This window comes from Cervus elaphus, chromosome 6 (assembly GCF_910594005.1).
Source record: "Cervus elaphus chromosome 6, mCerEla1.1, whole genome shotgun sequence".
NCBI classification, from domain to species: Eukaryota; Metazoa; Chordata; class Mammalia; order Artiodactyla; family Cervidae; genus Cervus; species Cervus elaphus.
The window spans coordinates 26321073-26465251 of NC_057820.1; the positions used below are offsets into that span (position 1 = coordinate 26321073).

At 40.4% G+C, this 144179-nt stretch overlaps 1 protein-coding gene across 2 annotated transcripts; it reads left to right on the top strand.

Moving 5' to 3' along the window:
* Window positions 1-18359: 18359 nt before the first annotated feature.
* On the top strand, window positions 18360-67540 carry BTC (betacellulin). Of its 2 annotated transcripts, XM_043906473.1 has the most exons (6): window positions 18365-18724; window positions 42161-42259; window positions 54877-54994; window positions 60811-60957; window positions 62985-63095; window positions 65156-67540. In XM_043906473.1, the coding sequence occupies exons 1-5, from the start codon at window positions 18661-18663 to the stop codon at window positions 63091-63093; spliced, it is 537 nt and encodes a 178-aa protein (XP_043762408.1). In that variant the 5' UTR covers window positions 18365-18660; the 3' UTR covers window positions 63094-63095; window positions 65156-67540. The 2 variants fall into 2 exon arrangements, with proteins under 2 accessions (XP_043762409.1, XP_043762408.1); XM_043906474.1 differs by lacking the exon at window positions 42161-42259 and having other exon boundaries at window positions 18360-18724.
* The last annotated feature ends 76639 nt before the right edge of the window (window positions 67541-144179 follow it).

Below are 144179 nucleotides of genomic sequence, written 5' to 3' on the forward strand. Positions count from 1 at the left end.
GGCAATTAAAGATAAAAGAAAATCTCTATGCTCTCTCCTTAATAGATGCAGTCCTGTTTACTTCATAAGAAGAAATAGGCAGGAGGGAGATAAAGTAAGGTAAGAAAAAGAGTTCAGGAGAATAACAGAATCAAGAAATGAACTACAAAGCAGAGGGTTGGGAAAGCCTCATTATATTGTCCCCCTAGAGGTGGTGATTCTGGTGAAGGTCCATTTGGAACACAAGGGGAGACCATTCCTGAGTCTGGAGAAAATGTAATAGGATAATTGTGCTACAAAGCATAATCAAATCATAATTTGCAGTTCCTGCCTAGGAAAGGAAAAGATGAGAATGAATTAAAATCTTTTCACCTAGGATGGTCTGAAAATCAAACACTTGTATTAGAGTCATGTGGTTGCTTATCATATCCTTATTCCTGGATTTCACCTGAAATTCACTGAGGCAGAAGCTCTGAGGTTAGAGCCTGGGGATACACATTTAAAAAGAAAAAAAAGAAAAAGAAAAACTTTGCAAGAGGTTCATTTACACAATGAAGTTTGAGAATCACTGGCTTAGAGGCTGAGAACATACTTTTTCTTTATCCATTGTCTTAACTTGTGTTTTGACTGATGGGAAGTGAAGTGACCCTGCAGAATTCCAGGGCCAACTCAGAAAATCTCTAAAACAGAAGCTTGCTTTCTTTGTGTGTCACTGAATGAGCCAGCTGCCAGTGTGGAGGGTTGGTTCAGCATGCTGACTGACATCATCTTACCTAATTTGGAATTTGAACAATTATGTAATCAGGTCAGCCCACTGCTGATAGTAAATACGATTGGTTCTGTATCTCTGGAGAAGCCAGACACTGACAATTTTATTCCGATCACCTTTTTCTTCTATATTTCCTTGGCGTAGGTATGTCTTTGTTTAGCACATCAAGTATGCAGATGCTAGGATGCAGGAGTATCTCCATGGGAATAGTTATTACTGTCAGGAAAGTGATAGTGTTTCTAACAGACAAGTCAGATACAGAGATTACAGATAGATATGCATAGCTAGGGTAGAGTTAAGGCATGGGGTCTTGGGTCAGTTGGTTTGATTTGAATGCTTCAGGGCATTAGTGGAGAAAAGATATTTTAATTAGATGTGTTATTACTTATATATTTACTTTATTTCTTCCTTCACCATATTCTAAGTGGAGTTAAAATTACACTGCCTAATGTTGAGTGCCGAAGAATTGATGCTTTTGAACTGTGGTGCTAGAGAAGACTCTTGCGAGTCCCTTGGACTGCAAGGAGATCCAACCAGTCCATCCTAAAGGAGATCAGTCCTGGGTATTCATTGGAAGGACTGATGTTGAAGCTGAAACTCCAATATTTTGGCCACCTGACTCGAAGAGCTGACTCATTGGAAAAGACCCTGATGCTGGGAAAGATTGAGGGCAGGAGGAGAAGGGGACGACAGAAGATGAGATGGTTGGATGGCATCACCAACTCAATGGACATGGGTTTGGGTGAACTCTGGGAGTTGGTGATGGATAGGGAGGCTTGGCGTGCTGCTGTTCATGGGGTTGCAAAGAGTCAGACACAACTGAGAGACTGAACTGAACTGAATGTTGCAAATTTAAATATATATGTAGCTTTAAACCATTTAAATTGTACCAAAACGGTAGTTAAATTTCTGGGTATCCACCTGGTCATTTGGGTTTCCCTGATAGCTCAGTTGGTAAAGAATCCACCTGCAATACAGGAGACCCTGGTTCAATTTCTGAGTCAGGAAGATCTGGGTTTGGAAGATCTTGGTTGGGAAGATCCACTGAAGAAGGGATAGGCTAACCACTCCAGTATTCTTGGGCTTCCCTTGTGGCTCAGCTGGTAAAGAATCCCCCTGCAATGAGGGAGACCTGGGTTCGATCCCTGGGTTGGGAAGATGCCCAGGAGAAGGGAAAGAATACCCACTCCAGTATTCTGGCCTAGATAATTCCATGGACTGTATAGTCCATGGGGTCACAAAGAGTCAGATACAACCGAGGGACTTTCACTTACTTACTTACCTGGTCATTTACATGTAAATCACTGTCTTAGAATATAATATAATGAAACATTTTTCAATGCACTTTTTTTAAAGGTAACCTTTAAAAAAAAATTATTTATTTATTTATTTTTGGCTGCTCTGGGTCTTAGTTGCTGTGTGTGGACTTTAGCCGCAGAACTGAACTGAGCTGACGTCGCTCAGTTGTGTCCGACTCTGTGACCCCATGGACTGTAGCCTACCAGGTTCCTCTGTCCATGGGATTTCCCAAGCAAGAGTACTGGAGTGTGCTGCCATTTCCTTCTCCAGGGGATCTTCCCAACCCAGGGATCAAACCTGGGTCCCCCGCATTGCAGGCAGATACTTAACTGTCTGAGCCACCAGGGAAGTGAAGTCTTAACCACTTGACCACGAGGGAAGTACCAGAGAGTGGGGGCCATTTTACAGTTGTGGTGCCTGGGTTTCACATTGCCGTGACTTCCTTTGTTGTTGAGCACAGGCTTTAGGTGCTTTGGCTTCAGTAGTTGCGGCACAGAGGCTCGTTCATTAATTGTGGCTCTCAGGCCCTAGAGCAAGCAGACTTCAGTTGGGGAGATGGGCTTAGTTGCTCCATGGCATGGGGAACCTTCCCAGATGAGGAGTCGAAACTGTCTCCCCAGCCCTGGAAGGTAGATTCTTATTCACTGAGCCACCTGGCAAGTCCTTCAATGCACTTTTAAAAGCTTTTTTTTTTTTTTGTGGGGAAGGATGCTTAAAATTATAAATGCTTCAGGGCATGTATCTGGCGTACAATCAGGGCTTGGCCCTTTATCAACCAGTTGGACAAATTACTTAACCTCTCCATCTTGCATTTTTCTCACCTACAGACTAGAGACTAATAATAGTATCTGTCTCTATGGGATTGTTTGACTTAATAAGTGAATGAATTAACTACATGAATTAGTACCTGAAAAGTAATGTGCAGCCAGCACACAGTAAAAGTTCAATAAACTTCAGCAACTATTATTACACTTGTTATTGTCGCTGATACTTGATTTATACTTTACAACAACTTTTGATTTGGTTTTCTGTTCTTTAATTGCACCGCACATACCGAAAGCACAGACTAGTCTTATGGGATCTGATATGCCTTAAGGCTTTCGATGTACCTAACACAGAGTGGGGCTTCTCCCCTGATTATTAAATGAATGAATTGAATGGATGTGAGTGTGAAGGAGGTATTTTGGGAAGAGATGACAGAGACTCTCTGGCCTCTTTATGCCATAGATGTGTGAAGTGAAGTGAAGTGAAAGTCACTCAGTCATGTGCGATTTTTTGCCACCCCATGGACTATACAGTCCGTGGAATTCTCCAGGCCAAAATACTGGAGTGGGTAGCCTGTTCCTTCTCCAGGGGATCTTCCCAACCCAGGGATCAAACACAGGTTTCCCACGTTGTAGGAGGATGGATATTTTGCCAGCTGATTCTTTAGCAGCCATCAGGGAAGCCATAGATGTGTATCCTGCTGGAAAGTTTGTGGAGGAAATGGATCTGAGCCAGGTTGTGTTATGATATTTCCAGAGGACTGAGGGCACAGCTGTACATTTGGGGACAACTTTCAGCACTAGTATGGCAGGCTTTTTTTATTCTTCATGTCTTGGCCTACGATTTGAAGTTCAACTGACCTACATGCACAAAATCCTAGTGATGAATTCAACTCATTTTTGAACAGAAGGTGATAAAAGTAATACTGCGCATCGGAAAGTGGATGAATTAATGAAGTAATTAACCTTAGTCAGCATGCTATGTGACCCTGCCCCAAAGAACATAACAAAACAAGGAAAAATGCCTGGACCGAGAAGCTGGTTTATGATCAGTGGGAAAACGAGAGGATACTTGAAAGCCATGCTTCAAGGACAGTGATAAATAAAAACTTTATGAGACTGGTCCTCAGGGACTATCCCCATAGAAGGGATGTGGGCTGAAATTTGCGCTAATGACAGATAGGGCATTGCAACGGCAATTTTGTTGGAGAAAAAAGTAGCAATTTCTTTCTTTTTTCCTTTCTTTCTTCTCTCTCCTTCATCTTCTTCTGTCTAGTTTCTCTGCTTGTTCCTGCCTCAACATTTTAATTACCTTCCATTACTGGAATCTCCTTGGAGTCATCATCCTGTATGTGCTTGCCCTTCCCTTGGTCTCCATAAGCTCAGTAGAATCTCCCTTAGAGTTAATGTCATTTAGGAAAGATCCAGAGATCCAGGTAGTCCACGTAGGACCCTCCCTTGACAGACATGCCTCCACCGACACGTGTGAAGACAGAACCCCAGATCTCTGTGTGCTGGTGGTCAGACCCTGCCCTTTCTCCACATTTACTAGTCCCTGTTTAGCCTCTGTTATCTTCCTTGATGGCATTAGCATGTGTCTTGAGTTCCTTTGAATGACACAGGCAGAATCTTTGACCTGGAGGAGATTTACTGTCTAGTGTAGCCACTGGTATTAGAATCAGAACTAGCTGAATCCGCTTGACATCTTTCACTCATTCCTGTGAACATGCAACAATATATATATTGAGTTTCTGTGACCCACATGACCTGGTTGGTACTGTGTAAGATGCTGGGTGTCTGAATAGGGTCTCTGCCCTCAGGAGGCCTATGATGTGGTCAAAGAAGACAGGTATGGAAACAAAGAAAGCCATTATGGTGACTTTCCTGCTGAGCTAGAACTCTCTTCAGGTTATACTAGGGGCACAGAAGAGAGGCAGATATATTCTACCAGGGATGGGAAGGTAGAAAAAGAGCCTCACAGTCAAGGTTGACATCCTGAAAAGTGAGAAGTGTTTGCCAGGTAGACAAGAAAGCACAGACATTCAGATCAGCAAAAGATGTTCAGCTTGTCAACCACAAATTGGCACTTGCCACGGATGCTTGCCATCTACCTCTACAAGGATTAATGTGCTGCTGAAGCTGCTGACCTCCAACACCCTCTGAAGGAGTGCAATGTGGACAGCAGCACAGAGGCTCTCTGTGTTCTGGGAAACTGGCAGGACAGGTCTTTAGATAGTTAGATATTCTCAGGAGCTGATTTTAGAGCCCAATTCCTGTATCTCCTCACATCTTGAAAAACACTAACATCCTTCATGACGATGATTGTTTCTTGTGACTAGCAGAAGCTTCATGGGAACAGCAGAAATTTTCTACAAAAAAATATATATATATATGTGCTTGATTGCATGTGCTCCCTCTGTATCAAAATCACATCTATACTTCCCTTCCCTACTACCTCTTTGGAGCCGTCTCTCGGAGCTATCTGAAGTGCTGTCTTCTGGGCTGCAGTCTTCATATTGCCCCAAATACAACTTAACTCGCAACTCTCACATTGCGCTTTTTTTTTTTTTTAAGTTGACAAGCTCTTGGCCAGGAAGCTGCATTTATTCAAATACTTCATTGGGACTGTAGCATGGGGGAGGCACCCATCAGAGAGCAGGGTTGAAAGAATAGGAAGAGGCCAGACAGTCAGATGGCCAGCTATTTATGTGCTGGTCGAGGAGTCTGGACTGACCCCCAGCCATGGGAAAGTATTGAAGGGTATCCAGCAGGATGGCAGCACATTTATCCATATGTTCAGTCTGGGCTTCCCTGGTGGCTCAGCTGGAGAAGAATCTGCCTGCAGTGTGGGAGACCTGGGTTCGATCCCTGGGTTGGGGAGATTCCCTGGAGAAGTGAATGGCTAACCACTCCAATTTTCTGGCCTGGAGAATTCCATGGACTGTACAGTCCATGGGGTGGCAAAGAGTCGGACACGACTGAGCGACTTTCACCTTTACCGAATAAGGTATTTCACGCCAGGCATACTTCCAGGAATTAGGGTCATATCAATGTACGAAGAGATACAAATCTTTGTCCTGGACTTTCCTGGTGGTGCAGTGGATAGGAATCTGCTTGCCAATGCAGGGGACATGGGTTCGATCCCTGGTTCAGAAAGATTCCACATGCTGCAGAGTAACTAAGCCAGTGCAACATCGGAGCCTGCATGCAGCAACTACTGAGTCTACATGCCCTGGAGCCTGTGCTCCACAAGAGAAGTCACCGCAGTGAGAAGCCCTTGCAGCGCAGCAAAGAGTAGCCCCAGTTACTGCAACTAGAGAAAGACCTCAAAGCAACAAAGACCGCGTGCAACCAAAATTAATTAATTTGAAAAAAATGGCTGGAATCTTAAAAAAAAAAAAACAACAACTGGAATTTACTTTCCACTGATGGGAAACAACATATAGTATCATTAAGTTACTTAATATACAGTATGTTGATAGGCCAAATGTGCCATGTAAAAATATAGTGCAGATTAAGGGTGGCCTTGGGAGGAGGAGGAAGAGATACAGTTTAAATGAGGGTGATCAGAGATGGGAAGGAGCCAAGGAGTGAATAAATGCATTGTGTGGGGAGAAGGAAGATGCCTCAGGCAGAAGGAAGCTCTGGTCTGAAGACCAGAAGAGGGGAGCAGGCAAGGTCAGTATGCAGAATCTGGAAGAGGCCTGAGGGCTGGAGTTAAATCAAGTAGGAGGACTGGATGAGGTCAAAAAAGTAATGGAAAGGGGACTTGGGGCTGAGCAGGGCTCTACAGACCTTTTAAGGACTTTGGTTTATATTGTAGAGAGATGAACAGCCATTAGGGAGAGAGAGATAAAGAGAGAGAAACAGAGGAATAATTGATCTGACACATCACTTTAAAAATAGAGTCATTCACCTACTGAGCTCAGCACAGCCTGTCCAGGGTAGAAGCAGAAAAGCCAGTGAGGAAGCTCTTAGAATCATCTAAGCAAGAAATGATGGTGGTTTGAACCAGAGTTGTAGCAATAGAATAAATGAGAAGCATAGATTCTGGATATATTCAGGTTTTCCTTGTGGAATTACCAGTCTTGCCTTGTAGAGGGTAAATTTTTACTTAAAATTCACTGAGTGCTTAACTGTGTGCCACATAGTAGTTCAAACACTTTCTATGAATCTACTCATTTATTTCCCACAACAATCCAATTGAAAGAAGAATCATTATTCTCCACTTTACACATGAGGGAACTGAAGCAGAGAAATAATATTGGAGTTGGGAAAGCCAGAAGCTTATTCGAGGCACGAGATGATAAGGGTCCGAGTTAATGCAATAGTATTGGAAATGAAGCAGAAAATCAGGTGGTGAGGTGGTGGGGCAGAGAAGATAATATTTTCCATCTTTAGTTATTTTATTTCCTTCTTTCTGAGCCGGACATTGCATAAGTGGCCATTAGGACGGTGCAGGGAGCTTGAGTCTCTTCTCCAGGCAGAAGTGTTTCTGATAATGTTTTCTTTATAAAACTCCAAGAGACACTGTTTTTTTTTTCAGAGCTATCATTTTGATTCATGAAGGAAATTTTTCAGATGATAATAAACGATATAGTTGAAAATAACTGCCATGAAAATATATCCTTAAACCAAGAGAGATGGTGAAAATATAAAAATTGAGAGAGTTGAGGGTGGGTTTGTATAATAAATGTCTTAGCTTCTTTGCCTCATCATCTTCTGCTAAGTAAATTTCTAAAATAGGGGCATAATTTCGATCTTACCTGTGGGATGACAGGCAATGACATTTGCAAGTTTGCAATCACTTGAAATGGCTTTTATTAATGAAGTTGTCAGCATTAGGGTGGCAGAACGATCCAGTGTACTAGATTATCTATTGAATTCAGTTATAAAAGCTCTTGATTCTAGTTCTAATGCTGAAGCTTGCTTTATAAAACTTCTTTATATCTTATTTATAAAACAAAGGCCAAAAGAGACAGCTTAGAATGGATGCTTCCAAGGCTTTCTGAGGATGAAGGAGGTACATGATGAAAGACACTTCATAAAAATCTAAAATCTCAAATTAGGAACATTTGAAGGGAGAAAGTTAAGGTTATTTACTCACTCTGGGGAATTTTTCTCTTGAATTTGTCATTTTGACACTTTGCCCAAAGAAAGGGATACAGCAGTTAGAAGTTATTATGATTTACAAACGTCATTTGTCATCACAGCTGGAAGTCTCCGTAACAGCTTTTCAGTCTAGACTACATTGCAAGTCTTAGCCTTCATCTTCTTAGGAATCAACTGTAGTTAAAAAGAATCTTTCCTTTAGATTTCTTTGTTCATGGGAATACTTACTCTATTTAAATGCAATTTTATGTTATACCCCTAAATTAAATTTCCCTTGTGTGCTTCTGGGAGTACATTAAAAAAGTATAATCTAGATAGCTTGAAGATGGTGATCTGAACTGTGTCAAAATGTAACCTTCTGCAACTTACATTTAAATTATTTGATAATTGACATCATCTTGTACTTGTTGATAGGCTAAGAAAGCAGAAATTGTTAAACTGTATAATCTGTAAGACCAATAGACCATGATTTGTAGTAAGTACATTTTACTACTTATTTCTTATTTCTTTGGCAGCTGGTGATCACATAAATATTATGGACCATAAACTAAAAGTACTAGTTTTAAATTAAATTTTAAATTAAGTTGCAATTTAAATTTAAAAGATAGTCTAGCATACGTAGAATTCATAGCCATTTGTATGCTAATTAGTTTTCAAAATTATTTTTTAAGTGTCTAGTTTCATGGCAGATTTGAGCAGAAATGGTTTCTTAGTGTCCATCTGGTCACTTTTAAAAGAGTATTGAAGGAAGAAAACTTGCAATGTTATATTAGCATTTTATGGTTGAAAAGGCCCATTTAAAGTCATCTAGCCTTAGCATCTGAGCATCTCCAGGTTAGGAATGAGATGGAATTATTTGAATTGCCTCTACAGTTCATAGTATGTGTATTTCCAGTGTCACTGGAATTATTTCCTGAGGGAATCTATTCTCTCTTTAGAATTTTAGACAGATATTCTTTATATTGAATCCAAATTCATCTCCCTCTAACCCTTAGGTCCTTATTGCAACCACTGGGACTAAGCCGTATGAGTAGAATTCATTTTCCATGTGACAACTCTTCAAATATTTGAAAAAATCTATCATGCAAGCCACCTTCCGACCCTCCCTTCTTGCCTCTGTCCTCTCTGCTTAAAGCTAAACAACCTAGAAATAACTGTTATTTGTGAAATAGAGGCAAGAACCCTCACCAGTCTGATTAAGTTTAGCAACTTATCATTGAGGAGATACACATTCTTCCCTTTGGGGAACACTAAAAATATATTTCCTTATCTTCAGTCTTTTGGAACTGATTTCACCTAGAATTCTAATAGCTCCTCCTCCTCCCCAGTGTCTTGGAATATAACTCATATGAATCAAAACTCTTGAATTCATCAAAGGATTTGCAAACTCTCTCAAAATACCTATATTCATCTTGGTCTTCTTATTTTTGTTTTGTTTTATTGTAGCAAGAACACAACTTGAAATCCAGCCTCATTCTAACACAATTGTTAGTGTCCATGATGTTATTGTTGACTATGGGTTCAATGGACAGCAGGTCTGTAGCATTTATTCATCTGTTTAACTGACACTTCATGCCAGTTGATTAGTAACTCCACTTTTCTCTGTCTGCCCAGCTCCTGGAAACCACGGCTCCACACTTTGACTCTATGAATCTGACTACTTTAGATACCTTATATAAATGGAATCATGCAATATTTTTCCTCTTGGGACTGGCTTATTTCACTTAGTAAAATGTCTTCCAGATTCATCCCTGGTGAGGCATTTTTTGCAGGGTTTACCTGCTAAATGACTGTTATTACAAAAACAATAACAGTTTCTGTGAGGATAAGGAGAGATTAGAACTTCTTGCTCATTGCTGATGGGAATGTAAAATAGGGCAGTTAACTATGGAAGACAACACAAGATTTCTTCAAAAAATTAAAAATAGAACTACCATATGAACTAGCAATCCTGCTTTAGGTATTTATCCCCCAAAACTGAAATCAGGATCTTGAAGAGACATTGGCACCCCTAACATGTTCATTGCTTAACTATTCACAGTAGCCAAGATGTGAAAACAACCTAAATGTCCATACAGAAATGGGTGAATAAACAAAATGTGGTATGTGCATACAGTGAAATACTAGTCAGCCTTAAAAAAAAAAGAAAATTGTAAATATTTATATATGTTCAGATGCTCTTTTTTAAAAAAGTCTGCTTTGCAGAAGAAAATTAAATCCCAATAAAAGTGAAAAAAAAAAAAAAAAACAACAACCCGTGTGTGTGTGTGCGCGCACGCACACATCTGTGAGAGATTCATGTACGTTGCACCATATTGAACAATTGGCCATGCCCCTCTTTGAAATTTTCATTATGAACATAATGAGAGCTCTGTGGTCCCAAGTCACTTTCACACATCTCAGCCTCTTCAGAGGCTATTTGCATAGTTCTATGACAGTCACTCTTGTCTGCACATGAATATATGACTTCCCCTCCAGATTTTAGATTCAATTTAACTGAAATTGTTAATAATCACATAATAGGAATCACTTTTTTGAGAGCTTTTATCTCTGTTGAAACATTTGTCCTTTTTAGCTTCTCAAGTCCTCTTCCCATGACTGTTTTTCTCTGGGCTGCATTTGGAAGCCTGCTTTCTTTCAATTGATCTTGTGTAGCTGATGCTAGTCTTCCCTTAAGTGGCCACAACTAATTCTAGGGTTGCATAATCATTTTTCTCCGATGTTTTATTTTGCTCTTAACTTTACAGCCAATCTTACCTTGTGAGTTAGAATTACATCCAATTCAGCAAATTCCCCATCTTTTTCTCTATATTGAAAAGATGCAATTTTTCAGGAAGTCAAGTGAAGAACTCATCAGACCCACTGTTTTTCCCATATGAGACTTCCAGCAGGTAGCTAGAGGATCGACCTCACTCTCCACAAGTATTTGAGCTGCTCAAAGTCAGAGGCAATGATTTACTACTACTAGGTCCCTGGGTGTGAAGAGTGTATTCAAGATTCAGAACCTGAGCTTATGTAGAAAAGCTCTGCCATATATCAGCTATGTGACTTTGGGCAACTTATTTAACTTTTTTGTTTTAATGTTCTCACTGTGAAATGAGAATAACAAAAGTACATAATTCACAGTGTATTTGATGAGCATTTGAAAAGTTGTTGTTCAGTCACTCAGTCATGTCCAGCTCTTTGCAACCCCATGGACTGCAACACTCCATGCTTCCCTGTCCTTCACTATCTCTTGGAGTTTGCTCAAACTCATGTCCATTGAGTCGATGATGCCATTTAACCCCCTCATCCTCTGTAGCCCCCTTTTCCTCCTGCCCTCAATCTTTCCCAGCATCAGGGTCTTTTTCAATGAGTTGGCTCTTCCCATCAGGTGGCCAAAGTATTAGAGCTTCAGCATCAGTCCTTCCAAGGTATATTCAGGGTTGATTTCCCTAAAGGAAATTGATTGGTTTGATCTCCTTGCTGTCCAAGGGAGTCTCAGGAATCTTTTCCAGTACCACAATTTAAAAGCGTCAACTCTTCGGCACCCTTCCTTCTTTACTGTTCAACTCTCACATCTGTACATGACTACTGGAAAAACCATAGCTTTGACTATATGGACCTTTGTTGACAAAGTGATGTTTCTGCTTTTTAATACACTGTCTAATTTTGTCATAACTTTCCTTTCAAGGAGCAAGTGTCTTTGGATTTCATGGCTGCAGTCACCATCCACAGTCACTTTGGAACCCAAGAAAAGAAAATTTGTTACTGTTTCTATTTTTCCCCCTTCTATTTGCCATTAAGTGATGGGACAGGAGGTAATGATTTTAGTTTTTTGAAAGTTGAATTTTAAACCAACTTTTTCACTTTCCTCTTTCAACCTCATCAAAGAAGTTCTTTAGCTCTTCTCTGCTTTCTTCTATTAGCGTTGTGTGTTAGTTGCTCAGTCGTGTCTGACTCTTTGTGACCCATGGACTATAGCCTGCCAGGCTCCTCTGTCCATGGAATTCTCCAGGCAAGAATATTGGGGTGGGTTGCCATTCCCTTCTTCAAATTAGAGTGGTATCATCTGCATACCTGAGGTTTTTGATATTTCTCCTGGCAATCTTGATTCCAGCTTGTGATTCACCTAGTCCAGCACTTTGCATGATGTACTCTGAATATAAGTTAAATAAACAGACTGACAATATACAGTCTTGACACACTCCTTCCCCTATTTTGGAACCTATGGACTGTAGCCCACCAGGCTCCTCTGTCCATGGGATTATCTTAGGCAGGAATACGGGAGTGGGTTGCCATGCCCTCGTCTAGGGCATATTCCTGATGCAGGGATCAAACCCATGTTTATTATGCCTCTTGCATTGGCAGGTGGTTTCTTTAGCACTAGACAACCCCACCTGTCATTTAAAAAGTTGGTGCGTGTAAAGTGCTGAAAATGGTACCTGCCACACAATAAGCATCAATAAGTTTTTTTTTGTTGTTGTTGTTGTTGTTGTTATTATTCTAGCAGTGGGTTGATAAACTCATGTAAACTTAGCTGAAAAAATTCCTCCCCTCCCTGTGGGGGGCTTATAGCTGGGAAGATTCAGGAATACTCACTTTGTCCACAGTAAGTGTGTCCACAATAGGGTGAAAGGTGCTACAAGAAAAATGTCTTCACATTAGTTGTGTTCATTTGGGTAATACCATCACCTCCTCGGAGAAGGCAATGGCACTCCACTCCAGTACTCTTGCCTGGAAAATCCCATGGATGGAAGAGCCTGGTGGGCTGCAGTCCATGGGATCGCTACGAGTCGGACACGACTGAGCGACTTCACTTTCACTTTTCACTTTCATGCATTGGAGAAGGAAATGGCAACCCACTCCAGTGTTCTTGCCTGGAGAATCTCAGGGATGGCGGAGCCTGGTGGGCTGCCACCTATGGGGTCACAAAGAGTTGGACACGACTGAATCGACTTAGCAGCAGCAGCAGCAGCACCTCCTAATACAATGCATGGTGCAAGGCAAGGTATTCAATGTTTGATGAACTAGAAGATAGGAACAAGAGTGGAAAAACAATGTGTGTGTGTAGGGGGACAGTTCTGCCACTGTATGGGTCAGGAGAATGTTCTCTACCTGGCCAGTTATTTGCAAGTTTTCTCACAATAATGTTGCTTATTTTTACACCTAATACTTTCCACCATGCCTCCTAATGTCTGCCTTTAGGACTTGAGATTCCCACAGATGTGTTTCCACATTCTCTTCTAATAACTCTGCTTCTTTCTAATATTCTGTTCCAATGATTGCTACAATGGCACCAAATCCTGGGGTAAGTTTGAAGCTACCAAATGAAAGAAGGTTAGAGGGGACTGAGGGAGTTCCAGAGGCACAAATAGTCCCCCAGTTCATGGAATTTCAGGCTCACTGTTACTTTCCCAGTGAGTAATTTTAGGCTCTGTGCTCTTTCCTTCCCTCCCCTAGGACTGTGTAAGAGAGGGTTAGTGAAGGAAGCCAGCTCCTACTCTTCTCCCCCATGTAACCAATAGATTGCAAAATAATGTAACTCTAATACACTGAATAATTTCTAATATGCCAGATTTTTGCCTTAGAGATATATATCATTGTGACCTCATAAAAACTATGTCAATCATTACCATCACATTTTATAGATTAGAAAACTTAAGCTCAGAGAAATGAGTAATCTGTGATCCAGGCATTCAGCGACAGAGTCCCATGTGAACGGACTAAACAAACTCCAAAACCAATTGTACAGAGTATTCCACTCTTTTGTCCCACATAGAGGAGTGTTGACACTAATGGGAAAATATGACCATGTAGGAAGGGATGAAGCCACTTTGCCAGGGGTATTAGGGAGGGGTCTTTAGGACCTGGCCATATTACAGCATTAAAGTTATGCCACTTAGGTGCTTACCTACTTAGTCTAAACTAGGGACTGTGCAAAAGCCTAGATTTTTTTTTTAAAGCAGAAGTATCTTTTTCAGTGTTTATGAATATGGTCAGAGGAAAAGGTCGTAATGGAGAGCTGAAACTGATATCACAGAGACAATTATATTTGAGATTTATGTGGTGTTGGAGAAGACTCTTGAGAATCCCTTGGACTGCAAGGAGATCCAACCAGTCCATCCTAAAGGAGATCAGTCCTGAGTGTTCATTGGAAGGACTGATGTTGAAGCTGAAACTCCAGTACTTTGGCCACCTGATGAGAAGAACTGACTGATTTGAAAAGACCCTGATGTTGGGAAAGATTAAAGGCAGGAGGAGAAGGGGAAGACAGAGGATGAGATGGTTGGATGGCATGCTGCAGTCCATGGGGTTGCAAAGAGTCCAACACAACTGGGCGACGGAATTGAACTGAAACTTCCATTAAGTTGCCATTTTAAAAAGAAAGCAAGTCAGACTGAGGCATATGTATAAAAACTGAATGCCTGAAGGACTGAAGAAGAAGGTATGAGAAAATAGAAAAAAGTAATAATAGAAAATAGAAAATTATAGAAAAAAAGTAATAATCTCCTTTCCCCAGAAAAAAAACTAGATTGTAAAACAAGATCACCTGAAGACAGCTTTTAGGCATGATTTTTCACTGGTTTTCCTTAGAGACTTATTCAATAGTTTCAAGAATATTTGAAAACCTCAGCTTCCCAGGTGGAGTTAGTGGTAAAGAACCTGCCTGCCACTGCAGGAGTCTAAGAGACACAGATTTGACTCCTGGGTCAGGAAGATCCCCTGGAGAAGGAAATGGCAACCCACCCCAGTATTCTTTCCTGGAGAATCCCATGAACAGGGGAGCCTGGCCGGCTATGGCCCTCAGGATCACAAACAGTCAGACACTACTGAAGCGAGTTAGCACTAGCGCACTGATAGTGGTAGTGGTAAAGAATCCACCTGCTAATGCAGGAGGTGTAGCTTCTGTTTCTGGGTCAGGAAGATCCCCTGGAAGAGGAAATGGTAACCTACTCCAGTATTTCTTGCCTGGGAGCCCGTGGACAGAGGAGCCTGGTGGAATACAGTCCATAGGTTTACAAAGAGTTGGACACGACCGAGCACACAGATTACACTACTAATTTTTAGTAATCTACAATGCATAATGTTTATCATTGCTATAAAAACATTATATTCATCATTAGTATTTCTTTTTATTTACCTACTCTTATTGAATTAAACAATGTTAATGACCACTAGGAAATCTTCCTATACCTTGAATACCTTAAAGTTACAATTTGGAGGTTACATGCTGATCTTGAGTTGATATGTTCCAGAATTTTCCTGTCTACCACCACTGCTGTGTCTGTCTAGGTGTTGTGTCCCATAATAACCATGATAACCACAAATGCCCAAAATAACCATAAGCTTATTTCGTCCTGTCCAGAGGAGAGGAAGGAGTGTCCCCACTGGAGGCCACTCTGTGTGGGAAGAGGAGAAACTGATGCTTAAAGGAATTCAAAGGCACTCAGCTAAGATTCCAGAGGGCTGGTTAGACCAGCTTAAAGCAGGCAGAGGAAAGACACCTTTCAAGAAATCCCTGGCTTGAGGATTCTGAGGACACAAGTTCCACCTTATAACTCTGTTGTAGATTTGACTCATTCTTCTGAAAGGTAGTTGCTAAACCGTGAAAAGATGCTGGGATTCTTGGCCTCCGGAGGAGAAGAATTTAATCCGGGGCCAGAGACGAGGCTTGATGGCTCAGAGCTTTTGTGTAATAAAGTTTTATTAAAGTATAAAGGAGCTAGAGAAAGCTTCTGACATAGGCATCAGAAGGGGGCAGAAAGAATACCCCCCTGCTAGTCTTTAGCTGTATGTTACATAGTCACTAGCAGTCTGTTAATGAAAGAAAGGAATGTCCTAAAACTCAGAATGGCACCAGGCCCTTCATCCAAAAGATGTATTTTGGGATAATCTTGGCACCAGATTCACCCTGGGTCATAAAACGATTGACTTGAATCTTGCAGAAACCAGATTACCATACAAATAGTTTCGTTTACATAGATCAGGGGAACAATGTCTGAGTATAACATACTGGTTTTTCAAGTTGGTTCTGAGCCATGAGGCTGAACCGACTTAAAGACAGAGTTTGGGGTAAATGCATAGTACATTAACATAGCTTAAGACAAACATTTCCATAAAAAGAATGCATTGGTTAACTCAAGGTTTGAGAATAGTTAACTTCAGATGGAACCAGGTGTCATTATAGCAATACAGTATTTTAAGTGTCGTTATAGCAATACAGTATTTTAAGTTTCTCTTAAAATTGGTGTAGAGAAGGGAAAGAAAAAAAAAATATATCACTAGTTTGTTTCCTCCTGCTGCTTAAGAGAGAGATAAAAAATGTCTGACACTTGCAGCCTATTTCCTCCGTTTGGAGACCCCTGGCCTTCCTGCCTGTTACCTTCTCACTTCTCTTAGTAACAGCTCAGTTTATAATCTATAGCATTGAGACACACCTCCGTTACACAAATGAGGCCTCATGAAGGTCAATTCCTACCTCCTACTCTTCCAAAGTTAGTAGTTGGAACCCAGATATACTTTCCCCCATGGTGGGTGAATTGAGAGAGAAAAAGAAGGAGGAAGAGGAAAGGAAGGAGAAGATGGGGAAAGAGGAAGGGAAGAAGGGAGAGAAAGGAGGAAGTCCAAAAGGAAGGCAGGCAAGAGGGATGAAAAGAAAGAAAAAGTTCCTTGATCTTAAAGAGACTGAATCTTTGGTGCCAGGAAATTTGGAAGGCCTACTCTCCAGAGTACTTATTTTACTTCTGGAAGTAAATAAAGCCCTTAGGAAAAGGTTATTAATTTATCTGGTCTAGTTAATATACTAAAGTACACAATTTCATACTCCACTGGCCTGAAAAAGTTACTTTCATACCATCTGAATGGCATGAATGGTGACCATCTATGCCAAGTCTCGTCACTTTTCAACAGTCGACAAACATTTGGTATTTTTTGCTTAGGTTTGTTTTATTTTTTATTAGTATCTATGGAGAAGGAAAATAAAACAGTAAGGTTCAGTTGAGGATACCATGACAATTGTTGGCTAAAGTGCCATCTCGGACTGAAAGATGCCTTAATCTAGGGCCCTGATCCAGAGGGAAGGACAGAATATTAGATAGGAAAAGGGAAGGATGGAGACAGAAAGAAGGGACATGATGTGAACCCCAAGCTTCCTGCGCTCTTGCCCTTTTGATCTGGGGTGCAGTAACTGTCTGTCTCACAACCTTCAATTTTCTGAACCGCATGCCTGTCCTCCCAAAGATGCTTTATGAGCTGTCGTGTGGGGGCTAGAATGGGATTCTGGAAATGAACAACTGATTTTTATTCCTCTGGATATATTGGTTGCCTGCTATACTAAAGCAACGTGAATTGGTTTTGAAATGAAATGTCACTTGTGGAAGAAAAGCACATAATAATTTATTTAATTTAAACAGTGGGGAGGAAGGGGAAGACATCTGAACTGCATTTTTTATGTAAATGAATGTTTATTCGACTTTTGGATGCTATAGAAATAAACTTCTGTATTGAAGGGGCGTGATTACACATATTGATCTTACAGGAGGAGCATAGATCAGTATGAAAACTGCCGTACCCTTTAGTTATTTTGGAGACGAACGTATTAATCATGTAAGGTAAAACCGAACGCTGCTTTTGTCTTTGAAAGCTATGAGGGTGTCTTCGTGTTCCAGAGGATGCTGGATGCTGAACCATCAAATCCCACCTCTCTTTCAAGAATAGGGGTGTTGAGATAGAGATAGTGCTTGGCAAGGCGGAGGCTTTCTCCTTATTCTAACAGATCCATTTTGTTGTTGTTCAGCCACTAAGTTGTGTTGGACTCTTTTGCAACTCCCATAACTACAGTTCATGGAGCCTGCCAGTTTCCTCTGTCCACGGGATTTCCCAGGCAAGAATACCTGAGTGGGTTGCCATTTCCTTCTCCAAGGGATCGTCCAGACCCAGGGATCCAGGAGAGTTCATGAATTAAATAAATAAATGAAAATGCAACGAATAGATGAGTAAATGGAGATATAAAAAAAAATATGTGACATTCTTAAAGTAGCTCCTGGTGAGGCCAAACTCCCAGATATTCAACTAATTATATACGGAAAAGAGAAGCTTTGTAAATTGGCAGATGCCTGAGGTTAACCACAGCGAGTGTTGGCTCCTGTCCGTCCAAGACGCCAACAATAGGCTGAAATAAGAGAAGCTGGAATTCCAGAGCGGTCCGGGGCTCTCATTCTCGCCCCGTGGGCTCCAAGCGTTTAGAGCCGGCCTCCCCCGGGGCCGCCCGCAGGCCCCACATCTCGGATCTCTCCAGGTGCCCTCTCTCGGTTCCCTCCCCACCTCCTCGACTTCCCCGGGGGAGGGAAATGAACCGCCAGGTGCGACCCAGTAGGGGGAGTGGGTGAGCCGGCCCCAGGGCAGCCCGAAAGTGTCCCGGAGCGTGGGTGTGGGTGTGGGGTAACTTGGGTGGGAACGGCGTGGAGGTCACCGCCGCGAAGTCCTGCGCCCGGTCGGTGGGGTGTGTGCCACGGAAGCGAGGATAAATAGAAGGCTCCCTCCTCCCGGCGACACTCGCCGAACCTCCCGGCCGCCTGCCCTGGGTGTTTGCCCGCCCGGTGGTAGCCCGGGTGCCAGCCTGGGGAGTAGTTTCGCTTCCTGCTGGCTCCGGGCATTCGTTTCCAGGCACCCGGTCGGGCGCCCGCGGCTCGAGAAGAGGGCGCAGGAGGAGGCGGGAGGCTCGTCTGGGGGCTGCCCGGCCCCGCAGCGCAGTTGATGGCCCGGGCCGCCCCGGGCAGCGGCGCCGGCCCACTGCCCCTACTCCCGGCGCTCGCCCTGGGTAAGTGGCCGCACTCGGCACTGGAGACCCGGGAGGAGAGTCTCGGGTGGAGTCGCAAGGAGGGCGAATCTTCCGCGCTGGTGTTTGGACTCCGAGGGAGCCCTGGGGCTGGCAGGGGCGGGTCGAGGAACGTGCGCGATGTTGGGTAGCTCGAGGATCTGGCAATCGGGCACCTGGGGCTGCACCTGCTGCAGCGGCCCTGGGCCCAGGGGGCGGCCCGAGGGCGGCAGGGATCCTGCTGGCGGGCGCCGAGCGGAGGGCAGGGGCGCAGGTGCCCGCGAGCGAGGAGAGGTGGCAGTGAAACCCACTAAAGTGGGGGCGGGGGACTAGACCGAGGAGACATCCCGGGGAGGAGGAGGAAAAGGAACTCCTTGGCTGGCGATGCAGGCCTTGGGGAGTGTGGAGCCTGGTGGAGAGCTATGTGCCTGTGTGTGCGCCCTGGGCGGGTACTAGAGGTAGGAGTGGGAGGACCTGGGAGGCAGAGAGAGCTAAAGTGGGCCCGGAGAAGAATGATTACATTGCCTTCTTGCTGGCCAAGTTAAGGGGAACAGGAGAAGGGAAAAAAAAAAAAAAGACTCAACTTTTGAGATCTTCTGGGTCTTCTGTTGCTGACAGGGAAGCAAAGGAGAGGGAGATGGGGTATTTCACTGAGGGCTAGTACTACTGATGAAACACACAGGTGTTCCACTTGGAATATATGATTTCCTATTTTAAGGAGAAATTGCAGAGAGAAGACTTTTCTTCACCTCGAAGGTGAAACCTGAGTGGGTAGGTTAGGGACCACTGGGTGTGGTCACCTGCTAGGAGGGAAGAGTGGCTAGTGGAAGGAGGGGCAGGGTGCCTGGGAATCCCTGGAGGCTCTCCTCGCCTCCTTAGGAGTCAGGGCTGGCAGAGAGAGCTGCAACTTCGGATGCTGGTGACTTTATACAGCTGGACGCGAGGATCCCCTCGCCCTCCAGTATGGGGAAGTAGCAGGAACATACCCAGGTGGGAAGATCCTACTCCTTCAATGTGTCTCCTCTGCATCTTGATCGTTGGAGGTGAGGGGTGCTGGCAGAGGGATGGGCAGCTGGCAATATTCTATAGTCCTGCCTGGGACGAGGAGGAGGGACATCTGGACTTGGGGCACCAGTGTGACAGCTGAAGTGTCTATGTGATGAGGACACTTATCTTCCAGCCTGGAAAGGGCTGGGCTTTCTCTTATGGAGGAAAAGAGGTGGGGTCTAAATGAAAACTTCCATTTGGCTGTGTTCTTGGAGTAAGATTGGTGCCTAAAAGGTGTCATGGCCTTGGTTGGAAGTAGATCAGACTTAGACCATGGTTAGAGAGAAAGAATTGATTTACAGAGCCTGCAGAGGGAGAAGTCAGAAACAATTTAGAGATGGAGTGATGTGGAGCCTGAAGAAGGGCAGTGAGCCTGAGAGATAGGGCTAGAGACAGTACTCTGCTTTTACCAGCATCACTTGGGTGAAACTGGCATTCTCTTCCTCTGTTTTATCTGCTGTGTCCTACTGTCAAAGTGTTTATTGAGAATCTGCTACAGTGAGCAAGATGCTAGAGCATATGAGAATGGGGGTGGGAAGAGGGCTCAAGAGAGTCTTAAAACATCATTCTTGACCTAAAAGGTATGTGTTAAATTTAGGAATGCAGGACTAACAGATATGAAGCAATAGGAGAAAATGTCATGAAGCCAGAGAAAAGAGAACTCAATAGGGAGGACTGGAATAGTGGGGAGGCTGCATGGAGGACTTGAGGGGGTTGGATTGGAGCTTGGCTGGGTTTGAAACAGTTAAGAGAGAGGGAGGGCTTCCTTATGGCTCAGCTAGTAAAGGATCCACCTGCCAATGCAGGAGACCCAAGAGACACAGGTTTGATACTTGGGTTGGCAGGATCCCCTGGAGAAGGAAATGGCAACCTGCCCCAGTATTCTTGCCTGGAAAATCCCATGGACAGAGGAGCCTGGTGGGCTACAGTCCATGGGGATGCAAAGAGTTGGACATGACTTAGTGTGCATGCACACACAGACATACACACACACACATGATTTGAAATAGTGGAGAGAAGGGCAGGAGAACGGGGAAAAGTACTTACCAAAGGGTTGGTGATGGGAATGAGATTTATTTCCTGGAGAGACAGGCAGTCTGCCTGCCAGACAGTAGAATTGATGAGAGGCAGATAGATTATGAAGAGCCAAAAGAAGCCAGATTAAAATATTTTGATGAGTCAATAAACAGTTAAACATAGACCATCAGAGGTCTTGAGTACAGAGTGATATAATGCAAACAATGATTTAAGGAGACAAGCCTGGCAGTGGGGTGCAGTGTGAGAGGAGAGGAGGCCAAAGTACGTGATTGTCTCGTAGATATAATCCAGGCAAGAGCTGATTCGGGACAAGACTCGGATGGTGTGCCAGCAGAAATGGCCATAGTAGAAATGAGTGTTCCAGGCTGATGGGCATTCTTCCCCATTAACTATCACATGGTGTTTTTTTTTTTTTTCCTTAAAACTTGTCAAAAGGCAGAAATGAAAAAGCAAAACCAAACAGAGCTCTAATCCAGTGCTGTTGTAACTGAGGGTAAGCTAAATGTGCAACTGCCTTGTTGAATGTTTGGCTTAGCGAGTTGAATTCAGTCTCTAGATTCCCTAAGAGGCTCCACTCCTTGAAAAATGCCAAAGGATGTAATTTGTTGACCTCAGTGTTTCCATTAAGTGGCCCTATTTCTCTCACACATACTTAATTTTTAAGTCTCATTCCTAATTTAAGTCACATGTTATTTTATTTACTTCTTGAAAAGAATGTGAGCAATGGCTTGTGTGATGTTCTAGGGTGTGTGTGTGTGTGTGTGTGTGTCTCACAGCAAAAGTGCCTTGAGAGCTGGCAGTGAACAGACTTGAGCAGAGTTCCAGCTCTGCCATTCCATGACCCTGAGATGTCTGTAAATTACAATTTTCTGGGCATTGTTTTTCTCATTCTGTAAAGTAAAGGGGTTGCTTTAGATGAGACTAAGGTCCTTATCCACTTGACACTTTGCTGATCTTTTAAAAAAAATATTTATTTATTTGGCTGCACTGGGTCTTAGCTGTAGCACTTGGGATCTTTGATCTTTGTTAGACATGTAGGATCTTTAGTTGTGGCATGTGGACGCTTCTTAGTTGAGGCATGTGGGATCTAGTTCTCTGACTAGGGATCAAACCTGGGCCTCCTGCACTGGGAGTGTAAAATCTTAGCCACTGGACCACCAGGGATGTTCCAACACTCTCCTGATCTTTAACCAACATTTCTCCTAGGAATTTAAAAGAAAATCTTTCTACAATAACATTTAATTTCCATTTACTTGTAATGGACCTTTGTTTCCTATAAACTTTATCTTTACAAAAAGAATCATACATGCTCCTTTCTTTGATAAATATGGTAAAAGGGCAAGAACTTTGTTTAAAGTGTTTTTTAAATTTTGAAGAAGCTGGATTCCTTATAAATTTCTCCTTCTCACCCATGGCTATAACAAACTAAAGCTAAAATCCTAACCAGTGAAAAAGGGAAAAAATGCTTTATAAAACACAATGAATGGGTTTTAAGGTCAAAAATATGTTCTGCTCCTTATAAACATCTACACCATTAATATATGTAAGTTGTTTTTTTCTTCTTGACGATATGAATGTATTCATGATGTAATATCTGACTTTCAAGTTGTAAAGCAGGTAAGTGGCAGCAAGTAAAATTCTCATTATAGAAAGGAAGTAGCTGAAGGCCCACAGTGAGGATTTTAGGATTTGCCTCTTCAGTTATGCTTTTTGGCTTAGAAAAGCCTTGGGAGTTTTTTTTTTGTTTTTTTTTTTCTTTTCAAAAATTCCAGGTTTCATAGGCCACACTTGCATATTAACTAGTGTTACAAATCAGATTTTGCTATTGTTGCATTCTCAGTTATTGTGTGGAAACTCCCAAATAATTCTGCAAGAAAGACCCCAGTATTGCAGACAGGCTTTGTTGTGCCCATTGAAAGTGGCTCCGCCAAAGCTTGGCCTGCAGATATCTGTGCTAAAGTCAAAGGTGCCCAGGAAAGAGGGTACCCGTGTCTGTCCACACCCCTGGCATTGCTCCATCTCTGCTGAGACTGCTCACCCCAGTTCCATGTGCTCTTGACATCTGTGGTGAGTCCAGTGGGAAAGCCTCCTCTTGTTTTTTCTCACCCTCCCTGTAGCTCAGATGGTAAAGAATCTGCCTGCAATGCAGGAGACGGGGGTTCAATCCCTGAGTCGGGACGATCCCCTGGAAAAGGAAATGGCAACCCACTCCAGTATTCTTGCCTGGAGAATCCTCATGGACAGAGGAGCCTGGCGGGCTGCAGTCCATGGGGTCTCAAAGAGCTGGACGTAACTAAGTGACTAACACACATACTAATAGTAGTCAGCTCATGTCACGACACAGGCATGAATACTACTGGGAGCCGAAGTTAGGGGTGAGTCAGTGAAACAGGTACCAAACTGAAGCCTGAGTCATCCATCTAAACCATGATTATCAGCTTTGGCACAGTGGTAAGGAATCTGCCTGCTAGTGCAGGACACTCAAGAGACACAGGTTCAACTCCTGGGCTGGGAAGATCCCCTGGAATAGGAAATGGCAACCCACTCCAGTATTCTTGCCTGGAAAATTCCACGGACAGAGGAGCCTGGCTGGGCTACATACAGTCCATGGGATCCCAGAGAGTCAGACTTGACTGAACGATGGGGCATAGCACGCTGTTAGAATTAGTGTCTTCCCAGGGCGGTCCAAATAGATTAGCCAGAATCTGAGCTGCAGGCAGTTTAGACTTAAGCCATAATCCTGATACACTTCCAAATTTGTAGACAAACCCTTGGATCCATAAAGAATCCATATTCTAGTTGGTCAAGAGTCTCCCAAAATAAAATTTAAGAGGAAAGCAATCTGATTAAAATGGCTGTACTTTGTGTTGCTAATGATTGCTAACTTGCTCAGGCATATTTGTATCTTAAAAAAGGAATTTTGGTAGCTCACATGAATCTCTACTTGCTATTTTTTTTTAAAGTAGATTTTTTAGATGGCTGGAGAGAGATGGGGTATTTCATCTTAATTAGTATCAGTTAGGCAATAACCTACATTGATGATCAGCAACACCAAGTCAAATAGCCAAGAAGTACTTTTATTCATTCTTTATGTTTGTTTTTAAAGGATATGTAGTATAGTATTTGGGCTTTCCCCGTGGCTCAGTGGTAAAGAATCCACCGCAACACAAGAGCCGCAGGAAATGCTGGTTCAATCCCTGGGTGTGGAAGATCCCCTCGAGGAGGGCATGGCAACCCACTCCAGTATTCTTGCCTGGAGAATCCCATGGACAGGGGAGCTGGGTGGGCTATAGTCATTAGTCATTGCAAAGAGTTGGACATGACTGAAGCAATTGAGCACACACAGTATAGTATTTACCTGACCTTTAGACCAGAATCATTGATTCCAAAACAGTGACAGAAAGTATGACAGTGTTTGTGTCCAGGCTTCTTATTTCCAAGTGCCCCAATTGGTTGTATAACAGGATGAGTTACTAATATAGCATTCTCTTTGCAAAGAGCTTCCCCAGTGGGTCAGCGGTAAAGAATCTGCCTACAGTGCAAGAGATGCAGGTTCAATTCCTGAGTCAAAAATATCCCCTGGAGAAGGAGATGGCAACTCGCTCCTGTATTCTTGCCTGGGAAAGCCCATGGACAGAGGAACCTGGTGGGCTGTGGGCCATGGGGTCCCAAGGGAATCGGACATGACTTTGTGACTAAACAACAGCTCTGCAAAATCATGGATTTATTCATTAATTTAGCCTTATCTTTGAGACATATAAAAAGTGCATGGCACATAGTAGGACCTGAAAACGTGCTAGTTAATTGAATGAATGAATGAATGAGTGCAAGTGGCTGTTGATGACAGTGCCCAGGTATGAAGGGAAGAGTAGGTTCAGTAAAGAAAACAGCTGTTTCTTATTGCCAAAACATGCTCACAGCTCAGAGATGATGTAGAAGGACACATTTCTTCATCTCTTCTTACTTGGAACTTGCCTCTGGTGGTGCTAGAGATGCCTTCACAAAGGGACTTTATTTGGCAAATAGTATGTTTACTTCTGTTTTAGGTTCACAACTGCTACTTGTCTCTCACAGGTTTGGTTCAAGGGCAGATCTCATCAGTCAAAATATAGGCTTTTAGAGCAGGTGTTTAAAGCAGGGAGGGAAATGCACTGGACCCAGGGCATTCTCCATTGGTTCATTAAAGAAAATGCCCTTTGGATTTTGTGAGGTGTGAGGTGACTTGCTCTCCTATATGATTAGAACTTTTCCTAACACATGTGTGTTTCATTAGCTGGGAGTAACAACTTGGTTATTTATGGGTTTCTGCTTAGTGTTAAATGTATGAAAACCTTTGATGGTTCCCATAGAAGTTGAGATAGATTTGCTGCGGAGGCTGAATGCAGTCTGACTTGTTAGTATTGAGGGATTCTCTGACTTATCTAATGTTATGTTGAAGTATTTCATAACTATCCACTGTCTGGCTTCCTTAATGATTATATGTTAGTATTGTGAGCCGATGGCTCAGGCCTGTCCAGAGTAGGAGAGGAAGGCTTATTTCTTCCTCTAATGCAGACAGCCTAGTAGCAAGGACAGGGAATTATCATCAGAGCCGAATGAGGCCATTTGAGGAGACCCAGACTTGACTTGGGGGTTCCCAGGTGGTGCTAGTGGTGAAGAACCCGCTTGTCAATGCGGGAGATGTAAGAGACACTGGTTCAACCCCTGGCTTAGGAAGATTCCCTGGAGAAGGGAATGGCAACCCACTCCTGTATTCTTGCCTGGAGAATCCCATGGACAGAGGAGACTGGTGGGCTATAATCCAGAGGGTCACAAAGAGTCAGAGATGACTGAACTGACCTAGCAAGACTTGACTTGTTCATGACCAGCTTCCTATTAGATTTCTGGCATTTGACTAGTTCAATCTCCTAGACTGATTGACACAGGACATTGCTATGTACTCAGATATCTGCTTAACCTTGGATATGAAATCTCAACATAATACACTCTGGAGAACTTCACAATTGATAAAGTGATTTCATATTAATACCATTACCTCACTGATCTTTACACCAAAAATAATAGCAGAGCAATTATGTAGTATGCATGTTGGGCACTATTCTAAGGGTGTAATATCTGGTTTCATCCACATAACACTATCCCTTGAACACACAAGCTAGACATAATGATGATTCCCATTTATGTTGAAGGATATGAGGCATGGAGGCATTAAATAACTTGTTCTGGCTTTATGAGCCTGAACAATGAGGATGAAGTGAGAATGCCTGGATCACAGTAGATAAATATTTGTGGGTGAATGAGAAAGACAGCAGAGGATAGAACACTAAAGTGCAATATGTATCACTGTATTTAAGAGGAACTCAGTTCTTCTTATTTAAAAAGCATTTAAGTTTATTTTCCTACCATCTTTGCTTTCCCTGCTGTCTACCCACACATCTGTGGCATCCTTGGCTTGGTCTACGCCTCAGGTTCTTGGACTCTTGGCTCTTCCTCCCAGCCAGGAAACCTGCCCACTCATATCCCAGGCCCAGGCCATTCCAGCTGGTAGTGAACAGTTGGCATTGGTCAGGCCAGGTGTTTTCCTTTGGTCTGTGCCTAGAATCACTTGACCATCCTAGTCTGATCCTGTCCTTCAACAAGTCTGAACCTGTGGGGTGACTCCTGCTCTTTCCTGGAATGCTTGCAGCACTGTGACACTTGGGAAACACTCCTTAGTGCAGATGGAGGGGGGTGATCTCGCTTTAGATTCCCCCTGATTGCATCCATAGGCCTATTACTGAGAAGAAGTAGGAAGAGCATATCCTGAGTCAATGTGATGCTATGGGCAAAAGTATGGATTCTGAGCCGGACCATCTAGGTATGACTCCCCTGGCACTGTGGTTTAACAACTCCTTCATCTTGGAAAAATCTCTTAAACCCTCTTGACATCAGTTTCTTCATCTGTAAAAGCTGATAGCAACAGAACTGAGACTCTTATGTGGACTGAGTGAATTACTGCATAAAGCACTTAAGCTGTGCCTGCAATATAGTTAGTTCTAGATTAACACGGGCTGTTATAATGGATAATTGGAAAACATAGATGAAATTATTAATTTTAAAAATTATAGATATTTTGATTCTGGGTATTTCTAAAATATAATCAACACCTATCAACTGGTGGGAAAACTTTCCCCTGCCTTTATTTCTCAAATTCCTCCTCCCACTAATTATGAAATAGGCAATAGATATGAATTCTCAAAAAGAGTTCTATTTTGGCTGGTTTTGATAGGAAGGGACAAATGTAAGAAATGGTGCTGCAAAATGCTTATCTGCTTTCTAAAAATAAAAAGTCTCAGTGGATTCTTCTTCAACTGCCAATTTTGATCCTAGTTTTGTGCAATGAAAAACTTTCCAGCACTTGCCTGACATTGACCCCCCAAACCCAGCATCTTAAGGTGAATCAGATAAAAAGTCATTCTCCACTAGCAGAGAAAATAAAATATTTACAAGATAATTTTGATACTTTTAATCTTATCAAAATGAGGTTGTCTCATTTACTGGGAGTTATGCAAATAATTACCTTGTATAAAAAGGATAAACTGTCATTTTTGAAGGATGAATCATGATGCAATGTCAAAATTCATTTCTAAATGTCAGACAAGTGGAAAATAACCTGGTTGTTTTAGAAAAGTTTTCTTTTGACAAAATAGCTTCCTCAGATTTCAAAGAGCCAAGAGCCCTGCATAAATATTAAGTTGTTCCATAATAATTGTCTTATAACATTGAGAAAGTTACTTAGTCTATCTGTGCTGCATTTTCTTATCTACAGAATGACAATAATGATGGTAGTATTTATCATCTAGAGACATGGGAGTGTATTGAGGATAAAATAGGATAATGCAGGAAAAGATTTTAGCAGAATAGTTGGCTAAAAAATGCTCAAAATTTATTAATATTCTTAACTTTATGAATATGTAGATAACTTTTAAGTTATTTCATAGGTGTGTCTAAAAAGAAAAATAGAATCATTGTCTTCATTAAGCCTATGGGAGTGTGTTTGTACTTTGATCAAAGGAAATTGCTATCATATTCACCACTGGAAGCGTGGAAAGGAAAAAAATGAAGCAGAAATCTGTCTCATTATAACCATGTTTTCAACAGTTCCATTAGAATGTAAATGCCACTCATGATGTCAGGGGTTTTTATCTGATTTGTTCACAGCTATGTTCCCAGTAGAATAGAGGATTCCTGTACATAGTAGATACTCTCACCTTAATTTAGGAAAATTTCTCCCAATAGGACTTTGAAAAAAATAGCATCAGCTGCCTTGGGATGTGGTGAGCTTCACGAGCCTGGATATGTCTGTGGTTTGGGTGGCTTTTAGGAACGTTGTATAGAGGAGATTCCCAGGAGAGGTAGGAGTTGGACCAAATGACCACCGAGGGTTCTTATGTCTCTCTGAATGATGGATGTTACTATGATGCTACTTCACTTTGGGGATACTTTGGAGGTTGATAGATAGAGTTTCAAACTAAGACACTGCCGACTGACTTCCCTTAGAGGAGAAGAGGCAGGACATTTGGAGACCTTGGGGGCCAACGGTAAAGAATTTGAAAAAGAAAATCACTTGTTTCCCCACTCTCCCTGCCCCAAACTGTATTCAGTAACCATGTCTTTCCACAACTGGAATTATCAAGGTTAACACAACCGACAATGCGCATACAGTATCATGTACCCCTCATATGATGTGATGAGAGTATATCCTGGGATATGGTATCAATCCCATGCCGTAGGCTCAGTTTGGCCTTAAAGACTCTACGCTCTATATTTTACCATCTGTTGGGATAATAATTATCACCTGGGATCCTATTGTGATGGGGAAAAAACCCTGACATAACTGTAATTGATAAATTCTGTTGACTAAAATTTCAAATGTTATTATTTCAGGAGACACATTTCTAAAATTGCCATCCTGTGATAGGAAACTTCCATGAGAAGATTCTCTACTCACTTTTAAATAAATGAAAATTACCCTGTAAGAGAGGGCAAGAAGGACAAAAATGTGACTTAGATGCCAGAGGAAATGAATACACTTTTCATTGGCCTTGACAGAAGCATAACAAACAAAATGCACTCTGTTCATTCTTACCGATTTCTACCCAACAGCATCCACCTCTATTAAATAACTTCTTGAGTGGTTTTCTAGATTAGTCAGATGCTTTATTCAGGATGTGGTGAACAGAGGTTGCAAAGTTTCAATTAGAAATATGTGGTGTGACTATTTCTTAATGAGTCTTATTTTCATAGGTCACACAAGAAAATCAATTGAATTATTTCACAGTCACACCCTACACATCAAGAAGGCCCTTGTTTCTTAATAGTTCTGTGTATAATTCTTCACTCCAATTGGGCATCTTTATGCATTGTCCCCTAGAGCATACTCAGCTCCTTTCTATGTCATTACCTTTGGTTCAGTTTCGTTTCCAACTTCTTTTGTGAAACTTTTCCCAGTGATTTCTTCAGCTCAACACCTTGCCTCTTTTTGGAATTCTGTTAGAATTTATTTTCTTTATAGTTATTTACCGTTAGTCACTCAGTTGTGTCCAGTTCTTTGTGACAACATGGACTGTTGTCTACCAGTCTCCTTAGTCTATGGAATTCTCCAGGCAAGACTACTGGAGTAGGTATCCATTCTCTCCTCCAAGGGATCTTCTTGATCCAGGGATCAAACCCAGGACTCCTGCATTGTAGGCAGTTTCTTTACCATCTGAGCCACTAGGGAAGCCCTGACACTTATAAATATACTGTCTGATATTGATTGATATTTCTGATCTCTGCAAATGGTTTGATCAATAAAGATAATAATGGGTTAATGTTAAGTTGGGTTAACTTACCATAACTTATTTTAAGGGCCTAAATTCTGGGGTGTTTTCAGGTTGGGTGAGCATCTACTTTAAAACCATATCTACTCTAAAACATAGGGTTTTCTTTTCTTTACCATTATTAAAGTTTGATGACTGTTTCCTCATGGGTCAGAGGCTGTGTTATCGCTGATTGAGAGGCCAACTTTGCTATTCCTCCTCACTTTGCACTCGGATAATCCTCCTTGATAACAAATTTTTCTTTTTCCTTGGTTCCTTTTGCTTCCTCTCATTGAACTATTATGGAAATTCAGTGAGCCCAGAGCTTTTCATTTAAAGTGCTACAATGTTTGACTGTCTTGCCTGGCCTTATCATAAAGGAATAGGATTCAAAAAGTCAAGTTTTGACAACTGATGATTTCTAAGAAACTAGCTCTAGGTTACTATAGGGTTCTTTTTCAATTTAGTCATTGTTGTCATAGATTTAATAATGGTCAATGGCCAAAATAGAAGGTTGATTTACTGGCAAAGGCATTATTGTGTTGACAGCTTTCAGATATATGAGTTAGTTTATATATGACAGGTTGTTACATTGCTTCCCTTTCTGAGCTTTAAAAATATTATTGTGGGGTTCTTTTATGAGTTAAATATACACTATCCATCATTCTAAGTCCTTCTTAAACACTGAGATATTGTTTCTACCACTTTGAATAAAATTTTGTGTTGAATTAGGAAGGAGTTTGTATTCTAATTTCCTTATTTTGAATGGACATAAACTATTTGTGAAGACTCATTTTTTTTTTCTCTACCCTTTTCTAGGCCTCCTCTCCTGGCACTGAAAATCTGGAACCTGTCTTTCAGTTTTATAAGAATAGATAGTCCTTCTGGTGTGTGTGATTTGAGAGATATTAGAAAAATCTCTCCTTGTCCTAGAATAAGGCTCCCTCTGAGATGTTCTGATGCCACCAAATACTCCACTATATGGGACACAAAGTAAGGCATTTCTTAAGGGCACTTCAACTACCTCCCTTGTCCCTTGATCCACTCTCTACTCATACCAGCTTGCCCCTCTTTTGGGACTTAGATACAAGGCCATGTCCCAGGGCAGGAATTCCAGCCTTTCACTCACCAAGGGGCCAGAGAAAGGAGCAGGCAGCATCCAGTGGGGTAAATTTCATTCAGTGGGAAATGGATGATGGAAGTGACTGGGGTAGAGAAATTCCTCCTGCATTCTTTCTTCTGTTGGGCTACTTCAAGATGCAGTTCCTTTACTGACTTTTTACACAGACCGTGGATGAGTGAGCGTGTCACTCATTTCTGTCTTTGTGACTCACTCTGGAGCTGCACCCAGAGTGATGGGTACACTCGTGACATTGCATTGTCTCCTTCTCAGCTTCCTTTCCTTTTTTCTCATTCTCACGGCTCAGAGCTTGTACATCCCCAACAAAGTGATAACCCCTTAATTTGTATCTCAGGCTCCCCAGAAGACCCAGTTGAGGCACTTGATTCTAGAGTATTTTGTTGAATTAAATAATTTCTTTCTTTGAAGGTATGCTTTGAAAGCAAATGCATTTAGAAAGGGAAATCTATGAAGAAATTATGTTCTATTAGGGGAAATGTTAAAGCAATAGGAGGATACTGGTTTATAGAAGGGGAAAAGACAACAATGAAAAGAATAGGAAAGGAGTCACCAAAAGATGGAGGAGAACATCAATGTCAAACTTAAATCTATTTCACAGTCTTTTACTCAGCCACCCACAAGCTCAATGGTAAAAAGGATTTCTACCCCTGAATATTTTTTTCAAATCCATTTTAGATATGTCCTCTTTTTGGATGCAAAAAATACTTTTTGTGTATAGTATGCATACTTAGGATTCTGTTTTTCTTTTTGACAATAGAGATACATTGGGGAAATTTCCCAGATGCTTACATACTAACATTGATTTTAAAGTTTTAAAATTGAAACAATAACCCTATATGCAAAACAGAAAAAGAGACACAGATGTACAGAACAGACTTTTGGACTCTGTGGGAGAAGGCGAGGGTGGGATGTTTCTAGAGAACAGCATCGAAACATGTATATTATCTAGGGTGAAACAGATCACCAGCCCAGGTTGGATGCATGAAACACGTGCTCAGGCCTGGTGCACTGGGAAGACCCAGAGGGATGGGATGGAGAGGGATGTGGGAGGGGGGATTGGGATGGGGAATACATGTAAATCCATGGCTGATTCATGTCAATGTATGACAAAACCCACTCACTACAATATTGTAAAGTAATTAGCCTCCAACTAATAAAAATAAATGGAAAAAAAACTTTATCAATTTTATTTTCCAGAAATTAAAAATTAGATATATAATACATTTGATTGCTAAATAGTATCATCTAAGATCTGAATTTATCTGTTATATTTGTATCATTGACTTATTTAACAAACCAACTGAATTAGTAGCACCCATCTGACATAAACACCATGCTGAGTCACAGACAGACTGTACTGAAAATACAAGGAAACATAAATGCAGGAGATGATGTATTTCTATTAATTGGTTGAAGTGCATTCATGTTAATTATTTTTTTAAAAACACTGGAGAAAAACCAGCACGTGAAAAGACCAACATACAGGTTTTTCTCACTGAACACATTTCATCTTGCACTTTAGAAGTGTAATAAGGTATATGTACATTTATTTATCTTTTGTAGTTTGTTTCATAGGAATACTTAATACACTAAGGCAAATCACACCGTAAATGTAGAAATGTCACTATCCATTAACGAGAATGAGAATCTATATTTTACTAGAGTAATAAGAATTTTTTTGCTTTTGGTCTCATAGCTGCCGTTCTGTTGAGTCCTATATTGTGACAGGTATTGCCAAGGTTAATAATCATAATTTACTACTTTTTCCAGTTTCTTTAAGCATCTAGCTAAATTGTTACCTTGTAAGTCATGTATTATGGGCCTCAGTTTGTAGATGGACACCCTGTAGTTCAATGCTGAGTAACTTAATCATATCACAAAGTTGGTAAATTAAAAGGTACATTCAGGATTCAAATACAGTTCCATTTGACTGCAAACATATCCTTTTCTTATTAATCCCTCTAGTATAAATGAACTTTTGGGAATTTGACTATGAAATATTCTTCTGACTTCTGCTTGTATTTGTAAATTGATATATTCTCTGTTGATTTACAGTTGGATTGCCTAATGGGACATGGAGTGTGATTTGAATCCTAAAATAAGATTGACATGATATCACAGGAAATCACAGGATTTAGTAGGCACAAATAGATGTCCTAAGTTATCAGAATATGGACATATGGACATTTTGTGATAAAATATATTTATTTTAAAACTATAAAATGCATTTGGGTCTAAAAATGGAAAGTTCAGCTCAGGGATGAGGCAAATTCAACGTATATGACTGTTTGACTTGGTCACATTTGATCTTTTTAAATAGTTGACCCAGCTGGTGTATGACTTACCTCAGCATTAGCGGTAACTTTGAGACGACAGGTCATGCTCCTTGTCAAACTATGTCTCTTTGAATGCTTGTATTGTTCCCAATGACTTCATTCTCTATGCTGGCTGACGGGGATAGTACTGTTAATACATTCCATAACTTTTAATTTGAGAATCTCAAAGTGCAGAAAAGTAAATGGAGCTTTGACTCACTAAAGTAGAATTAGGTTTCTTTTCCTTTTTGTCTTTATGAGTAGATTCGCCATTTAAAAACCAACCTCAGAAATACACACTCAATATCCAATCACTTAGTAAATGCAGCTAATTTAACTTTTTTGTGTGTTATTTTGTTTTTATTGCTTGAATGCACCTGAGAATTCTACAGGTCATGTGCAGCAGGGAGACGTGGATAATAGATTGAATGAAAGAATAAGAAAGCAAAGAGATTGTGAAATATTTGGATGACATCTAAAATTTAATGCAATAACATTTAAAAGGGACAAGTGCAAACAAGTTTAGGTGAAAATTGAAACAAACAAACAAAAAACAAAACAACGTAACAAAAAATCCATCAATATGCTGCCTTCCAGCAGTATAAGAAATTTAGGAATTTCTTTTTATTCTAAGCAGCATAAAACCCCTGAAATTAATGGAATAATTTTAAAGGGCTGATATGCTATGGGGCTGCATATGGCGTCTTCAATGTGGTGGTTGAGAGCCCCATTCTGTCTTTGCCAAACCATGTAAAATAGTGCTTTATTTTAACCTTGTATTTAAGGAGCATGTAAGGTTTATGAGAAGTCTTGTGATTTCAGGTAAAATATGATTGACGTCACCAGGATGTTTAGCCTGAGGAAGAGAAATTCTTTTAGGAAAGCTTGATTTCTGACTTCAAACATATGAGGATCTGTCATGAGAAAGAGAGTTTAGACTTATTCTATGTGATTCCAATTAGCAGAGTAAAATTATGGGAAGGAAAAAACTAGTTCAACATAAAGAAGCATTTGTAGAGGTTTAGAAATAGATGCTTAATATTTATTTTGAATGAATGACTGTGATCGAAAGAATGGATGAATGATCTCATTGAAATGGGATGCCTTAGAAGAAAGTGAAGTCTCTGTACCAAAATTTTAAAGGTGGGCTTAATAAACTCTCTCTCAGGGGATGTTTTATAGAGAAGCTGAGAGTTGGTTGGGGGCTTTCCAGGTGGAGCTAGTGGGAACCCATCTGCCAATGCAGGAGACATAAGAGACACGGGTTCAATCCCTGGATCGGGACGATCCCAGAGAGGAGGCCATGGCAACCCACTCCAGTATCCTGCCTGGAGTATTGCCTACCTCTCTCATGGACAGAGAAGCCTGGCAGGCTACAGTCCATATGGTTGCAGAAGAGTCAGACATGACTGAGGCAACTTAGCCATGAGAGTTGGGTGGTAGGAGATTTGAATACCTCTGAGGTTCTTACTAATTCTGAAAATTAATATAATTTGTGACTCTTGAATGAAAATTTTATGTTTTCCACATCTAGTATCATACTTTCTTTCATTTTCTCTAAAATACAATCCATAGGTTCTCTGATAATTTTAATAATGTGTCTTCTTTTAAACATTCTTTTGCTAAATTATTTCACTTGCTTTTTGTGAACTAGATCATGGGATAGGCAAGAGCCTTTGATTGTACTTTTTCATGAGGAAAAAGGTCAGGATAGTGTGTTAATTAACTCAAGGTCAAGTGGTGAATTAATGACTGTGTCTGGTGATCTTTCCATAAGATAATGGCATTTTCCCTAAGAAATTTTTTAAGTCAAAATTTGAGCCTTTGAAGCTATGCCGTTGACTTAGATTAAAGGAATATATTTAAAAAATGAAAGCTGTGTTTTGGATAAAAATGAAATTAAAATGGTTTGAAGAGAATTTCAGTGGTTCTCAACCAATGTAATTTCTCACCCAAGGAAACATTTGACAAGGTCTGGAGAGAGTTTTGATTGTGACATCTTAGGGCTGGATGGAGGAAGGGATGGGGTGACACTAGCATCTTGTGGACAAAAGCCAGCTATACTGCCAGTCATAATGCAGTGCATAGCATCCTGAAACAAAGAATTATCCAGCCCCCAGATGCTGGTAGCGTGAAAGTGGAGAAACCCATTAGACATTTCCCACTCATTTTAACTAGAACGTGTGTTTCTTTGATCAATGCGGTAAGATATATGGAATATAAGATATCTTTAAGCTTTTATTCACCGAGGACTTTTCATTCACTTGAAATACAGTTATACCTGCCAGAACTGCTAACTTTGACTGCAAAAGGACTACCTTGCAATTGCAGTGGCCCTGCCTTTTGGGTTAAACTTTCCAAACTCTCTGCCTCTGTTATTAATTCATCCTTTGCCTCTCCCCTGTACCTTTGGCAGCTTCCTGTCAATTATCTTTCATAATAAAGATGAAAGCAAAATAACTCTTTTCTGTACATATTGACTAATGGTACCCTTCCCTTTCTAATCTTTGAAGAGTAATCTACAGTCATTTGCACATGTTTATGCCATTTCTGTTTATCTAGCAAGATATTGTTAGTGCTTTTTAGTTTTCAAATCTAATGCATATATTTCAGTTTTTATTTTTAATTCTCCATCAGTCCTTATCCCTGCTTTTGCTCAGTCATGTCCAACTCTTTGCAACCCTAGGGACTATAGCCTGCCAGGCTCCTCTGTCCATGGGATTTTCAAGGCAAGAATATTGGAGTGGGTCACCATTTCCTCCTCTAGGGAATCTTCCTGACCCAGGGATCCAACCAAAGTCTCCTGCACTGCAGGTGGTTCTTTACTGCTGGGTCACCATATACAGTTGATCAAATTCTTCTAGAAAACTTCTCTTCTGTGGCTGTTCCTTCTTGATCCCTTGAGGGCTCTTCTCTTTCTGCTCCTCTATGATAGTTTTTTTTTTTTTTTTTCAGGATTGTATGCTTAATCAGCTTTTTTTCTTTTCACATAGTTCTTTCTAACAGATCCATATCAATGGTGTTAAATACCAGTTTATTTTTCATGACTCCAAAATTTAGAAACTGTAGCTTTGACTTCACTCCAAGGTTCCAGATCTAATATCAATCTACTATTTGTAAATGAGACACAGTCTTGTCAGATTCAGAATGTCTAAAACTGAAATTTTTTCCATGCCTATTTTATTCAGTTTGGGCTGCTATAATAAAATAACATAGACTTGGTGGCTTGTAAACAACAAACATTTATTTTTCACAGTTCTGGAGGCTGCTAAGTCCCAAATGAAGATCTCTAGCAGATTCAGTGTCTGGAGAGAGCCTGTTTCCTGGTTCATAGACAGCCATCTTTCTACCGTGTCCTCACATGGCAAGGGAGCTCTGTGAGGTGTCTTTCATAAGGTCTGATCCCAAACATGAGGGCTCCACCCTCATGACCTAGTCACATCACATTAGAGATTAGGTTTCAACAAAACAGTCTATAGCAATCCTCAACCTGTTTGTTTTCTTGTATACTTACACCTGTGGTTGGTACCACAATCCAGCCAGTCACTCTAGTCACAAACTCTGGAGTCATCCTAGACTCCTTTTATCCTACATTCTACTCTAGCTTATTAGTCACCAAGTCTTTTTTTGTTTATATTTCACTTTGTGAATATCTCTCATGTTCATTTCTTCTCCATATGGTTATGTTGCCACCATGTTCATTTAGGTATGTGTGAATCACCTATACTGGTATTAAAGGAACCTTGTCAAAGTGAAAAAAAAGATGATCACAATGGTTCTCACTTGAAACTTTTCAATGACCCCATTTTAACTACATGAAAGTGAAAGTGTTAGCTGCTCAGTCGTGTCCAACTCTGCGACTTCTTGGACTGTAGCCCTTCAGGCTCCTCTGCCCATGGGATTTTCCAGGCAAGAATACTGGAATGGGTTGCTGTTTCCTTCTCCAGGGGATCTTCCTGACCCAGGGATGGAATCTGGGTGTCCCTCATTGCAGGCAGATTTTTTTTTTACTGTCTGAGCCACCAGGGAAGCAGATCCAAAGTAATTAACATGGCTCTTAGCCATTCGTGACCTACGGCCCTCCAATCTTTTCTTCCATCACAATCCCCACCCACCCTCCAAAGAACTGGACAAGTTGTATTATTCATGCCATGCCTTTTTGTAAGTTGGCTCTTTAATTGAGAATGCCCTGGTTAGTTACAAATTTTTTGGTCTTTTTCTTAAAAATTAATTTTTTAAAATAAAGTAATACATGTACACAGATTTTTAAAAAATCAAATAATGCTAAAAAGATCATAATATTGAATAAGAGATCTTTGTTCCTGCCTTTCTGGCTGTTCACCTTGCTAGAATCAACCACTTTTGACTCTTTAAGGTGCTTCTTCTATATTTACCTCTGTATTGCTAAACCATTTGTAATACTATTTCTTGACTTGTCAAGTTTAGCCTTGTTGAGTTTCTCTTCTCATTCCAGTATAGTTACTATAAGGATAATACTCAAAACACTTAATGATGAGCATTGCATAGATAATGATTAATCACAACTAGTTACTCTACATGGTCTATGTTGGCTAATTATTGGTCTTGATTCTATGACACATTTGATAGCCCAGTTGATAAAGAATCTACCTGCAATGCAGGAGACCATGGTTCGATTCCTGGGTTGGGAAGATCTGCTGGAGAAGGGATAGGCTACCTACTCCAGTATTCTTGGGCTTCCCTTGTGGTTCAGCTGGTAAGGAATCCACCTGAAATGCTGGAGACCTGAGTTCAATCCCTGGGTCCCCTGGAGAAGGGAAATACTACCCACTCCAGTATTCTGGCCTGGAGAATTCCATGGACTGTATAGTCCATGGGGTTGCAAGAGTTGGACATGACTGAGTGACTTTCACCTCCCTCAGGATTTACTTTATCATTACCACATAAATATTGTCAACTGCTGAAACAATATAATATAATCATGTTATCTTGATAACTCAGTATTTGTTTTCTAGAAGTTATTGATGTTAAAAAAAGCATTTATTACTTATTAAAAAGTCACTGTAATTCCCACCTTCTCTGTGAAGTTTTTGCTGGGATGCAAGTTGATTCTCCACCCTGTGTTATTCCCATGCTACCTCTGTTTTGCTTATCACATTATATTTTATAGATTTGTGTGTCTATCTTCCTTATGAGAATATGAGTTCCTTGAAGGTAGTGATGGTATCTGTTATCTTTGAACATTCAGTGTCTTGAATCAGTGCCAAACCCAAAATATTTAATAAATATCTGTTGAATTATGGATGAAACAGGAGCATCCTTTCTCTTTGAAGCAGCCTTCAATATTGAGTAGATGCTTTTGTGAGCACTTCTCTGATTTCTGAGTCTCTCCATATGGATCACACACTCAGATTCCTGTCAGGGTCTAGGAAGTTAAAATCAATGAGCTCAGCAAGCCTGGTGGAGTCTGCGGCATTTAAAGAGGTCACGTGCTGCTAGGTTCCAGCTAGTTGTTGCTATGAAGGTGTTTCAGATCTGTATTGCCAGACCTTCCACTTTTTAAATAGAATCAGAAAAATCCAGGCTTGATATGAACCATCATGATTCAGTTTTAAAAAACTATGCAGACCAAGTAAATTGCTCTTCAAAATCAAGCTCGATTTGGTTCAGGACCACAAGCTGATGAAGATTATTGCATGGGAGTAGGAGGAACTGTGTACCTCATCCCAGAGCCTTGAACTTGGTGTCTGATTGGCCTGAGAATGTCTAACCCAAGGGGTCCTCCCAGGGGCTCTCTCCAGTGGAATTTCTTTGCCAGCGGATGCCAGCATGTGGGGTGAGCCTTAGCAGAAGACAGCCTGGGCACAGCCTGCCAGAGTGTTCGGAGACTCTGGCAGGATTTCCATGGAATCAGGACTCCCTCTGTCGTGTGGGAATAAAGAATGTTGTATTAAATTATAAAGTGATAAGGGAAGGAGCTCAAGAAGACTAAAAGTTGTACACTATCTGCCAAGCCATGTGTGTATCTTTTCTTATGTTAATTTACATTTTATAATACTCCTAAGATGAAGAGATTGCCATCCTTAGTTTGCAGATGTTAAATCTCTGTGAGATTTAGTTTTGTTTTTTTTTCAATTTCCATCATCAGAATAGATTAACTGAAGAATTAATGCCTCTGATTCTGCCCATGAAGAAAGCCCATATGTGGGATTTTAAAAATGATTTAAACCTGTTTTATAATAAAAAAGGATAAAATTTTCCACTGGACATTGACATTGGGATCTTTGAACTTAATGTTTGTTTTGCATGTTCATAGATTAATCTAAGATCACTCATCTATCAACATTTGTTGAATATCCCTTGTGCTCTGTGTTAAATAACAGGATTTCAGAGCTGGGAAATATACAATTCCTGTGCTTGAGAAGTCTTAAATGACTGTTTCTGGTTTGTTCTAAGTGTGAAAGGAGGAGCCAGGTAATAGGATTAAAGGCAGAAAAATATATAGAAATTTGGTATCCAAATTGTGTTTTGTTTTGTTTTTAAATTTGAGCTGCTCCTTTTTTCTTGTTTCAACAAACAGAATAGTCAAGTAGAAAAATTAGAAAGTGAAAATTAGGATAATTAAGGAAAAATTCTAACCATGTGGGCAACTCTATCTACTTACCTACCCATCTTTTTAAAAACTATTTATCTATGTGGTTATTTTTATATTTATCACAAACACATGCAGAAGAAAAACACTCAGATCTCACTAATTACTATTCTATAACTGCTTCTCTTACTGAGGGATATTTTTAAATGTTTAAAAATAATTTTTTATGGCTGAAGAGCATTTTATTACATGGAAATATTTCCTATATCTTTACTCAGTTCTCTATTGTTAGATATTTAGGCCAATTTCTAATTTTTTTTATAAGCCATGTCACATGTAGAAATTTTGTAGTGAAATTTTTTTATGTATTTTAATTTATTTCTTTGGGAAAAATTGCTAGAAATGAGATTACTGGATTTAAGCACTTGTATAATTTTTAAGCTTTTAGCTAAAAGCTGAACGTCCTGGTAAGTTGTCCTGTGGAAGAGTAGTAATAATTTTCCTCTTATCAATGGATATGAGTTTCTATTTCTCTTCACTGTTTCCAATGCTAGGTACCACCTCTTAAAAAAAAAATTTTTTTTTCCCTAATTCGATAGAGACAGAAAAAACTCTGTTTTGTAAAACTCTTTTTGAAACTCTTTCAGCCTTTGAACTTTCTGGGTTCTATTGTTATCTGGTACAATACTATCACTTTGTATTTTGATTACTTGGTTGGCTGATTACCTGCCTTAGCAGCTTTGGAAGAGTTTGAGGGTAGAGCATTTCCTGTCCACAGGTGTGTTTTGGGGGTGCTTGTGGATGTTTGTTGAGCTAAATTGTGCTTGAAGGACATATGCAGTTTAGAACCTTGTCAACACAACCAGTGGGCAAGTTACTCTGTTCCTACTAGTTACATAATAATGAGTAATTTAACTGAGTACTGATTAAGTGTTAGCACTGCATTAAGCACTTTGTATATATACTTAGCTGGTTGGAGCCTCACGACAGCTCTCTGAAGAAGACATAATAATTAACTCCATCTTGCCAATGAGGAAACCGAGAGGTTATGAAACTTGCCCATGGTACATGGCTGTAAGGTGGCAAAAACAGGTTATAAACTCAGGATCATCCAGCTCCCAAGCAGTTGAATCACTCCTCCTCTCCCCTCTCCTCTCCAGCTTCTTATTACAGATATTTAAAAGTATATGTAAAAGTAGAGACAACAGCAGAGTGAACCTTGACAAACATACCACCCAGCTTCAACAATGGTCAACATGTGAACAATCTTGCTTCATCTATGCCTTTCCCTCACTGCCACACACCTGTCTTCCCTTGTTGGATTATTTTAAAGCAAATCAGAGATACATAAGTACTTAAATACATATCTCTAAGAGATATAGATTCTGTTTTTAACATCTAAACCACAAAATCATTGTCATACTTGCTGCTGCCGCTGCTGTCGCTTCAGTCATGTCCGGCTCTGTGCAACCCCATAGACGGCAGCCCACCAGGCTCCTCCGTCCCTGGGATTCTCCAGGCAAGAACACTGGAGTGGGTTGCCATTTCCTTCTCCTATCACACTTGACACTCTAACAATTTCTTAAGATTGGCAGATTGCCCTGATTACCTTTACTGTGATTTTTACTGTTGGTTTGTTTGAATCCGAATCCCTGCAAGGACTACCCTTTGTATTCTAAACTTTCCTAACCTCAGCACAGTGTTCCTTTCCTTCCCCTGATTTTCCATGAGGCCTGTCATTCTCAGAGACCGAGTTACTAAGCTGGAGGAACTTCAAATTTTAAAATAGTTCCTATGAATTGAATATCTAGTTTGCATCTCCCCAGAAGGAAGCACACTCAGTAGTTAAAGCTTGAGAAGCACTGGGTATGTGAAGGCCAGGGGAGAAAATACATTGCCACAGGGGTTCATTATCCCTCCTCCCTGAAGCTCACCAGTGTATATTCATCAGGTGGCTGAGAACTCCCTTTGTTCTTCTGTTCATAGGATAAGGCTTCATTGCAGCTATGGCTAAGTCTTCTCAGTTTTAGGGCCAGGTCTCATCAGATAGAAGTGATGTGTGTGTGTTGTTTGTTCAGTCATGTCTGACTCTTTGCAACCCCATGGACTGTAGCCCTCCCGGCTCCTCTGTCCATGGGATTTCCCAGGCGAGAATACTGGAGTGGGTTGACATTCCCTTCTCCAGGGGATCTTCCCAAACCCAGGGATCGAACCCAGGTCTCCCACAGTGTAGGCAGATTCTTTAATGTCTGAGCCACCGGGGAAACCCAGTAAGTGATACTGGCTTGAAAATTCTGTCTTGAGCCTTGAGCTTAAAAAATGAGACATGCTGGCCTGGGTGCCCCTTCGATGCTGCAAGAGAATAACTTGGAAATGGGAGCCACAGGCTTGTTATTTTCATAAATGGTCGAGACTTTGATAGGATCTTTTGTCTTGAGCATGTTTTCAAGGTTTCATGTTTGTTTTGGTTCTGTTTTGAACTTGAAGGTCTAGTGATCCTCCACTGTGTTCTGGCAGATGGGAATTCAACCAGAAGTCCTGAAAACGATGGCCTTCTCTGTGGAGATCATGCAGAAAACTGCCCAGGTAATGCATAACTAGTGATGTCTTTGTATTTCATCAGCTTTGTATTCAATCTCAGAAAGCTGACTTCCCTACATTTTAAGTTGTTGATAATACAGTAATCATAAAACCAGACAGTTTTTTGAGCACTTGCTAATGTAACAGGCACTGGGCTTTGCATACAGTAATGCATTCATTCCTTGCAGGAACTCTATGAGCTAGTAACACTTTTTACTTTATTTCAAGGTGAAGCTAGAAAGAATATGTAATTGCCAAAGGTCACACTGCTGGTATACTGCAAATCTGGGATTCACACTCAGGTCTTTCTCATTCCATCATATATGTGATTTCCAGCCTCTAGCATCATGTGATGTCTTGGACTAGATTCATAGAAAGTTGGCACATTCTATTCAAATTCAAATTTTATTTTCTATTTTATAACTTAAAAGAAGGGAAGAAGGCATCAATTTTTAAAACATATTTTACTTACAGATGCTTGAATTAGTATTCTCAAAGTTATTAGTCTGAGGCAGGGGTCAGCTTTAGTAGAGTCAGATAGTAAAAACTGAGGTTTTGTGGTGCTTGTGGTCTTTTGTAACTACTCTGCTCTGCCATTGAAATCAGCCATAGACACTACGCAAATGAATGGCTTTGGATGTCTTCCAGTAAAACTTTTTTTTTAGAGAAACAAGCTGTGAACCAGATTTGTTTTTTGGGTCACAGTTGACTGACTTCTGGTCTAAGGTCTGTCTGTCATTTATACAGTGTATGGTCTGATCTTCTACAGAGGCTGTTTCTTATTTCAAAACACAACCCAACATAGGCCAATTCTGAAAGTAGGGCAGAGTGGAGAAGAGCCTCTGGAAACTTCTCTGAGCTGCAGAATGGTGACCTGGTGTAAGTGCTCCTTTCCTCGTGTCCTGGGGATGTTGTAACTGAGCCAGGAACACGCTGAGCAAGTCGTCCTGAAGTAAGTCATCAGTTCTAGCCCAGCTTTCCTCTTTCCTCCCTCCCATTAGTGGGTGGTCTGGAGAGTGCCCGTGGGCTGTGAGTCCATCGCTGTCTTAGATCATGACGGTGTGGGTCTTGTCACCTGTGTACTGAGAAGGACAAAGCCTACTTTATGTGTGTGCTTTCCTTCAGTCTGGTTTCAAATGTCTTAAATGACATTTTCACATTTCCTTTGGGAGATTGCTCAGTAATCGATGATTGATAGTGTTAAAAAATCTTCCTCATTATCTTCCTAAATGTATTTTTAAATTTTGTTATTGTCATGAGAACTTGTAACATGGGATCCCTCCTTTTAACAACATTTCAAGTGTACAATACAATATTACTGGGGCTTCCCAGGTGGCGCTAGTGGTTAAGAACCCGCCTGCCAATGCAGGAGACTAAGAGGCCTGGGTTTGATCCCTGAGTTGGGAAGATCCCCTGGAGGAGGGCATGGCGGCCCACTCCAGTGTTCTTGCCTGGGAAATCCTATGGACAGAGGAACCTAGCAGGCTACAGTCCATAGGGTTATAAAGAGAGAAAACTGAAGAGACTTAGCATATAATATTATTAGCTATGGAATCTGATATTGGATAGCAGATCTCTAGGAATTATTTATCTTATAGAACTGAAGCTTTACAGCCCTTGAACAACAAACAAGGCCTCTCCCCACAACCCCTGGCAACCACCATTCCACTCTGTTTCGGTGGATTTGGCTGTTAAAGTTGAATCGTGTATTACTTGTCCTTTGGTGACTGGTTTATTTCTCTTAGCATAATGCCCTCGAGGTTCATCCATGTTGCTGCATATTGCAAAATTTTCTTCTTTTTCAAGATTGATTAATACTCCATTGTCTGTATATACTGTATTTCCTTTATCAATTCATCTCTAGATAAATATTTTGGTTGCTTCCACATCTTGGCTATTGTGAATAATACTATAATTAACATGGTAGTGCACCTTCTTTTTTGAGATCCTGATTTTTGTATAAATACAAAGGAGTGGTATTGTTGGATCATATGGCTGTCCCACTTAAAATTTTTGAATAAACTCCTTGCTATTTTCTATAGAGGCTGTAGATTGCCCTTTCCATCTATAAATTGTTTCCTAGTTTGTTTAAGGTCACAGGTAAGCAGAGTAGCCTGACGTGAACTTGGAAAGACTGGCTCTATAATGTGTATTGCTAATTCCCATGGTAATATTCTAGAATCACTTTAGAAGACCAGAATGCTCAATACATGAGAAAAATTCTGAAAAAAACAATTGCTTGAAAGTGCAAATGACTGTAGTTTCTTGAAAGAGAAATTAATATAAAACAGGAGCAGATTGTCTCTGTTGAGTAACTGTGACCTTGAGCACATTGCTTAAGCTTTCAAAGACTTAATTTGTAACCTGGAAAATAAAGAAGTGACTTTCAGTGGTCCCCAACCTTTTTGGCACTAGGGACTGATTTCATGGAAGACAGTTTTCCCACAGACTGGGGGTGGGGGTGTTGTTTTGGGATGATTCAATTGCATTCCATGTATTGTGCACTTTGAAAGTGAAAAAGTGAAAGTGTTAGTCAGTCAGTCATGTCTGACTCCGGTGACCCCATGGACTGTAGCCTGCCAGGGTCCTCTGTCCTTGGAATTCCCAGGCAAGAATCCTGGAGTGGGTTGCCATTCCCTTTTCCAGGGGGTCTTCCTGACCCAGGGACTGAACTCAGGTCTCCAGCATTGCAGGCAGATTCTTTACCGTCTGAGGCACCAGGGAAGCCCGTTGTGCACTTTATTTGTAATCTAACACCGCTAATCTGACAGGAGGTACTGGTCTACACCCTGGAGGTTGGGGACCCCTGAATTAAATGATTTTTAGGAGTCCTCCTTGTTTCTAAATGATTTCAGGATTTTACTTGCCAACAGCCCCAGTCTTTAAGCATTCCATTTTTAGTCTGTCATTTTCTATCTTGAATGAAACATTTATTCTGTTTGTCAGTACTTACGAGCTACCGACTATACAGGAGGCCCTGTTCCGAGTGCCAAGGATGCAGCAATGAGCAAAATGGTCAAAGATGAGGTCACAAAGGTAATAGGAAAAAAGAGGTAGATGCCATTTACTGAGATGAGGAAGGACAAGATTTGAGGGGGTGGAAATCCTAGGTTCCATTTTGGAAGTGTCAAGTTGAAATGCCAGTTAGACATATGTTAATGAGGCAGTTAGCATGGAAGGAAGAGATCTGGGATGGAAACAAATTTGGGCATTGTTATCATTAAGCTGTTTGAAGCCAGGAAACACCCAGAGAGGAAGAGGACTGAGGAGAAGCGCTGAGAAAGTGTTGCACCTCAATGCATTGCAAAATTTAGAAGGAGTTGAGAAAGTTGAAGTCAAACCAGCCTGGGAGAATGAGCAAAGGGGGCATCACATGCACTCTTGAAAAACAAAAAGAAATGCAGTTTTTTTCCTGTCCATTCTTATTTATCTCTTAGCCAAGAATAATTTTAAATATATGAAATACACTCAAATCTCAACACTGGATTCTTTCTTCTTCCTTTTAAAGGGCTAGAATGAAAAGCACAGCTATAAGTGAATGTCCACTCCTGTTAGCTCACAAATGGTTGACACAGTCCTTCTGGGTAAAAGACTGGCTGATAAGACCTGATTGGCTCTCTGTATAAACATATTCTAGAAGCCCAGGATGGTGACAAGTACATCTGTGAGATTTATTTTTTCTTTTCCTGGAGAAATAGGCCAATTCACATTTTGACAAGAAACGGCACTGAATGTAAGACAAATGGGAATCCTCAATTACAATAAATTTTCCGATGCTGCACTTTTTCAAGAGCATCCTGAATTTACATTCCTCTGTCCCACAGAGATAGTTGGCAAGATAAGAAGAAAAATTAACTTAAAAAATGTAAAATCTCCTTCCTCCCCTCTTGGTTTAAGAAGGTTGTAAAATGAAGAAGTCCCTACTGGGAAGATGTCTAAAATATTAAAGTCTAAGGCTCTACTTCATGGTCTAGGAGGAAACTTTTCTCCAGATGCTGCTGTGACCATTTGAACTCTTCCGTGCACTGGTTGTTCCCCCTCTTTTTAGGTTGGATATCTGTGTGGGGAGGTCAATTTATAAGGATTTTTCCCCCCTTCCTCTCTCTCTTTGTTAACACTTGTGGGACTCCTATCCCAAAATTTTAAAAAGTTGAGAAGTTTAAAGTGTTAGTCGCTCAGTTATGTTAGACTCTTTGTGACACCATGGACTATAGCTTGCTAGGGTTCTCTGTCCCTGGAATTCTTCAGGCAAGAATACTGGAGTAAGTAGCCATTCTCTTCTCCAGGATATCTTCCTGACCCAGGGATCGAATCTGGGTCCCCTGCATTGCAGGCAGATTCTTTACCATCTGAGCCAGCAGGGAAGCCTGCATTTAGTTCCCCCCTTTTAAATCTCTTATACAGAGATTTAACTATGTATCTAACTAAAGGTTTAGAGATACAAGAAGTTATAAACATTGTAATGAGTTAATTTACCAAAAAAGCATTTTCCCAGTAATTGTATATTACCCTTAGAGTTGATTTCAGAAGAGTTGCTGATATTGATATCATTTGAAAAAAATCATTAAATATATTTTTCATGAGCATTATCAGAATAGGTAAGGGACGATTTTATGAAAATAAGTCTAATGTATTAATTGTGAAGAGTTTTAATCACACAGGCATGACAAAGCCTGCTTGGCTGGAGAATAAGAATCATGTACAGAAAGACTAGGGCTTCCTAGGCGGGGCTAGTAGAAAACAACCTGCCTGCCAATGCAGGAGACATGAGAGACATGGGTTTGATCCCTGGGTTGGGAAGATCCCCTGGAGAAGGGCATGGCAACCCATTCCAGTATTTTTGCCTGGAGAATTCCATGGACAGAGGATCCTGGGGGGCTACAGTCCATAGCATCACAAGGAGTTAGACACGACTGAGGCAACTTAGCACACACACACAGAAAGACTAAAGAACCACACTGTTTGATCAAAGCATCCATCAAAATGGGGAAAATTCTGTATTTAAACTAGGTTATCTGGGTGTCTGCTGTATTCCTCCACTTTAGTTTGGCTCAACAGAATCCATCACATCTCATCTAATCATTCTTATGACCCCAAAAATGTGACCACTTTCTATCTACTTGCCCATACTATCAAAGAAAGATATTCTTACTTCTGACCCCTTCTACTAACTCTTGGAATCAAAATTTGACATCTAGTAGCCCTGGTGGTTTCTTATTTAATTGGCTGTAGAATCTCTGGAATACAGTGTCTCATGAAGAGTTTGTGATATGTTACCTGCGGTGCCCATCCACTTAAAAGATTGTGCTGTGATCTGGTACATGCAATTTTCCCATGTAATTTTGTGGAACAAACTCATTCCCAGAGAAGTGATTTGGTTCGGGGAGTGTGAGTTGGAAAAGAGCAAGTAGGAGGGGAAAAAAGCAATTAAGTTCCACCACCCCTAGTATTTGGAATAGGAAATGGCACCCCACTCCAGTATTCTTGCCTGGGAAATCCCATGGACAAAGAAGCCTGGCAGGCTACAGTCCATGGGGTTGAAAAAGAATCAGACACGACCTAATGACTAAATAACAGCAAACAAACCTCAGTATCAACAGGAATCTTCACGGCTGTTACATTTTTAAGACCATGCCATTCACTTCTCAACAGAGAAACACAATATGTAGAACAAATCATTCTTTTGTCATAAGATTAACTTTCCCTTTTTCTTGATAAATATCTCTGGAGTGGAAGGATAGACTTTACCGTCCCCTTCCCTACGTCATCAGGTCTCATGATAGGCAGAAAATGTTGGATTTCACAGCTGTTCAATTTTCAGAAAATGTGACCTTGATGAATATTGGATGAAAGCAACTGGAATTTTAGGTGCATTTCAAAGGAGGAAATGCTGATAAGCCTTCTCATTTCCATGCAAGAGAGAGAGAGGGGCTCCCATTTAGTTTTTTTTTGGGGGGGGTGTGGAATGGGGAGGGCAATATGTGTGATTAATTTTTCTTCCAGGTTTTAAAGTTCCATAGAGAAATCACAGGACGTTTTCTGCTTGGTGACATGGAAGGGATTTTAAATCCAAATAATGCTGGGAATATTTAAGGGCACGCTTATTTGGCAAAGGAGGGAACTCTGTGAGCAATCAAAACAGGACTTGGCAACCCTTTCCCTGGCATGGATTTGTGTTGCTTGGATGAACCAAGGCTGATCAAATCACTGCATCCAGCAGCTGCTGGTTAAGGCGTTCTCTGGTATCTTGCTCTGTATGGTGTTTATTAAAAAGGCTGGCTATGTTTAGCAGGGCATGGCAGCCAGAGGAATTAGTGAAGTTCAGGATACAGAGCCATATAGCTTATGTTTAAAGTCAGGTGTGCTTTACAAAGTAGAAAAGACCTTTCTGGAGCCCAGCAGATCCGTCAGTAAGTCTCACTGCTTCTTTATTGGAGTGTAGTTGATTTACAGTGATGGATTAGTTTTAGTTGTATAGCAAAGTGATGAAGTTATACATATACCTATTCTTTTTCAGATTCATTTCCCATATAGGTTATTATGCAGTATTGAGTAGAGTTCCCTGAGCTATACAGTGGGTCCTTGTTCTTACCTGTTCTTTTATTTTATTGTATTAATCATGTTTTAAATTTTCTGTATTTTATGATGGAAATGGTACTGATGATTCTCTATTCTTTTGTTCATCTCCTTGCCCTCCATTCCCCTGCCCCAGGCCTGTATCATGTATGTCTGCATGGCTCAGATATGCCTTAGCTTCCTCCTTTCCCCCTTGGCATCTTCTTACTTTAATCCATTCCGCGCTTTAATGTCTAATACATTGGTAAAATGCTTCACAGTTTAGTTTTCACACATACCATTTAATTTAACCTGTAAGAACCTTCTTCAACTCTCTCCCACCTCATTCAAGGGTAAAACTTCAGCCTGCTGACACTTGAGGTCTCTGACTTCCATTCACGACCATCCTTGGCTGCTCTCCTTCAGGTCTCTTCCATGTCCATTAAATCTGCCTCCCTCCTCCTGCATAAGGCTGGCGTATTCCTGACGACTGAGTTTTCACTCTTGAAATTCTCCACAACTCTGTTGCTTGCTCACCACCTCCTAAAAGTATTTCCCAGGTGGCTCAGTGGTAAAGAATCTGCCTGCCAAGGCAGGAGATGCAGGAGACTCTGGCTCGATCCCTGGGTAAGGGAAGATCCCCTTGAGGAGGAAATGGCAACCCACTCTAGTATGCTTGCCTGGAGAAGCCATGGACAGAGGAGCCTGGCTGTAGCCCACGGGTCATAAGAAGTCCAACACGACTGAGCACACATGCTTGCATCTCTTAAAAAAAAATCTGCATTTTCCAGAATTTTTTTTTAATTAGATAAGCTCTCTTTGTACTGCTGCAAGACTTCTCTTAGAATTGTCAAGATTTTCGAGATTCTAGAATCAACTCATTGACCAAGGACTTTATTGTCCCGTGCACTTTGCTAGGAATTTGCACACAAAGTGAAGTGAAAGTTGTTCAGTCGTGTCTGACTCTTTGAGACCCCATGAACTGGGGCCCACAAGCCTCCTCTGGCCATGGAATTCTCCAGGCAAGAATACTGGAGTGGGTTGTCATTTCCTTCTCCAGGGAATCTTTCCGACCCAGGGATTGAACCTGGGTCTCCTGCATTGCAGGCAGTTTGTTTAGCAATAGCGCCACCTGGGAAGTTAAGAATTTCCTCATGTGTTCTTTTACTTGAGCCTCTCAACAGTCCTTTCAGTTCAGCTCAGTTCAGTTCAGTTGCTCAGTCGTGTCCGACTCTTTGCGACCCCATGAATCGCAGCACGCCAGGCCTCCCTGTCCATCACCAACTCCCAGAGTTTACTCAAACGCATGTCCATCGAGTCGGTGATGCCATCCAGCCATCTCATCCTCTGTCGTCCCCTTCTCCTCCTGCCCCCAATCCCTCCCAGCATCAGGGTCTTTTCCAATGAGTCAACTCTTCACATGAGGTGGCCAAAGTACTGGAGTTTCAGCTTCAGCATCAGTCCTTCCAATGAACACCCAGGACTGATCTCCTTTAGGATGAACTGGTTGGATCTCCTTGCAGTCCAAGGGACTCTCAGGAGTCTTCTCCAACACCACAGTTCAAATGCATCAATTTTTCTGCACTCAGCTTTCTTCACAGTCCAACTCTCACATCCATACATGGCCACTGGAAAAACCATAGTCTTGACCAGATGGACCTTTGTTGGTAAAGTAATGTCTCTGCTCTTGAATATGCTATCTAGGTTGGTCATAACTTTCCTTCCAAGGAGTAAGCGTCTTTTAATTTCATGGCTGCAATCACCATCTGCAGTGATTTTGGAGCCCAAAAAAGTGAAGTCTGACACTGTTTCCACTGTCTCCCCATCTATTTCCCATGAGGTGATGGGACCAGATGCCATGATCTTAGTTTTCTGAATGTTAAGCTTTAAGCCAACTTTTTCACTCTCATCTTTCACTTTCATCAAGAGGCTCTTTAGTTCCTCTTCACTTTCTGCCATAAGGGTGGTGTCATCTGCATATCTGAGGTTATTGATATTTCTCCCAGCAACCTTGATTCCAGCTTGTGCTTCATCCAGCCCAGTGTTTCTCATGATGTACTCTGCATATAAGTTAAATAAGCAGGGTGACAATATACAGCCTTGATGGACTCCTTTTCCTATTTGGAGCCAGTCTGTTGTTCCATGTCCAGTTCTAACTGTTGCTTCCTGACCTGCCTACAGGTTTCTCAAGAGGCAGGTCAGGTGGTCTGGTATTCCCATCTCTCTCAGAATTTTCCAGTTTATTGTGATCCACACAGTCGAAGGCTTTCGCGTAGTCAATAAAGCAGAAATAGATGTTTTTCTGGAACTCTCCTGCTTTTTTGATGATCCAGCAGATATTGGCAATTTGATCTCTGGTTCCTCTGCCATTTCTAAAACCAGCTTGAACATCTGGAAGTTCACGGTTCACATATTGCTGAAGGCTGGCTTGGAGAATTTTAAGCATTACTTTACTAGCGTGTGAGATGAGTGCAATTGTGCGGTAGTTTGAGCATTCTCTGGGACTGCCTTTCTTAGGGATTGGAATGAAAACTGACCTTTTGCAGTCCTGTGGCCACTGTTGAGTTTTCCAAATTTGCTGGCATATTGAGTGCAGCACTTTCACAGCATCATCTTTCAGGATTTGAAATAGCTCAACTGGAATTCCATCACATCCACTAGGTTTGTTCATAGTAATGCTTTCTAAGGCCCACTTGACTTCACATTCCAGGATGTCCGGCTCTAGGTGAGTGATCACACCATCGTGATTATCTGGGTCATGAAGATCTTTTTTGTACAGTTCTTCTGTGTATTCTTGCCACCTCTTCTTAATATCTTCTGCTTCTGTTAGGTCCATACCATTTCTGTCCTTTATTGAGCCCATGTTTGCATGAAATGTTCCCTTGGTATCTCTAATTTTCTTGAAGAGAGCTCTAGTCTTTCCCGTTCTGTTGTTTTCCTCTATTTCTTTGAATTGATCGCTGAGGAAGGCTTTCTCATCTCTCCTGGCTATTCTTTGGAACTCTGCATTCAATTGGGAATATCTTTCCTTTCCTCCTTTGCTTTTTGCTTCTCTTCTTTTCACAGCTATTTGTAATCCCTCCTCAGACAACCATTTTGCCTTTTTCATTTCTTTTCCGTGGGGATGGTCTTGATCCCTGTCTCCTGTACAATGCGATGAACCTCTGTCCACAGTTCGTCAGGCTCTCGGTCTATCAGATCTAGTTTCTTAAATATATTTCTCACTTCCACTGTATAGTCATAAGGGATTTGATTTAGGTCATACCTGAATGGTCTAATGGTTTCCCCTATTTTCTTCAGTTTAAGTCTGAATTTGGCAATAAGGAGTTCATGATCTGAGCCACAGTCAGCTCCGGGTCTTGTTTTTGCTGACTGTATAGAGCTTCTCCATCTTTGGCTGCAAAGAATATAATCAGTCTGATTTTGGTGTTGACCATCTGGTGATGTCCATGTGTAGAGTCTTCTCTTGTGTTGTTGGAAGAGGGTGTTTGCTATGACCAGTGTGTTCTCTTGGCAAAACTCTATTAGCCTTTGCCCTGCTTCATTCCGTACTCCAAAGCCAAATTTGCCTGTTACTCCAGGTGTTTCTTGACTTCCTACTTTTGCATTCCAGTCCCCTATAATGAAAAGGACATCTTTTTTGGGTGTTAGTTCTAAAAGGTCTTGTAGGTCTTCACAGAACCATTCAACTTCAGCTTCTTCAGCGTTACTGGTTGGGGCATAAGCTTGGATTACCGTGATATTGAATAGTTTGCCTTGGAAATGAACAGAGATCATTCTGTCATTTTTGAGACTGCATCCAAGTACCGCAAGGTAGATGTTATCATCTTCAATTTCCAGATCATGGAACTGAGGCTCAGACAGCTTAATTAGCTTGCCTGGAACTTACATATATGGCTCATGTAAGGCAGAGCTGAAAATGAAACACTGATTTCCTTCCTCTTAAGCCAGTGTTTTTTCCATTGTTTCCAGTGTACCACACTGTTTACGTGGTTACTATGGTTGTTTTTACTGGTTTGTTGCTTATTATTGAATTAAATTTGTTCTATCATGCCAATGTAGCTAGTTAGATAGGGTATCTCTTATTTCTTTGATGTTTTCTAATGCTTACTACAGGCCTCTGGAAAGAGGAAATACTCAATGAATGGAAGTTGATTTTCATTCGATCAATTTATTTGCCAAAATACACAGATCTTTGCCTTTGAGATATTTTGCAGTTATTTATGGGAGAAATTTCAGAGTCCATTGACTGGCAGGCATGGGAGCAAATGTCTGGCACATACAAGCAGTCAGCATGACTGGTAATCAAGTCACCGACCAAAACCAGGTCAGCCAGTTCCTCTGCAATGTTCTTCTACCCTCTGAAACTCTGTGACCTGGCATCCCAGGAATTTCCTCTGTATCCATCAGCCAGAGTCCTTTGCGAGTGTCCTTTGTGGTGACCCTGGGTGGCTATATATTTACTCATTTCACAATATTAATTAAAAGTTAAGTGGTCATTGCTATCTCTAAAAGGATTGTTTAACGTCATCGGGGTGACAGGTGCCATACCAAACCTAATGTGCAATGCCCTTCTGTAGTGACCACCATGGACTTTCTGATTTCACAGGTATCTGAGTCCTGCAAGCTGTTGGTCATACCATGACAATCAAATGTCCGACCCTGGGTCAGCTGGCTAGTTAGCTGTTTTCTCTGGGTGTGGGCAGGCGTTTGTTGTGAATCAACCCATGAAACAGCTAGTTAGCATTTTTTAGTGTTTCTCTTGACAGCCCTTGTTTATTGAAACTTTCTACAGGTAAATGATGGAGAAGTTGCTCCATATTATCCCCCGCTATTTCCCTAATTGAAAAATTAGGCAATTAAGATGCTAAAAAGTAAGAAAAAAGTCAGTATAGGGAATGAAATCCTGGATATGAAGCTTCCAGTCTTTTCCTCGTTCAGAGCAGCAAGAGCCCTCCAGGGGTCGGATGAGAGGGATAATCTCGATTCAGAGAAGCAGGACCTGTGGGTGCCTCAGGCAGGGGGCAGATGACTGCTGCCTGCCTGGCAGAGTGGAGCAGTCAAATGCACAGCCTGCCTGGGTTTGCGTCCCAGCTCTGCCACACGCTAGCTGCAGGATCCGGGAAAGTAACTTAGCCTCTATGTGCTGTGCTTTGTCGTTGCTCAGTCACTCAGTCGTGTCTGACTCTTTGTGGCCCCGTGGACTGCAGCACGCCAGGCCTCGCTGGCCTTCACCACCTCCCGGAGCTTGCTCAAACTCACGTCCACTGAGTCGGTGATGCCACCCAACCGCCTTGTCCTCTGTGGGCCCCTTCTCCTCCTGCCTTCAGTCTTTCCCAGCGTTGTGCTCTGCCCATCCATAAATAGGAGTTAGAATGGTGCTTCCCTCACAAGGCTGTTATGAGCATTAAATGAGCTGATACAGCACCCCCACCCCCACCCCAATCTGCGGGTTCCGGTTAGCATCCTCAGATTCAGGCAACCACAGACCCACCCAGGCGATACCAAGGGCTGACTGTAAATGCCATTTTATATAAGGGTTCTCAGCATCTGTGGATTTGGGTATCAGCTGGGGTCCTGGAATCAGTCTCCTCAGATGCCGAGGGGTGACCCTCTATATAAAGCATATTGACCAGCATCTGGCACTCAGTAAGTGCTGTGTTTAAGTTTTAAAAAAGGAAAAGAAGAAAGCAAAAACAAACAAAGAAACAAAAACCCTCCTCTCTTTTCAATATCATCAGCTCCACACCGCTGACAATCTTGCCAATCTTCTCTTCTATCGCAATTACGTTTACCCTTTAAACAGCGCTGCGGTTACTGAGAGGTCCTTTGAACAGAAATCTTAGTTAAAATCTGAAACGTTCCCGTCACATTCCCCAATAGCCAATCTCTAGGGCCAGTTTCTGGTCCCCAAAGCCTGACATATCCCAGTGTGGAGGGAAGGAGCAATGAGGAATTGGAGCATATTCTGCAGAAACACTGGCGACACCGGTAGGAGTGTAATTCTATTACATTTACAAATGTGCGTTTGAAGTGAGCTGATTACTGAGTCATTTCTCCTTCTCCAGCTACCACCACCCAACCAAAGAGAAGAGGCCACTTCTCTCGGTGCCCCAAACAGTACAAGCATTACTGCATTAAAGGCAGATGTCGCTTCGTGGTGGCCGAGCAGACGCCCTCCTGCGTGTAAGTGGAGCACAGCGCTTACAAGCCAAGGGGTACAGCCTGGAGCTGGCTTGGGGTGGGGGGAGGTGACAGGAGCGGAAAGTCTGACCTAACCCAGCCATCTGTCAGGTCACAGTTCTCCCTGGCCCTACCCAGCCCCCCCAAACCCCGCCCCACTTGTTTAGGGGCGGTGACTTACGGAGAAACTGACGCACACTTTCTTGCTGAAATCTGAGCATGCAGGAGTCCAGATCGCCTTCGGGGGTGGGCTCATGTTCCTCTGCTGTCTTGAGCAGGCAAAACTGTTTCTGTCTAGTGTTAAGGGTGCTTTTCAGCTCAAATAAACTCTGGTGTGGTTCAAACTCGAACACATTCTTCTGGCATTTGTTAGGTGGTTCACTGTGAATGTAAATATGAAGGAAATTTCTGCCAAATCCAAAGCTACTTTTGCAGGTGTCAATTAAGTGCATGGAAATCAGTCCTATTTTTAGAGATCCATAAAGTCTGTTTAGTACAGCAGGAGACTGGGAGGAGAGTTCTCTTTCCAACTCTTGGTAGATTGAGTCCAAGTTTAATTTTACTCAGGCACAAACAAATTTTCTGCATATCTTAAATATTTAGTTTCTGCTAAAGATGTCTTGCTAAAGTGCTGAGACTTTACCTTATAAAAGAACAAGGTGACTTTTTTTAAAATATAATTTTGACCTAAATTTCATAGAATGCTTATGTTCTTCTGTGTAGTTGCCCCAGTATTCTTCCCCCCACCCCACCCCCACAAGTATCTCAGGACAGTGATTCCAAGCCCTGATATAGTGGGGAAATTGAAGAGTTGTGGACTTCTTCAAAGTTTGATTATAATTTAATTCAATTAAGAAAACAATATACATAGGTAATACTTAGAGGGAAATAAGAAAAAACCTAATGTAACGAAATAAGGAAAATGTGCTTACATGTGTTGGGAAAGATAGAGCTGATTTTTAAATATTTTATTTATTTGCTTACTGGCTTGGGAGAATATAATGAATTTTTAAAAGATTAATGCCTCTTAACCCAGTACATTTCTCTTACTGGTCCCTATGTCTGTACATGTATTGTTCTTTAATATTGCAGCCTTCTAGAATGAAAATCACAGGTGTAATCTACCTGCCTGGTCTTCCCAGGTGGCTCAGTGGTATAGAATCTACCTGTAATGCAGGAGACTAGGGTTCAATCCCTGGGTTGGGAAGATCCCCTAGAGGAGGAAGTGTCAACCCACTCCAGTATTCTTGCCTGGAAAATTCCATGGACAGAGGAGCCTGGCAGCCTGTGGGTTACCAAGAGTTGGACATGACTTAGCAACTAAACAACAGCAGAATTACCCAGCCTGTCTCCCTCAGTCAGAGGTTAAAACCCATTTCCTCCAGAGCGCCTCTGATGCTGCCTTAACTTTTTTGGTTGTTTTATTTTGTTTTTCTTTTATTAGGATTATATTGAATTTACAAACTAATTCAGGGAGAGCTGACATCTTTATATGTAAAGGAAGTCATGGTCATACTTTGAACTGTAATTGTTTCTTCTTACTTGTTTCCAGAATAATCATAGCTTCTCAGTAGATTATCTGGTCTCTAGTCTCCTCTCTAATATCATCTTGAATCACTCCTCTCACTGACCTTTTTGGTTTTATATATATATATGTTTTCACTGATGTATAGTTGAATGGCTTGACTTTCCAGCCATATTTCTCACCACATTCTCAAATGTTCTTATGAAATCCTACATTCCTTTGCAGGGTTTATTAGACAAGCTATTCTCATAGTCTGGAAAGTTTATTCTTACTGGAGCTTTAAAATACAGCTCAAACATGAACTCCTCCTGGATCCCTGCATTGATTTGAGTTGGATGTTCTTCCTCAGTGATCTTGTCATGTTTCAGTGAAAAGCTCTTTCCCCCTGGAGTATCACTGTTGGTTTCTCTGAACCTCCCTTCTGTGACTGAGCTCCTAGAGGGCAGGGATGATGGCTTATTCATTCTTACATTCCAGTGCCAAGCACAGGGCCTAGAATTTACTAGGTGCTCAAGAAACATCTGATGGATAAATGAACAGTCCCTCTGTCACAGTTCATCTAGTGCTGTGTCTGCGTGCATGCTGAGCCGCTTCAGTCATGTCCCACTCTTTGAGACCCTATAGATTGCAGTCTGCCAGGCTCCTCTGTCCATGGGATTCTCCCAGCAAGAATACTGAGTGGGGTTGCCATTTCCTCTTCCAGGGGCTCTTCCTGACCCAGGGATGGAAATGGCATCTCTTACATCTCCTGCATTGGCAGATGGGTTCTTTACCACTGGGGGCTTCCCTGGTGGTTCAGACAATAAAGAGGTAAAGAACTTGCCTGCAAAGCAAGAGATCCGGGTTTGATCTAGTGCTGTGCTGAATGTCAATTCCAAGGCTTTAATCTGAACCAGAAACACCTTCTTAGTGGTGAAATGGTGTAAAACCAAGGAGGGCAGTGGGGTGGTGGGAAGGAAGAACATTGGAGTCTTTGGAGTAAAATACACTTAAGATTTTGTTTCAACCAACTATGAGCAGCATTAGCAATGAGTTGTTTATCTTTCCTGGGTGTTTAATTATCTCTAAAAGAAGATAATAATATCCTTCTTGCAAGTGTTGAAAATTAAGCAAAAGAATACCTCAAGCAAAAATATTTATTATGGTACCCAGCACAGAGTAAATGTTCCATAAATGTACTATTGAATTGAATGGGAGCTATTCAACTAGGCTTTGCCTTTTAGACGATTTGGTGTAGCACAGATTCAGGCAAAACTGTCTTGCCACTGGCGATTATGCCATCTTGGGAAACCAGAAATTTCTCCTTTTGTTTGGGATCATGGGAGTTGTGGACTCCTGTCTTTATATAAAAAACCAAAGTGTGTGTTTCAAATAACTCAATCCCTTCTTAGTCTTCTCAGTATTTTATTGGGGTGGAGGGGGATGGGGATGATTTGTTTCCAGATACATAACTTTTATTTTAGATGGCACAGCTCACTTGCTGTTGTTTAGTCGTTAAGTCATGTCCGATTCTTTGCCACCCCATGGACTGTAGCCAGCCAGGCTTCTCTGTCCATGGGATTTCCTAGATAAGAATACTGGAGTGGATTGCCATTTCCTTCTCCAGTGGATCTTCCCAACCTTGGGACTGAACCCTTGAACCCAAGTCTTTTGCAGGAGACAGGCGAATTCTTTACCCCTGAGCCACCTTGGAAGTCCAGTGGTTCATCCGGTAAAGAATCTGCCTGCCAGGCAGGAGCCTCAGGAAATGAGAGTTTGATCCCTGGGCAGTGTTACATGTGGTTGGACAACTTGGGAGCCAGACTTCCTGTGTTTGAATCCTAGCCCCCACTCACCTACTTTCTTTATATCTCAGCTTCTCCATCTTCCAAAAGGGGTTAACAATACTATTTCAAAGGTTGTTATAAGGATCATTTAGTTGATACTTATAAAGTTCTTACAATAGTGCCTAGTGATTATTTCAGAACAGAGATCCCAGAGTCCTCAAGGGTCATAGCATCTTTAAATGTTATTTTTAATTTATGAGATGTTTATTAAATAAAAACTTGTTCATTTGCTCAGCATTTATTAAACATTTGCTAGCATCTTTCACCCTTTTCCTCTTCCTTTCCCACTGAAATGACCATTAGCTGATACGGTATTAATTAGATGAGCAATGAAATAACATGAGTCATTGTAACTAGCTGTGTAAGGGTTTGACCTTCTACATAGCTTCACTGGGTTGTAACTTATAGAAAGGACTGCTTACTGAGAAATTCATTTAAAGCTTGGGTGAGTAACTGAACCCAGAGCTTATAATTAGGAAAACATTCTAAAAGAGTAGCAAGTAATTGCCATGTACTTTATGGGCAAAGTTATTGTTTAAAAATGCCGTATTTAGTAAATTTGTTAAAGAAACATTCCAGCTAATTAGATGAGACTATATTTGTAGATTTTAATTATAACCTTTAAAAAACCCATTAAAACCTCCCTCCCACACTTGCAATTAAAAGTGATTCCCGCCCCCCCAATTTCCAGTTCTATGTGCAAGAGATTTTTTGATATTTCAGATATTTCTAAGCTCTCTTCCTGTTATTTTGACCTTGCGATGAAGAGCCTAGCTATCTTGCAGGAAGCAATTTTCCCTCATACATCCTGGGGTCATTTTACAATAGATGGCCTCAGGTGGTTTTTTTCTCCTTTGCTTACACAGAGCCTCATCTTTCAACTGATGACTGTGACCAAGCTAGTTTTTCTTTTCTTTTTTTTAATCATTGTAGCAGCTACAATATCATCAGTCAGGGACCTCCTTATTTGAGAAATAAGGCTGCCTTGGCTTTCTATCAGATATAGACTCTAGAGTGGCTTGGCAATAGATACCTTCTTAAACAAACAAAGACAACAAAAAAATGAAATTACACAGTTTTTTTTAAGAAGCAGAGCTTCATCTTTCTGAGATTTAAATAATTATGTATACGACCAGTATCTCTTTGTGTTTGGAATGAGTCTGAGGAGAAAAAAAGAGAATATATTTGATAGCCAAAAGTAGTGATGTTACAACATATCATTTTGGTTTTCAAATATCTTCAGACAAACTTTTTATGCATCCTTTAGGCATCTGACACAAGTCAGGGACTGCAATGGACAGTCCCCAGATTACTGAATTTCAAGTGGTGCTTGATCAAATGGCTCTGTAACTTCAGACAGGGGGCATCTGCTAAGTTGAGGTCAACTCAGGACTGTATTGATGAAGTTGATGAGAGAATGAGAGGGGGGATTGAGGTATTTGGAGAGCTTGCTGATTTCTGATTCTTTCACTTTACCATGACCATGCAGCAAAGGGGCCTTTAGAGAGCAGAGGGAAAGGTGGGGCTTCCCGATGACTCAGAGGGTAAAGAGTCTCCCTGCAACGCAGTAGGCACAGGTTTGATCCTTGGGTGGGGAAGATCCCCTGGAGGAGGAAATGGCAACCCACATCAGTATTCTTGCCTGAAAAATCCTATGGACAGAGGAGCCTGGTGGGCTACAGTCCATGGCGTTCCCAAAAGAGTCAGACACGACCTCGCTTCTAAGCACACAGGGAATGGTGCACAGATCTGAAACTGTGGCTTTAGAGAATCAGATAAAGGAAGTGGAGAGGACATCTATTGTGTTTTGAGGGGATGCAGCTGGGAAGATGGTGAATGGAAGAGACTTACCTAATCTGCGACTCCTACAAGCATTAGAACCAGAACTGATATATGGAAGATCAAAAGAGAGTCCAGGGGATGGGGGAAGGTATGTGGAGAGAAATCCTGTAAAATAACAGGATTTATTTTTGTACGTTTTTGTACGTTCCATGTTTGATCATATAAAACTGTATACTTTAAATATAATTTATAATAGGAGAACTCAGGCACAGTGAAACTCTTTGTATCACCCTCTGATGAAATGGGAAATCTTGGGGATTTTTGAATTCCCTGTCCAGGGATATTTAAGCACTTGAGAGTGCTGTATAGGGGATTTTATCACCCCCTCCCTTTCAAATTCAGAATCTAAAATTTCAAGGTCGATTTTAGTGTTACCCTCCCCGTTTATGTATCTTAGACATATTGTTAATGATGTCCAAAGGATAACAGGTTTTCAGCAAAGAATGAAATTTCTCATGAACACTGTGATTGTACAGCTTAAACACATTTTTTTAAAGGAATTGTACCCTTTGTTAATTCCAAGTAATGAAAAAAGTTGTTAACTTCTTCAACAAAGAAATAGTAGAGATTCTTAAAAGTCTTTTACTTTTTGACCTTTTTGCCCTGTTTCTGTTCTGTTTTTATAGCTGTGATAAAGGCTATGCTGGGGCCAGATGTGAGCGAATTGACTTGTTTTACCTAAGAGGAGACAGAGGGCAGATTTTGGTGATTTGTTTGATAGCAGTTATGGTAATTTTTATCATTTTGGTGGTCAGTATCTGCACATGCTGTCAGTAAGTATTTTTAAATTTAATTTTAAGGAAGTCTAAAAACTTTTATCTTTCCTGTCTTCTTTCCTTCCCTCCTTCCTGCCTTTTCTCTTTACCTTTTTTAAAAATTTAAATTGCTTTTTACAGTTCCCCATCATTTATTCTGAAGCATTTATAATAAACACATGACATGATTTTTGTCATTTTTCTAAGCGTAATTATACTTAAAATAAAACTTATATAAATCCTCTGAGAAAGAGGAAGTGGGCAAGATGGATGAAGGCGACCCAAACGTATAAACTTATAAGATAAACAGGTCATGGGATGTAATGTACACATAGTGATTATAGTTAATAATATAGTCTTGAATATTTGAAAGTTTCTTAGAGAGGAGATCTGGAAAGTTCTCATCACAAGAATGAAAAATTTTGCAAATGTGGAGATGGATATTAAATACTAAACTTACTGTGGTGGTCATTTTCAATATAAACAAATATCAAGTCATACCTGAAATGAATAAAATGTTATACGTCAATTATATATCAATTTAAAAAGTCAGTTTTGTTGTTCAGTTGCCAGGTCAGGTCCAACTCTCTGCAACCCCATGAACTGCAGCACGCCAGGCCTCCTGGTCCTTCACTATCTCCCTGAGTTTGAGCTGTCATCCCCTTCTCCTCCTTCCTTCAATCTTTCCCAGCATCAGGGTCTTTTCCAGTGAATCAGCTCTTCATGTCAGGTGGCCAAAGGTTTGGTGCTTCAGCTTCAGCATCAGTCCTTCCAATGAATATTCAGGGTTGATTTCCTTTAGGATTGACAGGTTTAATCTTGTAGTCCAAGGAAATAAAAAAAAGTCAATTATTTAGCCCTAGAGTCCATCACCTTTTATGTAAGTTTGTTAATAGTTTAAACAATACTTTTCTTAAACTGTACCGTGGCACAAAAACTTTGAAAGATAGAAACAAAAGTATTTTTTATTAGTCACATTAAAATAATGAATTTTATTATTAAGATGCCTGCACTGTTTCTCCTGTCTCTATTTTTCATTATATACCTCAACTTTGTTAATCAAGAAAATCCTTGTTTTTTTCTGTGAGACTGAATGGCTTAGTACAATGCTTTAGTTTTGGAAACTCATCAAATTTTTATCAGACCAGGACTCCCACACAGCGTGCTAAAAAAGCATTTTTTTCAAATGCTACCTTCATGTCTTGAGAAGCCTCCTAAACTGTACTTTGGACTGTGGTTCTCATTACAGGAGGGTGTTAGATGATTCCTTTCTTTATAGCATTCTTGGTAGAAAAGCGTTAACACAGCTACCAGCTGTCTACAGAGATTTTTGTCCCAGCTGTGCCATCAAACACTTTTGAGAACTTGGACAAACTTCTTAATCTCTTTAAACTTTAATTTTATTTTCTGTAAAATGAGAGGATTAAACTCTCATTTACAAATAATCTGTAGGATTCCTTCTAGATATAAAATTGAAAGATATTTGTAACATTTTACTTCCTTTATGACAAAAAGGAATTTTAGAATGCCAAGTTTGGGACAGAGTGGGGAAATGCTCTATTTTATTACATTCATTTTGTATCATATTTTAAGAAAACTGAACTGCACTACAGAATATCTAATACATTTCTTAAATAATTTATCTAGAAACTAATTAACATATTCAGAGATTATCCTCATTCTCTTAGTTTTATGTCAGTTTCCATTTTGTACTATCTTTTATTTACATACTAAATAATGCTTATCAGTCTATTCTATAAAATGACTTGGCCTGAAAAGTTTTCTTGTGCTCAACAAGCTCTATCCACAATCAAGTATTATATTCCTCCTATGTAGCTATAACTACATTCTCTCTGTATTTTTGCTATTGTAGCTATTTGAGCCTAGAGAAAGGGATGGGTTAAGAGAGAACCTAAATTTTTATTTTAATGAACCTGTACATTTTTACCATTCTGGAAATAAGATCATAGGCTTTCTTGATGTTTAATTTTGTGACTGCATTAACTAAAAGGACCATGCTAATTTCTAACACTTTGTTTTCCAAGTCCTCTTCGGAAACGTCGGAAAAGAAGAAAGAAGGAAGAAGAAATGGGAACTCTGGGTAAAGAATTAACTCCTATAAATGATGATATTCAAGAGACTAGTATTGCTTAATGGTAAGTATGATAAACTTAGTAGATGGGGAGCTCATCAGGTGACATTTGCCTGGTGAAGTGGGGTTTAATGGCATCCAGTAAATCATTGATTGGAATTTGATTATGTTTAAAAACATCTAAAAATAAATTGACATTTTTTTCATTGAATCTGAAGCCAAATAAAAGACTTTATCATATCTTTCTTTTGCATGGTACCACAGAGATAGAATATAGACTTTTACACAGTTTTTCTGATGCACTTAGATCATTCTGGTTTCTGGTTCTGCATGGTTGTGGTGGTTGTTTTATATTCTTATAAAATATTATAAGATATTTGATATATTTTTCACTGGGGGACACAAATAAAAATTTTAGTTTAGACATCTCACTTTGAAAGGAAATAGCAAAAGCAGTGTTTTAATAATAACCATATTTACAGAGCATTTACTGCATTCCAAGCACTGTTCAAGGCTCTTTTAAATGCTCCATCATTTGAGATCCCAGCAGGAATCACAAATTCTCTCAGATGATCCAACAAAGGCATTTTGATGAAGGGGCTGGGAGGGCAGGGTTGAGGGAACCCATAGGAATATTGAGGCTCCCAGAGTCTAGCAACTGCTGGAGGCTGTCCCCCACCTGGGCCTGAAAGGGCTGAAGATCACTTACCTTGCCATTGAGAAGCTGGCTGTGCTCTCGGGCCCACCAGGCAGAAGCTGTAGCTATGGATGGGAATAGCCACGGTCAGCACCTGAACAAGGAAGGAAGCAGGAGCAGGAGAAGAATATCCCCAAACCTCTGTCCTCTTGCCTTCAGATCTTCAGCAAGTACCTTTCACTAGCCAAACCCAACAGGAACTTGGGGGGCAGGGGAGCCCATGTGAAGCAGTCCATAGATCAGGCTGCAGTCTGGGCTCCCCCTGGAGTAATGAGCAGGGGAAGGCTCCAGGGGGCAGATGGAACATAGTTGGCTGAGTCAGGCAGGGCAATCTGGTCTATAATGGCATTAAACCCCACCAAGCTGGTTTAAAATAAAGGCGATGTATTGCCTCACATGCACTGGCAGTCCAGAGGAAAGAGAACATTCACATTTGCTTGTACCAGAGTTCTCATGCAGAGAACTATTATTTCTGCCTTTCTGCTTACCATTCCAAGAGTTGGCTTCATCCTTGGCTAAGTCCTTTTAGGTCATAGAAGAAGCTAGCAGCAACCATGGCCACATGCTGCCTTGTTCATCCAGCAGGAGAAAATGGTGGCTTTCCATAGCTTGCCCAGCAAAATCTCCTTTTCCAGAATTGCTCAGCAGAACAATAGAATACAGTAAATGATTATCGAGAAATTATAATGTCCTTCTTGCTTATTATCAGAATGACATGAATGAATTGAAAACAAAAATGCTGATTCTGGAGGTTTTTGTTTTATTTTTGGTGTGTGTGTGTATGTTTTATGAGATAGCAAGGAGAATAGGTGGATCATGCCCTGAAAAACCTGGAGCTCCCTAAAGGTTTCTGCAAAGCCTTTTTAAAGGGCAAGTGGGAGGTGGAATGGCTGGGTAGGTGATCAGCTTGTGTAGTTCTCTGAATGGCTGATGATGAGGCAGCAGGGTGTTGTCATAGGGATTAACATTATCAGTTTTAAGGTTCCAGGAGACTTGGGGCTATGTGTTCAGGGTCATCAGGTAGGTAACTTCTTCCATTTGGTGGGAGGTTTTCCCATCGCCAAAACAAGTCAGGAAATTTGCATCAAATACTATTAGGTACTTGAGACAGTACATAAAGCAGAGGATATGGGTGAAGGCAGGTCTCAGGAAGGCCCCATAGGGTCTTGCTCGGTTACAATTCCCCCCTTTCCTTGTATATTCCTCAATCTTGAGGAGAACAAGTTTTGAAGAAGAAAAGGAATACAGGTTCAAATAGAGAGGTTAATAATAAACTTGACAGAGGTACCCACAGAGTACCCACAGTTTCCTGCTTGGGTTTTGTGTGTGTTTTTCTTTCTTTCTTCTTTTTTTTATTACATAATAAGTTTCTTTTTAATGACTTGCTTTTTTCTTTTTCTTTTTTTTTTCTTTCCTTTTTCCTATAGTCTATGAAGATTACTCCAGGCTGATGACAAGTTACAAAGTATCTTCTTACTCATTTGAAAATGGACAAAATGTGTCTCAGGAAACAGCTAGCAAAATGAATTTTAAATAATGTATTTACTTTTTGTCAGTAATGTTAATTTGTGTTGTTTACTATGTTTTTATAATAATAATAAGTAATTTTATTATTATATAGTATTTGGGAAAAGCACCCAGTTAAGCAGGGACATTTTAATAAACTTCCAGTTAAGTTTTGTCACCAAAATTACTAGTCAAACAAAAAAGACGAGTAGGAAGGAGTTTAGATCTTAGGAATTGCATTAATAATAAAACTACCATTTATCCAACATTTACTATGTGCTAAGAGTTTGAAATACATTATTTCTTTTAATTCTTTCAAAAACCTATGATCCTTATTTCTCATGTATAGAAACAGACCTTAAGAAGCTAAAGGACATTCCCTGATGGCTTAGATGGTAAAGAATCTGCCTGCAATGCAGGAGACCCGGATTTGATCCCTGGGTCTTGAAGATATTCTGGAGAAGGGAATGGCAACCTACTCCAGTATTCTTGCCTGGAGAATCCCATGGACAGAAAAGCCTGGCAGGCCACAGTCCATGGGGTTGCAAAGAGTCAGACACAACTAACACAACACAAGAAGTTAAATAATCTAACCCTGATTTATAGAATTAGGAATTGGTGGAGCTGAAATTGGAACCAATATTTAGCCAAGTTCAAAGTTTGCTCTTAACCATCATTTTTGTTCACTGGAGTTGTTGCAACCTAATGCACAATGTGTCCAAGACATTACACTAAACTGTGTGTGCAATGACTGAGGCACTGGTACATTTTCCTGCAGAAACTCAGGTCGCAGAGTCCTGGATATACGATACTGTTACCATCATGCTTTCTATGGGCTTGACTTTCATTATGTTTCTTTGCTCCTTTGTAAATGCTCAGTGATATACATACATTTTTACATTTCTAAAGCAAACGGATTTGTCCCACAGTTAGGAAAATGACAGAGATGGAAGGTAATTGCATGACCATCTTTAAGCTCCAGATAAATGTTTATGCTTGCTAAAGGATAGATAAAGCGCTGGAAGAGGCTATTCATCCTGGGGTAAATGGTCAGGGACAGCACAGCAGAGCCCAGGCAGAGATGTATGAGACATATCCTCATTTTTGTTCTTCTGGGGCTTCCCAGGTGGCACTAGTGGTAAAGAACTCACCTGCTAATGCAGAATACTTAAGAGACACAGGTTCGATCCCTGGGCTGGGAAGATCCCCTGGAGGAGGGCATGGCAACCCATTTTAGCACTCTTGCTGAGAGAGTCCCATGGATAGAGGAGCCTTGTGGGCTATGGTCCATGGGGTCACAAAGAGTCGGACACAACTGAAGTGTCTTAGCACACAAGAGAACAGTACCTGTGAGTGCTCTCAGATGAATTTTGGTGCAATCAAATTATGACCGTAGTCACCTGTTACGTGGGACCATCTTGCCAAATGCTCCTTCAACTCCATATTACATTTAATAAAGATTCTTTTTAAATCTGAAAAAGCAGAATGCACATTTAGTCAAAATTCCATAGAATATGGAATTTCCTACATTGGCTGGGTGGATCATTTATAAAAACTGATGGCAGATGTCCTCAAATTACTACAATTTGGCTGTTGTGCCTGTCGGCAAAGCAGCTTTTCCAGAATCTTTGTAAATTCTAATTTGCAGTGTAGACTTCATGCCTGAAATGAAGCAGAGAATTCAGAGAAAAGGTGAAGTTCTGTATTACTTTTTTATCACACGCCGTATTTCAAGTGAGAATGAGGCCATGCTTAAGTATAACACAGAAATAGCTCAAATATCAGTAAGAACTAGGTCAAACAATGACCATCCTTGAAATAGGATCAATTTCACCTGATTCATGTTGTATACACTCTTTTCAAAAGCTTCTTCTGAGTTTCTTCATGCTTTCTCTTTCTCAGTCTTTACTAAGAGTGCTTGAAACAAATGTTCATTAGAGCATTTAAAATTTTTAAAAATGCTATAAATATTTCTTCTTTCCTTAACCGAGGTTGGTTGACCAATGGAATCTCTCAAGGCAATTCAAGCTTGGAAATTTTGTTTTGATGCTAAAATGTGTCTCTTGAAATTTGGTAGATCTGAACTACCAAGAAAGAACTTCAAAGATTTTCCTATGTTTTTAAAATGTATTTTATAAATTTTTTTTTTTTTGCCTATACTGAATGACCTCATTTATGTAAACTGTCAGTATTATCATGTAATAAAATAAATTTATTTTTAAAACAAAGCAAATATATATTTGCTTAGGAATTTTCTATTGTTACCACACATTTTTAATAGAAATAAAATTGAGCATTATTGCCTTACAAAACCTTGTGTTTTATAGCAACTGTCATGAATACCTTTGAAATAGTTTACTCTGACCATATTTTTTCCTTGGAAACTGAAGAATTTGAAAATATGGTAGACACTTACGAGACTGGCTACTCAGCGGCCTGGCCATATTTTTAACCTCACCTCCGTGGTGCTAGTGGTAAAGAGCCCGCCTGCCAAGGCAGGAGATGCAAGAGACGTGGGTTCGATCCCTGGGTTGGGGAATCCCCTGGAGAAGGGAATGGCAGCCCACTCCAGTATCCTTGCCTGGAGAACCTCCTGGACAGGGCAGCCTGCTAGGCTACAGTCCATGGGGTTGCAAAGAGTTGGACACAATTGATCATGAGCACCAGCTGTATTTGGTTGATCTAAGGTGGGCAATTAGTGAAATTGGGCCAATTGGAGTCATTTCCAGGGAAATTGGGAACTTGAAATAAAGTTATCCTTCTTTGGGTTCTTGGAGTATACAGATGTGCAATTCAAAGTTATTGACAGTCATGTTTTGTTCCGTGAGGACCAGAAAAGCAAAGAACCTGGTGAAAGAGGAACCGAGGTGAGCGGCGAGTTTCCTGACAGCCTGAGTTCCTGTCCCATGCAGTCTCAGAGTTTAGCTTCATTTGGTTCCTGTGTGTAGCCTCCATGAGACCTGTCAGTATCTTTGTAATGAGTTCCTCCTTTGGCTTAAGCTAGTGCTATTTGGATTTCTATGACTTGGAACCAAGATCTTGACTAACTCCAGTGTATCGTGAGATCGCGGATGACAGTTTCTTAAAGCAGACATGATGTCCTTTATGAGACGGTACAATCAAATAATGCCTTCAATTAGAGAAGCATTTCTAGCAATGATATTCCATTTGTCACCGTATAGCCATTCAGGATAATGATTGCAGGGGAGCGTGGAGACTGAGTAGACAGTCCAGCAAGCACTGATTGGGCATCTCCTGTATTCTAGGTACTGCACCACCCACTGTGACAAATGTAAGGAGGGATAGGACACGGGCCCTTGGACAGTCTACAGTTTAGTGGGAGGAAACAGCTACTCAGCAATAATTTCAATACAGTTTGGCGGTCTAAGAGAGGCTCAGGTATTATGGGATCAGAGAGGAGGATGACTTAGCCAGTTGAGAAGGAATCATGGAAGATTCTGGAGGGAAATTACATCTGAACTGATGACTGGCTCTGAGAATAAAGGTCTTTACCCCATATCCCAGGTAAGGCCAAATAGTTCTTGGATCCTTAACAAATTCTACAGAATTTCTTGGAAAGCCTTAGCAGTGGAGGGACTAGTGGGTGTTGCTATGAGAGAATATGAGAGGAGAAAGAATGAAGGCTTCATGCCTTTTTCAAAATGTCCTGTACGTGACAGGGTAAAGTATATGGGCATGTGTGCTGAGAGGTGAGATGTTTCTGCTTCCAATGCTGTTGTAGCAATGAGCTGAGATGGAGAGCTTTTGATTTGCTTCCTGAAGTGGATTATTTCCACTCTATATTATTGTTACATAGAGAGTAGAGTAAAATGTTCTGGGTCAAATAATCTGCTATTTGGAAAAGGCCCTGGTTTGTGCCAAATTTTATGAAGGAAGTCTAGGACACATTTTAGTGCCCATGGTTTTAAGACCTAGCTATTGCCTTAATGAAACCTTCATTTTAATATAGTCTGCATACACTACATTATGAGAACCTAAATATATTGGGGCATTGCTATCATTCATTCATTCAAAAATATTTGTTAAGTACCTACTAAATGCCAAGTATCTTAGATCCCGGGACCTCATCAGTGGACAAATAGTGACCTCAGGGTCACTAGTTTATGTTGTAGTGGATATAATCCTTCACAGCACTGAATTTAAAACAGGACTTATCCAAGAAGTTACATGATCTAGAGGACTTATCATTAGACTTTCAACCTATACCACTGTCTTGGAGCATGAAACTCAAGATGAGCATTCCTAGAACTCAGTATATGGTGAGAGAAACAGGTTTCTTTTCACTCCCAAGTAAATTACGTATTTTTTTTGCTCCTGACAGTTATTATTATAAAAAAAAAAGGAAAAAAAGTTTATGTTTCTTCAGTGCAAGAATCTTGGTTTATACAATCTTTTTTGTTATGTTTGATGAATATGGGTGCTACATTCGGACATCTGTTCTTCAAAGACTCTTCTATGCCTCAAAGTATTTTTCTGCAAAGAAACCTGTTCCCATGTGACCTACTTTGGCATTTGAACACTGACACTGGAACATAACGTGCGAATAGTCTATTCCTGTCTCTTTGTTAATGTGACTGGATCCTGAGAGTGTGTGTCTTATAATAACATCTAGTTTGTACTTTTGCAAGTCCATTCAACCTTGGGACCTGTCAACTTTGGATGTCTGAAGTAGTCTGAAATTCTGTATTAGAAAACGAAATAAATGATATAACTCTAAAAACAAAATCAGTAATTATTTTTCAAGAGATAAATTATGTTTGCGCTATTGGAAAATTCAAAATGTGGGTATCTAGGAATGTTTATGCAACAATTACAGCCAGTACTTGTATTATAAAGGAAAGGTTAATTAAACGTGTTTCCAAGGACATTTTCCTCCACTTTTTCTTTTTCTTACTCGAGTTTCAGTTACCAGGGAAAAAATGCAACAGAAGTACTTCAGTAGGTGTTTTCCCTTTTCTCCTTTTTCAGCTTATTTAAGTAAAAAAAAAAACATAACAGAACTTCACAGATACAGAACTCAGAGTTACTTGCTGCAGAAAGTGTAATTATTCTTGTATGGTGTGTGCAGAATAATAAAATATTTTGCAGCTCTGTGATCCAAGCTGGATGACAACTTTGTCATATGCTGGTTTTAGAAAGAAGTGAGAGAGAACCTTTTTTCTGACTTGCTCTATAAAACCATTTTTATTCTTACTGCCATGTGTAAACTAATTTTAATAAAGCTGTTTCTAGCATATTCTCTTTTTAATACCCTAGGAACATTTGTTTACTCAATGATCCAGAACTAGCAACTCTAAAAAATAATTTGCACAGTGCTTTTTGTTTGTTGGTTGGTCTTGTTTTACTCCTGAAGATAACCTGGTCTTGTATCATGTACAGTCACTCCTCTGTCTCATAGCTTCAGCTGCATACCACAGTATCTGAACTCTAATCAAACCAGTGGTCCTGATCGTTCTGTAAATGGCGTAGGGTTGGGAGAAACTTGCTTCTGAGCTATTATAAAGGTTCTGAGCACAAGATCATAATTCAGACAGATTTGGGCTTCAATCCCAGGTAACTTACTATGAACCCCTGGGCAAGTTACTTAACCTTACTAATTTTTTCATCAGCAAAGTGAAAATAAATAATAAACAAGGTAGGCTGAGAGGATTAGATGAGACCATGCCAGTAACATGCTTAGCCTAGCACCTGGAATATTTTTAGTATTCTCTAGGTAAGGTTCAAGTAATATTAGTTATTATTAGAAAGATCAACAATACTAAGGATGATGGTGGTAATGATACTGATGTTCTCTGATCACCCTTATGGAAAACAAGGAGTTCTTTTCTGAACTTAAATTGCTGCACTGATACAATAAAAGCTCTCTGTATTTTCAAGAGTTCATGATCCCCAGGAATGTCAATCTACTCTTGTCTGAACAAGCCATGTTTAGGTAAAGATTCCAACTCAGTGACTGGCCCTATGCAACTGCTCATTTCTCTCCCTGTATTCTTCCTCTCTCCCTTCCCTCTTTCTTCCTTGAAAGTACCCCATGAGAAGAATTAAGGAAGAATTATTACAATGCTATTGAAAGTAATGAAAGGGCTAATAATTTTTAAACTATGCTGAGTTAAGCTTGTTATTTTTGAAAGTGGGTTTGGACTTTTACTACTTGTAAACTCCACGTTACTTGAATTGAATATAGTTTGAGTCCAGGCCTGGGAGTAACCTCTCCTATTGATTATTCACCATGTTCTTGCACAGTCAGAATTATCACGCACATTACATGCATGATGTTTTACATTTATACAAGTATGAACTTAAGGCCCAGGAAGCTTTAGTCCCCTGCCAGACCACATTACTAGTAAATCACTGTCACTTGCCTCTTAGGTATATTCCTTGCTTTCCATAAGAGTGGTCAGAAAACACCAGAATCATCACCACTATCATCCTTAATGTTGATCTTTTTAATAATAACTAATATTTCTTGAAATTTTACTGCATGTATGTGTGCTAAATTGTTTCAGTCATGTCCAACTCTTGAGACCCTATGGACTATAGCCTGACAGGCTCCTCTGTCCATGAAATTCTCCAGGCAAGAATACTGAAGTGGGTTGCCATGCCCTCCTCCAGGGGATCTTTCCAATTCAGTTACTGAACCCGTGTGTCCTGTGGCTCCTGCATTGCAGGAGGATTCTTTATCACTGAGCCACCAGGGAAACCTGAACCTTTACCTAGAGAATGCTTAAAATATTCCAGTCGCTAGACTAAACATTTTGCTGGCACTATCTTGGTATCTCAGACTTTGCAATAAAAGTACAACTGAAATTATCCAAATTATCCAAATTATCTTCCAAAAGGAAAGAAACAGAAATGTGCTCTAGAGTCTGCCAATTAGCTCAATAAATTCCCCCTAAGACTATGTGGCTGACAAAACTTTGAGACATTTTAAAAAGTGAAAAGTGAATGGTAATAAAATAAGAGGGTTCTACAACAACCAGCTGAATATGTTTACTTGTTTTTAAAATTCAGTGTCTCAGCCAGGTCAAACAGGCTTAGCTGACTTTTCTTAAACCTGTTAAAATATCTGGAAATAAGAAAGGACATTGACTAAAACATGGATAGATTGAGCAACAGGGCATGCATACTAACTCAGGCACGCACGTAACACTCTTACTGGAGAGTACTTAATTTGATAGGATAAAATAATTCTTTGAGCCACAAAAGATATGAGGAAATAAACACCCTGTAAAGTATTTGGCTATTCCAAAAGCTTTTGCAAATAATGAAATATAATACAAACAGTTTTAATTTAAAAATATTTTCCTGATACCCCAAATTGACTCCACATTGCTTGAGTGCATTGAATCAATGGAACTTAATTAATTTAAACCTCACCCATCTGGAATTTGTCACTATTTAGGCATGGACTGGGCAGATATTTACCTTCATGAAAATGAAGAAATAGTCATTTTAAAACAACATTCAGTAGATGTCAATGTTATAAACCTTTCCAGTACACTGAAAATGTTATTTCAGCAGCAAAACTTTTTTTCATAGTAATATCATCACCTCATGTGAATCAGTACATGTTTAAAATCAAACTTGTCATTTTTGTAAACTACCTTCAGATCCTAATCCAACTGATTAAATATTACCAGAAGCTGACAACAGAAATATGCATAAAAGTGTTAAGTGCAGGGAGAGTAGAAAGGAGAACAACATACAGTATATTTCTTTCAAATAGGAGAAAAGACATATTCACAAAGTTATAATAAAAAGCCAAATAAGTTCTATTTATTCATCCAGTGGATATTCAACACAGCTCTATGCCTAACATGGTGCCAAGAGATCAGGATAAAAGAATGAACTAGACTTAGCCCCATCCCACAGAATTTTACTTTATAGCAGCAAAGATGAAGGTTTTATACATACAAATAATGCCTTGCCAGTATGGACTAGGGATTTAGGGACTAGGGAAGACTTCTCAGAAGAGGTGGTATTTATCTAGGGCTAGAAGAATGAGTGGGATGCAGAAGACAGAAATTCGAGTGCCTGGCTTAGTGCAGATGAGAGCATCGGGGAATCCATGATTGATTAAGGAGGGGAGAATATGCTTCTTTAAATGCTCTGACATGTTTGTATGGATGATGGTGATGAACAGGACAAGTGTACATCCAACCAGAAGGAATGTCTGCTTCCAAATGGAATGTATGCTTCCCAATGGGCCAAATGTTCTTTAGAATGTCTATGGTCAGTGGGTGTGTGGTACCCATTTCATACCGTATGGGGTATATATGGGGTATACCATAGATCAGAGGCTCTATGTAAACTGTCAAGGGTACAATGAGTTTTCATCAGTGATATACTAGATTATTGACAGTGACATATTGAGGCCTGGGGCAAAAAGAAAAATGTGAGTCCCTATATACACTTATCAAAACATCCTTTTACATTTTGAATCAAGAAAAAAAATATAATGAAAACTCTGTAATAACAAAGCATGACTATCCATGTGAATACAGATGACTAATCGATAAAGGTCTGCATTGCCCACTCTGTTCACAGGCCCCCCTCAGCACTCATGAACTTGTCCTGCTAGGGACCTGATGGCAGCAGGCCTGGAACTGCAGGCTGACTGAAGGCAGGGTGTTTCTGTTGCATAATAATGCAAGGTTGTAAAATAAATAACCACTGTTGGTTGGTCTTTAATTCTAATTTAGATAGTTTATTTATCAAGGATTTTTTGCGTGAATTTTGATTTAAAAAAAAATCACATTTCACATTATTTATCTTCGATCCTGTGTTCATTGGCACCTCCTTTAATTTTGGTCTAGAGCAAGTGTCAGGCTCACTCCCCTCACCCTAATCCCAGAGCTGGTTATTGACAAAAGGAAGAGGAAGAAACTAAATTCAGCAGCTCTCCATGCAACTTCCCATAAACAAACAACTACAAAATCTCCACTACAACTTACTGAATTTTACATTTCATTATTCCCAATATCATTCTAGAGATTTAATAAGATCTTTAGATTTAGTTTAAATGTGAGCTCTATTCCTTGCTAGTGAAAGGTCTTTGGACAAATCACATACATTTCCTGGGCTTCCCGGGTGGCTCAGTAGTAAAGAATACACTTGCAATGCAGGAGACACAGGAGACCCGGGTTCAATCCCCAGGTCGGGGAAGATCCCCTGGAGGAGGAAATGGAAACCCACTCCAGTACTCATGTCTGGGAAATCCCGTGGGCAGAGGAGCCTGGTGGGCTGGAGTCCATGGAGTCACAAAGAGTCAGACATGGCTGAGCAACTGAGCATGCACGCTCACACAGTTCTTAATCTCTAAATTTGATACAGTAATACCCATTGCACCACATGTTGGTGGCGAGCATAACTGAAACACTGCTCATGAAAACTCCTGGCCAGAGCTGGCTCTATGGGCATTTGACCTGTGCAACACACTGGACCTTGTTCTAAGAATAGCTCCACACAAGCGCTTGGTACTTTCATTGGGCACCAGAACCCACAAATCATGTAGCTGGTCATAGTCACGGCAGGGTGGGAACTCAGAAAGCCATGATGGATCTTGTTACATTGCAGTTGATTTGTGGACATGTGTGTGTGTGCTCAGTCGTGTCCGACCCTTTGCCACCCCACACACTGTAGCCTGCCAAGCTCCCGTGTCCACGGGATTTCCCAGGCAAGAACACTGGAGTGGATTGCATTTCCTTCTCCAGGGGATCTTCTCTACCCAGGTTTTGAACCTCCCTACCTCCTGCATTGCAAGAGGATTCTTTACCTGCTGAGCCATCAGGAAAGCCCTGATTTGTGCACACATGCATATTTAATGATTCTTGCCCTATTCTCAGCCCATGAGGATATGACAGTTTAAAGAAAAAACTTTGTTAGTTATGGCCTTAATCTCCTGTTTAGGAAAGCCAGAATGGAATGGAAGGATACAAGAGACAATTAGGAGGTTTCACTGATGATGACTTGAAATGCAATTGTACTTTGGAGAAAACAAACTTCCCTCCCTCTTTTTGAATTGTCCATCAACACTGGAGACATACCCAGTACAGAAAGGAGGTCCCCAGTCCCTCAGAGTTATATTGCCATCCGTCAGAAGCGGGGTCTTTCCTGCCCAGGTTAGATTGGTCTGCTCTAAGGCAAATATCTCCTTCAGCACCTCCATGCCTTAGTCATGGACAACCTTCTATAGCTCTCAGATCATGTCCTGTCCTTATAGGTATAGGTATCCGTTTGTCAGCATCTCCTGGAGTATCTGAATCACCAAGGGGGTCATGTTTCATGATTATCCCCTCCTCCATGAACTTTCCCCAGCAACTGGGCTGCTTCCACCATTTCAACACCTTCATATGAAAGGTCTGTTTCTTTTTTTATTTTTATTAAGCAATAAAATTGAATGGAATCGAGACACAAAGTCTGGCTGATGATTTCATTGGTTTGATCCTTCATTCCTCTAGCAACTTTCTTCAGTGGTCAAACAAAAGCTGACTATCTTCTGAGCCAAAAAGTCCAAAGGTTTAGGATCAAAAAATCCTGCCTATTCCTGGGAGGGAAGAGAAATATATTTGAGCAACTTCTAGCAGCACACTCATTCACTCTGGGTTAACAATGTAATTTTACTTCCCAATGGGTCACCCAGTGCCATCCTCAATAAGTCATTCTTCCCCATAGATGAGGCAGAGGGCATTAAGTACAGTGTAAAGAGCTATTATGTGGAAGGTTTTTAAAAAGTTATTGAGCTGTAATTGATATATGACATTGAATTAGTCTTAGGTATACAGTAAAATGATTTATCTCTGTATTGCAAAATGATTACCACAGTAAGTTTAGTTAACGTCCATCATCTCACTTAGTTACAGAAACATTTTTCTTGTGATTAGAACTTTTAAATTCTACTCTCTAAGCAATTTTCAAAAATATAATACAGTATTATTAACTATAGTCACCTTGCTGAACATTATATTCCCAGGACTTATTTATCTTATAATTGGAAGTTTCTACCTTTGACCACTTTTAGCCATTTTTTATTTTCTAATATTTTTGTATCTTTGGAGTGTGTCTTTAGCTTCCTGTAGAATGGTTCAGGCTGAGATCAAACTAACTCTTTTCCTTCTGGGTCACTGTGTGGAGATGCTCTGGAGTGACCTCAGTAGTCCACCTTGAAGAGGAGACCAGTCAGCCTGTGACCAGAAGATACAGAGTTACTCATTCTCTTCCTGTTCCAAGTGCTGCCTCACGCACTTTTCCCCAAAGCAATCTGTGCTGAACATCCTCTGTGGTGTACCCATTTCATCTCTGAAGAGATTTCTGTGATTATTCTGAAACTATTCAGGTTAAGAACAGGTAGGGAGGAATTTGGACCCTATCAGTGTCATGCTGGGCCTTCAGAGGAACTCCTATCCCCTAATTCTTCCTTTCCATTCCCCTCCCCACCTCACAGTATTCTCCTTCCAAGTACCCTCTCCCTTCCCTGTTTTCTGGGATATAATTCCTCTTTCCTAATCAAAAGCCAGGGCAATTTACAGAATCATTGTAATTCCTTTAAAAATACTAAGGGAATTTAAAAAAAAAAAATACTAAGGGAATTTTTCACAAAACTAGAGCAAATGATTTTAAAATTTGTATAGAGGCATGAAGGACCCTGAATAACCAAGGCAGTCTTGAGAAAGAAGAACAGAATGGGAGGAGTCATTGTCCCTGGTTTTGGACTATGCTACAAAGATACAGTAATCAAGGCAGCATGGTGCTGGCAGAAAACAGACCCACAGATCAATGGAACAGACTAGGGAGCCCAGAAATAAACCCACACACTTATGGTCAATTAATCTGTGACAAAGGAGGCAAGACTATACAATGGAGATAAGTCAGTCTCTTTAATAAGTGATGCTGGGGAAACTGGGTAGCTACATGTAAAAGGATGAAATTGGAGCATTCTCTAACCACATACAAATATGAACTAAAAAATGGATTAAAGATCTAGGTGTAAAACTGGAGATTATAAAATTCCTGAAAGAAAACATAGGCAGAATTATCTTTCACATTAATTATAGTAATGATTTTTTTGATTTGTGTCCAAAGGAAATAAAAGTAAAAATAAACAAATGAAGCCTAATTAAACTTAAACTTTTCACAATAAAGGGAACCATAGAAAAAACAAAAAGACAAATTGCTGAATGGGAGAAAATACTAATAAATAAAATGCCTGATAAAGGGTTAACATACAAAATTTATAAGCAACTCATACAGCTCAACAGCAAGAAAACAAACAATTCAATTAAAACATGGGCAGAAGACCCTAAGAAACAGTTTTCCAAAGAAGAAATGCAGAAGTAGGCACAGGAAAAGATGCTCAACATCATTAATAATCAGAGAAATGCAAATTTAAACCACAGTAAGATATCACTTCACACCTGTCAGAGTAGTGATCATCAAAAAGAGCACAAATAACAAATGCTGATGAGAATGTAACTTGGTGCAGCCACTGTGGGAAATAGTATAAAAGTTTCTAAAAACTAAGAATGGAACTGCCGTGTGACCCAGTGGTTCAACTCCTGGGTATATATGCAGAGAAAATGAGAATGCTAATTTGAAGGGATACACGTACCCCAATGTTCATAGCAGCACTATTTACAATAGCCAAGATATGGGAGCAACGTGTGTCCATCAACAGATGAATCGATACAGACAATGTGATGTATAATATATAATGGACTACTACTCAGCTATAAAGGGCTTCCCTGGTGGCTCAGCGGTAAAGAATCCACCTGGCATTGCAGGAGATGTGGGTTTGATCCCCTGAAGAAGGAAATGGCAACCCACTCCAATATCCTTGCCTAGGAAACCCCATGGAGAGAGGATCCTGGTGGACTATAGTCCTTGGGACCACAAAGAGTCAGACACAACTGAGCAACTGATCATGCACACACTCAGCTATAAAAAAGAATGAAATTTTGCCATTTGCAGCAACAAGGATAGACTGGGAAGGCAGTACGCTGGGTGAAATGGGTCAGACAGAGAAAGACAAATGCGGTGGGATATCACTTATATGTGGACTCTAAAGGGTGAAACAAAATGGTGAATATTCCAAAAGAGAAACAGACTCACCAATGTGGAGAGCACACTAGTGGTTGCCAAGATGGGGAAGGAAGAAGGGAGGAGCAGGAAAGGGGGGATTGGGAGGTGCAGACTATTATGTATGGAATAAATAAGCTACAGGGATGTGTTCTGCAGCAAGGGGTATATAACCAACATTTTGTGGTCACTGTAGGTGGAATGCAACCTTTGAAAGTTGTGAATTGCTGTGATGTACACCTGGAACTTACGTAGTCTTATGCATCAACTATACATCAAAAAAAAAAAAAAAAGACCAAAAATCCCATATATGCACATAACAAAACAAAAAGCAAACAAAAAATTTCAGTCTCCTCAGGTCCCTCTGCAGTCTCACAAGTTTAGCAGTCTTATCCACTGAATGCCTGTGTCTTTACACACAAAAAAATCTTCTGGGCTTTGTCTTGGTGTCTGTTGGCTTCTTTCCTGCCCCCTTCCTAGACAAGGAGGAGAAATATGAAGGGCTTAGAACATTCCCCTGTTAAACTTCTAACAAGCAGACCTTGCCACTAGAAGCAATGCCCCTCCACCAGGCCCCTCCAAGAGAGTATCCCTTTTATTAATAAGTTTATCACTCCATTTCTTGAAGACTCATAACATGGCATTATTTTGCTGAGCAAACATTTCTGCCTCCGATTCCCATCCCCTTAGTTATATCACAAAGCCTTTTCTCTTAAATAAAGAGTATCTGGGGAAAGGGGCTGGGGAGGTGGAGTCCACTTCACTACAGGGCTTTAGGTAAGGTTCATATTTCAAGAGGCATATTTCTTGGATGGAAAATCAACATGTGAGAGGGAAGGGGGAAGGATTGCTCTTGAAGGTGACAACAATTACAGATAAGATCACATAGATCACATAAATAAATGTGGTGCACAATTGGAAGAGGCTATGTGGACAAGGTTGCCAGATAAGAGAAAGCCATTGAGTCAAATGTGAATTTCAGATAATCACCAAATAACGTTTTCATGTAAGTATGTTCCAAACATTGTCATTTAACTGAGCATCCTGTATTTTTTGTTTTCTAAATCTGGCCACCCTAGAATGAAGAGTGGATATGGGGTGTTGAGGGAAATATACTTGAAGATGAGGCTGTCAGATAGGGGAAGGGCAAGATCACAGTGGCCTGATATGTCATGCTAAGTATTATTGGATTTCACTGGATGGGAAAGACAAAAGGCTTTGAGCAGACAAGTGACATGAAAATACATATCATTTAGAGAGAGAATTCTGTGGGGTTGTGAACAATAAATTGGAAACCTGAGTGATATAAGGCAGAAGAAATGATAGGAGCTAGAAGTGGGAGGCATAAATATAAAGCCTGTGAAATACTTAGGACATTTTGGTGAGAGAATGAACATGATCTTTGTGACCTGTTGAATTTGGAGATGTAAGAGTAGAGAGTGAGAGTGAAGACTGGTATCATAGCTCTTCACTGATGACCTGGCAGCTCTTGGTATGATTGAGATATGGATCTGAGGAGGAGGGGCAAGGGGTGGGGGAGGTTTGGTGAGGTAGTAAACATAATGAATTCGGTTTCCAAAAATGGGATTTTGAGGACTCTGGGAGCATCTTTGTAGAGAACTCAGCAAGCAATTGGGAATGTAGAGTTGGACGTCAAGGAAAGTCTAGGTCAAGAAAAAGATGAGCCTTGAGCAAGGAAAAGACATAATGAAGTCATAATCTCAAGAAAAAGCATCTATAAGTACTGGAGATGGATAAAGGAGCACAGATGCCAAGGTCAGGAGGGGAAGATGGGAGGATTTGCAGCATATTAATATGCAGTAATAATGTAAAAGCGTAGCAGCAAGGGGTAAAACTCAGATCATACTTCAAAAGAAAACAATTAGTGCCTGACATTAAATACAGTTGGGAACAAATGAGAAAAGGAGGAGACAGGTGCAGTTTATGCTGTGAACAAAGGAGGTTGGAACACAAAAAATGCCATGTATGTGCATGACAGCAAGAGCCAGGTGAGGTGGGAGCTGACTTTAGGGAGAAAAGGCAAGATCCGCTGTACATTGATCGGGTTCCAAGTTGTCTATAGAACATCCAAGTTAAGATGTCTTGCTAGTGGTTGCAATATCTAAATCATACACAAGGGTTGAAAATAAAGATTTTGCAAGGGGGTGAAATTGCTGTAAGTGGATGGTATTTCACCATAAATGTAGAGCAGGAGTCATAGCTCTCAGAGATATTATGAAATCTTTGAAAAGAAATGAAAATTTGTGTGTTACAGTACCAAAAAAAAATGCAATTCACACTCCAAATTGGCCGTTCCAGGAAAAAAAAATCTCACAAATTAATTCAGTCCATTACTGATGACTTTTTTCTCTCTTGAGCGCTCATATGCTAGGAAGTAGGAAAACAAGCTAATGAAACATTCAATCTGGTTTAAACTTAGTCCAACTGTATAATGTAAACAGTTTCTTCCAGAAACTTTCTGCATCGCTTGGAATACAAAACAGGCTTTCAGAGAATTGCCATCTCTTCTTGTTTCTTTCACAAAGGTGGTGTGCGGTAGGCAAGGAAAGGAACTTTGGCCTCACATAGATCCTTGGGTTGTTCTGGAAGAAATACCCAGGGCTGTTGGGGGCATGTTCCCTGGCCTGACTGTGATATATTTTACCAGCCTTGGATGCTGTATTCCTATGAAGGTGACCACATGTTCCTATCTAATGGCCCTGATATGATCCCAGGGAGCAGCAACCATCCTGTTAATGATGATTTGACTTCTCATATCTCTTGGCTTCTACCTATCATCCTCCACCTGGCCTCTGATCAGATGGTCCATCACAGTCTCCATAGAGTTACCTACTCTGCTGCAACAAGCCACATGGCTTAGTGACTAGCTCTCAACTCAGCATCCAGACCACAAGGAAACTGATGCCTGCAGTGAAACTGAGATTCCTGGTTGGCAGTAGCTGACTCTCATGGACAGGGAAGATAGGGGCAGGCTAGTGTCCTCAGTGAGGCAAAAAGAGAAAAGTAAAATGAATACCCCTCCCCCATACATACCCACATGCATTTTCCTATATTGGAGGTCTTCAGGTTTATCAGACCTTCAATGTGATCTATTACTCCATCAAGTATTAAAAACTTTCATAGAAATAAAGGTGGAAAAGTTTGGGTAAAATCTTAAAACCAATTGAGAAGAAAAAAGGTCCAGCCTTGGAACAGAAAGAAAGGCCAGAGTTGGGAAGAGAACAAAGAAAGTGCATTGGGAGGAAATCCAAAGGAAAACAGGAAAGATATAAGCAGGAGCGGGTGACCTGTGGTGGCATATGCTTAAGGATGAAACTAAGAAAAAGTCAGAGGTTTTGATCTGTTTTCTAGATAATATAGAAAGTTGTAAGCTTTACCCCTTTGCAGACAAGAGCTCTTGGAGTAAAGCGCCAAGAGTCAGCTCTTAGTGTGTGAGTTTAGTCATTCAGTCAAGTCCAACTCTTTGTGACTTTATGGACTGTAGCTGACCAGGCTCCTCTGTCCATGGGATTCTCCAGGCAAGAATACAGGAGTGGGTTGCCACGCCCTCCTCCAGGGGGTCTTTCTGACCTAGAGATTGAACCTGTGTCTCTTATGTCTCCTGCATTGGCAGGCGGGCTTTTTACCACTAGTACCACCTGTGAAGCCCACTGGGACAGTGATGACCCTCAAAAATATCAGCTTCCTTTTGCTTTAATTATTGATATCAATGGAATTGAATTATTAATACTGTTTCCCAGAAAGTTAATGCCAAGACAGAAATACCTTAGTGCTTTATTTTCCCTTCACATAAAAAGACTTTAAGATGAGCACTTGGTCACAACTGTTTATTTGGGAACTATTAATAGTTCTAGGATACACAAATGAGAAAGTGGGGGAAAATGAGGTAGAGAAATGAAAGAAGCTTCAGAAGGGCATGTTGGTGAGAGAATTTCTGTTGTGGACAGTGAGATTAATCCCATTTGGATCCATGAAGGAGCCATGTGGAGTGCCCCTCAGAAGTGTCCCATGAAGACTTGGGTTGAAGACTTGGGTTGAGTTTCTGTCTACGGATATCTTTGCTCCTTGGTTGAGGGTTAAATCCCTTGTACTTCTGGGTGGTCCTGCTCACAGGTAGAGAAATCTCCTGTGCTGCTGGAGAAAGCCTTCAGGCAGAGAAGCAGATAATTGGAGGCGTGTGATGTGGGAAGGTAGTGTTTCTAGATCCGTGGAAATGTTGTCCAGGTGGTGGTGGCTTGGGTACATGACTTTCCAGCAATCCTGCCAGCCTCTCTCTCTTCTGTTTCACTGCAGTGACAGGGGTAGAAGTTGGGGTACAGAAGGATGAGAGAGAGGGAGAGAGGAGTGGATGGAAATGGGACATGAACATGGATATGAAGGCAAGCAGTGGAAATTGCTAGAATTGGGCTAGGGTCCTCAGAGAAGATCCCCACACCATTCTTGTGTTTATTCTCTCCTTCTTCCCTCCCACCTTCCCTCTCATCTACTCTCTTTCTCCCACTTCTTCCTCCTCTTCTTATAATTGATTTGAATTTAACTCATCTTTCAGATAATGCCTACCACAAAGTTGAAACACGTCAGCTATTTTTAAAGACTTTAGTCTAAAGTATTCCCACAAAATTAAAAAAAAAAAGATTCTTTCTTAAAAATGACCTCTCTCTAGACTGTTTCCTGCCCTCCAGGCTGAGCAAAAGCAATCACCTGCCTTCAGCAAATACACACGGAGACTTGCCCAATAAATATAGGTTGCCATGGAAACCAAACCAAAGGCGAATAGAGAGAAAAGGCTGAATATTAAGGATTTGATTGGCCTAGGTGACATTTCTTTCTTTCTTTTCTTTTTTTCAATTATCTGGGCTATGAATATGTGAACCACAGTTCACAGTTCCCTTTCAGAGATATACCAGGTGAATCCTAAAGCCATCCCTAGCCTTGGTTTCTGTGCAGTTCAGTTCTTTTACACCAGCCCTTCCTCCACCTCTCTTTTCCTTTTCCCAGGAGCAAGAAGAAGAGCAATTGCAAATGACCTCTGCTGACAGCAAGTGTTGGTGGGAGAGGTACAATGGATTTGGAGTCAGACAGACTTGGGCATGCATCTCAACATTGCGGCAATATTTTTCCATTAGCATTTTGACACTGGAGACTCTTACTACCTAAGGGTATCTTGACAATTTATTCTTCAAGTTGAAATGTGCTCATTTTGTTTTAAAAAGATGAAGAGTCCTTCAAGGACCAGTGCATTTTTTCTCTACACATCTTATTTCTCATACTCAAATCTGAGACTTCTTTCCTGTTAATAAGCATAATTTGCTTAGTGCTATGGTTAAAATATTCTGACACAAAGTAATTCAGAGTGCCTAGAATTCCCACATGTTTCTCCACAGCTCAGAAACTTCTCAGGAAAATCTTCACTGAAAAGACCAAGGGACAATATTATCAATGATAATATTATCTCGATTAGCCCAGGGCTGTTTCTTGAGGTTCCAAGAAGGCAATTCTTACTGGAGCTTAGGGAAGCATCACGGAGCAAGGCTGGAACCAAAAATTGTGTGTTTGGATCTCAATCCATGGAATTTTGTTGGCTAAATGAACTTGGGCAGGTACTTAACGCTTTTCTAGTCTCAACTTTCTTATAAATCATAGAATAATTTCTAAATGCCTAATTGGACTCTTTCAGGGTTTCTTTATTCCTAATATAAGCTAACATTCATATAATGCATATCATATGTCAGAAATTGTTTGAATGCTTCGTCTATAACTCATGGAATGCTCCCAGCATTCCTATGTGCAAGTACTTCTTGTTTTCCTGCAGAGGAGGGTGATGGATGCAAGGTGAATGTCTTGCCCAAGATCACACAACTAGTTAAGTAGCAAATCCTCATGCAGGAGGTCAGGCTCCAGATTGTTACCATCACTGGAAAATATTTGTGAAGTACTTACTAGTAATTTCCTACATATAGTATCAAGCCCCTTACAAATAAAATCTAATTTATTTCTATTTGTTCTTATAGCTTTGAGAATTCTGTGGTATAGGTACTATTGCCTAGGTGTAGAGAAAGAATTGGGCTTCCCAGGTGGCTCAGTGGTAAAGAATCTGCCTGGCCACAAGAGATGGGGTTCGATCCCTGGGTTGGGAAGATCCCCTGAAGGAAGGCATGGCAACCCATTCCAGTATTCTTGCTGGGATAATCCCATGGACACAGGAGCCTGGCAAGCAGCAGTCCACGGGGTCGCAAAGAGTTGGACAGGACTGAAGCAACCAAACATGCACACATGTAGAAGGAATTAGGTTCCGAATCTGAGCTCAAGGAACTTGTCTGTGGTCTTTTGATTAATTGTTGTTGCTGTTCAGTCATTCAGTCATGTCTGACTCTTTGCGACCCCAAGAACTGCAGCAAGCCAAGCTTCCCTGTCCTTCACTACCTCCCAGAGCTTGCTCAAACTCAAGTCAATTGAGTCTGTGATGTCATCCAACCATCTCATCCTCTGTCGTCCCCTTCTCCTCCTGCCTTCAATCTTTCCAAGCATCAGGGTCTTTTCCAGTGAGTTGGCTCTTCATGTAATGTGGTCAAAGTAGTGGAGCTTCAGCATCAGTCCTTCCAATGAATATTCAGGATTGACTTCCTGTAGAATTGACTGGCTTGGTCTGCTTGCAGTCCAAGGGACTCTCAAGGGTCTTCTCCAACACCATAGTTCAAAAGCATGATTCACAGGCATAAACTATTTCTTTTGCTTATAATTTTCTCCTTTTACTGCTTACTCTTTTCTGTGCCAAGTATAATTGTCATCATCCTTCAAGTCTCCATTTAAACATTGCTTCTTCGAGTAGTCTTTGCTGAAACCCTACATTAGGTGAAGAGACAATGATAGTCTGAAATCAAAATAAAAATTAGCTAGCTTCCCAAATTTTTATAAGTAGGAAGGAACCAGTCTGAGAAAGCTACTTAGCTGCAAATATGTAATTTCATATGGAAAATGAAGGGCATCTCAGATGATGTAGGGGAATGTGTAGGGAGTGGAAGCAAGAGACATAAACAATGGACAAAGTAACCACTCCCTGGGAACAGAGTTGCCTTCTAGCCAGGGATCATTCCTTTTCCCCATAGGAGGGAAATCTGGCAATATATTCTTAGATGGATTTCAGAATTGCTATGGAAAAGTGACTGATGTGTTGTGTTCCTTACACTTTTAAATGAGAGTATCTGTTATGGTCATTTTGTCCCTGTATTTTCATTGCATGCTAGGTGTTTCAAAAGCAGTTATCTTCTCATAAATTTAAAGGTCTCTGAATGAAGAAAATGTGCACTCAAGATGCTACACTCAAGGATTTCATCCACATTGGAACTGGATACAAATGGCAAGGTATCAGATCTTGAAACTGATACCAAATTGGATCAGAATTCGGGAAAAATTATGGGGATGTCAGTGTAGTTTGCATTGGGAATGGACTGTGGTAGATGAAAACAAAATGGCCGCAACATCTAGCAGTTTCTTCTATAAAGAGGTGGAATTTTTTCACCACCCTTAAATGTAGATTTACCTAAGGGACTTGTTTGGCCAATGAGGTGCTAGAAAATGTTATGCAGAGATTTGAAAAATTCTTATGTTTTGTGATTTGCTTCTCAAAATTACTGGATTACCTTCCTTTAGGATAAAATTTGATGCAAAGAAAAATCCTCATTAATCTCTGACAACTCATAGAATCACAAGCTAAACGAAATGGTTTCTGAATTAAACCATTAGGTTGAGATGGTCTGTTTTGCAGTAGAAACTTATTGATGTTAGTTGGATGTGCATGAATAGATGGAGTTCCATTTCTATCTTCAATAATAGCATTAAATAAGTAACAGTTGTAAGACAGTGTGGGGAAATTCATGTGCTATAGCAGCTTTTCTCTCCACCTTCTGAATTTAACCAACACACACACAGACACTCACAAAACAACTACACAAATCCAGAGTGAACAGAGATCTCTATCTGCAAAAATCAGACATCCCAGAGAGGATTAGTATTATGCTGTGAGTTGATGCATTTAGAAGAAATCTAAGCTAACAAACCAACGGTTGATTACACCCATGTGATAGCCAAGAGACAAACTTAGTGTGCTGAATGAGAAGTAAGAAATAACTTCATTCATGTAATCAATATTTTACTAGATGCTTACCATGTGCCATAACTGGGCAAAGGAAAACAATATATAATTCTACTAGTGAATTATAATTGCAATTTAAAATTTTACTTTTTCAGGCATTTGTTATATTTTGAAGCTCTAATTAAAGGCTCAATAATCAAGAAATAACTCGATAAGATCAAAATAAAGTTGTATCTGGGCAATAATTTCACAGTAAATTTGATTTAATTAAAAATTTCACATGAGTCGTTTTTAGTTGACACTTAAACACTGAATTCTTTGGAAGACAGATGTCAAGGGAATAAATGCTATGCCTTGCTATTTTTAAGTGCACTTGCAACATGGCATCTACTATAGAGGAAACACTTTCATATGATTTTTGCAACTTACTATTCTTTTCTGTTTTTGAGATTGAAGAGGTATTACAGTTATTTGTAAGTTCTTTTATTTTCCCTTTTGAAGCCGAATTCTTGCTTTCTTCCTATTAAAAGAGTTCTTTAAATATTAGATAAAAATTAATAAGTTTAAATGTTCTTAAAATTTCTTCACATTTACAGTCTGATTTTTTTAAATCACTTTTAAAAATAAACGTTTTTAGAATGAAATAAAGATTTACAAAGAAGTTGTGAAGATAGTGCAGAAAATTCTCATTTTATTCCTCATAGTTAATTAACATTAATATGATGCAATTATTATAAGCAATGAACCAATATTAATATATTGCTGTAACTAACATCCATATTTGATTCAAATTTCCTTAGCCTTTGCTTAGTGTTCTTTTGGTTTCTCTGTTCTAATTTCCTATCCAGGATATCATATTATATTGTATCATTATGTTTCCTTAGGCTTCTCTGGTCGTCACAGTTTTTCAGCCTTTCTTTGTTTTTGATGAAATGGGAAGTCTTGAGGAGCAAGGTATTTTGTAATAGAATGTCCCTCAGTTGGGATATGTTTGATATTTTTCTCATGATTAGACTAGGATCATGTGTTATCAGAGGAAAAAAAACAGAAGTAAAGCACCATTTTCATCACACTGTATCAGTAGTACCTACTGTCAACATAACTTATCACTGCTGATGTTGACCTTGATCATCTGGCTGAGGTAATATTTCCCAGATGCTTCATGGTAAAGTTACTTCTCTTTTCACGTTTTCCATACCACACTCTTGGAAGGCAGTCCTATGTGTATTCTACATGTAAGGGGTGAGAAGTTACGCTCCATTAACTTGAGGGTGGAGTAACTACATAAATTATTTGAAGTCCTTCTGCATGGAATATTTGTTCTAGTCTCCCCTTATTAATTATTTCTAAATTATTTAAGTATGGGAGAGTTGGACCATAAAGAAGACTTACAAATTATGGGGCTAGAGAAGACTCTTGAGAGTTCCTTGGACTGCAAGGAGATCAAACCAGTCAATCCCAAAGGAAATCAACCCTGAATATTCATTGGAAGGACAGTTGCTGAAGCTGCAGTTCCAATACTTTGGCCACGTAATGCAAAGAGCCAACTCATTGAAAAAGACCCTGATGCTGGGAAATACTGAAGTCAAAAGGAGAAGGGGGCAGCAGAGGATGAGATGGTTAGACAACCGATTCAATGGATATGAATTTGAGCAAACTGCAGGGGATAGTGACGGACAGGGAAGTCTGATGCCCCGCAGTCCATGGAGTCAGAAAGAGTCAGACACAACTTAGAGACTGAACAATATTAGTGTGGATGCGTGGATATTTATTTCATACTTTGGGTTATAATCCAATATTACTGCTTATTTTGTTGCTTAGATTGTTCTAGCTTTGGCTGTGGGAGCTCTTTCACTTGACACCTGTGACCCTTTGACATATCCTCATCATTGTGGGTCTTTAGTTAGTTAAGTTTTTGAATAACAAGCACTATGTAAATCTCATTTTAACTTGGCATGTTCTCTATTTCTGTCTTGTCTTTGCCTCTCTCTCTCTCCTTTATTTTCCTTTCATCTACTCATTATAATCTCTAAATAAGGAAGGCTATATGATCTCAAATTTTGCTGTTTGACGGGAAGTTAATTCTTCTTGATGTACTAGCCAGTGGTTCTCAAATGTAAGTGTGCAAAAGAATAATCTGGAGAGTTTGTTAAAATTGCAGATTCTTCCTCTGCTATGAACTGAACTTAATTATGTCTTCCACAAATTCATATGTTGAAGCCTTAACTTCTGCTGTGACTCTGTTTGGAGATAGAGCTTTTAGGAGATAACTAATTATGGGTAAATGCAGTCATAAGGTGCATTCCTAATCTGATAGAATTGGTAGTTTTATAAAAAGAGGAAAAGAGAGAGAGATCTACCTGCATACCTGGAGGAAAGGCCATGTGAGGACACAGTGAGAAGCCAGTCATCTACAAGCCAGGAAGAGAGATTGTGCCAGAAACCAAATTGGCAGGCACTTTGATCCTGCACTTCCCAGCCTTCAGAATTGTGAGGAAATAGCTTTGTATTCCTTAAGACACCTGGTATGTGGCATTTTATTATGGCAACTTGAGTCTTTTCAGTTGTGTACAACTCTTTGTGGCCCTATCGGCTGTGGCCCACCAGACTCCTCTGTCCACGGGATTCTCCAGGAAGATCACCGGAGTGGGTTGCTGTGCCCTCCTCCAGGGAACCTTCCTAACTCAGGGATCGAACCTGAGTCTCTTGTGTCTCCTGCATTAGCAGGTGGGATCTTTACCACTAACGCCACCTGGGAAGCCGAGCTAACAGAGCCTCCCCCACCCCCGCTACAGCCATCATTTTAATTTTTAGGTGAAGGAAAGGGCAAGCAAGGATTCTGCTTGTTAGTGAGGACTTCAGGAGATACTGATGGAGTCCTTTGAGGGCTTTGCCTTGAGAAGCAGTGAACTTAACAGTGGACGAAGAACATTTGTTATATTCTTTCCTGAGGGCAAATAGCTGTTCTGATACAGTCATTATTTTTTGTTTTCTGGTAGCTTATACTATCGGAGAAGGCAATGGCACCCCACTCCAGGACTCTTGCCTGGAAAAATCCCATGGGCAGAAGAGCCTGGTGGGCTGCAGTCCATGGGGTCGTGGAGAGTCAGACACGACTGAGCGACTTCACTTTCACTTTTCACTTTCATGCATTGGAGAAGGAAATGGCAACCCGCTCCAGTGTTCTTGCCTGGAGAATCCCAGGGACGGGGGAGCCTGGTGGGCTGCCGTCTATGGGGTCACACAGAGTTGGACACGACTGAAGTGACTTAGCAGCAGCAGCTTATACTATTTGAACACATATGAAGTGGCTAAGCAGCAGTGGCAACATATTGCCTACTGTTTGAGTTTCCCAGCTGGTACTTGTGGTAAAGAACCCACCTGCCAATGCAGGAGATGCAAAAGACGTGGGTTCGATCCCTGAGTCAGGAAGATCCCCTGGAGGAGGGCATGGCAACTGACTCTAGTATTCATGCCTGGAGAATCCCATAGACAGAAGAACCTGGTGGGCTATGGCCCATATGTCACAAAGAGCCAGAAACAACAGAAATGACAGCACAGACACGCTGATTGGGATTAAAGGGGTATGGATTTCAGGAATTTACAACACAAAAACTACTTTTTCATAGGACAAACCCTCATATATTCCGGATTTATGCTCAGAGTTAGGTTTCACATTTTAGCATTTGAGTACCTATGTTGTCTCACTTTTTTCCCCCTGAGCTTAGCATTTTAGGGCTAGAAGGGAACTGAGGGATGATCAACTCTAGTTCTCTTTTTCCTTCATGTACAGAAAAGAAAGTGGGAACCATAGAAGATTGATTTGCCCCAATTCACATGATTATCGGTGATGGAGTTAGGTCTAAAAATTATCTTCTTAGTGGGGGATTGTTCCATTGAAACAGACATGATTTAACATAGTCAGTTTAAGTAGATTTTAGTGAAAGAGACAATTTTGGATTACTCTTTCTGTTTTCAAATTTTTACATCAAGCTGCGATTGCATCTGACTTTCAGGATTATAGCTTTTGTTGGTTACAAAAGTAGATGCTATATAATATGTTTCCCATTAAAGATCTGTTGTTTAAGCTACATTTAAATGGACTATTAAAAATATTGTTTCCCAGGTGACTCAGTGGTTAAGAATCCTCCTGCTGATGTAGGAGACACAAGAGATGCAGGTTTGGTCCCTGGGTCAGGAAGATCTCTTGGAGTAGAAATGGCAACCCACTCCATTATTCTTGCCTGGGAAACCCCACAGACAGAGGAGCCTGGCAGGTTGTAGTCTCAGGGATTGCAAAGAATAGGACATGACTGAGCAAATGACCACACACATTAAATTTTTAACACTTAGCTCTTGGCTTAGCCAAGCTGAATCTGAGTACAGGTAGTAAAATCAGCCTCTACTATGATACAGGCTCTTAGACACAGAAGGATCCAGACTTGGAAAGTGAAGGGGGTGGACAAGCTCCCATTATAGGTATGTTTCTGGGAAATTTTTTTTAATTTTAGGCAATATTGCCTATGACACATAATAATGAGACACAGTTTATATCCTTTTTAAAATGCTTCATGCAATGCAACCGACTATCAGAAGAAAGACTGCCTAGCTTGACTGTGTCACAGGACTAAATGTGACACTAATTCTAGATGAACCTGGAGTTGCAACATAACATTTTGTGGTTGATAAAAGATCACTGGATCAGGTTTGTTTCTTGGCTTTCTCCTGACTAGAGCTGTGACCTTAAGGAAGGCACTTTACTTCTCTGGTCTTAGTTTCCTTATCTGTAAATTGAGGAGACTGCCCTCAGTATCATTAATAACACTTTCAGATTTGAAGATGCTGCAATAATAGATCTGTTATGTCTGGACCATCTCCAACAAATAGGAGATTAATCCAAAATGGATTAATTTATCTTAAAAAAAATTCTTTCCATTCTGGAACTTTGATGTGGCTTTCAGAATTCTTAGATGTTAGAACAGGGGAAGAGTTTCAGGCCATTCACATTTTAACTGTTATTTTATTTTATGGAGGCCATTTCATAAATGAACCGCTCAGCACTGCAGAGCTGACTGATAATGCTGGAAAAGAGACGGCATCGCAGGCTGCTTGGTGACTGAACCACTCACTCAACTAAAGGCTCAGTAAGTGTCATGATAGTTGCAGTTCTTTGCAAGGAGAACCAAAGGGCTCACTGAGGAAAGCATTGAGGAGACCCTTGGAAGTGACCACTTTGCTCTTGGAAGTCAGCATGGAAGCTCTTGATAAGCTCTGGAAAAGACTGGAGTCATACTATGGGGCACAGATGAGAAACCCCTCAAGAACAGGGCCAGCTTTGACTTGGACTGCCGCTGTATCTCCAGGGCCTGCTCCACAGAAGGCTTGAAGGAATGAACATTGAGGAAATACGAGAGTTTGTGTGTGCAGGGTCGTCTTAGGTCACTGATTCACCCTTAGTGAGGGGAGTTAATCTAAGGACTGGTTCTCTGTATCCTGTTTCCTGAGAAAGAAACAGTAAATACATAGAGAATTTAGAACTGAGAAAAATATTGAAACTATGTGGGAAAGTAGAAGTGCTGGTCATAGAAGCAGCTTCCTTGTAATTCACCCAACTATAGCTTGTCACCATGTGAATAAAAGAGGAGGAGGGGGAATATGTGTCGTTGTTGATCTCCTCTGTAAAAAGGCAGAACTGCCCTGGTGGCCCAGATGGTAAAGAATCTGCCTGCAATGCAGGAGACCGGGGTTCGATCCCTGAGTTGGGAAGATCCCCTGGAGAAGGGAGGGGGAGTATGTGTTAGCTGTTGATCTCATCTGTAAAAAAGAAATAACATTGTTTCCCCTGCAGAATTATTGTGAGGACTAGAAGTAATGAATGTTGAAATAAAGTGTCGATAGGGCAACAGTTTATACAATATATGCAATATATGTTATTATTAAAGCAGTTTTATTTTAATCTCATTTGAGATTAACCAGTCTCGTTTTTCAAATTTTTTTTTAAACAAATTAAAAAACAAAGCAAAACAATAACCTCCTGCTCCAAATCCTATGTCTCTGTAGCAAAATCTTATGTGGGTGAATGCATATATATACCAGTTAAAAACTGGGGGGTGGGGACCCCAGGCTGCTCCTAAGGCCCTTGCTTGGAACCCTCCAAATTCCTCCAAGTGCATCACGGAATTCACTGAGCTGGTCCAAGGCCCCTTTTACAACTGCAGGACTGGGTACCAGTCATGATTTACTGAGAAACCCAGTTCTCTTCTTAAGCATCTCTCTTAAGTCAGTGAAGCTGTTTTTCCTCAGAGCAGGGTGAAAAACCATTGTTATATGATTAAGATCTCTCTGATCCCAAGAAAAATACTTAACCTGTCTTTTTGTTTTTCCCTTTTTCCCCCTCACTTCGCTCAAATCTCTATTCTCATCCTGTCTTACTTCCTTTACTAATTAGCTCTGGAAGGAGATAACTCACATAGTGAAAAAATTTAGAAGCTCAAATTAAAAAAAAAAAAAAAATTCTAGCCAACATGGATATGTGCGATTCACAGTTGCTTTAAACCCACAGAAATTTGTTTGTGCAAATTAATAACAACTTTTAATAAATAGACTTCACTGTCCACAGCTAAAAATATTCCAGTCATGCTTTAGTTGAAAAGAAAGATATGATAGGAATCTATCTCCATGGCAACAGTACTTTTTGGAGGACTTTCTACAACAATGATCTGTGACAGATTTTGAAGATTTTTTTTTTGGGGGGGGGATGCGTTGTGTTTCATAACTAGCTAGGGAGGTGAGAGGAAAGAACTAGAAAGGACACAAGGCTGAGTCTGTGGATTTTGAATTATCTGCTGCATGAGCCTCACCTTAATTACATTCAGTGGTAAACATAAGGGTGCTTGGATGATAAAAATGAAAGACTTTAGAAAGGTAAATCCCATTTCACCATATGTAAGCTTCCAAACTGTGTGGATTATTCTCTGCCTGAATAGGAGGCCACGTGCAAGAGCTTGATAAGAATAATAAAGATTTACAGTTATTTAGAATTCATCCTGAGCCAAAACAAGGTTCCTTGGGTCATCTTGCAAGCCAAAGGGAGACTACAAATTAAATTAGTCTCAGCTAAAAAGATGCTGCTGTATAAATGGCAAGTTACATTAGAAATTGTGTTGCTCAGTTTCACTGTGAAGGAGACCTTAAAAAGCCATAACGTAAGGTGCCCTTCACAGCCCTCAAGACTCTAGAGAGGAGTCATGTAGAGTTAAAGGAACTAACTTTATGCCACCAAGCTCTTCACCAGCAAACCTTGGACGAAGTCTGGGACTCAAAGTAAAGGAGGAAACTTTGATGGTAAGTAAGCACTGATCTGGAGAAGGAAATGGCAACCCACTCCAGTATTCTTGCCTGGAAAATCCCATGGATGAGGAGCCTGATAGGCTACAGTCCATGGGGTCACAAAGAGTCAGACACGACTGAGCAACTTCACTTACTTACTTACTTAAGCACTGATTAGAAGAGACCAGGGCCCAGATTTTCATTTTAGAACATAAATACAAATTCAATGTGACTTAAGTCACCCCCTTTATTCTTACTGTTTTCTGATTTTGAAAGGGAAGGCCACTCATTGTCAAAAATGTCAAGATGTTCAAAAAAGTATAAGATGGAAAAATCACCCACTATCACCAGTCAGAAGGGATGTCGAACTGATTTTGACACTTGTCTGAGGAATCAGAGTCAGGTTTTAGAGAAGGACAAAAGGTCAGGCTGCCAACCCTTTGATTTCCAGATGAGGGTGGTGTTCAGGCAGATGAGTCTGTGCTGAGTCCACATAGTCAACTGCACCCCAGTTTACAGCCTGCTCACCAGAATATTCTGCCCAACATCACCCAGCTTGGAATAGAAGTGCACAGAGAACAGACTTATGGACACCGGGTAGGGGAAAGAGAGGGTGGGACCAATGGCGAGAGTAGCACTGAAATGTACACGACCACGTGTAAAGTAGATGGCTAGTGGGGAGCTGATGCATAGCACAGGGGGCTCAGCTTGGTGCTCTGTGATGACTTGGGTGGGATGCGGGGGTGGGAGGGAGGTTCAAGAGTGGAGATGTATATACACAAACAGACGATTCAGCATGTGAACAGTATGAAAAGGCAAAAAGATATGACACTGAAATATAAGCTCCCCAGGTCGGTGAGTACCCAATGTGCTACTGGGAAAGACTGGAGAAATAATTCCAGAAAGAATGAAGAGACGGAGCCAAAGTGAAGACAATGCCCAGTTGTGGATGTGACCAGAAACGGAAGTAAAGTCCAATGCTGTAAAGAGCAATATTGCATAGGAACCTGGAATGTTAGGTCCAAGAATCAAATTAATTAGAAATGGTCAAACAGGAGATGGCAAGAGTTAACGTCGACATTTTAGGAGTCAGTGAACTAAAATGGACTGGATTGGGTGAATTTAAAACAGATGACCATTATATCTACTACTCTGGGCATCATATCTACTCCTTAGAAGAAATGGAGTAGCCCTCATAGTAAAAAAAAAAAAAAAAGAGTCCAGAATGCAGTGCTTGGATGCAATCTTAAAAATGATAGAAGGATCTCCGTTCATTTCCAAGGCAAACCATTCAATATCACAGTAATCCGAGTCTATGCTCCAACCAGTAATGCTGAAGAAGCTGAAGTTGAATGGTTCTATGAAGACCTACAAGACCTTCTAGAACTAACACCCAAAAAAGATGTCCTTTTCATCATAGAGGACTGGAATGCAAAAGCAGGAAGTCAAGAGATACCTGGAGTAACAGCCAAATTTGGCCTTGGAGTACAGAATGAAGCAGGGCAAAAGCTAACAGAGTATTGCCAAGAGAATGCACTGGTCATAGCAAACATCCTCTTCCAACAGCACAAGAGAAGACCCTACACATGGACATCACCAGAAGGGCAATACCAAGATCAGATTGATCATATTCTGTACAACCAAAGATGGAGAAGCTCTATATAGTCAGCAAAAATTAGACCAGAAACTAACTGTGGCTCACATCATGAACTCCTTATTGCCAAATTTAGACTTAACTTGAAGAAAATAGGAAAAACCACTAGATCATTCAAGTAAGACCTAAATCAAATCCCTTAAGATTATACAGTGGACGTGAGAAGTAGATTCAAGGGATTAGAACTGATAGAGTCCTGAAAAACTATGAATGGAGGTTCATGACATTGTACAGGAGGCAGTGATCAACACCATCTCCAAGAAAAACAAATGCAAAAAGGCAAAATGGTTGTCGGAGGAGGCCTTACAGTAGCTGAGAAAAGATGAGAAGCTAAATGCAAAGGAGAAAAGGAAAGATATACCCATCTGCATGCAGAGTTCCAAAGAATAACAAGGAGAGATAAGAAAGCATTCCTCAGTGATCAATGCAAAAAAATAGAGGAAAACAACAGAATGGGAAAGACTAGAGATCTCTTCAAGAAAATTAGTGATACCAAGGGAACATTTCATGCAAAGATGGGCTCAGTAAAGGACAGAAATGGTATGGACCTAACAGAAGCAGAAGATATTAAGAAGAGGTGGCAAGAGTACACAGAAGAACTGTACAAGAAAGACCTTCACGACCCAGATCATCACGATGGTGTGATCACTCACCTAGAGCCAGACATCCTGCAATGTGAAGTCAAGTGGGCCTTAGGAAGCATCACTATGAAGAGGAGCTAAGATGGTGGAGGAATAGGATGGGGAGACCACTTTCTCCCCTACAAATTCATCGAAAGAACATTTGAATGCTGAGCAAACTTCACAAAACAACTTCTGACCGCTAGCAGAAGACATCAGGTGCCCAGAAAAGCAGCCCATCATCTTCGAAAGGAGGTAGGACAAAATATAAAAGATAAAAAGAGAGACAAAAGAGATAGGGACGAAGATCCATCCTGGGAAGGGAGTTGTAACAGAGGAAGTTTCCAAACACCAGGAAACCTTCTCACTGGCGGGTCTGGGGGAAGTTTTCGAATCTTGGGGGGCAACCTAACTGGGAGGAAAAAGACATGAAACCCACAGATTACATGCCTAAAAGCAACTCCCAGCAGAAAAGTACCCCAGACACCCGCATCTGCCACCAGCAAGTTGGGGCGGAAAGGAGAGGAGCGGGCGGCATTCCTTCGGGTAAGGACCGGCCCGAATGCCCTGAGGGCAATCGGAGGGAGCTAACGTGAGATAGCAACTTAAACTGTGGGATAGCAAGAGAGAGAGAGAAAATTAACCAGCCCGACCATACTGCGGGCCCACTCGCAGAACAAAGGAAGAACTGAGCGAGCCCAGAGAAGAGCTCGCCGGCAGCGGACCGGCCCATCCCCCGCCGGGGGCAGGAGGCAGGGGGGAGGGGAAAGGGGCAAATGCGGCACCAGAGATGGCATCCCCCCAAACAGCAAACAGGCTTCCAGTCTCTAACCAAAGACTTCTGAGATTCTGGATGGTTGACATCCGCCGGGAGGGTCGCGGCTAGAGGCCAGCTCCCGAGAACAGACACAAGGGGCACACACCCGACTGGTGCGCAGAAACTGAGTCTGGGACTGCGGAGGGGAGAAGGCTCACCACACCCGGGGAGAGTGCGCCCCTCAAGCTCCTGGTTGCCTGAGCTGCACGGGCCGGGAAGGCACAAAACGCAGGCCCAGCCGAGTACATGGTTTTGTGGAGTACATGAAAACTGGAACCACACGCAACGCAGGGCCTGCTCCATATAGAGCAGCCAGGAGCCTGAGCAGTGTAGATGGGGAGAGCACACACCCGTGAGCGGGGCAAACCCAGTGTGGCCGGAACACTGCGAGTGCTCCCCACACACAGCGATATCTGTCTGCAGCACCCCTCCCTCCCTGCAGCAGGACTGAACTAGCGAACCTAAACAAGAGACCACCTCCACCCGCCTGGGTCAGGGCAGAAATGAGACACTGAAGAGACCGGCAAACAGAAGCCAAATAAACAAAGGGAACCGCATCAGAAGGGACCGGTGCAACAGATTAAAATCCCTGTAGGTAACACCAACTACACCGGAAGGGGCCTATAGATATCGAGAAGTGTAAGCTGGAACGAGGAGCTATCTGAAACTGAACCGAACCCACACTGACTGCAACAGCTCCAGAGAAATTCCTAGATATATTTTTACTGTTTTTTTAATTAAAAAATTTTTTTCTTTTCTTTTTAAAATTTTTTTCTTTTATATTCTTTTAAAATTCCCTATTACTCCTCCATTACTCCTTAACTTTCATTTTCATATATTTTTACTATTTCTTTTATTAGAAAAAAAAAATTTTTTTTAATTTTTTTTTCTTATTTTCTTTTAAAGTCCTGTATTACTCCTTAATTTTCATTTTCATTTCACTATAACCTTGCAAAAAAAAAAAAAAGAAGAAGAGGCTCTATTTTTAAACTGAACTTCATATATATTTCTAAAATTTTTTGTGTTTTTGTTTTTGTTTTTAATATTGCATTTTTAAGAGTCTAACCTCTACTCTAGATTTTTAATCTTTGTTTTTCAGTATTTGATATCAATATTGGACATTTAAGAATCCAATATTCAGTACCCATTTTTACTCAGGAGTGTGTTGATTACTCTCTCCCACTTTTGACTCTCCGTTTTCTCCCTCAGATCACCTCTATTTCCTCCCTCCCCCTTCTCTTTCCAATCCAATTCTGTGAATCTCTGTGGGTGTCTGGGCTACGGAGAACACTTCGGGAACAGAGAACTGCGTAGATCTGTCTCTCTCCTCTTGAGTCCCCCCTTTTCTCCTCCTGCTCATCTCTATCTCCCTCCTCCCTCTCCTCTTCTTCATGTAACTCTGTGAACCTCTCTGGGTGTCCCTCACTGTGGAGAATCTTTTCACCGTTAACCTAGAAGTTTTATTATCAGTGCTGTATAGTTGGAGAAGTCTTGAGACTACTGGAAGAATAAGACTGAAATCCAGAGGCAGGGGACTTAAGCCCAAAACCTGAGAACACCAGAAAACTCCTGACTACACGGAACATTAAGTAATAAGAGACCATCCAAAAGCCTCCATACCTACACTGAAACCAACCACCACCCAAGAACCAATAAGTTCCAGAGCAAGACATACCAAGCAAATTCTCCAGCAATACAGGAACATAGCCCTGAACATCAACATACAGGCTGCCCAAAGTCACACCTAACACATAGACCCATGTCAAAACTCACTACTGGGCACTCCATTGCACTCCAGAGAGAAGAAATCCAGTTCCACACACCAGAACACCGATGCAAGCTTCCCTAACCAGGAAACCTTGACAAGCCAATCATCCAACCCCACCCACTGGGTGAAACCTCCACATTAAAAAGGGACCACAGACCATCAGAATACAGAAAGCCCACTCCAGACACAGCAATCTAAACAAGATGAAAAGGCAAAGAAATACCCAACAGGTAAAGGAACATGAAAAATGCCCACCAAGTCAAACAAAAGAGGAGGAGATAGGGAATCTACCTGAAAAAGAATTTAGAATAATGATAATAAAGATGATCCAAAATCTTGAAAACAAGATGGAGTTACAGATAAATAGCCTGGAGACAAAGATTGAGAAGATGCAAGAAATGTTTAATAAGGACCTAAAAGAAATAAAAGAGTCAATTAAAAATGAATAATGCAATAAATGAGATAAAAAACACTCTGGAGGGAACCAACAGTAGAATAACAGAGACAGAAGATAGGATAAGTGAGGTAGAAGATAAAATGGTGGAAATAAGTGAGGCAGAGAGGAAAAAAGAAAAAAGGATCAAAAGAAGTGAGGACAACCTCAGGGACCTCTGGGACAATGTGAAACGCCCCAACATTCGAATCATAGGAGTCCCAGAAGAAGAAGACAAAAAGAAAGGCCATGAGAAAATACTTGAAGAGATAATAGCTGAAAACTTCCCTAAAATGGGGAAGGAAATAGTTACAAAGGTCCAAGAAACCCAGAGAGTCCCAAACAGGATAAACCCAAAGTGAAACACCCCAAGACACATATTAATCAAATTAACAAATATCAACCACAAAGAATAAATATTAAAAGCAGCAAGGGAGAAACAACAAATAACACACAAAGGGATTCCCATAAGGATAACAGCTGATCTATCAATAGAAACCCTTCAAGCCAGAAGGGAATGGCAGGACATACTTAAAGTAATGAAAGAGAATAACCTACAACCTAGATTACTGTACCCAGCAAGGATCTCATTCAGATATGAAGGAGAATTCAAAAGCTTTACAGACAAGCAAAAGCTGAGAGAATTCAGCACCACCAAACCAGCTCTTCAACAAATGCTAAAGGATCTTCTCTAGACAGGAAACACAGAAAGGTTGTATAAACGTGAACCCAAAACAACAAAGTAAATGGCAATGGGACCATACCTATCAATAATTCCTTAAATGTAAATGGGTTGAATGCCCCAACCAAAAGACAAAGACTGGCTGAATGGATACAAAAACAAGACCCCTATATATGCTGTCTACAAGAGATCCACCTCAAAACAAGGGACACACACAGACTGAAAGTGAGGGGCTGGAAAAAAATATTTCACACAAACGGAGACCAAAAGAAAGCAGGAGTTGCAATACTCATATCAGATAAAATAGACTTTCAAATAAAGGCTGTGAAAAGAGACAAAGAAGGACACTACATAATGATCAAAGGGTCAATCCAAGAAGAAGATATAACAATTATAAATATATATGCACCCAACATAGGAGCACCGCAATATGTAAGGCAAACGCTAATGAGTATGAAAGAGGAAACTAATAGTAACACAATAATAGTGGGAGACTTTAATACCCCACTCACAACTATGGATAGATCAACTAAACAGAAAATTAACAAGGAAACACAAACTTTAAATGACACAATGGACCAGCTAGACCTAATTGATATCTATAGGACATTTCACCCCAAAACAATCAACTTCACCTTTTTCTCAAGTGCACATGGAACCTTCTCCAGAATAGATCACATCATTGGCCATAAATCTAGCCTTGGTAAATGCAAAAAAAAATTGAAATCATTCCAGTCATCTTTTCTGACCACAGTGCAGTAAAATTAGATCTCAATTACAGAAAAAAATTATTAAAACTCAAACATATGGAGGCTAAATAACACGCTTCTGAATAACCAACAAATCATAGAAGAAATAAAAAAAGAAATCAAAATATGCATAGAAATGAATGAAAATGAAAACACAACAACCCAAAACCTGTAGGACACTGTAAAAGCAGTGCTAAGGGGAAGGTTCATAGCATTACAGGCTTACATCAAGAAACAAGAAAAAAGTCAAATAAATAACCTAACTCTACACCTAAAGCAACTAGAGAAGGAAGAAATGAAGAACCCCAGGGTTAGTAGAAGGAAAGAAATCTTAAAAATTAAGGCAGAAATAAATGCAAAAGAAACTAAAGAGACCATAGCAAAAATCAACAAAGCCAAAAGTCGGTTGTTTGAAAAAATAAACAAAATTGACAAACTGTTAGCAAGACTCATTAAGAAACAAAGGGAGAAGAACCAAATTAACAAAATTAGAAATGAAGATGGAGGGATCACAACAGACAACACTGAAATACAAAGGATCATAAGAGACTACTACCAGCAGCTCTATGCCAATAAAATGGACAACTTGGAAGAAATGAACAAATTCTTAGAAAAGTATAACTTTCCAAAACTGAACCAGAAATAAATAGAAGATCTTAACAGACCCATCACAAGCAAGGAAATCGAAACTGTCATCAAAAATCTTCCAGGAAACAAAAGCCTAGGACCAGATGGCTTCACAGCTGAATTCTACCAAAAATTTAGAGAAGAGCTAACACCTATCTTACTCAAACTTTTCAAGAAAATTTCAGAAGAAGGTAAACTTCCAAACTCATTCTATGAGGCCACCATCACCCTAATTCCAAAACCAGGCAAAGATGCCACAAAAAAAGAAAACTACAGGCCAATATCACTGATGAACATAGATGCAAAAATCCTTAACAAAATTCTAGCAAACAGAGTCCAACAACATATTTAAACAAATCATACATCATGACACAGTGGGCTTTATCCCAGGAATGCAAGGATTCTTTAATATCCACAAATCAATCAATGTAATACACCACATTAACAAATTGAAAGATAAAAACCATATGATTATCTCAATAGATGCAGAGAAAGCCTTTGACAAAATTCAACATCCATTTATGATTAAAACTCTCCAGAAAGCAGGAATAGAAGGAACATACCTCAACATAATAAAAGCTATATACGACAAACCCACAGCAAGCATTACCCTCAACGGTGAAAAACTGAAAGCATTTCCCCTGAAATCAGGAACAAGACAGAGGTGCCCACTCTCACCACTACTATTCCACATAGTTTTGGAAGTTTTGGCCACAGCAATCAGAGCAGAAAAAGAAGTAAAAGGAATCCAGATAGGAAAAGAAGGAGTGAAACTCTCACTGTTTGCAGATGACATGATCCTCTATATAGAAAACCCTAAAGACTCTACCAGAAAATTACTAGAGCTAATCAACGAATATAGTAAAGTTGCAGGATATAAAATTAACACACAGAAATCCCTTGCATTCCTATACACTAACAATGAGAAAACAGAAAGAGAAATTAAGGAAACAATACCATTCACCATTGAAACAGAAAGAATAAAATACTTAGGAGTATATCTACCTAAAGAAACAAAAGACCTATACATAGAAAACTATAAAACACTGATGAAAGAAATCAAAGAGGACACAAACAGATGGAGAAACATACCGTGTTCATGGATTGGAAGAATCAATATTGTCAAAATGGCTATACCACTCAAAGCAATCTATAGATTCAATGCAATCCCTATTAAGCTACCAACGGTATTTTTCACAGAACTAGAACAAATAATTTCACAATTTGTATGGAAATACAAAAAACCTCGAATAGCCAAAGTAATCTCGAGAAAGAAGAATGGAACTGGAGGAATCAACCTGCCTGACTTCAGACTATACTACAAAGCCACAGTCATCAAGACAGTATGGTACTGGCACAAAGACAGAAATATACATCAATGGAACAGAATAGAAAGCCCAGAGATAAGTCCACGTACCTATGGACACCTTATCTTTGACAAAGGAGGCAAGGATATACAATGGAAAAAAGACAACCTCTTTAACAAGTGGTGCTGGGAAAACTGGTCAACCACTTGTAAAAGAATGAAACTAGAACACTTTCTAACACCATACACACACAAAAAAAAAACTCAAAATGGATTAAAGATCTAAATGTGAGACCAGAAACTATAAAACTCCTAGAGGAGAACATAGGCAAAACACTCTCCGACATAAATCACAGCAGGATCCTCTATGACCCACCTCCCAGAATATTGGGAAAAAAAGCAAAAATAAACAAATGGGATCTAATGAAACTTAAAAGCTTTTGCACAACAAAGGAAACTATAAGCAAGGTGAAAACAAAGCCCTCAGATTGGGAGAAAATAATAGCAAATGAAGCAACAGACAAAGGATTAATCTCAAAAATATACAAGCAACTCCTGCAGCTCAATTCCAGAAAAATAAATGACCCAATCAAAAAATGGGCCAAAGAACTAAACAGACATTTCTCCTAAGAAGACGTACCGGTAGCTAACAAACACATGAAAAGATGCTCAACATCACTCATTATCAGAGAAATGCAAATCAAAACCACAATGAGGTACCATTACACGCCAGTCAGGATGGCTGTTATCCAAAAGTCTACAAGCAATAAATGCTGGAGAGGGTGTGGAGAAAAGGGAACCCTCTTACACTGTTGGTGGGAATGCAAACTAGTATAGCCGCTATGGAGAACAGTGTGGATATTTCTTAAAAAACTGGAAAGAGAACTGCCATATGACCCAGCAATCCCACTCCTGGGCATACACACCGAGGCAACCAGATCTGAAAGAGACACGTGCACCCCAATGTTCATCGCAGCACTGTTTATAATAGCCAGGACATGGAAGCAACCTAGATGCCCATCAGCAGACGAATGGATAAGGAAGCTGTGGTGCATATATACCATGGAATATTACTCAGCCATTAAAAAGAATTCATTTGAATCAGTTCTAATGAGATGGATGAAACTGGAGCCCATTATACAGAGTGAAGTAAGCCAGAAAGATAAAGACCAATACAGTATACTAACGCATATATATGGAATTTAGAAAGATGGTAACAATAACCCTATATGCAAAACAGAAAAAGAGACACAGATGTACAGAACAGATTTTTGGACTCTGAGGGAGAAGGCGAGGGAGGGTTGTTTTGAGAGAATGGCATCTAAACATGTATATATCTATGGTGAAACAGATCACCAGCCCAGGTTGGATGCATGAGACAAGTGCTCGGGGCTGGTGCACTGGGAAGACCTAGAGGGACCGGGTGGAGAGTGAGGTGAGAGGGGGGATCTGAATGGGGAATACATGTAAATCCATGGCTGATTCATGTCAATGTATGGCAAAAAACACTGCAATATTGTAAAGTAATTAGCCTCCAACTAATAAAGATAAATGGAAAAAAAAAGAAAAAAAGAAAGCATCAGTACGAACAAAGCTAGTGGAAGTGACGGAATTCCAGTTGAGCTGTTTCAAATCCTGAAAGATGATGCTGTGAAAGTGCTACACTCAACATGCCAGCAAATCTGGAAAACACAACAATGGCCACAGGCCTGGAAAAGGACAGTTTTCATTCCAATCCCAAGGAAAGGCAGATCCAAAGAATATTCAAACTACCGCACAATTGTACTCATCTCATACACAAGCAAAGTAATGCTCAAAATTCTCCAAGACAGACCTCAACAGTACCCGAACCATGAAATTCCAGATTTTCAAGCTGGATTTAGAAAAGGCAGAGGAACCAGAGATCAAATTGCCAACATCTGTTGCATCATCAAAAAAGCTAGAGAGTTCCAGAAAAACATCCACTTCTGCATTGTTGACTACACCAATAGTCAGCTTTGACTGTGTGGATCAGAATAAGCTGTGGAAAATTCCTTAAGACATGGGAATACCAGACCACCTGACCTGCCTCCTGAGAAATCTGTATGCAGGTCAAGAAACAACAGTTAGAATCGGACATGGAACAATGGACTGGTTGAAAATTGGGAAAGGAGTACAGCAAGGCTGTATATTGTCACTCTGCTTATTTAACTTACATGCATGGTACATCATGCGACATGCCGGGCTGTATGAAGCACAAGCTGGAATCAAGATTGCAGGGAGAAATACCAATAACCTCAGATATGCAGATGACACCACCCTTATGGCAGAAAGTGAAGAACTAAAGAGTTTCTTGATGAAAGTGAAAGACAAGAGTGAAAAAGTTGACTTAAAACTCAACATTTAGAAAACCAAGATCACGGCATCTGGTCCCATCACTTCATGACAAATAGATGGGGAAACAATGGAAACAGTGACAGATTATTTTTGCAGGTCCAAAATCACTGCAGATGGTGACTGCAGTCATGAAATTAAAAGACACTTGCTCCTTGGAAGAAAAGCTGTGACCAATCTAGGCAGGATATTAAAAAGCAGAGACATTACTTTGCCAGCAAAGGTCCATCTCATCAAAACTATGGTTTTTCCAGTAGTCATGTATGGATGTGAAAGTTGGAATATAAAGAAAGGCGAGCACTAAAGAATTGATGCTTTAAACTGTGGTGTTGGAGAAGACTCTTGAGAGTTGCTTGGACTGCAAGGAGATCCAACCAATCAATTTTTTTTTTTTTATTAGTTGGAGGCTAATTACCTCACAACATTTCAGTGGGTTTTGTCATACATTGATATGAATCAGCCATAGATTTACACGTATTCCCCATCCCGATCCCCCCTCCCACCTCCCTCTCCACCCGATTCCTCTGGGTCTTCCCAGTGCACCAGCCCCGAGCACTTGTCTCATGCATCCCACCTGGGCTGGTGATCTGTTTCACCATAGATAGTACACATGCTGTTCTTTTGAAATATCCCACCCTCACATTCTCCCACAGAGTTCAAAAGTCTGTTCTGTATTTCTGTGTCTCTTTTTCTGTTTTGCATATAGGGTTATCGTTACCATCTTTCTAAATTCCATATATATGTATTAGTATGCTGTAATGTTCTTTATCTTTCTGGCTTACTTCACTCTGTATAAGGGGCTCCAGTTTCATCCATCTCATTAGGACTGGTTCAAATGAATTCTTTTTAACAGCTGGGTAATATTCCATGGTGTATATGTACCACAGCTTCCTTATCCATTCATCTGCTGATGGGCATCTAGGTTGCTTCCATGTCCTGGCTATTATAAACAGTGCTGTGATGAACATTGGGGTGCACGTGTCTCTTTCAGATCCCAACCAGTCAATTTTGAAGGAAATCAGTCCTGAATATTCGTTGGAAGGACTGATGCTGAAGCTGAAACTCCAATACTTCAGCCACCTGAGGCAAAGAACCAACTCATTGGAAAAGATTTTGATGCTGGGGAAGATTGAAGACGGGAGGAGAAGGGGACGACAGAGGATGAGATGGTTGGATGGCATCACTGACGTGGTGGACATGAGTTTGAGTAGATTCTGAGTTGGTGATGGAGAGGGAAGCCTGGTGTGCTATAGCCCATGGGGTGTCAAAGAGTCAGACATGAGTGAGTGATCGAACTGAACTGAACTGATAGCTGATTCATGTTGTTGCACAGAGAAACTAATACAACATTGTAAAGCAATTAACTCTAATTAAAATAAAATCACTCTGCCTATTGTGTTCAATTATATTTTCTAACCATTCCAGGGAAACCATTAAATCCTCCAATCCTCAAGATTTCTCAGAGAGCAACAGCTTATGGAAAGGAAACACACATTCTGAGTTACAGACAAAGCCCAGATTGTTCTAGTGGTAGTGACCTAAACGTATCTTATAACTTGGACCATCTTTATAAAAATGTTAATTAACAATAAGCCTGGGTAAGAAAAGCTATTCTCATCAAAATTACTTTAACTTCTTTTCCTCTAGCCATGTGCTTTTGATCTCCCTATTTTTATATTCGAGTGGGAGGAACAGTAAATTGGACTTTAATCCCAATTACTTATCCTGAAAGATGCTACTAGAGCATCTTTGAGTAATTAGGGAGCATCTCAGAACCCATAAACCCAGGGACATTTTCAGATGCTCACATTCTTAGGAACTCATTTTTGGAAGCTCCTTTCTTTCCCATACCAGATATATTAAAATATATCCACTTTGCAAATGATGTATTTTGGGCTATAAAACTGATTTTAAAAGTTTTTATAAAGTTGAGTGTTATTAAGAACTGATGGTCTTATGATATAAACTTTATACTATTTATAGGACAGTGAGGTGTGTATGACATGTTGGCATATGAATGGGTTTCTTTGAGTTGGCATAGTAAATTGGATGACTTGAGATATTATAAATATATTATCTCATAGTTGCTGAGGCCAGAAGTTCAAAATGTGTTTCATTGGGTTAAAGTCAAGGTGTTGGCAAGGTCATGCCCCCTTTGTAGACTCCAGGGAAAAGTCCACTCTTTGCTACTTGGAGCTTTTGTAGGCTGCAAGCATTCCTTGGCTTGTGGTTGTGTTACTCTAATCACTATCCTCACTTTCACCTGTTTTCTTCTATGGGTGTATTTTTTTTAAATATGGAACACTTAAAATCTTTATTGAATTTGTTATAATACTACTTCTCTATTTTTTTTTTTTTTTTTTTGCTTTGAGACATGGGATTTTGGAAAGTGAAGTCTTAACCACTGGACCCAGGAAAGCCCTTGGGTATATACTCTTCTATCTCTTTCTTAGAAGGACAAGAGTGATGGCATTTAAGGCCCATTCAGATAATATAAGAATATACCTGCATCTCAAAACCCTTAAGTTAGTCATATCAACAAAGACCCTTTTTTGAAATAAGCTAACATCTATAGACTTCTAGAGAGTAGGATTTGATATGTCAGAGGCTACTATTCAGCCCACTACAGTACAATATTAAGTTCTGTGGTTATTCAACTAAATTTTGTCCATTTTGATTTAGTAAGATTTTTATTTCTCTGTGTTGGTACCAATATATTTTTCCCAGTCTTAAAACTTCTTGTGGACCCTTCAGAAGCTTCTAGCTCTGGTCACATTGCTCATCCTGGATAAAAGTTCAGGAGGGAGACTTTGTCCTATCTATAGCCAGATTGACAAGACTCCTCTCATTGCCTCTGTAATTGGAGAAAGCATTTTTCTAAAAGGCATTTTAGACTCGAAAAGTTCAGTTTTCATCCAATCTCAAAGAAGGGCAATGCTAAAGAATATTCATACTACAGCACAACTGCACTGATTTCACATGTTAGCAAGGTTATGCTCAAAATCCTTCAAGCTAGGCTTCAGCAGTACATGGATAGAGAAATTCCAGACGTACAAACTGGGTTTTGAAGAGGCAGAGGAACCACAGGTCAAATTGCCAGCATTCGTTGGATCATAGAGAAAGCAAGGGAGTTCCAGAAAAACATCTGCTTCTGTTTTATTGACTACACTAAAGCCTTTGACTGCACAGGTCACAACAAAATGTGGAAAATTCTTAAAGAGATGGGAGTATCAGACCACCTAACTTGCCTCCTGAGAAACCTGTATGCAGGTCAAGAAAGAACAGTTAGAACTGGACAAGGAACAACAGACTGGTTCAAAATAGGGAAATGAGCACAACAAGGCTGTATATTGTCACCCTGTTTATTTAATTTATATGCAAAGTACATCAGTGTGAAATGCCAGGCTGGATGAATGACAAGCTGGAGTCAAGATTGCTGGGAGAAATATCAATAACCTCAGATACGTAGATGATACCACTCTAATGGCAGAAAGTGAAGAGCAACTAAAGAACCTCTTGATGAGGGTGAAAGAGAAAATGAAAAATCTGGTTTGCAATTCAGCATTAAAAAAAAAGTAAGATCATGGCATCCAGTCACATCACTTCATGGCAAATATAAGGGGAAAAAGTGGAAACAGTGACAGATTTTATTTTCTTGGGCTCCAAAATCACTATGTTTGGTAACGATAGTCATGAAATTAAAAGGTGCTTGCTCCTTGGAAGGAAAGTTATGGCAAACCTAGACAGTGTATTAAAAAGCAGAGACATCACTTTGCGATGAAGATCCATATAGTCAAAGCTATGGTTTTCCCAGTAGTCATGTATGGATGTGAGAGCTGGACCATAAGGAAGGTTGAATCCTGAAGAATTAATTCTTTTGAATTGTGGTGTTGGAGAAGACTCTTGAGAGTCCCTTGAACATCAAGGAGATCAAACCAGTCAATCCTAAAGGAAACAACCCTGAATATTTATAGGAAGGACTGATGTTGAGGCTGAAGCTCCAATATTTCAGCCATTTGATGAGAGGAGCTGACTTACTGGAAAAGACCCTGATGCTGGGAAAGACTGAAGACAAAAGGAGAAGGGAGAAGCAGAAGACGAGATGGTTAGATAGCATCACCGACTCAATGGACATGAATTTGAGCAAACTCCAGGAGACAGTGGAGGACAGAGGAGACTGATGTGTTGCAGTCCATGAAGTAGCAAAGTGTTGGACACAACTTAGTGACTAAACAACAACAATTTTGCTGGGAAGCATTGGCAAAGGAGGAGACACCTTTCTACAGAGTCCTTGGATGTCATGTTACTGCAGCAGCAAGTATGAAACCTATAAGGAGTAAAACACTTGATGTCATGTAAAGTCCAGGCAGAGAAGCAGTATAAGTTTAACATGTGAATTTTGAGCAATTGGCTGCATTTGCCAGCTCTCAAGAACTTAATGTTGCTGCTAGGGCCCCTGCTAGGCCCTTTTCAAGAATTAGTTCTAGCATCTCTTCAAATAACCTTCACTTATAGATGAGAAAATAAGTTACAGAGAGGATGAGTAATTTGCCCAGGTTATCTGGCAAGTGGTTACTACCATCAGAATTTGAGCCTACGTCCATCTAGCTGTGAAGTTCTGTTTCTGGAAAGAAAAAGAGTACATAAAACTTACGACAAAGAAGTAAAAAGTGTAGCCTTAAGAACATTGGGTTTAGAACCAGGGCAGGGACTTGATGCCTGTTACTCCAAATTAATCTTTATTTTCATTCTGGCATGTACTTGAACTTCTATGTGTTGTGAGAGAGAGACAGAATAAGTGTGTGTGTATTTATTTGCTGTTAACTAATCATGTAGTGAGGATGCTAGTCTTTTCAAGTAAACTTTTTTTGGTGATATTTAGTCCTTGAATGCCTGGAATTAAAAGAACTTCTTCAGATAGTGTCATTGCCCAGCACTGATGGATTCAATTAATATTGTCCTTATATACAGATGGCCAATAGACACATGAAAAGATGTTCAACATCACAGATTATTAGACAAACGTGAATCAAAATTACAATGAAGTATCACCTCACACCTATCAGAAAGATCATCATCAAAAAGTCTACAAATAAATGGTGGAAAAGGTGTGGAGAAAATATATGCTATTGGTGGGAATGTAAATTGGTACAGCCACTATGAAGAATGGTATGGCAGTTCCTTAAAAAAATAAAAATAGAGCTTCCAAATGATCCTGAAATCCCACTCCTTGGCATATATCTGGAAAAAATAATAATTTGAAAAGATTCAAGCACCTAAATGTTCATAATAACACTATTTACAACATGCAAAACATGGAAGCAGCCCAAATGTCCAACAACAGTTAATGGATAAAGAAGATGAGGTGTATATACATGATGGAATACTACTCAGCCATGAAAAAGAATTAAATAATGCCATTTGCAGCAACATGGATAGACCTAGAGACTATCATATTAAGTGAAACAAGTCAGACAGAGAGACAAATATCACATGATATCACTTATATGTGGAATCTAAAATATAATACAAATGAACTTATTTATAAAATAGAAACAAACTTACAGGCATAGAAAACAAATTTATTGTTACCAAAGGGGAAAGTGGATAAAGGATAAAATAGGAATTTGGGATTAGCAGATATAAACTACTATATATAAAATAAACAGCAAAGTCCTACATTATAGCACAGGGAACTAAATTCAGTATCTCATAATATATCACAAACTAACACAATATTGTACTTCAATTAAAATTTTTTTTTTTTTTTTTACATCAAGGGTCATTAACACTGTGCCCAGAGTCAATGGACCAGGAAACTCACAAGACATAAAGAATTATTTCCTAAATGTTGATAATTTGCTTAATAATTCTACTTCTGTCTGTATTATTGTTTGTAGATTCATTTATTCAATATTATTATTGGCATTTTAATATTTGCATTTTGAATTTATATTCATTTTAAAACGGATTTCTATCACATCATTGGAAAATCAGTATCACCTACTAGAAGCAGAAGGTAAACAACAAATATTAATGCAGTGAAAAGGAACTATTTCTAACTTCTGACTAGACAGTGTTAGCTCACCAGGGAACCGGTACTGCGCTTGCTTCATTCTTGTTGGAAAGAGAAATTGACCAGTGTTAGAGGGATGGTAAACACACATTCTCATTAACCCCAGACTTTCTCCTTGACAGTCTGAGGATTGAATGAGACTTGGAAAGGCAGTAACTTTCTCTCCAGGTGATTCAATGTGATTACGTGAATTCCCTGAGCCCACCTTACTACCTACCATGACTGCCTTCTCTTCTTGTGGTCTAAGGTCTGCAAGTCAGATTTTGTGTTTGTGCTGCGTTGGCATATGAAACTGGGAGGCACTGGATGGTCTAACCACATGCCCTGCCCCCCTGCTCTGTGGAAAAAGTCCCCTGACCAAACAACCCTCCTAATTACAGTGACCAGGCACAGAGCCTGCTTATGCCTCCCTGGAAGGCTTCAGCCTCTAGAATTGTTAAAACGAGCCAGTCCCATCTTTTACAGGAACCAGGGGTCACCTTATCCTCTTTCTCCCGCTGAGGCTGCCCCCCACAAGTGCTGCTTGTTCATTCTGTTCCCAAGTGAAATGCTATGGAGGCTGAGGTCTCTTCTCTCCAATCTTAGATGTCATGTGTCCTACTGTCCCCATATTCACAGGGAGAAATCCTTCTCTCACCGCTGGGGTGAAGAGGAGGCGATCATGGCACTCCTCACTTCAGGAAATACTGCCATCCTATAGAATGGTACCAGACAGGTTCTCTTCCTAATCACAGGAGCCCCCTCATCCTGGAAAGAACCAGACCATCCCAGAACAGATGGAATTGTTGCAGATGTCTTTCAGGTAGTAAGCCCTTGAGATGAGAGAAGCTATCTTTTGTCTCCTAAAGAGTTTTCATTTAAGCTCATGAAGAGGACAGCGGGCTTATTTGACACATAACTGATAGGTTCTTGTCTTCAAAGTCTGAAGTGGGGAGACTTTTTTTACACCAAATCTCGTCCCTGATGGTTCTGCCAAAGCATCTTTAACTCCTATGATTATATCACTTAGCATTAAAGGCTCTTAGTTTCCAAAGGTGACAGACAAAATACTAAAAGTTGTGTAACATGGTGGCTGAAAACACAGAGTCTGGAAGCTCAAGAATCCGATTACCGAGGTTCAAATACTGACCACTCCTTACTAACAGTACCTTCCTATGGGACTGCAGTGGATCTTAAGTGAGTCACATATAAAGAACTTAGAACAGGACCTGGTACATAGTAAATGTTTAATCAGTGTTAGCTGTTATCATTAGAAAAGAAGCAACTTACTATCCCATCAACACTTGGTCTCAAACTAACTTTTTGAGGTCTCTCAGGAAGTAAGAACCCAAGGAACAAGGACACTAACACACACATTTTGATGAGAATGTGGACATGGGGTACCTTTGCAAATGAGGCTTGTAGCAGAACGATGACTCTGGGTAGCTGGTATGGGAAGAAAGATTATGAAACAGGCAGGAGATAGGAGTGAAAATAAGCCTTACTGTTACTTTTTGGGAGGATGGTTGTGACTCCCCAGTTGTGGGTGCTCCGGAAACACTGTGGGTTGCCAGCGTGAGAGGTGGGTAGGGCAGAGTGCCTTCCCCGAGGCACTAGTGTGTCCCCCCTTGCCTTGAGTTCCTTCTGCACAGATCTTTTCCCATTAGGTTTTAAGCTTCTTTAAGGTGGGAAAGTTCTTTGGAGAAATAGCTTGTACTCATGCTTTGCTTGCCAACACTTGGCTACATGATCCCCACCTAGATGGGAGAAGTCCACCCATAGTTAGGTTTTCACTTAGCCAGTACTTAGGAATTAAAAAGGAAAAGGGGGTGGGGTGATATTGGGAGACAATTAGCAGTCATTGCACATTCAGTTAATTCTGGAAAGTTTACTTGACACCTCTGTGTACTTGAGTGCTTCTTATTTTTAACTGAAGTGTGGTTGATGTGGTTGATGTACACAGTAATAATACATGTTACAGGTATACAATATAATGAGTCACAATTTTTAAAGGTTATACTCTATTTATGGGGGTGGTGGTGGTGGTTCAGTTGTGTCTGATTCTTTGTGATTCCACGGACAGTAGCCCACCAGACTCCTCTGTCCATGGAATTTTCTAGACAAGAATACTGGAGCGGGTTGCCATTTCCTTCTCCAGGGGAGCTGCCCGACCCAGGGATCAAACCTGAATCTCCTGTGTCTCCTGCATTGGCAGGTGGATTCTTTATCACTGTGCCACCTGGGAAGCCCTAATATTGTTTAGTCTCTAAGTCCTGTCCAACTGTTTTGCAACCCCATGGACTGTAGCCTGCCAGGCTTCTCTGTCTATGGAATGTTCCAGGCAAGAATAATATTAGCTATACTCCTCAAGTTGTACAATAAATCTTACAGCTTATTTTATACCTAAGAGTTTGTACCTCTTGATCTTCTATCCACATATCCCCCCTCCCCTCTTCCCTCTTCCCAATGGTAGCCAGTAGTTTGTCCTTTATATCTGTGAGTCTGTTTCCTCTTCATGACGAATATCAGGTGAGGAGGGAGAGGATAAGAACCTCAGGGATGCTCTGCATGCCTGGTTTTCTGGACCAGGTCCTTGGTGAGGGATCTTCATTTTCCTCGGAAGCCACAGGTCTTTGGGAGATTTTTGGCCACAGACCAAATAGCTTGAGAGCATTTTTTTTTCCTACGGAAGAAAAATGCAAAGGGAAGAGGGAGCTGGAATTACGTGTAAAGCATGGTATGTTTTCTTAAAATTAAATGGGCATATTTTGGTTTCTGATGCAGTTCTGCCAAATATAGAAAGCATTTCAGAATTCTCTGTGAGCAATCTTAGCTTGGAATGTTAATGCCGACTTGAGAAATCATTTACAGCACCAATAGACACATAAATGCAAACGAGGCTTTCTAATTCAGGAGTTTTCCATTTTTGAGTCATGAAAAGTTTTTTTAATTAAGCAATTTGGAAGCATTAATCAAGTGATAAACTTTTCCTGTTGTGAATGTTCAAAGTAAGTAGCAATAAAACCAATAGTCCACATTTGTGGACAACTCACGACAGACAGGGTAGGTAGCTGGAGGTTTCAGAGTTGGAATAACTTCTCCTTTCTTTTTCTCCTTGCTTCTTCCATGGGTCATGGCAGTTCAAGGGTAATGCCTTCTGCCTATGTGTTGCCACAAGGACTTCATTTGCACTTTTCTTAGCAATTTCATCACACTTGGGTATGATTGCCCTAATATAGTCTTTAAATGGGAGTGTAATGTTTGAGCTAGGAGAACAGGAAACAGCCGGTTTCACAAGTAATATTCTCATAAAATAGCATATAAAAAACCCAGTATTACACACACACACATACACACACAGCACTAAACTGGCTTTAAAAAATATCCCCAACGTTTCAAGTGTTTTCCTTCTATGATTGAATACAAATAGTTTTGAACTGACAGCACTCTTTAGTCAGTGTTTTTTGATATCTTAGTGTGTTCGTGTGTTTTGAGCTTTATATTATCTTCATTAATGATGATAATTTTTGCCAAATTAGCAGTTACTCACTTCTCTTCATCAAGTGAATGATCAAACATGCTGGGTTAAATTGATCTTTTTGTTTTAATAAATTACTGCTCTAAGTATAACCTGGAAAAGTGTCACTATTCATTTCTCAGTATTAAAACAATTTCTATTGATTTTCATTGTTAAGATAATAGTCCCAAGAAGCCTAGGAGTATGCCTTAGCTGAGTCTCTTCTATTTGACTTAGAGGATGGGGTACAGAAACTAGAGCACGTTCATTCACTCTGGTGGGATTTCTACACCGTCCACCTCAAGAGTAGGCTTCAAGGGATGTGATGGTTTATTTTATATGTCAATATGAGTGGGCCCTTGAGTGCCCAGATTAAACATTGTGTCCGGGTGTGTCTGTGAGGGGGTTTCCACATGGGATTAGCATCTGAATTGGTGAACTCGGTAAACTGCAGCCTCCCCTCTCCCCACAATTGTCTGCTGGTGGGTGGGCTGTGCTCCCTCCCTGTTAGATGATTGGCTTGAAGTGACCTAGTCCCAAGTGTACAGGCTCTATGGTAGGGCTAAAGGCGACCTCCAAGAGAACTCACGCCAACAGGCGCCTCCCAGGACTGCTGCTTGCAGTACCCCTGTCCCCAAAGCAACACACTTCTGGCCCACACCTTTAAATATTCAATGGAAGGACTGGTGCTGAAGCTGAAGCTTCAATACTCTGGCCACCTGATGTGAAGAGCTGACTCATTGGGAAAACCCTGGTGCTGAAAGATTGAAGGCAGGAGAAGAAGGGGACGAAAGAGGATGAAATGGTTGGATGACATCGCTGACTCAATGGACTTGAGTTTGAGCAAACTCCGGGAGATAGTGAAGGAAGGGGAAGCCTGGCGTGCTGCAGTCCATGGGGTCACAAAGAGTCAGAAGTGACTGAGCAACTGAGCAATATCAACAATCCTCTACCCCCATATGGGTGAGCCTCATTCATTTCCTGGAGGAACGGAATAGAATAAAAGGTGGAAGAAGCAGAAATTTGCCTTTTTTTTCCCCCTGCTTCGTGGTTGAGGTGGGACATCTCATCTTGGACTGGGATTTTGGACTCTTTTTTCAAAGAGTTTAGTTGGTGTTCCCAAGGTCGCATAGCTTGGATGTATGGAGCTGAAATCACAGTGCACATCATCCCTGGTGGAGGGCCTGTTCTTTTCAACTCCTCCAAGTTCCCTACCAATCTGATAAAACCCCTATGATATAAGATTTGTGAAAGCATTTTGGAAAATATAAAGGAAATATAAAATATTGTAAAAGTATAAAAATAAAAGTAGTAATCTTCACTATTTTTTTGAGTATACAGTATTTTCATTGGTAAGAATAGTTACTTAGATAGTAAAGTATTTTTAGCCTCCAAGAAATACTGATGCTGTCAAGGTGCTCACTGGAAAGAACTATATTGAGGGGATGAAAAAACATATTCCATGCAAATGGAAATCAAAAGAAAACTGGAGTGGCAATACTCATACCAGACAAAATAGACTTTAAAATAGGGAAAGAACTGTATTGCAAAGGATGCCTTTCCACAGAGTAAAAGAGTGAAGAGTGAAATTTAGTATGTTTGTTTCTTTTGCCATTTTAAAAAATACATATTTTATATTTTGAAATTGTCACAAGCTTATAGAAAAGTTGCAAGGACAATACTTTTCAGAGAAAAAAGAACTTTTTTTCACTGGATCTTTTGAGAGAAAGTTTTCAAATCAATGCCCTGTCATTCCCTAATATGTTAATGTGTAGTTCCTACGATCATGCTAAGTCACTTCAGTTGTACCAACTCTTTGTGACTCTATGGACTGTAGCCCACCAGGCTCCTCTGTCCCTGGGATCCTCCAGTCAAGAATGCTGGAGTGGGTTGCCATGCCCTTCTCCAGGGGATCTTCCAGACCCAGGGATGGAACTTGCGTCTCTTATGTCTGCTGCATTGGCAGGCACATTCTTTCCCATTAGTGCCACCTGGGGCGCCCTAACAAGGACATTTCCTACGTTACTACAAGACAACTATCAAAATGAGGGAATTGAAATTGATATACGTGCATTGTATAATGTGTGCTTAGTTGCTCAGCTGTGTCTGACTCTCTGTGACCCCATGGACTGCAGCCCGCTAGGCTCCTCTGTCCATGGGGATTCTCCAGGCAAGAATTCTGGAGTGGGTTGCCATTCCCTCCTCTAGAGGATCTTCCCAACCCAGGGATCGAACCCAGGTCTCCCGTGTTGCAGTCAGATTCTTTACTGGCTGAGCCACCAGTAATTCTTGGATCTCATTTCAATTTTTAATTCAGTTTTTGCTCCCATAGCAAAATGATTTGACAATTGATAATTGTATCCTTTTTGGACTTGTCCCCCCTCAAAAAGAGACAGAAAAGCAATCATTATCCAAATAAATTATAAATAACTGCTATTTTTGTGGAAGGATATTTTTGAATTAATTTCTATGGTTAAATACATGCAGAAGGAATAATATATTGATGATTTTAGCTTTCTTTAATTCCTTCTTTAATATTTGTTCACTATTTTGACAGAACTGAAAGCATCCCTACTCACTAGAAGTTTATCCAATTGCAACTCCTGTGAGGACCTTCTTCAGATTATATTTATGTGGACTTCCCTCATGGTGCAATGGTTAAGAGTCCACCTTCCAATGCAGGGGGTGCAAGTTTGATCCCTAGTTGGGGAGCTAAGATCCCATATGCTTCTCAGCCAAAAAACTGAAACATAAAACTGAAGGAACATTTCAACAGATTCAATAAAGGCTATTAAAAAGAAAGAAAGAAATTTGTTTAATTAAAAAAAAAAGCTTATCCTTAAACTGAAGAATTTCCATCTTCTCAGAAGTCTTCTGTTGATGCCATAAAATAGTCTGACCTGGGCCTTACCTCTTAAATTCCTTACTTTCCCGTCTCCCCAACTGGTCATGTGCTCAGTCAGCAGGTTCTTAAACAAACAGACTATTTTGCTGAGCTGTGAGGCAATAGAATAGCCATGCTATCCAGGTGGGCAAATTGCAGGAATGCAGATCTGTTACTTATTATGATGTTTAAGAGTTTAACACCCTTCCACTCATTCCATACAAGTAAACAGAGTGCTACTGGGAAAAAGTATTAATTGTGATTTTTTAATTATAGAAATAATGTATAGTAGTTGTAATTTACTTAGAGAGGAAAAGGAAAACAAGTAGATCAATAGTTAAAATTACTCGTTAGACTTAACCTTAGTGAAAAGAAATACATTTGATCTATATATTGCTTTTTTCCATTTAGCAATGTCATTAGCCATTTCCTATATTATTGATACTTTATATAATAGAATTTCACAAAGTTTATTCTAGGAAAATTAGTGGATTAAAATAGACAATGAAATGGTACCCTGTGGTTAGTTTGGTAAAAGCAGCATGTTGTATCTACTTGGTTAAAGCAAGCTGTCTAATTAGGTTTAACTTGATGTTTCCCAAATAATTTGATCACAGGTTTTTTTTTTAATTAAAATTCTATTAGCACTTTGACAAGCATGCTTCTTTCTATAGCTTTATGGCTATAGGGCATTTCATCACATTATTTTGGTTAGGAATTTATTCAAATAAGAATGGTAGAAAATTCAGTCACAGTAGTTTCTCCAGATGAAAGTTTGTTTTTCTCATACAAGATGTGTGGATCTGGAACAGCTGTTCATTGATGTCACAGGAGCTCCTTCTATCTTTCTTTTCCACCATTTAAAAATTCTATCTTCATTATTTTAAAATGGCTGCTGTGTGACTCCAGGTTGTTATATTGTTCAGTTGCTCAGTCATATCTAACTCTTTGCAAATTCATGGACTATAGCACGCCAGGCTTCCCTCTTCATTTCTATCTTCCAGAGTTTGCTCAAACTCATGTCCATTGAGTCAATGATGCCATCCAACCATCTCATCCTCTGTCACCCCATTCTCCTGCCTCTGGGTATTGCACATCTAATCTAGACAAGAAGAAAAAAAGAAAGGAAGAAGGAAGCTAAAAAGGAAGAAGGGTTAACGAGAATGGCAGCCAAATCCATTCCTTAAAAATCAATCATATTTTCTAGAAGTCTTAATGAGTAACTTCTGCTTATGTCTCAGTGGCCAATGCCAGATCATTCAGTCACCCCAAGCTGCAAGCATGTCTTGGAGGTAGATATTTTACTTTTTAGCCTTAGTGTTAGAGAGCGTCAGGGAGAAGGATGTGGTAAATAGCCTTTAGGCAGATCTTTAAAATATTTGCTTCTACCCATTCCTTGGCTACCCAACATCCTGAGAGCCTTTCCTCCTCATCATTGAACACATTCTCCCTCTTACAGTGGTGACCACACCACTGTCTCCTCTAGTTACCAAATCAAGCTCCAAGTTCAGGACCCTTGTGGGATATACAGTCCTCTCCATCAAGTCTAAATGTAGCTCATGCTCTGGTGACCCATAAACCAGAAGACACAAGATCTGTCTTAATATACAAAATACACGAATATGGAGATGGCAAACATAGAGCCATCTCTGACCCACAGGAAGTACCACATCCTACTGGTAAAGAATTGCAAAGCCTATGTGAGCCAGAAAGGACTCTAAGCCCCTCTATCTTTCCCAGTGAGAATCCTTATTATTCATTGTCCTCCTTCCCTCGTGGCTCAGATGGTAAAGAATTGGCCTGCAGTGCAGGAAACCCGGGTTTGATCCCTAGATCAGGAAGATCCCCTGGAGAACGGAATGGCAACCCATTCCAGTATTCTTGCCTGGAAAAATCCCATGGATAGAGGAGCCTGGTGGTCTACAGTCCATGGAGATGCAAAGAGTTGGATGGGACTGAGCACACACACACACTATTTTCTCTGGGTAAACTCCATGTGTGAAAAATCACAACCAAAGAGCTAGTTCCTAGTAGCAGACATCTGTCCATCCTCTTCCTTTAGCTAATATAGCCTTTGCCTTAAGACAGTAGGGGAAAGGGGCTCTGTTGCTATGCCTGGCATTTTCCATGTGTCCCTGCAGGTCCACAATCTGTCTTCATAACTTTGTGAGTAAATATTTCCCTTGCTCAAGCTCACAGCCCTCCCCTTTACCCCATATTTACCCTACATCCTGGGCACACCTTGGTTAAAATATCCCCTTACTGTTTCTGCATATTTTATTCTTTGCTTTCAAGTACGTGCCCATGTCCAGTCTTAATAATAACAGCAAATGCAACCAGCTTATTAAGTGTGCTAAAGTCGGTGAGCTCACAGACAGAACGTGGTTTTAGTTTGCCCTGACCACTTCCTTCAGACATTCTGTTTCTGATCTCCCTTTCATACTTTAGATGACATTTTTTACAACTCCCACATATTTTCAGTTGACTTCAGCGCTTAAAAAGTGGTCATTTTTGGTGACTTTGAGTTTCAGATCTTAACAATGCAGAGCAATCAAAACTTCAGTCTCATATCCAATTAAGATCCTCCCTGCTCCCCAGTAATTGAGTAATGACCTTTAGTTTGGGGATTTCTGTGGGAAAGAAGGACATGGTCTCTTTTTTTCCTGCCCTTTATTCCCTGCACGCTTTTTTACTTCTCCAGGGTGAATGTAAAGAAAGAAAGAATCAAAAGAAAAAAAAGAAGAAGAAGAAGAAGAAGATGCAGGGTGGTACCTGCCCGAAGCTGTGGTGATAGGACTGCTGGTGTTTTCTGTCACTCCCTGACGCAGGCAGGGTTCACCGAGATGACTACTATGACCCCTCAGGTTTACCCCCGATGCCCTAGTATACCTCCCACATTCCCATTCTGGCCCTTCTGTGTGAGGCACATGTATAGCAGCTCATGACTATTTTCCGTCTTCAATACACATGGCATACAATGGTGGAGACGACAAACAAACAGCCATTGTCTCTGACGCACTATGCATGCTCAGTTGCTCAGTTGTGTCCAACTCTTTGCCTGTCCATGGGATTTCTCAGGCAAGAATACTGGAGTGGGTTGCCATTTCTTTCTACAGGGGGTCCTCTCAACCCAGAGATTGAACCCTCATCTCTTGTGTCTCCTGCATTGGCAGGTAGATTCTTTACCACTGAGCCACCTAATCCCAGCCACTCTGACCCACAGGAAATACCAGATTCCATTGGCGAAGAATTGCAGACTGTCTGAACCAGAAGGGACTCCACTTCTTGGTTAACAAAGAGCATAGTAACATCTCTCTTTCAGAATTGAGATGAAAATTACAATTGACCTTTGAGGAACATGGAGGTTAGGGGCACCGATCCCCACCTAGTCCAAAATCCATGTATTACTTTACAATTGGCAGTCCATATCCTTGGGTTTGTATTCATACATTCAACCCGCCAGGGGCCATGTAGCACTGTAGTAACTACTATTGGAAAAATATCTATGTTTGTAGAGCCATGCAGTCCATACCCATGTTGTTCAAGTGTGCACTGTCCATGGATTATCCAAAGAACTTGACACAGTTTCTGCTGGAAATAAGTTCTAATTGGCAGTTATTTTTGTGATGGCTCTTATTATCATCAATAAGATACAGATGAGGGCACCCTCCTCATGAGATTTTTTGAGACCTGGCCTTGCTGGGGGCAATTTACCTACCTTTGTGCACAGATTTCCTTTAGAGGCTTCTTATCACTTAGTCCCACAATAGCTCCCTTCACTCCTCATCACTGAAGCTCAGCTTCTGCCCTGAAATATAGGCTATTGGAAAACACTTTTAAAATTGACTGATTAGGTCATGATATCTCACCCCAACCTGATGTTGTATTTTGTATTTCTCAAAAGAGGATCTGGCCTCTTTTCCTTAACTGCTCCTCTCAATTCAACCAAAGACTGGAGCGCACATCAGCCGTCGCTCAGTTTATTTACATCCATGAGCAGGAACTGTGAAACTTCATCTAGTTATACATCCCAGATCTTTCAATCTAGGGAAGGTACATTCTAGCTGAAACCTAAAGTCATATGTCTTGGAAGTGGACACGTGTGGAGAGGAAGGGTGACTTTTAAGCAGACAGAGAATCCAGCACTGAGAGTTCATATGCTAGCTAAGTGCAGTGCAAGCGAAACACTGAAGTTCATTTAAAAGCTGCAGGTTTTAAAATATTTAGAGAGAAAATTATGCTATTTAGCAAAATACAGTCTAACATTTTCAAGTTATGAAAGCTGATCTCTCTTGGTCCTTCATAAGAAAAACAGCACAGATTGAAGTGTTGGAGGCTGGCAGTCTTCTTGACACCAGGAAGAAATGTGGTGTCAGAGCAATGTGGAAATGGGCAGGGGATGATGAAGCTTAGATTCATTGGTGTGTGTACTTTCTAAGGCCCCAAATCTAATTTTGTATTCATAATTTTGTAACGCTTGTCTTAAAAAGGGTCCTTGAGATACTGTAAGCTTCAGGTTCCTGACAACCTAGTTCTTTCCCAGGAAATGGTGAGGCATGGAGGAAGAGGAGAGGAAAGAATGGTTGCTTGTGGCAAGAATGCAGAAGAAATGTTTGAGAAAGAATGAGGCTAATGTGGGCCCCCTGGTGACTCAGATGATAAAGAATCTGCCTGCAATGCAGGAGACATGGGTTTGATTCCTGGGTTGGGAAGATCCCCTGGAGAAGGGAATGGCAACCAACTCCAGTGTTCTTTTTTTTTTTTTTAAATTTTTTTATTAGTTGGAGGCTAATTACTTCACAACATTTCAGTGGGTTTTGCCATACATTGATATGAATCAGCCATAGATTTACACTTATTCCCCATCCCGATCCCCCCTCCCATCTCCCTCTCCACCCGATTCCTCTGGGTCTTCCCAGTGCACCAGGCCGGAGCACTTGTCTCATGCATCCCACCTGGGCTGGTGATCTGTTTCACCATAGATAGTATACATGCTGTTCTTTTGAAATATCCCACCCTCACCTTCTCCCACAGAGTTCAAAAGTCTGTTCTGTATTTCTGTGTCTCTTTTTCTGTTTTGCATATAGGGTTATCGTTATCACCTTTCTAAATTCCATATATATGTGTTAGTATGCTGTAATGTTCTTTATCTTTCTGGCTTACTTCACTCTGTATAAGGGGCTCCAGTTTCATCCATCTCATTAGGACTGGTTCAAATGAATTCTTTTTGACGGCTGAGTAAAATTCCATGGTGTATATGTACCACAGCTTCCTTATCCATTCATCTGCTGATGGGCATCTAGGTTGCTTCCATGTCCTGGCTATTATAAACAGTGCTGCGATGAACATTGGGGTGCATGTGTCTCTTTCAGATCTGGTTTCCTCAGTGTGTATGCCCAGAAGTGGTATTGCTGGGTCATATGGCAGTTCTATTTCCAGTTTTTTAAGGAATCTCCACACTGTTCTCCATAGTGGCTGTACTAGTTTGCATTCCCACCAATAGTGTAAGAGGGTCCCCTTTTCTCCACACCCTCTCCAGCATTTATTGCTTGTAGACTTTTGGATAGCAGCCATCCTGACTGGTGTGTAATGGTACCTCATTGTGGTTTTGATTTGCATTTCTCTAATAATGAGTGATGTTGAGCACCATTTCATGTGTTTGTTAGCCATCTGTATGTCTTCTTTGGAGAAATGTCTGTTTAGTTCTTTGGCCCACTTTTTGATTGGGTCATTTATTTTTCTGGAATTGAGCTGCAGGAGTTGCTTGTATATTTTTGAGATTAATCCTTTGTCTGTTTCTTCATTTGCTATTATTTTCTCCCAATCTGACGGCTGTCTTTTCACCTTACTTATAGTTTCTTTTGTAGTGCAAAAGCTTTTAAGTTTCATTAGCTCCCATTTGTTTAGTTTTGCTTTTATTTCCAATATTCTGGGAGGTGGGTCATAGAGGATCTTGCTGTGATTTATGTCGGAGAGTGTTTTGCCTATGTTCTCCTCTAGGAGTTTTATAGTTTCTGGTCTTACATTTAGATCTTTAATCCATTTTGAGTTTATTTTTGTGTATGGTGTTAGAAAGTGTTCTAGTTTCATTCTTTTGCAAGTGGTTGACCAGTTTTCCCAGCACCACTTGTTAAAGAGGTTGTCTTTTTTCCATTGTATATCCTTGCCTCCTTTGTCAAAGATAAGGTGTCCATAGGTTCGTGGATTTATCTCTGGGCTTTCTATTCTGTTCCATTGGTCTATATTTCTGTCTTTGTGCCAGTACCACACTGTCTTGATGACTGTGGCTTTGTAGTAGAGTCTGAAGTCAGGCAGGTTGATTCCTCCAGTTCCATTCTTCTTTTTCAAGATTACTTTGGCTATTCGAGGTTTTTTGTATTTCCATACAAATTGTGAAATTATTTGTTCTAGTTCTGTGAAAAATACCGTTGGTAGCTTGATAGGGATTGCATTGAATCTATAGATTGCTTTGGGTAGAATAGCCATTTTGACAATATTGATTCTTCCAATCCATGAACACGGTATGTTTCTCCATCTGTTTGTGTCCTCTTTGATTTCTTTCATCAGTGTTTTATAGTTTTCTATGTATAGGTCTTTTGTTTCTTTAGGTAGATATACTCCTAAGTATTTTATTCTTTTTGTTGCAATGGTGAATGGTATTGTTTCCTTAATTTCTCTTTCTGTTTTTTCATTGTTAGTATATAGGAATGCAAGGGATTTCTGTGTGTTAATTTTATATCCTGCAACTTTACTATATTCGTTGATTAGTTCTAGTAATTTTCTGGTAGAGTCTTTAGGGTTTTCTATATAGAGGATCATGTCATCTGCAAACAGTGAGAGTTTCACTTCTTCTTTTCCTATCTGGATTCCTTTTACTTCTTTTTCTGCTCTGATTGCTGTGGCCAAAACTTCCAACACTATGTTGAACAGTAGTGGTGAGAGTGGGCACCCTTGTCTTGTTCCTGATTTCAGGGGAAATGCTTTCAATTTTTCACCATTGAGGGTGATGCTTGCTGTGGGTTTGTCATATATAGCTTTTATTATGTTGAGGTATGTTCCTTCTATTCCTGCTTTTGGGAGAGTTTTAATCATAAATGAGTGTTGAATTTTGTCAAAGGCTTTCTCTGCATCTATTGAGATAATCATATGGTTTTTATCTTTCAATTTGTTAATGTGGTGTATTACATTGATTGATTTGCAGATATTGAAGAATCCTTGCATTCCTGGGATAAAGCCCACTTGGTCCTGGTGTATGATTTTTTTAATATGTTGTTGGATTCTGTTTGCTAGAATTTTGTTAAGGATTTTTGCATCTATGTTCATCAGTGATATTGGCCTGTAGTTTTCTTTTTTTGTGGCATCTTTGTCAGGTTTTGGAATTAGGGTGATGGTGGCCTCATAGAATGAGTTTGGAAGTTTACCTTCTTCTGCAATTTTCTGGAAGAGTTTGAGTAAGGTAGGTGTTAGCTCTTCTCTAAATTTTTGGTAGAATTCAGCTGTGAAGCCATCTGGTCCTGGGCTTTTGTTTGCTGGAAGATTTTTGATTACAGTTTCGATTTCCTTGCCTGTGATGGGTCTGTTAAGATCTTCTATTTCTTCCTGGTTCAGTTTTGGAAAGTTATACTTTTCTAAGAATTTGTCCATTTCATCCAAGTTGTCCATTTTATTGGCATAGAGCTGCTGGTAGTAGTCTCTTATGATCCTTTGTATTTCAGTGTTGTCTGTTGTGATCTCTCCATTTTCATTTCTAATTTTGTTAATTTGGTTCTTCTCTCTTTGTTTCTTAATGAGTCTTGCTAATGGTTTGTCAATTTTGTTTATTTTTTCAAACAACCAGCTTTTAGCTTTGTTGATTTTTGCTATGGTCTCTTTAGTTTCTATTGCATTTATTTCTGCCTTAATTTTTAAGATTTCTTTCCTTCTGCTAACTCTGGGGTTCTTCATTTCTTCCTTCTCTAATTGCTTTAGGTGTAGAGTTAGGTTATTTATTTGGCTTTTTTCTTGTTTCTTGATGTAAGCCTGTAATGCTATGAACCTTCCCCTTAGCACTGCTTTTACAGTGTCCCATAGGTTTTGGGTTGTTGTGTTTTCATTTTCATTCATTTCTATACATATTTTGATTTCTTTTTTGATTTCTTCTATGATTTGTTGGTTATTCAGAAGCGTGTTATTTAGCCTCCAGGTGTTTGAATTTTTAACAATTTTTTTCCTGTAATTGAGATCTAATCTTACTGCACTGTGGTCAGAAAAGATGACTGGAATGATTTCAATTTTTTTGAATTTTCCAAGACTAGATTTATGGCCCAGGATGTGATCTATTCTGGAGAAGGTTCCGTGTGCACTTGAGAAAAAGGTGAAGTTGCTTGTTTTGGGGTGAAATGTCCTATAGATATCAATTAGGTCTAGCTGGTCCATTGTGTCATTTAAAGTTTGTGTTTCCTTGTTAATTTTCTGTTTAGTTGATCTATCCATAGTTGTGAGTGGGGTATTAAAGTCTCCCACTATTATTGTGTTACTATTAATTTCCTCTTTCATACTCGTTAGTGTTTGCCGTACATATTGCGGTGCTCCTATGTTGGGTGCATATATATTTATAATTGTTATATCTTCTTCTTTGATTGATCCTTTGATCATTATGTAGTGTCCTTCTTTGTCTCTTTTCACATCCTTTATTTGAAAGTCTATTTTATCTGATATGAGTATTGCGACTCCTGCTTTCTTTTGGTCTCCGTTTGTGTGAAATATTTTTTTCCAGCCCTTCACTTTTAGTCTGTATGTGTCTCTTGTTTTGAGGTGGGTCTCTTGTAGACAGCATATATGGGGGTCTTGTTTTTGTATCCATTCAGCCAATCTTTGTCTTTTGGTTGGGGCATTCAACCCATTTACATTTAAGGTAATTATTGATAGGTGTGGTCCCGTTGCCATTTACTTTGTTGTTTTGGGTTCACGTTTATACAACCTTTCTGCATTTCCTGTCTAGAGAAGATCCTTTAGCATTTGTTGAAGAGCTGGTTTGGTGGTGCTGAATTCTCTCAGCTTTTGCTTATCTGTAAAGCTTTTGAGTTCTCCTTCATATCTGAATGAGATCCTTGCTGGATACAGTAATCTAGGTTGTAGGTTATTCTCTTTCATTACTTTCAGGACGTCCTGCCATTCCCTTCTGGCTTGAAGGGTTTCTATTGATAGATCAGCTGTTATCCTTATGGGAATCCCTTTGTGTGTTATTTGTTGTTTTTCCCTTGCTGCTTTTAATATTTGTTCTTTGTGTTTGATCTTTGTTAGTTTGATTAATATGTGTCTTGGTGTGTTTCGCCTTGGGTTTATCCTGTTTGGGACTCTCTGGGTTTCTTGGACTTGAGTGGCTATTTCCTTCCCCATTTTAGGGAAGTTTTCAGCTATTATCTCCTCGAGTATTTTCTCATGGCCTTTCTTTTTGTCTTCTTCTTCTGGAACTCCTATGATTCGAATGTTGGGGCGTTTCACAGTGTCCCAGAGGTCCCTGAGGTTGTCCTCATTTCTTTTGATCCTTTTTTCTTTTTTCCTCTCTGCTTCATTTATTTCCACCATTTTATCTTCTACCTCACTTATCCTATCTTCTGCCTCCGTTATTCTACTCTTGGTTCCCTCCAAAGTGTTTTTGATCTCATTCATTGCATTGTTCATTTTTAATTGACTCTTTTTTATTTCTTCTAGGTCTTTATTAAACAATTCTTGTATCTTTTCAATCTTTGTCTCCAGGCTATTTATCTGTAACTCCATTTTGTTTTCAAGATTTTGGATCATTTTTATTATCATTATTCTAAATTCTTTTTCAGGTAGATTCCCTATCTCCTCCTCTTTTGTTTGACTTGGTGGGCATTTTTCATGTTCCTTTACCTGTTGGGTATTTCTTTGCCTTTTCATCTTGTTTAGATTGCTGTGTCTGGAGTGGACTTTCTGTATTCTGGAGGTCTGTGGTTCCTTTTTATTGTGGAGGATTTACCCAGTGGGTGGGGTTAGACGATTGGCTTGTCAAGGTTTCCCGGTTAGGGAAGCTTGCGTCAGTGTACTGGTGCGTGGAACTTGATTTCTTCTTTTTGGAGAGCAATGGAGTGCCCAGTAATGAGTTTTGAGATGGGTCTATGTGTTAGGTGTCTCCTTGGGCAGTCTGTATGTTGACATTCGGGGCTATGTTCCTGTGTTGCTGGAGAATTTGCGTGGTATGTCTTGCTCTAAAACTTACTGGCTCTTGGGTGGTGGTTGGTTTCAGTGTAGGTATGGAGGCTTTTGGACGGTCACTTATTGCTTAAAGTTCCATGTAGTCAGGAGTTTTCTGGTGTTCTCAGGTTTTGGGCTTAAGTTTCCTGCCTCTGGATTTCAGTTTTATTCTTCCTGTAGTCTCAGGACTTCTCCAACTATACAGCACTGATAATAAAACTTCTAGGTTAATGGCGAAAAGATTCTCCCCTGTTAGGGACACCCAGAGAGGTTCACAGAGTTACATGAACAGGAGAAAAGGGAGGAGGGAGATAGAGATGAGCAGGAGGAGAAAAAGGGGGACTCAAGAGGAGACAGACAGATCTACGCAGCTGTCTGTTCCCAGAGTGTTCTAGGTATCTCAGACACCTACAAGGATTCACAGAATTGGATTGGGAAGAGAAGGGGAAAGGAGGAAATAGAGGTGTTCTGAGGTAGAAAACAGAGAGTCAAGATTGGGAGAGAATAATCTTCGGTTTAAAGATAGGGCTTCTCTTTTTTTTTTTTTTTTTGGTAAGGTTATAGTGTAGTGAAAATGAAAATGAAGAGTAGTAGAGGAGTACTAGAGGACTTTAAAAGAAATAAGAGAAAAAGAAAAATAGAAAATAAAAGAGAAAACGGAAAGGAAAAAAAAAGAAGAAAAAAGAAAAAAAAGAAAAAGAAAAAAAAGAAAAAAAAAACAAAAAAAAAAAAAAAGAAAGAAAAAAAAAATTTTTTTTTTCCCCTAATTAAAAAAATCGTAAAAATCTATGTAAATGAAAGTTAAGGAGTAATGGGGGAGTAATAGGGAATTTTAAAGGAAAATAAAAGAGAAAAAATAAAAAAGAAAAAATATAAAAAGAAAAAAAAAATTTTTTTTTTTTCCTTACTTAGAAAAAAAAAAGTAAAAATATATCTAGGAGTTTCTCTGGAGCTGCTGCGGTCAGTGTGGGTTCGGCTCAGTTTCAGATAGCTCCTCGTTCCAGCTTACACTTCTCGATATCTACAGGGCCCTTCCGGTGAAGTCGGTGTTTTCTACAGGGATTTTAATCTGTTGCACCAGTCCCTTCTGAAGCGGTTCCCTTTGTTTATTTGGCTTCTGTTTGCCGGTCTCTTCAGAGCCTCATTTCCGCCCTGACACAGGCGGGCGGAGGTGGGCTCTTATTCAGTTAGCTAGGTCCGTTGCGCTGCGGGGCGGGGCTGACGCTGCGAGGATGGGCTGGCGCTGCGGGGCGGGGCTGACGCTGCGGGGAGGGGCTGGCCCTGCGGGGGCGCGCTGGCGCTGCCGGCAGGGGCTGACGCTGCTTTCTCCGTCTGCGCTGCTCAGGCTCCCGGCTGTTCTATATGGAGCGCGCCCCGCGCTGCGCCAGGTTCCAGCCCTCGGGTGTTACACAAAAGCACGGAAGGAAAAGCTGCGCCTGCTCTCTGTGCCTTCCCCATCAGAGCGGTCCAGGCAGCGAGGGGCTTGATGGGCGCACTATCCCCAGGTGTGGCGCGCCCACTCCCTTCCGCGGACCCAGTCTCAGTTTCCGCTGGCGCCAGGCGGGTGCGCGCGCCTTCCGCCCTCCGCGTCCCCAGCCCCAGTCCCCGCCCGCGCCGGTCGGGTGCCTGCGCCCTGTGTCTCGCCGCGACCTTCCCCTCCCCCCTGCCTCCTGCCTCCGGCGGGGCTGGGCGGGTCCGCAGCCTGCGACCTCTTCTTGGGACTTTCTCCGTCCCTTTGTTCTGCGAACGGCCGGCAGTGTGTTCCGGCCGGTTAATTTTCTCTCTTTTGGTCTCCCACAGTTCAAGTTGGCACCTCACAGAAGCTCCCTCCGATTGTCCTCAGGGCACTCAGGCCCGGACCCTAGCCCAAGCAAGGCCGCCTAAGACTCCCTTCCCGGGACGGGTCTCCGTCCTTAGCTCTTTTGTCTCACTTTTTATCTTTTATATTTTGTCCTACCTCCTTTCGAAGACAATGGTCTGCTTTTCTGGGCGCCTGATGACCTCAGCTAGCGATCAGAAGTTGTTTTGTGAGGTTTGCTCTGCATTCGGTTATTCTTTTGATGAATTTGTAGGAGAGAAAGTGGTCTCCCCGTCCTACTCCTCCGCCATCTTGGCTCCTCCTCCTCCAGTGTTCTTACCTTGGGAATACCATGGGCAGAGGAGCCTGGTGGGCTAACAGTTCACGGGATCACAAAAGAGTCAGACATGACTGAAATGATTTAACACGTATGCATGAGGCTAATGTGGATATAGGCTGATGGCTAAAACTGCTACATGGAGATGTAGACTCCTTTGGTACTCACACTTTTGGTGGTACTTTGAGAACTTCAAGAAGCAGAGAAACGTCTGTGAGTAAACAGGTACAGGAAAGGGCGTATGGACAGAAGATGGGATGCTGGGGTGGGGATAGGGTGGGAGCGGGACAGGGTGTCAAGCGTTCAGTGGCAGATGGGCACAAAATGTGACTGGGAAAAATTTCAGTCCCCTTCTCCTTCTAAACTTTGGAGACACTAGATTTTTCACCATGTATGAAATAGTTGTCCTACTTCCTTTGTTTACTTCTTAAAAGAAGATGATTCTTGCCGAGTGGAGTCCTTTATAGCCATCTGACACTTGGGATGCATCTTTCAGAGCAACAGAGGAGTGAGGATGAAAATCCACATTTACATTCATCAGAGGAGTAGTCCCAGGAGAAATGGTCTGGTGAGATCAACTAAGCCGTGATAAATTGAGGACATTCTTGGTATTAGTCTCTTCAATAGGAGAGGTAACTGGTCATAGTAGATGGGAATTAACAAAAGATAAGCTGGGAATGAAAGATGAGGACAATTCAAGAAGGACATAAAGTCCTAAAGTTTCCTGCAAAAGAAAACAGTATTTAAACGACAGCTTAAAAAAAAAAAAGACAGTTTTATTTGACAACCATCTCAAAGCCCATTCCCTGTAGAATTAACTATGCCTTCTGCTTTTCTATTATAACATGCAAATGTGTTTTTCTATTATGTATGCAAATGCGTATTATTACAAATTGTTCATACGTAAATCCCCTGTTCTAGAGAAAGAAGACTGCATCTGTGTGTAACGCTCAATGGCTCAGTCGTGTCCCACTCTTTTTGACCCCACAGACTGTAGCCTGCCAGGCTCCTCTGTCCATGGGATCTCCCAGGCAATAAAACTGAAGTGGGTTGCCATTTCCTCATCCAGAGCATCTTCCCAACCCAGGGATTGAACCTGCATCTCCTGAATCTCCTGCATTAGCGGGTGGATTCTTTACCACTGAACCACCTGGGAAGCTCCCCCAAAAGACATAGATAGTTGCTGAAAGAGTGTGATGCATGTGATAAGCATTTAATACTGAAAAACACTGGAAGATGGATGACTAGAGGTTTATCCACTGCAGGTCTTCGGAGTTCCTAGATCTTCCAGGTCTTTGGAGTTCCTAGATGTTCCAGGTCTACTGAAGCTTTCTCTCTTGTTTCTAACTATGTGTAAGTCAGTACCCAAAAAACCCCACTGTTACACTTGGTAAAGTGAGAGCTCTGGATGTAAAATGCTTCTGAAATTGCCCACAAAGTTTTTTCTATTTTTGATGAAGAGATGGTACAGAGATTTCAATAGCATTTTCAGTGAAAGTCACTCAGACATGTCCAACTCTTTGAGACCCCATGGACTATACAGTCCATGGAATTCTCCAGGCCCGAATTCTGGAGTGGCTAGCCTTTCCCTTCTCCAGGGGATCTTCCTAACCCAGGGATCGAACCCAGGTCTCCCACATTGCAGGAGGATTCTTTACCAGCTGAGCCAGAAAAGCATTTTTTACATTGTTGAGGAAATCTTTGTCTGGGCTGATTTCCAAGCCTCCTTCCCATCTTCTTGACTCCCTGGAGCTCTGCCCTCCCTGGTCAGGCTTTTCCCTGGAGGGGTTGCAGGGTTTCTGGCATTCCTCTGAAGACAGAGATGGATAAGGTGTGCAGGTTTGTTGATGTTCACTTGGTATTTTTAGTCCATGGTTAGCAAAAGGAGAGACAGCAGCAGAATGGCTTTTACTGAATATGAAATCTCACTTCTCTCCTGTAAAAGTCGCTTTTTTTGGGAGAATCCTTTTTAACTGGCTGCCCCTGCCACCAGGATTGCTGCCTGAATCCTGGGCCTCACTGTTGCCAGGAAACTTTCTACTCCCTAAAAGGCTTGGTGTGTAGTCTGTCATAAGAATGGGCCTTAAAGACTGTCATGATAAATAATTTAGGTACACGTGTCTCTAAAGGGTGTGGATTTTTGTCCATCTTAGGAAGTCTCTGCTAGAGGACTTCTTAGCTCTGTTTGTTCCCTGGTAGGTTCAGAGTCTAGTGTAGAAAGAAAACTCACCTCCCAAGTCCATTTGCATCTCATGCAAATAACACGTGGCTGCAAGATTGGTTTAAAGTCTCCTTGGCTAGAGTTAAAAAAAAAGGAAAAACTGGATAGCTACATTGCAAAAGAATCAAATTGGACTAGTTTCTCACACTGTATACAGAGATAAACTCAAATGGACTAAAGACTTAAATGTAACATCTGAAACCATAACATTCCTGGAAAAAAACATCGAAAGATGCTCTTTGACATTATTCTTAACTGTATATCCTTGGCTATGTCTCCTCAGGCAAGGGAAACAAAAGCATGAATAAACAAAAGACTGTATCAAACTAAAAATGTTCTGCTCAACAAAGGAAGATATCATAAAACCAAAAGGTCACCTACCAAATGGGAGAAGTTATTTATAAATAATATATCTGATAAAGAGTTCATATCCAAAATATACAAAGAACTTATGCAACTTAACATTAAAAAAACCAAACAACCTGATTAAAAAATACTCAGAGAACCAGAAAAGACATTTTTCCAAAGAAGACATATAGACGTCCAACAAGCCCATTTAAAAAATGCTCAATATCATTTATCATCAGGGAAATGCAAAACACAAACAGACGTCTGTCACAGTGACTATTATCAAAAGACAACAAGTAACTAGTGTTGGCAAAGATGTGGACAAAAGGGACCCCTCATGCACTGCTAGTGTGAACGTAAATTGGTGCAGCCACTATGGAAAGCAGTATGGAAGTTCCTCAAAAAATTAAAGACAAAGCTACTATTTGATCCAGCAATTCCAATCCTGGGTATTTATCTGAAGAAAGTGAAAACACTAATTTGAAAAGATGTTTGTACCCCTATGCTCATTGCAGCATTATTTACAATTGCTAAGATATGGTGGCAACTGAAGTGCACATCAATAGATGCATGGATAAAGAAGAAGTGGTATGTATATACAATGGAATATTACTCAGTCACAAAAAATGAGATCATGCTATTTTGACAACATGGATGGACCTAGAGATTATTTTGATTTAGTGAAATAATTCAGACAGAGAAAGATAAATACTGTGTGATTTCACTCTTATGTGAAATCTAAAGAACAAAACAAATGAACAACCGTAACAAAATAGAAACAGAGTCAAAAATACAGGGAACAAACAGGTGGTTGCTAGAGAGAAGGGTGGTGGGAGAATGAGAAAAATAAGTGAGGGAGATTAAGAAATACAAAACTACAGTTACAAAATAAATTAGTCACAGGCACAAAATGTACAGTGTGGAAAATATAGTCAATAATGATGTAACATTTTTGAATGGTGACTGATGGTAACTGGAGTATTGTGGCGATCATTTGGTCATGTATAGAAATACCAGTATACTGCGTGCCAGGAATTAATGTAGTGTTGTAGTCATCTATGCTTCAAAGGCAAACAAACAAACTCTTAGACAAAGTGATTAAATTTGTGGTTACCAGAGGTGTGGGCCAGGGAGAAGGAGAATTAGTGGAAAATGGTCAAAGGATGCAAATTTTCAGTTATAAAATAAATAAACACTAAGGATAAAATATATACCATGATTAATTCAATTAACATTGCTCTATATTATATACGAAATTTGTTAAGAGGATAAATCCTAAAAGTTTTACCACACATAAGTCTTCCTTTTTCTTTAACTTTGTTTCTATAGATGATGAATATTCACTTATTGTGGTCATCATTTCATGATATATGTATGATATATATATATCTATATATATGTGTATGATAGATATATGTATTACTGTGCTTTATGCCTTAAACTTATACAATATTGTATGTCAATTATATCTCAATAAAACTGGAAGAAAAAATAAAATCAAGATATATGTTCTCTGTTTTTTCTCAACTATGAACAAGTTTCAGAAAATTATTTGCCAATTGTTTGCAGAAACTCTCTAAAGTTACTCCTTTAATAGGTGGATTAAAATCAGGGATGGGGGTTGAATTTGCTTGGAAGACTAGAAATGAGATATAATAGATGAAAATAAAAACAATCAGGAGAAAAGATATCGGTGGAAATCCTCAAAGATTTAGATGAATACACTTGCTTTGGGGGCATTTGAGTTGCTTCTACCATTTGGTATTGTGATTAAGATGCACATATATCTGTCTCAGTTCCTGCTTTCAATCCTTCTGGGTATGCATCCCTAAGTGGAATTTCTAGGTCATACGGTAATTGTATTTTTAAAATTTTTGAGGAACTTACATATTGTTTTCCATAGTGGTTGCACCATTTTACATTCCCATCTTGTGCCAACAGTGTACAAGCCTTCCAAGTTCTCCACATAATTGTCAAAGCTTAAAACAAAAACAAAAACAAACAAAAAAAACTATACCAATGAATGTGAAGTGGCATCTCATTGTGGTTTTGCTTTGTATTTCCCTAATACAAAAAGATGCTGGGCATCTTTTCTTGTGCTTGTTGGTCATTTTTATATCTTCTTTGGAGAAATGTTTATTCATGTCTTTTGGCCATTTTTATAACCAGACACTTGCTTTTTGTTTTTTATTTGCTATTGAGTTGTAGGAGTTCTTTACATGTTCTGGAAACTAACCTCTTATCAGATATGGAAGTATTTTTTTCCATTCCCTGGGTTGCCTTTTCACTGTTGCTTGTGTCCTGCCCAGCTGATTTTGACAAAGGTGCAAAATTCAATGGGAGAAAGAGAGCCTTTTCAACAGGTGGTGCTGGAGTAATTCAATATTCAGGTGCCAAAGAAAATGAACCTCAACCTAAGATGTTATTCAAAACTTAATTCAAAGTGGATCACAGGTTTAAATGTGCAACATAAAAGGGGGGAAAAAAAAAACAAGAGGAGTTATTTAGAATCTATGACTAGGCAAAGAACTCTTAGATTTGATACCAAAAACATGATCCATCAAAGGCAGAACTGATAAAGTTGACTTCCTCAAAATTTAAAACTTTTTCTTTGTAAAGACCACATTGAAAAACTTAAAAGTAAGCTATAGACTGAAAGAAAATATTTGCAAACCATATCTTTGACAGAGAGTTAGTATCTAGAATATGTAAACTCTCAAAACTCAATAGTTAAAAACAAGCCAATTAAGAAATGAGCTAAAGACATGTTAAGACAATTTTGAAGTGGATAATGGCAAATAATCACATGGAAAGATATTTGACATTGATAGCCATCAGCTAATTGCCAATTTAAACCACAATGTGATATTAACATCTACCCATCAGAATAACTAAAATAATAGCAACAATGCTGCCAATTATGTGTAGAAGCTGGATGGTTCAGACACTGCTTGTGGGACTGTAAGATAATATAGCCTCTTTGGAAAACCGTTTGGTAGCTTCTTAAAAAGCTTAGCATGTACCTACCATACAACCCAGCAGTGGTACGCCTGGGCATTTATCCAAGAGAAATAACAACTTTTAGTTCCATACAAAAATTTGTACCTGGATGTTTATAGCAGCTTTATTTTTTATGTCCCCAAAATGGAAAAATCAGGTGTCCTTCAATCAGTAAATGGATGAGGAAAGTGTGGTCCAGTCCTTCTATGAGATATTATGCAGCAACGAAAAAGAACAAACTGGTGTACACAACAGTCTGGACGATTCTCCAGATCATTATGATGTGTGGTAAATGGCTAAATCCAGATTACATATGGTATAGTTCCATTTATCTAATCACATTGTTGCAATGGCAAAATTATAGAAATAACAGAAAAGGTTAGCGACTTCCAGACAGTGGATGAGGGCAGGAGGGCAAAGCATGTGGCCTTGGATGGGTAAAAAGAGGGGCCCTCCTGGTGATGACAACTTCCTGTATCTTTACTGCAGTAATCTCAGTAACTTGGTTGTGTTATTATTCTACAGTTTTGTAAGATGTTACTATCAGCAGAAACTGAGTAAAGAGTACGTAGTATTTCTCTGTATTATTTCTTACAAGAGAGATTTCAAGAAATTATAAATTGTATGTTTACAATTATAAATTGCATGCTAATTTACAATGATCTCAAAATAAAACTTTCCATTAAAAAAGGTAAAGCAGTTAGTGAAAATGGAGATAACTTACTTTTACTGTCTTAGTGCTAGGAAAAAGAGAAATTGCTTGTTTGTCTAATGGCTTTGGAATTGAGATGGGATCTTAACATGAATTTCAAAAGAAATGTTTCAAGGTAAAAAAACTACATGAAGCATAGAGATTTAAAGTCATTGAGAGCACTCATGTTACTCAAGTTTAGACTAACCATGAAGAAAGTAGGTCCAAACACCCTCTGCGTGAGTGCGTGCTAAGTCGCTTCAGTCATGTCCCACTCTGAGCATCCCTATGGACTGTAGCCGGCCAGGCTCTTCTGTCCATAGGATTCTCCAGGCAAGAACACTGGAGTGGGTTGCTGTGCCCTCCTCCAGAGGACCTTCCCCACCCAGGGATCAAACCCCTGTCTCTTATGTCTATCTGCATTAGCACGTGGGTTCTTTACCACTAGCATCACCTGAAAGTGAAAGTCGCTCAGTTGTGCCGACTCTTTGTGGACCCCTGTTGCGGACCCCAGTACGGTTTATGGAATTCTCCAGGCCAAAATACTGGAGTGGGTAGGCTATCCCTTCTCCAGGGGATCTTCCCAACCCAGGAATCGAACCAGGGTCTCCTGCATTGCAGCCGGATTCTTTTTCAGCCAAGCTACCAGGGAAGCCCGCTAGCACCACCTGGGAAGCCCCAAACACTCTCTAGGAGTAAAACACAGGTGGGAAATTGTCCCTTAGTGGGAGAGCAATCTTCCACGTTGCAGGACTTGGACTTCACCAGAAGAGGGCGCAATTATTCAAGCTATTACATGGGCAAAAGGGAACAGATAGGACCTTAAAACAAACAAAAAAATACATAACTAGGAATGATGCTCTTCTACAAACCGCCTTTTAAACCAAATGCTTACCCTGGGGGATATATTTATGGTTAATTCCCTGGTAGCTCAGCTGGTAAAGAATCCGGCTGCAATGCGGGAAACCTGGGTTCTATCCATAGGTTGGGAAGATCCCCTGAGAAGGGAACAGCTACCCAGTCCAGTATTCTGGCCTGGAAATCCCCATGGACAGAGGAGCCTGGCCGGCCATAGTTCATGGAGTCACAAAGAGTCGGACACAACTGAGCGACTAAGCAGAAGATGAAAATTGGTAATTACTGGGAAAAAAACAGAGAAAGGGAAATAGGTCATAAAAGATGCAGGATGAATGACAGTTCTGATTGGGAGGCAGCCTCTGAACAATCAGACAGACACTCTGTCTCTTGCTTCCTGTGGAGATGGTCCTCCTGCAGCAGCTCATAGGCAACTCACACATACACAGGTACATCAATACAACTAGGTATCAGTTGGGTGTGAGGCTAACTCCCCATGCTTTATACGCATATTTACAAAGAAAACAATCTCAAAAAGAAGCTATACAACACTTTTGCTACTTATGTTAAACAAGGGTTATGAAAAGGAGTCAGAGATGAGAGGAGGTGTTGGCGAGGGCTTGTGGCTTTGAGATTGGTAAAGGTAATTCCTTTCTGAATGTATGGCCCTGCTGTGAATCCCCATCCTGGGATCTCTATGATCCAAATCTTAGTCTAGAAATGGACTTCAAGGGGCCAATCAGAAAACTATGAAATGGGTCCCTAGAGGACAAGTACCCAACCTACGCCTGGAATGCTGGAGGGGACTCTGGCCTGAGCTTGACTCCCTCCCACCAGGAAATCCAAAGAGAGAAAGAGGTTGGTTACTGGATGCTCAAGGGCTGAGGAAGGAAGCATTTGCCTTGGTCTGGAGAAGTGTAAGAAGCGTTTGAAGATGGTCCCTTGAGAGAGACAGTCTTGGTTTCCTGTCTCCTAGATTCTGAAGCTTCTCAGCCAAGTGTGAATCTGTCCATCTTCTTACATCCCCCCACCTTCCCCTGCCCCATCCCTGGTGCTGAGCAAAAGAGTAGCCAGAACTCGGTCTGAGCTGGGGAATGGGAGGACATTAAAAAGTAAGTTCAGTGGGTAACAACTGACAAAACTCTAATGGACAACCTAATCACTTCTTGCAGATCAATAGGGATTAGTTATATGGGATTGAATGAACTGATGAATATGACTGATAACTTTTTGACTTTGGGGGCAATATACTAACTTTAATCTTTGTTTTCCAGAAAAAAACCTTTCCTCTTGTGCTATGAGTTAGAGCAAGCTGATGAAGTATACCTTTGTAAACAAAGATGAAGCTTTTATCTTCTTCTCTCTACCTGATCATTCCAAAATTTGGCTTCTCCAGCTGGCTCTCCTATGTACTTGATGATTTATTACAATTGGATTACAGCTAATTGTACTAATCATTGTTTTAATTTGTTTTTTGTTTTCAAGTTGCTTATGATTTGTGTCTTCCTGCTACACTATGATTTTGCCAATCTTACTAGTTACATTAATTTTACCCTATTTTGTGAGAATGTTGTCTCTTATAGTAATCAAGGCGTAACCAGGCCTCCGACAAAAATCTTTACTGTGGTCTCCAAGACTTCCTCTGACCTGACTGGTGCCAGAATCACTAAACATTATGCTTCGCTTCCATCTTCGATGACCCTCTTGCAGCCACACTAAGATCATTCACATCTCAGGGCCTTTACTTATATTTTCCCCTCTATCTTTTCATGGTGTGCTTCCTAATCATTTAAAATAGAATTCAATTGTACATTCAAATATCATCTCCTCAGGCAAGCTTTTTATTACCAGCTCATCTAAAAAATGTAGTCGCTAGCTATCCCTTCATATTGCTTTATTTTTCTTCTTAACAGTTATTATGTAACATTTTATTATTTGTGTTGGTATGTCCTCTGTCTACCCCATGAGAACAGGGGTCCTGATTGCTTTATTCTTTGAGCACCTGCAACAATCCTGACACTTAGTAAGCATTCAATCAATATTTTAAAAACTATTTTTTAGTTAGTTCATATACCAATTAAGCTTAAGGAAGTAAATCTGGAATATAACAGAAACAGCCTAGGAGTTGGAGTTTTGAATTACTGATATAATTTGTTCACTATTTAGTTGTGTGGATTTTGATGAATAACTTAAACTTCCAGTCCCTCTCTTTCTTTACTTAATCTTAAGGAAACCCAGTACCCTCAAAGGATGTGCAAAGCACAGTCACCTCTGATATATGTAATACTTCTATTTCTCTGCATTAAATATGCAGACATTGTAAATAAATTAATTCACATGTTTTTTCTGGATATATTTCAATATCTATCAGACTTTACTTCTCTCCCTGCCTCTTTCTTTTTTTATTAAAGTTTTGTAGGTCACTTTCTATGTTCCAAGTACTATGCCAGGCACTTGTAAACAAAGATAAATCAGACATTTTCTCTGCTTGCAAAAAGCTCGTAATCTAAAAAGGAAGGCAGAAATATAAACAAATGAATTAGAGTATAATTTGAAAGCACATAAGCAGAAATCTGTTCAAGATACAAGGAGGGACACTCTATCTGGGAGCTCAGAGTGGAATGAAACAGAGAGATAACGTGATGTGCCTTTTCTGAATGAGGCGCTATAAGAGGGAAGATACCAGGGGTAGGTGTGGAGGGTGAGGACGAGAAAGATAAAGGATGATCAGTGAGTCTGCTGGCCTATTGGTTAGGAAGTCTTTGATGATGCTTATCATTGTTTTGGTGGATGGAGGGTACAAAACCAGGATGGTGTGAATTGAGGGGTAGCCGGAAGGAGGGGAGAGGAGATCTATCGTGTGAGCTTCTATTTGGGAACGTTTGAGAAGGAGAGGAAAGAACTAGGTAAGGGAAAGGGTCAGAGAGAAACTTTGAGCATGAGAGAAGCCTAGACATGGCTGAGGAATGATCCAGTAGAGCCCAAAGAGCTGGGATGATGATCAGGAGGCTGTGTGAAAGCTTCCGGCTCTTCATAAGGAGGGAGGGGACCGAGAGGACCTGGGGAATCAGGGGATCCAGGGGAAGGAGACCCAGAGTGTAGCTCAGTTGAGGAAGGGAGCTCATTTTCCTCCGGGACAAAAGGGAAGAGGGAAAGGGAATGGCCACCCTCAGGGGCATTCACAGATCACAGCTGGTGAGGAAATTCTTGCCTCAAAGAAGGTATATGTTAAGGCCACGTGCTGAGCTGAAGTGACCAAGGTTGGGTAGGAGATTCTAGGCAGTGAGGCCCTGGAACGTATTCTTATATTCCTTACACATCAAGGGTACAGCTGGAACTCATTGGCTGACTAACGCCTGGCCAATGAGGAGAGAGAGTTTCTGTTAACAATCATATTCCCAACCTAATGGGTTACTTATTTTTGATGATTCCTGTCTTCATCATAGGCTATTAGGAAATTGTGCTTGAGCCTACTCTTATTCCCGAGGCTAATTACTGTTAATACTATTTTGCTGGTTTAACCTCTTAATAAGGAAGCCAAATAAACAATCTTGCTGAGAACAGAAGGCTCAGCACAAAGTCTCCCATTTGAGAAGCTGTGGATGCACGTTAGTCAGCTGTCGGGCAAGCAGGTGTGCTCATCTCTACTTTGAAGTTTCATCTTAAAAAAACAGATAGACATGTGTATCCATCCATCCATCCATTCATTCATAAACATTTATGTACCAACTTCTCCATGTCAGGTAATCTGGCAGGAGTCAGCAACAGAAAACCCCTGTGAATGTGTTCCCAGGGATGTATCCGGTATAACTAGATCTAGATCTTTTGGTCATTCAATCATGTCTGACTCTTTGTGACCCCGTGGACAGTAGCCCACCAGGCTCCTCTGTCCATAGGATTTCCCAGGCAAGAATACTGGAATGGTTGTCATTTCCTTCTCCAGGCATCTCCCCCACCTAGGGATTGAACCCGTCTCTTGCATGGGTTCGATCTTTACCACTGTGCCACCTATCTAATATATCTATTGAATTTCTAATATTAAAGTTAAATATTGCATCTGTACTACAGAACACATGTGGAATACTTTTGTTTTATTTTATTTAGGTTTTTGTAATATCTTTTGTGCCAGCTGCTCAATTGCAAACACTAAGATTGCATTTTCTGTTACTAAACCACCTTTAGTGCCCTAGAAGTGAGCAAGTAACAAAAGAGGTCTCTCGTATGTTGCTTTGGGCTTCCCAGGTGGCAATGAGGGAGACATAAGAGACACAGGTTTGATCCTTGGGTGGGGAAGATCCCCTGGAGGAGGAAATGGCAACCCATTCCAGTATTCTTGCCTGGAGAATCTCAAGGACAGAGGAATCTGTTGGGCTGCAATCCATTAGGTCACAAAGAGCTGGACACGCACACCACTGCTGCTTTATTCCCTACCCTCTGCCTTGAGCATATTCAAATTTCCATTCTGTACACACACCTGTGTTTTCTCTTAGTCATTCCCAGGACCTCCCTGAGCACTCTGCCAAGAGGAAGGAAATCTTGGCTGCTTTCCAAGCTGTTGATGCCTTTGGCCTCTAGGAGGCATTGTTGCCCTTTCTTGTCCATTGATGTCTGTAATAAAATATTTAGAGGAAATTGAAGATAATTTATATGCAACAAGAAAAGAAACCTTGTAAGAAATGTCAACTTTATTATATCCCTAAGGATCTGAGGTAATGTATTTCCCATTGCGTCTTCATTTTTAATCAGTAGTATAGTCATTTTGCATCATACTTGAGGTTGAAAAGAGTTGTGTTGATGATAATCTCCAAAGGACATTTCTAGTTTCCTTCCTTCTTGATTTCCTTCCTTTTTCCCTAGTCTTCCTTCTTGACTCCTCCCCTCCACTTCCTTTCTCCCTCCCTTTCTTCTTTCTTCCCTTCTTTTATTCATTCATTCCACAAATATTTCCTGAGCACTTACTCTCCCTTAGGGTCTGAAGCTATAAACTGGAGTAAGAAGCAGGCTTTGTTTTCAGGGACCTTACAGTCTAGACAGAGACAGGCAGTACCAGCGATGACTGTATGTCAGTGTGTTTAAGGCTGTGATATGAGTGGACACTATGGGAGAAGAGAACTTAGAAGAGAGGCTGCCAAGTCAGCAAGGAGGTCAGGCAAGGCTTCCTTTGATCTGAATCATAGAAGCTGCACAGGAGCTAGCCACGTGAAGCTGGGTAGAGAGAAGGGAAAGACTGTGACTCCAAACTTAGAACTTTTAGTTTAGATTCTTGGTATAGAGGGATTTGGGTTTCCGTGGTGGTTCAGTAGTAAAGAATCACCTGCCAATGCAGGAGTCGTGGTTTGGTCCCTGGGTCAGGAAGATCTCCTGGAGAAGGAAATGGCAATCCACTCCAGTATTCTTGCCTGCAGAATCCCATGGATAGAGAATTCTAGCAGACTACAGTCCATGGGTTCTCAAAAGTGAGAAATTTTGTTCTCACTTCCATGAAGTAATTTCTCACACACTGGAATTTTTCAAAGATGTCTAAAAAGGCATAAGTGGCCCTGCTTTTTCCCAGGAAGTACTGATTTGGTAAATCTACAGTAGTACCTAGACATCTCTGTATTAAAAATATCCCCTAATGGTTTTGGTCTTGAACCAATGTTGAGAAGTAAAGTCTTTGACTATACTTGATAGTATCTCATGATGGAAAAGTTTAAACATTTGGAGTCATTCAAATTTGACTATGAATTCAGATTCTGTCACATACTAACCGTGTGACTTTGGCCAGGTTACCAAACTTCTCTGATCCGCAGACTCCTCGTCTGTGAAGTGGCACCAACAACATCTACTCTTAGGATGTGTGTCTTACTCTCTGTGGCCCCATGGACTAGGGCCTGCCAGGCTCCTCTGTCCATGGACTCTTCCAGGCAAGAATACTGGAGTATTCCTGCCATTTCCTTCTCCAGGAGATCTTCCTGACCTAGGGATTGAACCCGGGTCTCTTGTGTCTCCTGCATTGGCAGGCAGATTCTTTATCACTAGCACCACCTGGGAAGCCCCTGACCTTAGGACGGTTGAGCTCAGTAGAGACTCGAGTCTTTTCCTATAGAAGACATAGGGGATTCTTTATATATCAGGCTTGTAATAAAAGTGGAATCTTAGGAACCATCTTTTTTTCGACTGAGCTAGTGAAACAACCAAAACACTGATAATCTTTCACATTTATCGGTTCTTCCTGAGAATAAGTTGACATTGAAAGTGAGAGGGTAAGGGTCAAAGGGGACTGTGATACTCAGGGCCGTATTGGTGGTCCATTTTTTAAATAAAAATTTATTTATTCGTTTTATTTTGGGGCTGCACTGGGTCTTCGTTGTTGCACAAGGGCCTCCTCTCATTGTGGTGAGAGTGGACGGCTCTCTAGCCGTGGCTTCTTGCTGCGGTGACTTCTCTTGTGTAGAGCAGGGGTTCTAGGCGCGGGGGCTTCATTAGCTGTGGGGCATAGGCTTAGCTGCTCCGAGGCATGTGGGATCTTCCAGCACCAGGGATTGAACCCATGTTCCTTGCCTTGGCAAATCCATTCTTAACCACTGGACCAAAGCCCTGGTTGTCTGTTATTTGAGAGAAGATTTGTTGAACATCTATATTTACACAAGTCATATTTATTTTTTTCTCTTAAACACCCACAAATCTCCACCCTAGTTTACTGTCATAGCTTAGCCTCTCATTGGCTCTCACTGTTTGAACAGATGCCTAGCTGTTCATCCTGGCTTCACTCTTACTTGCCCCCAGTATGTGTGCTCATACTGCTGCCCTGCCTAAATCTTTCTCCTGCAGGATCTCATCTAAGGTCCCCAACAGGGAAAACAAAGCCCTTAAGACTTGCCTGTTTCTCCGTTCTTATCTTTGTACCATCTTCCTATTGATCAAGGACTATAATGAAGCATTTATGGTTCTGAACAAAATATCTTAGTACCTTTTACAAAGGACCTCAGCCTGAAGAATGCTTTCCCCCTTTTCAGTCTAATGAAAGACAACCTTTTAAACCTCTATTTATTGCGTGCTTACTTTGTGTGGGCCACTGTGAAGAAATTTAGTTTATTTCTCAGCCTCTCACATGTTACATTCTGTTACTTCCATTTTACCATAAAGGAAACTGAGGTCCAGGGAGCTGAAGGTTTTATGGGACTTTCCTTCCCCACCCTCATGGATTCCTGTGTCCCTTGTCTTGTAACTGCCTTTTTGTTTATTTAAAAAAAATTTTTTTAAATTATGAAAGTATGATAAAACACATTTACGGGAGACTTGGAAAATGCAGAGCAAAGTTACATGTCGTTCCACTATATATTGCAATTATTTTTAAGTAGATAAAGTTTTTAGTTGGAGTTTCAATATCAAAGTCTCAGAAATTAATACAGTAAATCGAGAGAAAAGTAGAAGGATGCTGTAGACCCAAAAAGCATGATGAACCAATTCAAACATAATTAAGATTTATACAGT

Bases quoted from the DNA above. Each gene is read 5' to 3' on its own strand.
- BTC (XM_043906473.1), top strand. From the start codon at position 18,661: ATGGCCCGGGCCGCCCCGGGCAGCGGCGCCGGCCCACTGCCCCTACTC. The intron at 18,725-42,160 runs GTAAGTGGCCGC...TTGAACTTGAAG, and splicing joins ACTCCCGGCGCTCGCCCTGG to GTCTAGTGATCCTCCACTGT. The intron at 54,995-60,810 runs GTAAGTGGAGCA...CTGTTTTTATAG, and splicing joins GAGCAGACGCCCTCCTGCGT to CTGTGATAAAGGCTATGCTG.